General features: G+C 36.3%; 1 protein-coding gene across 1 annotated transcript; it reads left to right on the forward strand.

The window, feature by feature from the left end:
• Positions 1-47,973: 47,973 nt before the first annotated feature.
• On the forward strand, positions 47,974-118,785 carry VEGFC (vascular endothelial growth factor C). Its single transcript, XM_057385745.1, has 7 exons — positions 47,974-48,594; positions 100,589-100,802; positions 102,770-102,960; positions 108,222-108,373; positions 111,027-111,136; positions 111,386-111,716; positions 116,121-118,785. The coding sequence occupies exons 1-7, from the start codon at positions 48,451-48,453 to the stop codon at positions 116,233-116,235; spliced, it is 1,257 nt and encodes a 418-aa protein (XP_057241728.1). The 5' UTR covers positions 47,974-48,450; the 3' UTR covers positions 116,236-118,785.
• Positions 118,786-141,398: the final 22,613 nt, after the last annotated feature.

Here is a 141,398-nt window from a genome sequence, read left to right on the forward strand (position 1 = left end):
AAGTTAGAATGGCAACACCAGAGACCACTCCATTAACAGTTGAGGTCGTTTTGACCCTGAAAAGCGTTTTGTCCACATATGGACTCATACCTGAAGGATGATATTTATTTCAGTCCCATAATTTACCCAAAAACTCTGACTAAGTCAGGTGCTGAGCTATTGCCAGCCTCATACTGTTGCTTCTGACATGCAAATTAATAACGGTGCAAGGCTCTGCACATTTATACATGCAAAGCTTGGAAGGCATCTCTCTCTTATACTGATGATAATTTAGGTGCCAGTTTAGAAGACAGTCCAGAGTCCTGCAGTTATGGGTGCCTGACCTTTTCCCATTTAAAAGGAAATTTGTGCCTAATGCTCAAAAACTCAGTGAGATTACACATCAGAGATTTGACGCTGAAGTCTAACCATGCTCACAAACTGCTTTTTCAGCAGCTTGTTAGCCAAAAAATGTCTTACTTGGAGATTAAATATATGTTTACTGATATCTTTTTCCATCTCCTAAGCTATGGCTTGCTCAATTAAATGTGGCTATTTCTAAGTTTCCCAAAGACTTAATTTCTCACTGCATAGCTATCTTCACTCACAGAAACGTATATATTCGGTGATTTTAGGCATCCTCAGGGTAAGGCCATGAGACTGAAATTTTTGAGTAAAATTTAACCAGAGGAAGTTTATATATCCATCTAGGTCATCTGTGATCTTTCATTACCTTTTATATGAATCTAGCCCATAAATAACATTTTAACTTTCAGTAATCAATAAAACTCATAATGAGTTTGAAGCTACTGACCTCACCACTCTAGTTATTTTTTTACTGTTTTGCTTATTTATCTTTCACCAATTAGTCTTACGTGCAAGAAAGAGTCAGACGATTGAAAATCCATAAGCTTTCATTTGTTTAGGTAATTTCATTCCCAACTATAGATGTCAAAGTGATTTTCTGTGTTATAGGTAGGATTTTTTTTTCAGATTAGAGTTTGCTTTCTATTTGCTTAAAATTTTCCATATTCTAAAACAATTACCAGAAATTTTCATCTGAGGTATGAAATTTATTACAAATTCATGTGGTATTAAATGACCCTTACTCAAAGATAACATGTGACCAGGGTAACAGATCTTTAGAAGGTTACATTGGAGTTGCACATTTGTTTTCTGCTAACATAGGACTCTGGCCAGCAGAGGTCATACTGAGTCAGTGGGATTTTGTATTCCACTTTTCTAAATATCTTTTCAGGTAAAGTCTCCAGTTAAAAACGAAAATAATGTTTCCAACAAAAATACCTCATGGCTGCAACAATATTCCTAGCACGAACTAAGCACTTCCGCACCTGCATGTTACCAGTTACTAATTTGCATTCTGACAGTTTTGTCTTGTGATTAAGGTGAAGTCCATTTGTTAGGCTTTGATTGACTCCATTATTAATTTGAAGATTTTCTCTATAACTGTCCATCCACACAGCAAAAATGACCTCACTGGCAGGTGCCAATTCTAAAGTTTGCAGAAAACAAGTCCATGGCAATGATAATTTCTCAGGGAAACACAACAGCAAGAGACACAACTAGGAGTAGAACTTTGTTTCTTAAACTATAAATGAACATGTAAATCCAACTCACACAAATTTCCATCAGACTGCACTGCCTGAATAGTTTGCCTCAAGCCTCAGAAGAAAGAAATAATCTAGGATTGCATGAGCATTAAAGGATGTTACTCATTTCAGAGCAATAGCAGAGAATGCACTGGCGGAATGATGGATTGATCACATGCATGAACTGTACCAAATCGTACTGCCCCCCAACTGTACTGAAGCACTTATGCTAATTATTTCACAGTGGAGCAAAAACACAGACAGTGATATTGCAAGTTTCTCTTCACAACTCTAGATCAGCATCAGGAACCATGGCCAAAGAAAAGGAACTTGCTGGATCATTAATTCCAGAAGCCACCCAGCAGGAGTTGTCAGGAACTGAGAGAAGACAAAAATAAGAACATGAGCTGACAAAAGAAAAGGAAAGAGAAGCATCTATGACCACTCCTTATTTGTCCAATCWCATTTAAATCTTACTACCTTTTTTTAACAGGAAAACTACTTTTTTCCACCCAATTTCTGATTTTTTTTAACTTTAAAAAAATTATTTTTGGTGAGTCTTTGCTTTCATGCCTTCCCTGTTGCCTGACAGTTAATATAATTTTTGCTCTCTTTGCTTGTACACACACAATATATGAGCTACAGCATGTGTTAAATGCTTCTCCTGGATTTTGACTWATATGAAAGATGTGGATCTCACAAAATGTCAGTTATGGCTGGAATTTATTCTGGTATTAACTGGTTGGAACTTATACCAGTATCAAGGATTTCTTCTGAACATGAAGTTCTCCTTTGCTCACATTGGTTGATCCTCAAAGCACCGTTCTTGTCTTGTTTATCTAAGACCTTGAATCAAGTTTATTTATAGAAACTTCATTTAGGAACTATTACCTTCAACTGGTATGGACCAGCCTATATAATATTTATACTTACTCTGTAGTCTATATAATATACACTGTATACTATAAACTATATACTATATTCTGTATACTTTATGTCACATACACATTATGTAATTAATAATTTTTTATTAATGGTATACACAATATGTAAATGTTAATGTTATACACAATATGTCAATGAAGCAAGTGCTTGCTGGTATTAGAAATTTAGAAATGCATGTGAATCACCTTGCATACAAAAGACTTCCACTGAGTGCTATGGTCCACAGAATCCAGCTTTACACTGGAGTGTTAGGCTCCTTCAGCAAATAAATCACTTTCTCCAGTCTAGAATTTTTCCTGTAAGGAACTGTTAACAGTTCAGAACATAACACTAAGAGATGAAATTTTATATTCTGTTATTTTTGTACTATAGGACATATCATCTTATTGCATTAAAAGAAAATACACAAAGTTACACTCAAAGAAAATAAATCTGTACACAATCAATTCAACAAGTAACAGTCCAGTACAAATTATTTCATGTTTGGTGTACAGCCAAAATATGCTGAAATATGTAGATTATTTTTGGCAAAGCTTGAATTCAGCTTGGAACATGCTACTGGTTGCTTACTTTTCTCTTACCACAATTCACATAACTACTGCATGCACTGAGTATAGTAGATAATATAATGAACTGTAAACTGTATTTCTTGCTTGCACCTTGGCTAGAGGAAACAAAAACATCTGAGAGCACTTGGAATGTGTGGGGTTTAAACTTCTTAGTCGTTTTTTTCCAGTGTTGGCCTTTGGGGTATTCTAGGATAGGATTCAATTAGAAGGAGTCTCCTTTGTTTTCATTTTTAATATAATGCAGAAGCATGACATTATCTAAATAAAACTTTAGTATAAAAATAACGTCTTTCATAGTCAAATTATATGAGCATTGGAGAAGAGTAAACAAAAGGAAAGAAAGGAAAGGGTAATGAACATAGAGAACAACCTCAGGAAACTCATTCTATAGGATGAAAGCATTTTTGTTTCTATTGTAGGTATTAGATCACCATTGAAATGTTTGCYCTTTTCCTCCGAATAGTAAAATTATTTGAAGTACAGAAAGTACACTTTATTTCTACAGATGGCATTGTACATCAGAGCCCTGTTCAGACTGGGACTGAAAAATATTTCTGAAACAAAAAGATAGATTTTTGCTGGAACTGACTTCTAAGTCTGTAGAAACTACTTATCTTTAAGTACTCTTTAGGATTTCCTTTTTGAAAATCAGCAATTTATTTGTAGCCTGAAACATCATTTGAGTAGCAAGTTCTTGGATATATTTTTGCATTTCACTAAACTTATTTTCCATGTTTCATTTTCTTCTGAGATTCAATGTAGTCTTTAGTAAAGAAATTGTGAGGCATTTGAGGGTAATCTTTAAAGTGTTTTTAAAGATGTATCAGAATGCCTTTGTATCAGTTTCACCTACTACAGTTTTTTAGTAACATTAGTTGGCAATGATTCTAAAGCAATCAGGTATAAATAAAAGGGCAAAAGGGCAGGCTTCTCTGGCACTTCTTGTAGATTACAGAGCTGTAAAGACATTCCATTAAAGATTACTGATAATATGTAWGAGACATTTAAAAAGCCCTGCTTTGGTTAGCAAGAGAATTAAAGATGTCTGCTTCAATCAACTCACGATATATTTTCAGTATATAAACCCAGCTGTGTTTCTACTGTGCTGAAAGTACCTAATGGTCAGTTATCTTTACTTATAAAAACACCCTAGGTGTTTCCCAACAGTTACCACACTGTGGGATGTAAGATAATGCCTTTTACCCTTTCATTATTTCAGATACCACTGTGTACTGACATGGTAAATGCAGACTTTTAGTGTTCAGCTTGGCTGTCCAAATATTTAACTGATCAAAAAAACATTTCTGTTTTCTTAGTTTAGTGAAGACTCTTAGTGGTATTTATGTGATACTAATAAATGAGTACCTAGGAAATTTGTCCTAGAGCTTTGTGTTTGGAAAACCTTCCACCTTCAAAATGGGAAGAAAAATTACCAAGAAAAATTACCATAACAAACATAGAGCATGATTATCAGCATCTGYAAAGGAACAACAAATCCTGTATTAATGTTGGGTCACTGATAACTTGTTGTCTAACTTGTGAGATGCAGACTTCAGAAGCCATTTAATCTACCTAAACTTTATGGATGCTGTGAGTACTCAACATCTATTTATAAACATTTTAAAAATAGTATTCTTGCAAAAGTCTAATGACATGTATGTGCTTTATGCAATATTGGTGATATTTTTGAAATATAATAATGAAGTGTAAATGCTAATGTAAGAAGTGTAAGAAATCACTGTTTGTTTCTGGATGTATGATATGCAATATGATATAGAATAAGTTGTACATTGTACATAAGTACAATGTGGCAATTATTAAATCAGAAGGTAAAATGTTACTTTTCAGAACCATAACCACAGTGACTCATGTCTTTTTTAGCTCTGCATTAGGAATGTTGGTCTTGTGGTTATGGCAGAGACCTGTGACTCAGCAGATACACATTCAATCTCTGGTTCTACTAATTTTCCTGTGTGATATCTGGAATGGAATTTAAGGCCAGGTTAACAAAACCAGGCAAACACAAACATGCTTGATGCTACAGTGCTGAGCAAAGTTGTGCTTAACTCACATCACTGCCCCCAGTGTCTATACAGGGCACCAGAAATGTTCAGCCACTTTTTTGAGCTGAGAGGCATTTCTTGCTTGCCCAATATAATCCTGATAACAGAAATGTGGTTTAATTTAAACCCTTATCCTACATTTAGATGTTTTTCTCATTGATGCAGAGAGATGCCTCCTCCCATTCCAACTTTACAATCCAAATTCTACTCTTCAGATAGCTGCCTGTATCCTTGCTTTCAAAACCTGTGTAGAAGTGGTGACAGTGATGTCCTCTCTTTTTTGCTTTTATACAGTACCTTACTGGTAAAAGCAGTCTTTTAATATAACAAAGACGCAGATTCAATACACTGTTTGGACTGAGAAAATTAAAACAAAGTTCCTTTAGCCTTTCAATCTGTCTCCTAATGACCAATATAAAAGCTCATGACAATATAAGTAGTTTCTATCCCACATGTTGTAACTGTTAGGCTATGGTGGGGTGGGGAAAAAAAAGTTGTTAACTAGATCACAGAGAATGCCACTAAGGCAACCAGTTCTTTTAGCCTAGTGGTGAAGATCTTTAGCTAAAGGCAAGTTAATAAAAGCCCTTCTACTAAACTTGATCCATAGTTCTGTTGTCTGTGGAAGAGATTTCTTTCCCTATTTCCATTAAACTGAACAYTTTTGTGAAAATCTACTGCCTATAATGGGAGTGCAGAAGCTACAGGTATTGCACTGGGCAAGGTGCTGGGTTAATCACAGTTTTGCAGTTACATGTGCCCCTACACAATATGGGTAGAAGTCACAGATAGGCATTTACATTGCATTGTGAAAATAATTGAGAATACAAAATTGTTACTAGATTCAAACTGTCTCTAGGCTCTAGTGTCAATGCTTTATGAATTTGTTAATCTCTTAAGTTTATTCTACAAAACAYATGGTAGAAACATACATATTCTACAGGTCATCAATGAGGAGCTTAAGGGTGGAAAGAAAATTGTGCAGACAGCAGACTTAAAATAAAAAGATAAGAACATCAATTACTGTTTAATCTTCTAACTTGGAAACATTTGGTACTTTATTTTAGATGTTTCTTAAACGCTTGCAAAACATTTTTTTAATCACAGTATTTTGACTCATACTGTCTTTAGCATGGAACAGTATTTATATTGCTGTGTTTTTTGTCTTTTTTCTTTATTAATATTGTTCAATAAATGCTCATTTAGTTTGTGTTGATAATTAATAATCTGCAGTAGAGCATAGCTTTGTTGTTGGCAACAGTGGATTCATCTGACAGATAAAGAGTGCTATCAATAATACTTCATTCACAGCATGGGCATTGTCTTAAGTGTATGTACCAAAAAAAATTGATACGTCTTTATTCAATCTGAATTCTTCCATGAGCGCCTCAAAAGGTAGGTTTGACTAATGAACTGAACTGCACAGAACTAAACTGTATCTGGTTCATAAAACTGAAAATTTCTTATATCCAGTGACACATCTGGGCRTTCTTTCTTTTCTGACATTTTTAATTAAGCTGTCTGCCACACTTCTTTCATTATGGCTTAGTCAAATAACTGAATATCCTTAGACACCACAGGAGTGAGTGGGAATGGGGATTGTATTCTTTGAACTTCACAGAATTGAATCAGATTCTTTTAAAGCTGAGCTTATTGGTTTCATTGTTTATTACATCCAACTTAAGTGCAAATTGAAATGCAAAAGAGAAGAATGTGTATAATCAATTTATTTATCTTGAAACTTCAACAGTTAGAGGTGAAGAGGCTGTTGAAGAGGTGGCTGCAAAACAGAGTTTATTGAACCACTATATTTTACTTTGCTACTTTTTCCCCTTGATAACATCATATATAAACTCCATCTTTACTAAATTTGGTTATGCTTATAGTTATGTTTCCTTTTTTTTTTTTTTTTCAAACAGTTAATTGTAGATTTTTGTCTCTACTCAGCATTATCTCACACATGCATCTTTTTTAAAAAAACAAACCACCTTTGTCAAGAGAGCTATGCTATATGTAACAGCGATAAGCTTCTTGTTGTTAAACACATGATCTGTTAATGATGGTGTACAGGTTTATAAATGACAGACAGAAAGGGTCTGCAACTTTATTTACTATGAAGACACAGGAAAGCATAATAATCTTATCTAGTACTGTGCAGCTGTTATTGTATTAGAAATTTCCTTGCTACCCAGATCATCAATCTGCTCTTGTTTTGTTTGGAATGTTTCAGGTACACATCTTATAATTTGGAGGGGCAATTCCCACTTTATTCTATATGTCTATCAAAGTGAGAATGCCACAAAGACATAGACATGTTTTCTACTATTGCAAACAAGCACTGCAAGRTTTAAAGGTTCAAAGATTTTTTTCCAGCTGAATAGTGTTCCCATCATGTCTATGGTTTATAAGATTATAGTAAACCACAAAGAACATATTTCTCCTTAAAAATTGACTACTTGGTAAAGTAATACTTTTATAATTTTATATCAGCACTCAAAGTATTATGAAAGCCTAAAACCCAAATAATACCATGTACTTTGTTGACTCTTTATAATATTTATCATTTTCATATGCAGTTGCTTTGCATTGCATTTGAAAACTGAACACCAAAAAGTTCTTCTAAAGCTTGAAGGTTAATGGCATTAGTCTGTCCCTTGACTATAGGAAGTGTGTATCTAATTTAAACTGACAGATGTGCTTTTACAGCTGAAGCAATACAGAGATCTTAGAGTTTTGTCCTCCTGGGAAAAAATAGTGGGTAAAATAGCAAGAAATGCCACTGAGCAATTTTTCCAGGAAAGATTGATCACAATTTGGAATGTGTCCTGTCCGGAGAAGCTCCAAAAATTCCCAGGAGTCTCTCTAAAACAACTTTTTTTATTGACTGAAAATTCAATTATACCACAAAGAGTAGGGGAATCTTATGATTATTGCATATGAATTCATCCAAACAATATTTATTAGTTTGATGGCTTTAGTGTATTTGACAAACCCACTAAATAATTTCCTCCATATATAATCTTTTTTAGGTTATTTTTTTCCTTAGTTTAGAATGATTGCATATATGAACAAAACTTTATTTAATGAATTTTTTATGTGAATAGACTAATAAGGAATATGCAAGTTTTGATGGGCAGAATTTGAAGTCTGAAAAAAGTCAGAGCATTTTTCTGTCCAAGTTTATTTCCATGAAAGAGCTAAGTTATTTCTGCAAGGTTTTTTAATTTGTAGTTCATCTAAAAATCCTGAGATAAATTCTGATGATGGCTTAAATGAACTAATAAAGTGACTCTTTAAAACCTCTTTTAAGAAGTAACTTCCTACATTTGTGAAAGAAATTATACACGTGTTGCATTACAACAGAAATGGTCTTGGTGACACAGAAAATCTATTTCAGTTATATCATACCCTAAATATGCACAAAACTAGCTCTGGCTTCAGAATTATTCTTATCATAGTGACCGAAATATTGCACATTTTATCTTCTAAAAAATTATTTCTAATAGAGAACTTTTGCCTAACTAGAACTATTCTGAGAAAACTAATAATTCTGACACACTTGGAACTTAATGGATTTGAGGGTCATTTCCTCATTCTCTGTAGAAAGTGAAGAAAGTGGTACAAAAAGTGCTACTGTTGATCTCTAATAGCTAGCACTGAATTCCCCTGAGATAATACATAGATAGCATCTAAAAGTTTGTTTGGAGTAGAATTGCACTCAGGTCACTGCTCAAGACAACAAACTGTTTGCTGCATTCTCTGACCCTGAAAGGTTAGAGTTTAGGAATTTCCTGGAGAGATTCTGTTTGGTCTAACATTTTTATGAAAGTATCAAGGGGATAGTTAGGAGCAATAGTGAGGTTATTTTCCCCAGAGCTGTAAAACTCTTTTATCTAGCCAAAAACACTTTCAGGGAGATGCCTGTTAGGTCTGTGTGAATGCAGAGAAGAAATCAGAAAAAGGAAGCTTTTTTTTGAAGGAGTCTATGAACACACCATTTTTTTTAAAAATAGTTTTAAATTTACTTTAAGTAAATATATTAAGTACATTTACTGAAGTAGCATAACAGTCTTTTAGGTTTATGTTTCTTTACACATAGAAAAAACATTTTTAAACAATTATTCATTTTTTAACRTATTTTCATGTATAAAACTCTTTAAAACAGGATGCGTTTTTTTCATTGATATAATGGATTTGCTAATGATGTGTCCTGAAAAAAACAGCTGGACACAGCTGACTGGACCCTTGAAGATACAGTTATATTCATGATAGCTAAGGGAAATGAGAGGAAACTTAACTTTGTCATAATTGCATTTGTTCAGTTTTCTTCTGCTTGATTTGTGGAATATTTCAATTCTAAACATGCACTGCACATAATGCCATGGTAATATAAAAGCATCTTAGTGAAGAAAGAAAATTAGTGTAACTTTGTACAGGCCATAACACTGGTAGTTTTACAGCAGAAAAATTGATTGTGTCTTTCAAGAGCATCCAAAAAAGATAAATTTTCTGTGAACTCAACATGTGTTCTTCATCAGTATCCAATTTAGGGTGTCTGTAATAGCTCATTAGTACATCTCCAGGCAGAATGTCAGAGCAAATACTGACAAGTTGAAGCAGACAAGTCCTCTGAAACAGGACAACGCTGGAGTCAAATACCAGCATGGTGGATAACAGTTGATAATATGACTGCTGGTAGCACTCTATAGCCAACACCCTGGAGGTCAGCTCAGCCAGAGTTTCACATGGACATGCCACACATGAGCCAGTGATAAACAGGAATACAGCATAGATTTTCACAGAATAAGCAAGCTGTAGGTCCTGTAGCAGGGACAGCTGCTCAGGAGCTTCCTAATAACAAAGTTGGAAGAGGTGCTAAAACCATATTGTCTATTATACTGACTGTGACTGTCACTCAACTAACCTATCCCATCTGTACATTCTTCATCTCCACTAAGGCTTTAGTTATATTCTCATTTAGCACTCACTTCTTGATTAACTTGCAGCATTATCTTGCTTTCTTTGGTAACCTATTCCTTACTGCTAAGGGTCTGTTCAAGTTTCAACCATATGTAACCCTTTTCTTGTTCACGCGTGCTGGAGTTTGTTAGGAGGAGGAGAACTGCTTTATTTTTCAGTAACTTGGAGATATCTATAAGAAGATCTTCAAGACAGACACTATGTGTGCTTTCTGTGTTGTCAAGCAAATCATAATAACCTCCATTTTACAGCCATGCCAAGAGAAGTCCAGATTTCATACAACGTATCAGAAGGAACGTTTTGATAGCTGGATCCAATTTTGGTTATCAGAGCTAAAGCCAAAGCAAATGGTCCTTGCCCATCAGGATTCTTCTCATTCCCTACAAGTGAAGGATGATTAGATCAAACACATCTGAATGATACAAATCAAAGGAGTCGATTAAGTTTAAATCAATATTGAAGATACAAGGTGCATGTTACACAAAGATAATCACGAAGCTTGAGCAATAGATTCTTTTATGTGTCTATTTATTTCAAATAACAAACTCATATTTGCTATTTTGCTATAAATGTAACAGATACTGTTGCTATTTCTAGGCTTCTTATGTTAACAGTATAATACACCTTTCAACTGACCAGTTGTAAAATGCTCATGTAACTTCCAATAATGTGCTATTTACTGGCAAAGGCTAACAGTAAAATTTGACTCTTTGTGCGCAGTTCAGATCTTTATATAAAATAAGTGAAGGTTTGGATTCTGTATTTTTACTCAAGTGCTAGATTATTTAGTTTTGTAAACCTTTTGTAGAAGCTTTTTTGTATAAACCTGTTTGTAGAAACAGCATGTATTCTGACAAAGAGCTCAATGATTCAGAAAAGAATCAAGAATTTGTAAAAATAAGATCTGATACTGAATTTCCAAAGTCAAATAATATTCCATTTATTCAGAATGCTGCAATAGCAATTCATACAATCTAAAAAAAAAAACTACTTGTGCTTTGGAATTTTTTTCTCTAAACGTTTTGTATCTACTAGCCAGGAGAATATTTATGTTAGCCACTTGTATTGCTGAGTTTGTTAGAGTAGAGTTAGATAGAGACTTCTAGTTTGCAGAAAGGAGACAGTACAATAGCTCCCTAAGTGTTCACTTCTATGGTTTGAGAAGAGGAAAATGGCTACTAAGAGGAAGATGAAGGTAAGCCTTAAAATTAGTAACAGGTAGGCTGAGAATTAGGACAGCCTTATTACTAAGGAATCTTCATAAATATTTCTTCTAGCCCCAGTGCCTCTTGAGACCTAGATGACGTCTTATCTGCTAGCAACTGCTCAAAGAAATCAGACATTTTCTGTAACTGTGATTAAGAATGGAGGTAATGGCCACTTGTGTACCAAAATGTATTGGTAAGAAGGGAATTGTGACCTGTTACAGAGTTCTCAGAGGAACTGATGAATTTGAGTAATTTAATCATCAATTCTGAATTTATTGAACTATAAAAGTAAAATCATGTTCATTGTACCCTTACCATATTGCTTTTCTGTCTATAAATGAGATTCCATTGTGCCATTAAATCAGTAGTAACACACTCCGTTTTGGCCTTTGGCTGCTGCCTCTGTCATGGTTTKTAAAACACATTTTTAAAGATACCTTTCCTAACAGGAGGCATAACAACTAACTGGAAATTTTCAGTTTTTCCTGATGACCTTGCACTTGAATAGCAACCTTTATCCCTAGAAGGTTTAGTGGCTCTTAAACCTAAGAGCAGCAGAGTGCTTTAGAACAGGATGAAAAGAATCCTTCACCAGCTGAAACTGCATGGTAGAAAGAGCAGTTAAGTGCAATTATTTCATGGCTACACCAATTTCAATGATTCAGGGAGTCATTCTATAAAGTATATGGAAAAGAAGAGGAGATTTTTTTTCTTAAAATAGGCCAGAGGAAGTATGAATTCTGGTTGTAATTGTCAATATCTGTTTTGTAACTGAGGTTTTGTCATTAATCCTTGCTTAGGTGACCTTTTATTCCAAAATAAAAAGAATCTGGTAATTCAAAATCATCAGCCTCAAAGACCWAAGTGAAAATTTTAAAAGGCTGTCTTGCAAAAAAGGTACTATAAGGTATCTAAAATAGGTATGAACATATTTCCCATACTGCATATCCAATCAGAATAAGCTCTAGATTTCCAGTCAGGATTATATGTGCATTCTTTCTGAAATAAAAAGAAGTTCCTTTTAAAACTGAAATTTAACCTCAAGCAGTACACACATAGATGAAAAGTGTTCACTTTTCTTATGCTGCTTAACTGCCATTTAATGGGCAATAAAGCTTGGTCCCTAAATGGTTCCTAAAGTACCGCACTATGTAGTTTGTCCTTGAACTCTCAAGTAGCGTACTGGCCTCCAGCTGTTGGCAGTGCACCACACTAATATTAGTAAGAGGCATCACTAGTGCTACTAAATGGGAAAAAAAAAAAAAAAAAGAGTATTTAAGTTATCATGATCTGGAAATAAATAAACTGTTACTTCATATTCTCTACTCAGCCACTCTCCATGGCACTGTTTACATCTTCCTGCTGGGACATATTATGGTATGCTCTACAGTCCAAATTAGACATGTGTTCAGGGGGTGTCATGGTTCTCATCCAAATCAGAAGTCTGTGAAGAATAAAAACCAGGTCACAAGAAAAAAAAAATTAATCTTCCTGGATTTTTCTTCAAATGCTGTGGCTGCAATAACTCACAGGCATCCTAGTTCCTAAATTCTCTTATATTTTAATTTCTTTTTTACTTGGGTACTTTTAGAAATAGTAATTCTACAACATTTAAATTTTCTGTTGTGGAAAAAATAATTCAAATTGAAAAAAACACAGTATTATTTGCACCAAAATGTAACTTTTTACCTAGCACAAATTAAGAAATGCTTTTGTTCTCCTCATTATGTTATTAATAATTTTACTCATTATTTCTTTTTTTTTTTTTTTTTTAAATTTGACAATATAAGCTTAATGTAGCAAGAGGGAAGAAAGGCTTTATTTTTGAACACTCCCTGGTTCCAAAAAACAGTTCTGCACTCTGTATCTTTGTTTCCTTTGAGCTAGGGTCGTTAAGTGAAAGTTATACATTGCCTGATTTCACTATTGCCACCAATATGGCATGACTCTGAAAACCTTGGAATGAAAGAAGACATGAATAAAAAGTCTTGCATTCCAGAGCAAGGGTGTATACTCAAGAAGTGGGGGGAGCAGTAGGGAGAGGGAAACTAGGGCTTTGTGTTCCAAAGCATAACAGCATGTTTATAATAGAGGAAACACAAACCCTTTGAAAACTGACTTGATTGGAAGAAAATTACTTTTAGCCAGCTATTGAAATCCCCAAGCACATGCTGGTTTGTTTAATGGAAACCGATTTTGAAAGCATTTATGGAATGTATAGAGGGATCCTGTCTGAAAACATATACGAGGAAGGCATACCAGATGCAGTTATTCCCTTCATCCTCACTGACATTAGCAATTTAAGACTTAGCCAAGCACAAAACACCCATGACCTCCTGAGCCATGTAGTTGCAAAGAAAGCAGTCACCCTTCTCACTGAGGCAAGCCATCATAAAGAAACATCACTGTGCCACAGAATACCTAAAATAAGTCTGCAACAATATTGAGAACTCTGGAATGCTTAAATAAGAAAAAGTCATAAATCTGTGTTCTCTCTTGTCTGTTGCAATACTCTATTCTCAGGATCTTTATCCCTGTAAAGCTAGCCAGAGAACAAGACTGAAGAGGACTATAACTCATCAAATTTGGCTCCTATTGCTTTTCCTGACAGCAATTTTTCTACCTTTAAAAGACATCCAACAGCAAATGTTCAATCATGCTTCTACCTGGTTTGTGCCTTAAAAAATAATCCATGGTTTAAAGAGAAATCTCTGTGCTGTATGAATCTGAATACTTTGTGATGTAAATACTAGATTGTTCCTTATAAGGTTGATCACACATTTGGAGAAGTAGTGCCATTGCCATTCCATCTCCCTGGGATGCACATTTTTAAGATATACCTGATCATTTTAGAAAAATGTATTTGTCTGGTTAAAGTATTATTTTCTCCAAAGTTAGTGTTGAATAACTCAAAAGATACATATGGCAGGGAGTATTATCACTCAATTAAAGTTCCTTTTTTAATAGTTACCTTTGTTGTTGTTAGTCAGGACTTTTTCAGTGATCTAGTTTACAACATGACTCTCCAAACAGGGACATCAACATTAATGAGGATAGAAGTGAATAGAGCAAGGAAGAAAATGAGCTGGTGGAGACAAAATGGATATGGGAAATTCCTAAGTTAAATCAGTAATTTACAGTTCTAAAACCTACTCTAAACACATTAGTGTGGGACATTTTATTACAACTTGCTTAGTTACTTTCTCTGATAAGAAGAATGTCAACAGAAAAAAATTGAGAAAAACTCCCAAAGCAAGCAGATTTTTGCTTTTTACTTTTGAAAGGGAAAACACTGTCTAGGAAGCAAGTATTCCTACCAGCTCCTAGGTCCCTGATAAATTGCTTTCTCCCTCATATACTCCAAGGAATATCACAACATGCCAAAATGTTCACTTAAGGTGYAAGGTGCTCACCTATTCTAATTACAAGTTAAAAAATAACAATCTTTGGAATTAATGGAATTATTGTTCACAATGGAGAAAAGAAAAATATCCACCTGAACACCTGAATTAAAATGTCTAGGAAAAGACTGACTATTGAAATAAAAAAAAAATTGTATTCTTTGCAAATACAGACTCATGTTTGAAACTAATTTTATGATACTTAAAACTCTACAAAAGTTCTAGGCAACATCCATCTTCATAATAAAAAGAAATTTTTACTGGAAAAAAAAAAGAAAAGTATGGGAAGTTGCCCAAATGGTTGTTGTGAGCCCTCAGCATATTTTTTTTCTCCTTCCATAGGGGAAGTAGAAGGAATGATGATTAATGTTGCCAGCATTCCTGGCAGAATTGTAACATATATTTAGCCACTGAGTTCACCGTTCTAAAGAATTTTATAACAAATATGCTTCATTAGTGGTGTACATAGCATTGTAAGACCTTTACATGCATTTTGAAAGCTCAAAAAATGCCCAAGGCACACTGAAGGTGGGGAATTTGGGGGTGATTTTCCACTCTTATTTTAACAAGAAGCATTCTTAATTAATAAGTAATGAAAAATGCTTTCTCATCAGCATTATAAAATGCTACAGTTTAAAGTTAATTCTTTTAGTGTGATTACATTCAAATCCCTTGCACTATATTACATTTGTATTATCTTTCAGAGAAATGACTGAGAAATAGGGACTGCTAGCTTTTTGCTATGGGCTTGAATATTTGAGTGTTTTACAGCTTCATAGCCTGAAAAAATTGTATTTCAGATGGAGAATGGGAAAGAAAAAAACTGTCATTAATTCTTGCTCCCATCATCTCTCTGGTGGACAGTCATGTTCTATGTTGATAACTTCTAACACAAATGTTTCTTCATGCTCCTAGTCATTCTCCTGGGCTATGACTAACTATGTGCTCTGATTTTTTTTTTTTTAATTGAATGAGTGTGACTTTATCTTAGCTAGGCAGCAGATTGGTAAGGTCTTGTTTTGCATTCTTATTTCACAGTGAAAATGATACCTACTGTCTAACATGTTGCTAATAAGAAAAGCRATTTATTGTGTTTGGCATATTGGAACAACAGTTATATAATTTGGCAAATTTTTCTGACTGAATGAAAAGCAATCTTAGTATAGGTATTGCTTCAGAAATGCTTTCAGATAAACCCTCAGTCATGTGGTCAGGTCAATCTAAAGCTTTGTAAGTGCAGGCAAAGCCCACCTCCAAGGTGGATCAGCAGAGATTACAGCTGTCTAACTCAAAGAATACCAATTAATAAAACRCTCTGTTGAATAATTTTGTTCTGATAGCTCGCATTCATTGAGTAGAAGCTTTCACTGAATTCAAAATTATCTTTCTGATCATCTTTCTTCCCTGAATGATTAGCTACTTTAGATCACATATAATGTGAAAAACCTATGGTATAGGAAGAAAACAATCTAAATGGAAAATCTCTGAATGCAAAAATAAAAGAGCAAAAGAGCTGAAACTTTTAGGGAATATGGAGAATATTCCTGCCTTTAYTTTTCATAGTATCTGGCTAAGCTGAATAACTTAAGGTGTTTAACCAATTTAACTGGTAATTGGAGTAGGGCAGCAGGTATGGAATCAATGCACCTTGGAAACTCACCAGGCTCAATCACTGTCCATAAAAAGGGTCAGGTAATCCTAYGTAATTCCTGAGAGGTGCTTGTGTAACTTCAAACATCTCCAGACACATACATTGTATATCTTCACATTCCAACCTGTTTCGGTCCTTAATTACAACCTACCATTGGATTCTTCCAGTGACAAATCCCTAGTTTCTTCTGTTTTCTGCCTATATAGAGAATATATTACTCTCTTCCTCTTTTATCTATCTGAATAGTTTCCATGCCCTCCATTGTTTTTCTCCCCTTCACCCTCAACAATCACACATTGTTGCAGTTTTTTTCTTTCAAGTCATGTTTCCAAAGTAATTGAGAGACTCCCGCTGTAACAAGTGTTATATACAGAAAGCTGTAGTATATAACTACCCATATAAATAAAATAGGCAAGCCATCATATTTTCAAACAACTACCACAACAAGAAGAAAACAAGGAAGAATTTTTCTAGATGAAGTTACTACACTATCCTTATAAAATGCAATTCTATTATATCAGGAGGGCCAGGAAAATTGTCAAAAGTATTTTTTACATTTTTATGTAAAAAAATTTTACATTAAAACTTTGTCCATTTCATGAATTTATGCGGAATCACGTGTGCTGTTCAGATAGAAGACAGGACACATTTATAGTGAGGTTCTAAAGAAAGCTGAAGGAGTGTGAGTGCCCCCAGGAAAGCTGCTTTTGATCTATGACGGAGGCTGAACGATTTTATCACCCTCTGAATTATAGATTGGCTAGAAGAAAATAAAGATCAGATACACTTTCTGATGGCTTCAAAGAAACATGAAAAATAATTCTGTTATAGGGGCTTAGAAACATTTGTCAAGCAATTGACAACAGTTTTGACTGATTGAGAATTAAGAGAAATGTACTGGAGAGTAATGTTGTCAAATGTTTTTCACTACTTGACACGTCAGCAACAGGATTTGGGCAGGTGCTGTGAGAAAAATAAATTGTGTGTTTATGCACATTCAACACCCCTCTGTACGCACTCTTGCCTCACTGTCACACGGGGCTGCTTTCAGCACATAATGTGCTTCCCGGGCATAAAATAGCATCGATACACGATTTTAGAGAACACAGTAATGTGTAACAGGGAAAACTGAATAGTTTTGGAAACAGCTAGGATACCTGAGCTAATGTTGAGAAAAGGGGAGGAGATGAATGTCAATTCTCTCCAACGGAGAGCTCCTTTCCTAGGAGTGCCAAAACAGGAGGTAAATTATTATATGGTGTATGTTACTGCCGGTATGTCTGCTTCAACAAACAAGAAATAGATTAAAAAATTATTTAAACAGCCATAGAGAAATTGATTTTTAGGTCCCCAGCAGTAGTTGAAGCTGCAGTTCAGAGATTTTATAATAACATAGTCAAAAGTTTTTCTACTGATCTCAAGGAAAATTTGCTTTTTATTTAACCTAAATTTAGATAAAACTCATGTTTCTCAAAAGGAATTGGCAAATATTTATGTGAGATTAGGATTCTTCTGTTTGTTTGTTCTTTGATCATGTTTTGGTTTAGTTGTTTTGGGTTGTTTTTTGTTTGGGTTGGGGTTTTTTTGTTGGGCCTTTGGTTTGGGGGTTTTTGGGTTGGTTGGTTTTGCGTGGGGGTTGGATTGGTTTGGTTTTTGGGTTTATTTTTGGTGGTGGTGGCAGCTTTATTTTTTAATTCTACAAGAGGATCATTTTTAAACTGAAGGAAGTAGCTGGTGATTTTATGCTCCATGCAAATAAGGAAAATAAAGAGATAGCCAGACCTAGACACATACAAATACGCACTAAAGTAAGTAAATCTTTTCCAAATCAGAATTGATATTCAGCTCCATTGCAAAACATGAAACCACAGAGAAATTAAGAAAAGCAAAGTACAAGTAACTGTCAGCATACTCTCCCTTTCGGAATCTAATGTTATTTCTATAGTGCTAACAGATATATAATAATACAAAGCCACTACTTCAAGAAAGAAAGACCTAAAAAATAGGAGTATTACCAAGGTTCTTTTTCAAATGAAGGAGGGACAATTTTTATTATGTGATTTATCAAAAGATCTCAGGAACATGTTGACATACATGTTCAACATTATACAAGAAGTTTATTAGAGACTGAAAAAGTATGCACTTAGTRATCCTAAATAAAGAGTGACACTGAAGAGACTTCTCGTCCTTGCCATCCGTGCTGAAGATTGTAGTTCAATCAAGCAAAAGAGTCCTTTAATTAAAAAGCAATGATGGAAGGTTTTATTGACACCTAAATATGAATAGAATATTTTTGTAGACTGGCCTTAATTCCTTGGTATAACTAATTAGAAGTAGTAAAAAAAGCAAGGCCATGGAATTTTTAGTGGCAAGGACTATTTTTAATGTTTTTTACTTAAATAAAGTTTGGACCTATCTCCACAAAAATATTATTATATATGTCTTCTTTATCACCTCCTGACTCTTCATCAGATAAAGGCATACAGATGTTTCTYGTTAGAAACTAATCTGCAATTACTCTGCTCAGATAAAGAAACAGATAAAGTAAAGTATCAATGTTAATATCTTAGATATGTAAAAGATTTAGAGAAAAATACCAACATGTTATATTCATTACTAACAGACACATATACCCCAAAATATTTAGACCTTACTAATGGTTTTAGGTCAGCTCTTTTTTTGTCTTGACTCTTCAAAAAGCTCCCAGTTTCCTTGCTGATTGTACAAAATCTTGTGTGCAAGTTGCTAAGGGGCTTAAATWTTTTTGTGGATGTGAAATACCCCAAGACCATGAAACCAAGGCTGAAGGGGTTTCCATGGAAGAAGGAAGGTTTTGCACTCTGATATTTTTTTCCAGTTAATGAAATGTAGAAAATTACCATCAATGGACAATCATTTCAAGAAAAATAACCAAATCATTTCAAGAAAAATAACCAAAAAAACAGTTGGAAAAATCTAAGAAAACCATGAATATGCGTGCCTCCCATAAAAAATTCTACTGATGTGTCTCATAAAAATATAAAGCTGATTTGCAGAAGATCMCTGCATCAGGAATTGACCAAGCCATGAATCGTGCTGTGTCACAAGTCATACATAAACTTTGAAGGAGGGAGAGCTGTGCAGAAACTCTTGAGCTACCCAAAACTGAGAAGGTAATTAACATAACTGGGGCAAGGACAGTGGCTGCTCCTTTCCATGACTCAGATTCATAGCTCTAATTTGAACCACAGAGATTCATACCAAATTAGCCTGAGGGTTTAACTAAGATTTAATGGGCTTTATTGCAAAACTATTGAAGAAGAGTTCTGTATCCCTCTTGTAAGTCATCTAACTATAAGTGCACTTTTTGATTTATACTTTTGGAAAATTTGACTTTTTCTGTGTAGTAATCACTTACAAAAAGCTGTCTTAATTTATTTTTCTTCCCCCCCTCCCCCCCCCGCCACCCAAAGTGACAGGTCCCTATTTGAACAGGAAGAGTAATATAATAAAGAAGCGTTGCAAAGATATTATTATTTTTATTTAACCTGGAAAAGGTGGAAATCATGCTTGTAAAGGCTGCTAGTATTGAGCTAAAAATATTAAAGTGTCATTGTTGGACAACCATATTCAGCAATAAGCCAGACTCCAGTCCGGCCTAAATCCATGGTATGACTGCAATATAATAGATTATATCTAGTAAAGTAAATAATACTAAATAAGTTATGTATGTGCTTACATGTCTTTTGAAGCAAAATCCAGTGGAATACTGCTTTGGCTTGCTGGGGTATTCAGTTACCCCCATAATAAAAGGAAATGCATTATAGAGAAGTTCTAACACAGCATGGAAAGAACTCTCACCATGTCATGGAGATTGGACTTTTTTTAAACTAAGTGCAATTCTTTGAAACTGCTATTGAAAATGAAATTTTCAATTAAGAAATAGCTCACCTCAGCAAAGGGAAGAGTGTTCTTTGCTCAGTTTTGGGGGAGATGGAAGTTGTGAACATCATAAGTATTCATGGTCTGCCTTGCAAAGCCATTTCTACAGTTTGAGAAAAAAAAGGACACAGGGAAATCACATAAACATTCATAAGGGGTATTTAATCCCAATGGAGTCTGTGGGGCTTCCGTAAACAAAGAGGGCTCATGTCTCCCAGAACCATACCAGTCTGTGAGGTATGGCTACCTTCATACATATGTAAATATTCTGCCTAATTTTTTTTCACAGCTCTCTAGTGGGTTTGTATTAGAGCTGTAGCATCTTTCATATGCTTGAAATAAACTAATCAGCATTACTATCTTAACAAAAGTAATATAAAAGTTATAAAACAATCAAAGCAATTCACTTTCCCCTAACTATTTTTACATAAATATTTCTGTTAGGAAATTCCCCAGCRTCATCAAACGCCTCCAGGTTCATAAAAAGAAAATAATAGCTTCAATGATCTGCATTATTCAACCTTGTTTCAATGCAGAGTTACTACCTTGATTCCATTCCGTAAGGAATTAAGAGCCAGCTCTCTTTAATCTTCTCTCCTGTTCTAGTCAATCACGATTCCCTGAGCAGCAGGGAAAGGCAGATTCAGGTGTTGACTCTTGCTCCTGATTCCTGCATGCTGATGAAGTGCAGCTGCTCAGATGACATGCAAGTAGCAAGCTTGAGTTTTTCAGCTGGRCATCATATTCATACAACAAACTTTGTGTTCGTTTGTTTTTGTTTGTTTCTTTCTGACAGTTGATACCTATGTAAAGATAGATTAATATCCACCTAAAGTTAGATTAAAGGATTACTTTTTGGTATACAATCTTGTTGTTGACATTTGACCTCAAGTATTGTAGTCACACATGTGAATTTGTAATTTATCAGGGCTAATCAGACTAATTTATCAGGGCCTTTTTTCATGTGGTAGCTAAAATTCATTTCCTTTTATGTTACAGTGAAGCTATGGTTACATAGCATAGAAGCTGTAGGGAGTAAGTAGAAGTGAGGTAAAGCAGTAAAGAATTTTAATAGCTGCTTCACTTTAAATGTGCTCCAGTATTGACATTCTCCTTTCTCCATAGAAGAGGAATTGGAATTACAGAATCTCTCTTGTTGTGGTTTAATGTTTCAATACTCTAGCAAAACACTAAGATTAAAGATCACAACACTCTCTGTGGGAGAAATTATAGTGCCAGAAGTGGCTGATATTTGTACTAATTTGAAATTAAAATATAGCTAGAAAACATGGATTAAACTCTGGGGACAAAAACAAAAAGAAGTTTGGAGAGTATTTTCTTTTTTCCAAAAGGAGATTGATTTGGTCCCTGGAAGAATATCAAGTTGTAATTAATCTATTCTAAACCAGATTACTTTTATTCATTAATGAAATATTACTTAATTTATAAAGTAATGTGGATAATATATCTTTTGATGACAGAATTTCTGCTGTAATGAGCGGGAAAAGAGTTTAGAAAAGTTTACAAGGAATTAGTCCATGCGTTGTTAAAGAAGCACTTCCTCACATTGTGTGTGCATTTAGCTCCTGATATTTATTAACCTCTTTGGTAAAGCTCTGATTTGACTTGGAGTAAGTCTTATTATGTATAATACTTTATTGAATACTTGTTTTCTTATTTACGTACTTTATTGATTTCATAGAACCTTTAGGTGGAGAAATGAGGGAACAGCATGAAATAGAAAAATAGGATTAAGATCACAAACAAGAAATATGTTTATGTTAAAAAGAAAACTAATTCATTATTTCTGAAGAAATAATGTTTCACTAATATTAAAAAGATCAACAGGAGTAAATATGTTGTTATTTATGCACCACAAATTGCAAGCAAAATCCATACAGCTCTATTGTCATGGCAAGTGCACTGTTTTACAGTCTGGCCTATGTTTTCTGAACCACTGAAATCACTCAACCTTATTAGCTTTTTAGCTACACAGCTGTTACTGAAACCACTCCACCTCAGTGAAAGAGTCTTCCTATTTTCTTATATCTAACCCTGCATAATTTACTGATGGTGGTTGTTCGTACAGAAATAAGGTTTTATAAATGGAAAGCAGTTTTAAATATGTGCCATACACAGACAGTGGAAGTAATTCTTTTAGTTGCCTTTTTACTTTTTTTTTTTTTTTTTAATTTGTGAATATATTTCTGGAATTAGGAAGGAGATAGAATGAGATCCAGGGTAATTTGTGGAATTGTGAAAAGTTACATTAATCCTTTCGGATTTGGTGATTGACTCAAGTTGCAGGCAATCATACTACTTTGATACACTTTTTTTTTTTAAAGAATTTTGAATAGGTGTAGTAGATGTTTTCTAACGTAATTTGTGTGCCCCAATCAGTTTTAGCTAGTGGTTTGCTTTTTTTAAAGTGAGAGGAGTTGGATGGGCAAATGAAAGAAACTCAGCTGACAATCCGTAACTGAAGGAAAACTAATGGAATAAGTGAAGAGAAAAAAATTAAATGAAATTAGATATTCCTGTGAAAAGTGTTCTTTTTTTCTTCTCAGAGTGGAAATATGGTCATTAGAAAGGTATTTTCGTTCTTCGAGACTGTAGTGCTGATAATTGATTTTTGATTTTTATCATGTTTTCTACTCTTATTAAAATTTTTATTTTGAGTATCTAATTACTGTGTTGTTCCCTACTCAGTGGATTTGAACAATTAATACAAAGCAAACTGCCAACAGACAACTTTAAATGTGTGAAATGTACTAATTTGTAGCCTGTAATTTGACTTTTTTCTCTCTTTTCTTGTGAGTAAAATTTAAACATAAAGAAAGAACACACAGAAAGTAGTATTTTGAATTCCCTCCCCACCCATCAGCACATCTAGCTGGTTAGTATCTAATTAAAAACACTGCTGAGGTTGTTAAACTCTTTTTATTTAATTCCATTTTGATGTGCGGTTTTATATTGAATTTTCTTCTGAGCAATCAGATTTCTCATATTTAACTATTCCTGATTCCTGAAAAAAATTCAGTGGGAGGGATCACTATAAAGGAAAATGTTATATCTTAGTGTGTCAGGCTTTGTTCTGTTTTTGTGGCATCCTCTACAGCCCAGCAGTCTGGGATGCTTACATGCAAGCAAAATTTTGGCCAAAAACATTAACCAGAAAAGAGGTACCAAACAGTTGGTTCAGATGTATTTGCACTTGCAGTAAGGAGAGAGGAACTAAGTATTAAATACAATAAAATAAATACAAAAAGGGATCTTGTTTCTCCATCTTAAAAAGTTATTAGATCATTAAACTCTGATAGTCTAAAAAAAAAAAAAAAACCAAAAAAACAACCAATGAAAGCCAAGTGTTTTTTTAATTGTGTCTAATTTTATGTTACTCAAGGAGAAGACATGATTTCTGTCACCTAAACCTTGAAAATAAGGAAATTATGTCAGTTTCCCACCTCCTAAATGAGTTTTCCATTCAGTAGATTTTAAATCTATTTTTAAATTCTGCTCCCTATTTTTGATCCAATAAACCTTTAGTTGCTGTTTCAGGATCTCTTTCAGTTGTAGAAAACTAGTTWAAAATGTAGTCTGAATTTAGTTACCTATTACTGTCCTGAGGAGAAGGACAAATCTTGTGACTTTTGCATCTCAGGTAAATGATCACAACTCTACATCTATTGATGTGCATAATGTGGCTGAAGTCTACCTAAATGTTTGTTTATTGCTAGTGTTCTAACAGCCTAAATCACATACCAAGCATTAAAAAGCAGAAGAACAGGAAAATTTTCACCTCGTCTCACTTTTTTTAGGTTGAGCAGTGCTACCAAATCATGGACAGTTACCTGTGACTTCATTCTTTTTATCCCTCTGGACATAGAATGCTGGATGTTGACACATCTCTTAATTATTGGTGCTTTAGGGCGTTTCCTAAAGATACTGAATTGAAGGAGAAATAAATAAGAGATAATGTGACTTATAGGGTGAAAGCCATCATTCCAAGAGGAACCATCCCATTTCTCCTCTAACATCTACTGAAACATGACAGGGTTAAACGCGCATGTTATTAGTTGGAGAAAAGTGAAATAATTAGAGCTTCTGTTCCTTTCTTCTGGTGGAAGTGTGGGCTTCTAGTTGCCCCTTAAAACATAGGAGTTTTTTTTGTTTTAAACTTTGAATACATAAAACTAAGAAATGGTATGGAACTCACAGGCAACATGAATACCTAGACAAATTCCTATTCTAGTTTGCATTTTTCTCTTGTTTCCACATCATATTTTAAGTATATATTTATGAACATACAAGAAAAGGTAAAACACTGAATTCATCTAATGCAAAAATTAGAGATTGATAATGGATCTATTTTCCTTTTTATCTACTGTGTAATACTTCTAATTTAAAAAAAAAAATTCTGAACATTTATGTTGACTCATATCAGCTAAGCTCCCAAAATAGCAAAGCAGCATCCTTATCTACAATTCTAAAACTAAATTGCCATGCCATTGATCAGGCACTATTTAAAAGGCTTAAGCAGACTTCCCAGGGTGGCTTATTTCCATCCAAATCAAATCAATCAAATGTAACCCCCCTTATTTGTAATGCCTGGTAGGACACATAGGGCTTCTGTTGTTTATGAAGTATTGCAGTGTAAGTAATTTGCCTGCGTAAGAGATCTATAGCTTGAAGGTCAAAGGTCTTGATCACTTGTGACCCAGAAACAAGAAATATTTAGCCTTTCTGTGTACATAAAATTTGGCCACTTCAAAACCTTTTAAATGTGCCTGTGCTCTGCCCCTGCAGCTTTATGTGACTCTTCTGTCAACAGTAATTGTTAAAAAAATTCCTTTTAAAATAGTGCCTTGCAGGAACTGCTTGGCTGCACTGKGAATAAAAAATACTTTCACTGTCACAATTGAGCTCTTGGGAGTGAATTATATACTTACCTAAATATTGGTTGCTTTAGGTTACTGTGAAACCAGTAGCTTAAACTGTCATTTCAAAGACAGTATTTATCTCCATGGTTTAAATTATCTGTGCAACTTTGGGTATGTAATTAGCCTTGATGGTTTTCTCATGTTCCGTAAAATCTCAGTTTACAATAATACATTATATAGAAATAACACATTACCCAAGAAAGGAACTTAATTTGGTCAATTTCAGGTATCTCTCAAATGAAGAAAAGCATTTTACCAAATGATCTGGAATTTATCACTGTAGCTGCTGGATCAGGCAGCAAAGGAAATTACTCTAAAAATATGCTAAAAATTTTTAACAAAACCAGGGATTTTAATGCAGTCTCTTTTTCAATCTTGAATGTGATCTCAGCAACATTTGAACTCTTTTTATTTAAAGCTAYCTAACCATGGTGTTATGATCTCTCAAGGTTTTTGACAATAGGATTTTTATAGTGAGTTGAATGTTTCTCCAGCCTTGAGCCAAATGTTTTCAAAACATTCCTCTTTTTGGTAGAGTACTGCTATGCTACTAAGAGTCCTAAATATAAATAGCCTAAATCCATTTTTGGGTAAAATCGTTGTGAAGATGGTGAATCAAATATCCATAGGTCTCCAATTCATAGATCTTTTCAAACTGGAAAATGAAATGAATGGAGGCTGGTTACAAAATAGGGTTTTAAGAGCAAAAAACAGATTAATCTGTAGAGAAGCAAATTATGGGTTAACAGGAGCAGTGAGGCTCTTTATTCAACGATTGTTCAGGATACAGATTTACTTTCAGTGCTGAGTAGAAAAGTTCCCTCTGACATTGCCCTAGCAAAGAGCTTATTTTACACAGCTGTGCTGTTCTCTCTCACTGTGTGCAGGTGAAACATCAAGTCCTGCAGTAGAGGAGTCATGGTGGAGTGCAATTTGGATGAGAGTTACACCAGAGACCTTGCAACAMTTCCAGATTAAGTCACCCAGACTTGGTGTTTAATGGATGTTTTGCTGGGATGAAGTGTCCATGTTTCTCCAGTTACATGTTTATTTAGCTGATTTAAGGCATAAGACAATTAAATTACTCTATTTGACTGAAGTTTTTATGTAGGTTTAATCTCTGAGCTACTGCCTTCTCAAATTTTCAGGCTTCCCTTTTTTTTGCAACCTTTTTTATAGAAAGAGTGACTAGAGAAAAACATGTTTTGACTATTTAAACTTTTATAGTTTCTTCTCTAGGGCTGGGGGAGGAGTAGAAAGAAAAAATCACTATTGAATTTGATTGTTAACAATTAACAGTAGTCTRTGTGAAGAAAATATGTTGAATTCCTGACTACACCTTGTAAATTGGTTATTTGTGGTTCAGTTCTCCCTTTGCTCCAGTTATCTCAGTTACCTTCAGAAAAATATTTCACTTAATTTCATTATTCTTGTTATCTTTTCTTATTGTGTAAAGCCCTGAGATTGGACAGATGTTTATGAAGTTAAACAACTAATTCAAATGGTGGGATTGACTGTATGTTTTTATGGTGTTCTAAAAGGTCTCTGTCCCCCTGAAGGTTTTGTTATGTCTGAGCTGGTTAAAGGTAGGAGGACAACTAAGAAATTTAGATGAAATAAGAAACCACGATACAGTTCTGTATGCAGTTTGTAAGTTACGCGCATTGCTTTTTCATTTCTTTTAATGATATCAGTAAGAAAAACAATGTAAATGGGAACATAATATGCTTTTCTAACTACGTATTTTTTGCATAGCGTGTCACACTTTGGCAGTAGATACTAGTGTAGTCTTACATGGAAAATGTAAGTTACTTAGGATAAGCAGGTTTATTGTAATTCTGAGACAGACACGGCATGCCTGCTTTTACTGATTATCGCAGCTTAACTTTAATTTTTACAGCTGACAATGTTTTATCTCTTTTTTACATGGATCTCAGTCCATTATACATTAGATCCAACTATTAATTTGGATGGGGATTTACAGGTCAGTGCTGACTTTAAATTACAATTTGTTTTTAAAGAAACTCAAGTAGTCAGTAGACCACATGGGCTGCTTTTCACTTCAGAAGATACCCATAATWGTAATGCTATTTGTCATTTTAAAACTAGGAATATGACCTAAGTTCCCAGGCCCACATGGTAAATAAACACTCYGTGTCTCTTGGGAGTAGTACTACCACTCTATTACTAACTTTGGCTTATTATACAGAGTTTACTGAATATTTAGCCCTTTGAATGTACTGTATATGTGATATATAAGAATGAGTAAGTGGATGTTGCTTGAGAATGTCCGCTTTTCATACATAATATAAACAGTCCAGCTTACCGGTCCCTAGGTAACCAGTTTCTGGCTCAATGTTTAATCTGCAGTCTCCTGGAAAGATTGTGTGTTGGACTTGGTTCTTTTTGTTTTAGAAAATATTCTAAGGTTTGGAGAAGTTTTAATGATTCACTGTACAGGATTCTAGCATATATAACCTAATTTTAATGCACTGATAACTCCTTTACCCTATATATCATAGACAAATTATCATTCTTAGTGCAATGGAGTCTCCATCTTATATTTTCCTTTCCATTAGAATTTGCAAAGAATCGTCAGGCACCAGGAGAAACTGATTCTTATTTGATTGTGATTTTTTTGGTTTGGTTTAGGGATTTTTTGGCATTTGCAGAAAGAGGACTTCAAGGTGAATCTTAGGACTTCCCTCTTACACTAGGTTCTCAAGGTGTCTTCATCTGTGAAGTCCCTCCAGCTGACACATGTGGCATGTTCTGGGGTGTATTCCCACATGCAGAGTTGTGGCAGGCAACTTCAGAGTCTCAGAGTCTTGCCCACTCTTGTAGTCAGTCCTCTCTCTATACTATTTACTGCAGACCCTTCACAATCCAGCTCTTGCAGTGTCCATCAGACAAAAGCATTCTTTTCACTTACTGAATCAACCATGACAGTTGCGTTTCTCTTTACAATTGCTATAGTGTCTTTGGTATTAGCCCCATGCTTCATCCGTTACTAAACAGTGCCATAATTTCCTATCTTGCTCTAGCAGAGACAGATCTCTAGGTAGATGGTATTCTAAATATAATTTTGTAATTTTTCCTTATTTGTAGCAGGAGTGAATACCTCCTGTTTCTACCTCCTGAGCACCATGTTGCACCAGCAATTATGTCTCTGTAACACAGGCATTCCTCTGAAACMACATTTACAATGTGCAAGCAGAATGCAATACACAGTAATCTGGGAATTGGTTGTGAGATGAATTTTTGGAAGACTGCTCCAGCATTTTCATTCTATAGCACCTGTTAGGTACTCTTAAATTGTTATATTAGAATAAACGAGGGGAAAAAAAATTATTAATTTCAGCCATGACCACACATAAAACTGCTATCATAAAATATTTTACAGAGTGGTCAATATGGCATAAARTATAGTTCAACATACTTTTACATGTATTAGTATCTTATGCCAGAGCATTCCAAAAATCTAATAGAACCTCTTGACTGTTCTTTTAATTATACTTCACTTCTTTAAAAKTCACAGTTTTAATAATATTTCAGAGCTCTTGTTGTTAGGTAGTGCCTCAGAGGTACTTTAAATAATAACCAAGAAATAAAAGATTGCAAAAATGAGCCTTATACCTGCTTGTTGGTTACTACTCACTTGGACAAATGAGCTTGTGAGCTCACCAGTGTATGTGGATCCATTTATGTCATTTGAACTGTGCTTACATTGATATTCCATGCTGGGCAACTGAAAAGGGGAAGCAGAGAAGTGGAAGTACAGGAAGCCACAGCTGGCAGTTTAATAATTTATGATGCAAGAATTCTTACCTGAAATGTATGGGACTTGTAAAATGAACAGTTAAAAGCATACTGATACTTCAGAGACTACATTACTTACAAATTTCAGTGCTGTGAACTTGAACAGAAACAAATGTTTTCTTGTATAGCCTCTCTTGCAACATATTTTTGATGCCAAAAACTACTAGTAAATATGGCATATTCATACATACACCTTCTGAAAAAAAGGCAAATAGGTCTCTCAGATCCTTGCCACATATTTTGTATTTTGTGGGCTAGGAGAGCAAGGTCATCTGATTAAAAAATGCACTAAAAATGACATTAAAATAACACTGATGAGTAAATACTGTGTTTTACAAGGAAACATTTCTGACAGTTGGAAGAGGAAAAGTAATAAAATACATTTTTTTGTTTTTCCAGATTTAAAGCTGATCAGACCAGCATAACACTGTATGTAAGGATTTGTAACCTTCAGTTTTGTAACCTAGAACATGTGTTCAAAAATATCTAGTTCTAACTAGAGGTTTTATAATAATGGTTATTTTTGATGTGTGCTGTGCTCACTGATAAGAAATCGATCTCTTCATTAGTATATGCTTTAGTTTGTTGGTTGTCTTATATTTCTGCTACATTAAATGTTCTCATTTCTACCATTGTTTTTTGCACTTGTTTTAAGCTTTCTGGAGCCAAATGTCTGAAGTAAAGGCAATACTGAGCTTGTAACAAGACTCTATCATATTTGGTCAGTTAATATTTTCTGCTCTTTAACTAACCCTAAATTCAAAATGAAGATCCCTTAAAATTATCTTTTATGGTACAATAGAAAACTCAAACTGAAAACCATAAATCTTTTGACAGCTGGCAGCAGGAAACAACATCTTGACCACAACCCAACTGAATGTTTTATCTCATATATRCACATCTTTTCCTACGAATGTAATTTTCCAGAAACGACCATCTGTTGAATGACTGTGACAGATATCACCGTCAGTTGGTCATTGGGCAAAATGGCCTCTGATACATGGACTGCTACAACATCAGCAGCCCTTGCAGAAGATGGCTGTGCTGCTTGGCTCATACAGGGCATTAACATAAGTTACATAGCAAAATGCTATGGGGTCCATGTGGGGTGAAAGTAACAGGAGTGCCTGATCTTATTCTAGCAGCAATAGCATTGCTACTCCCTTTCAGGTGCTACAGTTCATTGTTGAGCCTTTTCTTATCCCCAGAATGAAGGCCTAAAGCATTAGTGAGTCTTCATTYCTTAAGAAGATTCTGGATGGTCTGTATGAGTCAGATAACAATTCAGGACAAACTGAATTAGTATGCTATCCTGGAAACACTAACACTACTTCTAGGAAGGGCAGGTTTTGTGATATTAGCAAACTGAGCACTTTTCTCCAAACATTGCTAGATTTCTACTTTAGATCTTTAGTAAAGCTTTGTAACTTTAAAATTGAGTCATAAGCTTGGCACAAAAAGCTGTATGACTTGCACTATGAAAGCAAGCTTTTATTTTGTTTAGATTTCTCTTCAGGAGCAAATTTTTGTAACTATATAGGGAATATTTCTTGAGTTTAAAGATTAATAATAAAGGAAGAACTCAATGTTAAAAGTCATTAGGAATATAATAAACAAATTAAATAGAAAACACCACCATGATTATTTTTATCTGTAACAAACATACAAGAACTGTATACAATTATTTTTTATTCATTTCAGTTATGAGCAAAGAAAAGGTTTAGAGAAGGATGACAAAGATAATCAAATATATAAAACCATTGTCTGCATGTGCAAAAAGCATACTGACTAGGACCCAGTGATTTCAGTGAAAAGAAAACTAAAGAATGTATGCGAAGTGGTTTATAAAATGAAGTGTGGAGGAGAAGGTGGATAGGGATTTATTTCAGTTCTGTCACAAAAATGAGAGGCATAAAATAAAACCAGTAGTTTTCAGAGCAAACCAAGGAATATGTTTCTTCACACAGCTTATTGAGCTGCCACATGGTATTATGGATAGTGAAAATCTACATCTAATCTCAAAGTACAACAGTTCAGATTCCCGGAAGGAAAAAAGGAACTGTTACATTAAAAAAAAATAGCTAATGTTTCTGTTCAAGAAGTTTTTAAGCTGCATCTTGCTGAGGTTTAGATAATATTCTGAGAAAGAATAGCTATGTGCTTGCTTTCATCTCCCTCAGGTACCTGCTCTTGGTCATTGTAAGGGTCAAAATAACAGGCTAGAGAGACCCTTTTTCCCCAGTATTTCCATTGAACATACAAGGTGCACCTATTCCAGAAATATTTAAGGGTACCTAACAAGATAACTGAAAGTAGGATAGCATTTTGTACAATATTTTGGAATTTACCCCTAGAAAAATGTCTTACTTCTCTAAAAAAGAAACATTACTTAGAGGATACAGCTCCCTGAAAAAGGCTTTATGATTTTCATCTTTATTGCTTCTCAGTAACTTTTGGTTCAACTAAGTTATTACTTCTTACTTAACCTATAAAAGCAATATCATCTATGAAGGCAATTATATATTGAGTTGACCAATTTTAAATGACTAATACATTGCATCAAAGAGAATTTTGCATTTTCTAAAAAAAAATATGTGCTCAGATTTTTTTAGGTCCTTACTAGTTTTTTTACTGACATTTTACATAATTTTCATAGTTATTCTAATTGAACAGCAATATATGCACATTGACTTTTTAAAAGTAGAAAATAAGAAATAAAATTCTAGTACTGTCTGTTACATATGAACCAAATAATTCATTCTTCTGCCTAATCTCGTAGTCTTATTCTTGTCTCTTCACTTGATTACTTATTTCTCTTTCTGTAGTTATTTAAGGTAAAATACTATGGTAATAAGAAATAAAGTAGCTTCTTTATTTATTTTTAATGGAGAAAGTAAAGATAGTTTCATCTGTTAACTGCTGAACTTATTTTTTTCTTCTTAACTGAGATCATAATTTAATTAAATCTTTATTTACTAGAATATTAAGTCTCTTACTTTATTCTGGAATATACTTTGTTTCTTTGTTTGTTTCTGGCATTTCCCCTGTTTTTCACAGCCAAAAAGTTGGGGATTTTTGTCCCAAATGCAAATTCTGTTCAAAGAATTCAATTTCAGAATCACACAAAAATCCTTGGCTAGGATTGCACTTTCTTTGCAACACTAAACTATCCATTTCACTTTTTTTTTTCTCTGCCTGGTCAAAGCAATGTCATTAAAATGACTTAATATGCACTCTTAAAACTAAATGTTCAATCTTATTCCTGTACCTTTGTAAGAGTCCTTATGGAAGACCCTGGGCTGTCTCACGATTGACTAACCCCAAGGCGGGAGAAAAGGGGGGCTTTTCGCTCAAAGGAGTCTGAGCCAGGTTAAAGTGGAAGGACTGCCAGGTTCCCAGCTCCTAGGCTGCTGAGAACAATGGATGTGAGCTACGGATGATCACACTGTTCCTGAAGAGAACGGTACAGGCCCTGCTCATGCTGTACAATAGACATTCTTTCTCYACCACCTGGCCACTTGTAACCCCCCCTCCTGACCTGCAGCCACTCGCTTTGAAACTGACTATAAAAGTCTCATCTGAGAGAGACCACCCTGAGAGACAAAATCTCCCTACCAACTGACTGACAACCATCGTGGGACCTTGGAAGACCTCGTCAGCTGGTAGCTATGTGACCCACCCTCTCTCTCTCTCTCTCTCTCTCTCTCTCTCTCTCTCTCTCTCCTTCTTCTAAGACCCCGTCTCCCTCGCTCTCCCTATCTCCCTCTCTCACCCTTTCCCATCGCAAAATACTCAAATAAATTGTCTCTGATTATTTGAAGCATATACCTTTGCCTTCTCATTTTCTTTTGCACCCTGAGATTCCAAAAAAGAACCTACCAAGATTCCCGTTTCAACTCGAACGGATCGTGACAACCTTAAGTTTATGGGCTGAAGAAGAACAGTGTCCATTAACCCTAAAAGTAATAGCCCCCCCCATCTTTCTCAATTTGTACTTATTACATTTTATGTGATACCAAGGTAAAGAAACTTGGTAATATGTGGTTTTGGTTTTTTGGCTTGTGTGCTCTGTAGTGGTTTGCTGTGGGTTCCTGGTAGTCATCTTAATCAGTATGTTTGGAGTTTTACAGAGGCTGGCAAGAATTCCTTGCTTCTGATGGAATTTTATAGCTTTGCAAACCCTAAATCAYCTTTAAAAATTGTATTCGTATCAAGTTCAAAAAGGAATTATTAAATTTTTTAAACAGAAAAAAACCCCAACATCCTATGCTAGGTATCTGAAGAGAAAAATCCTGGGGTTTTAACAATTTTCCCCAATTGTATAGCAGTTGTTTTTGCTATTATTTTTCTTTGATGTTGCAAAACATAAATTTGCATGTTTTATTTTAAGGGAGGAGGAATATTTTGCTGGTTTTCTTGTTTTGCTTTCCGAAATAGGTATAAATATTTCCAGAGGCATACAGTGGTATATGAGGGTTTTCCTCCTCCATCRGTTTCAATTAGAAGGGGGAAAATATAGAAAAAAGCCCTTTTTTAACAGAGGGAAAACAGCCAGTTAAGCCTTGCCCTCCACTTCTGAATGCACACACCTGTAAGTTTCCACTGTTTAAAAAGAAGTATTTTACTGGGGGCTGTTTTTWAAAATTGAACAAACTCTGTAGTTTCTTGCCTTATTTTCTTCCATTCAAAATAATTTTAAAATGGAACATAAAGCACTTTTGTAATGACAGAATCATCTTACTGTATGCGCCCTCTTATCCTTAAATTACATTTTCATTCCTATAGAATGAAGAAATAGAAAGATATGTTGCTGAGTATGCCAAGTTGGAAAAGGAACGCTTCCCTTGTTTTCAATACAGGACTGAWCTTGACGGAGAATCAGATTGGTTTTGCAACACAGAACACCAGTGCTGTGTTGCTATCAATTTTGCTAAGACCAATGCATTTGAAAGCCAAAATGTCTATTGATTTCTTCATCACATACTTTTCTGCCTAAAAAGCAAAACACTAAGCATGAAACTTTCTCACAGTGGAAAACTTTATGATTGATTTTTAGTAAATTTTGGATTTTATTTGTGTTGGAATATCACACTCCCCCTCATACCCATCCCCAAAGCAAATAATGAACATAAGGCTCTAAATTATATCCAAAGTGGAACTTATAAACACTGGACTTGAGTCAGATTCACAGGTAAATACTTGGTAAACTTTTCTGCTAATTTACTACAATATAGGTCTTCATTTTAACACTTCAGTCTTTAAAATGAAAATAAAATCTTATTTAAGGAAAATTGAAAAATCGTGGAAATGGAGGCAGCAAGTATTTAGAGTAGGACAAAGCAATTCTTTCATCTATTTAAAATAGCTKTTTAAATCCAATATTTGCAGGATCTTTACTGTTTTTCTGTAGGTAACCAATCTTAAGCAACATTTTGGCTACATATTTTATTCATCTCATTTTAACTATAGTAGCATCCATGTGACTGACAAGCAGGATATCTTTCATGTACAAAACACCAAGTATTAGTAAATTGCATTCCTGTCAATCTCTTATTTAAGCAAAAGCAAAAAGAACTTAAAGGCCCCAGAAAAAACTACAAAAGGTTTGTGTTCCTTTCTACCAATACAGGATGATTACAAGTGTAGGAAGATATCAAGCTGAAAATTTCTCATATGCAAGTATTAATAAATATTTTAATAAAATATAAATATACTGTAATAGTGTTAGCAACATGCTTTCTACTTTCTATAGTTGTCTTGTGGCCTTCTGCCTGATCTTTGGAAACAATAACTGTGACACTGATGTATTCAGTGCTATTGTGCCTGTTGTATTAGAAAAAAAAAGGACACCTCAGAATAAGATATTCTGCTTAAGGCACATTTGGATGAACCTGGGGTAAATCTGCCTGGGAAAATGGGATTTAAGGGTCTGGAAAACAAGATTAGCCTTTTTCATTTGATCTTTGGTGAAATCATGTTGAACTGAGAAGTTTCAGAGTTGAGCTCCTATGAATTCATTTTTTCTACACATTACGGGATTGGAGAGCAGAGGCCACAGGCACCACGCTGCCCTTTTATTGTCTTATAGGTCTGCTGTGTCAATTCTCATGCCAGAACTTGTGTTGCAAGTATTGAGTAGCTAAAGCTTCACTAATAGTATTTGACATTATAATAGATGTCCAGTCAAAATTATAGAAAAAGATTAGATGGATTCAAATCTCTGTGATTAATAGGRTATGTTACTTCACGCAATCTTTTTCTTCTTTCAAGTAAGAATACWTAATGAAAGTCATAATGTAGTGATAATTCTTGCAACTTCCTAGAATTGTTACCTCMTATGGAGTCAAAAAAGGTAAAGACAGCTACCTCTTCCTTGTTTTAATGAATGTCAAGGAGAAGCCTCTGTAGTTAATAAAAGAGAAAATTATGTGCTAGCTTATTCTTAATAATATAATACAAAAGGCTACATACATGGTACCATTAAAAAAAATAATATGTGGCAGACCAGTTAGATCAAGCAGAAAAAAATGCTGTGGAATTTATTCATGGTTTTGTAAAAGACAGTCAGCACTCTACATAAGAGATAAAAAGCACTGTGTTTCTGAACAACAGATGTTTCACGTGGAAATTGTATCTTCCTTGGCACTCTCTTTATAGATTGCTATAAATTCAGTTGAGCAGTTTGGATTTATTGCACAAGAAGCTTACAGTGAATAAGCATGGAATGTCCTCATTCCCTGATAGGCATTTACCACTTGCAATGAGAATGCCTATAGAGGTATTGGACACAATTTTCTGAGTCTCAAATATTGGAGAAACCAAGTGTTGCATTCAGGTAAACTAAATTTAGTAACCCATAAAATATGACRCTTCTAAAAATCAGACCACTTATATAGAATGATTGATGCTTAGCTATAAATAAAAGAATACCTGAATACCTGGCACACAGTTGTCTTGTTTCCATTTATTTAATTCTTGTGACATGCACAAAGGAAAAATAGTGCTATTTATATTATAGCCATAAACATAGTTCCAACAGAAGGAATGATCAACTYGTGAGGAGTTTTCACACCTGGTTTGCTAAAAAAACCGTCTCATAATACATTTAGAGTGTAAGGACTATCGTAGTGCTACATGAGTAAGGGAATTCTGMGTGCTTCTCCACCAGTTTGTGAAAACCCAAGACTCTTATTAAAAACACCATTCCACAATAGTCTTCAAAAACCTGATCTGGACATATAATCAGTCATGCATAGCTGGATGAGGATCTGTTATGATCACAGCTGTGGTTTTAAATCAGAGGAGTTCCTTTGCAATGAGGTAGACATCGGAGTACACTTTGTCTCGGGGTTCTATATTTCTAATTCAGAAGTTTTCATAATTATAGGTAAAATGCTTCATGTTTTTCCCCTCCTCAAGTAGAGTTGGGTTTGTTTTTTTTTTTCAGTTCCTTTCTCTTTTCTAATCTTTTTCATTTCTATTGGGAGCAGAATTCAGATCTAGTCTGGAAGAGGGGAAATTATGTTGGATTTTAATGCTTAATATTAGGTACRTTATTCATCCATGATAAAATCTAAGACACTTTGTGTGAGGTTTTCTTAAATGGCTTTAAAAAAAATTACAATAGAAATCAGACTTTTAAAATACCCACCTTCCCAMTTTTTTACAGGCAGGGTTAATATATATTTTGTATATGTTATGTGATACACATAACAATTCCAGGAATTAACATACCCTATAAAAATAGCATTTCTATAGAAATCTCTCCTAGTTCACAGAAAAAAAACCCCAACCCAACATCCTTGCTATCATACAGAATCCAGCAAGCCACTTCACTATGTTAAATCAAAATCCTCATAAAGTTATGATTATCAATAATACATGTTGTAAAGACTTGAAGGTGCAGTGCAATGAAAAAAGGGGGGAAAATTGCACGCTCTCTCAAGTGGCAAAAAAAAATAAACTTAGGAATATTGTTTCTCCATGATAAAACTGTAATCTCTGCTTGTTGAGCAGTATCTGTTCACTTTGCTAACCAGAATATTTTGAATGCATTACTGCTGAAATACCAAAGGAGCCAGGAAAGAGTCAGTTCCACTGATGTATAACAGATTAATCAGATAATCAAAACTTTTAGCAAGTTTGAATCTCAATGCAGACTTTAGTAAGAAAGTTCCTTTAACTAGAAAGAAACAAATTGGTTTTTAGTTTCCAGAGTTTACAAGATTGGCAGGAAAACAGTGAGTTGGGAGACGTCATGTTTTTTAAATGGGAACCTTTGGGCTCTGAGAAATTGTTACTCTAGTCAGGGTTACTTTAAAAAGACTTCAGACTCATCAGATGAAATGTAGGGTTTTTTTCTTTTTTAACCTGAAATCTTCCTAATCTGTTTTTTGCTCTACCTCAACTTTTTAAGTTTTTTCCACACCTCCTGTGTTCCAAATGCAATTTCCTCCATTTAATCTGTAGTCTTCTTTCACACTTTGTAGGGCATGTAGCTCTTTTTATGGCATATTTCCCAAAAGATGACTGCAGCCCAAAAATCAATCAGAGTGCCAGATCATCTAGCAATATCCTACTTTTATATGGCTTGATTTAGACAGTCTAAATATCTCAGATAAAAACCAAAGTACTGTAATAGAAATCACTCAATAAGCAAGACGAAAGCATTAAGGCTCTAACAACTTTTTAGACTGACTTAATCAATTGCAACGTGAATATTTTAAATTCACTCATTTGATAATTCTCCAGTAAAACCTACTGATATGTCTAAAGACTTTTTGTCACACCTTTAAATTTTTGTTCAACAGAGAGCTCAAAAGATTAGAAATACACTGATTTTAATATGAAATCATTATCAGTCAAGAATCAAATACTCATTTTATCAATTATGTCACTATAATGTTTACTCCATTTTGATAATCAAATGGCCATGTTGGAGACTAAGCTCCTGTCCCTATTTCCACCTGTATTTCTTGGGCATTGGATCTCCCCAGGAACAGATATTCCATTCTAGATTCTCAATATGAGAGTTCTTTTCTGCAACTTTAAGGATCTCAAAGTTAGCACACAGACTCCTTCTGTAACCAGCTGAGAGAAAACATATTTTAGCACATGTCATAAAGAAAGTGCTAAAAAAAATGAAAAACTACTKCCTCTTTGGAAAGACCCTGTTTTGTTTTTCATTGATTGTAATGGGTCATCAGACACTTGGCTTTAGACCTGACCCTTAATTCTGGGATGACAGAAGGGAAATCAGATCCTCTCCTATTTGTTTGATTCCTTCTGTGTGCAGTTAGTTTTGATGAATATCTGCCCACACAGGACTACTGTTGAAAACAATTGTAGTTCTCCATTTGGATTTCACATTCCTTGGTCAGTAAATGTTGGCATGATGCAAGAGAAATATCAAGGAAGCAATGCCCTTGAGGCATCCTGGCATTTGCATGGATTTGAAGATTTCTACATATTCTAGAGGCTAGAAAGAACAATACAGTTCAACTGATGACCTTAAGAAAATGTCAAGAAAGCAGAAACTTTTTTTTTAGTCTTTGTGTGGTAAAAATAGTAGCAATAGCCCATAAATGTCTATTTTTAAGATAAACCATCTTTTTAAAGAAAGCATTTAAATGTGCTTTGAAATGTCAAAAAGACAGCTCTGTTTTGTTAAAGCCAAATGGTTTGGCTTTGCATCTTAGGAAGCGGGGGGGAAAGGCGTTTGCTTATAAGGTCAAGTGTTCCAGCCAACCTGAAAAAAATTAGTTGTGTTATAATTACTCCACTGCTGTGGAAACATGAAGCTGACTGATGAAATGAGTCTTCTTAATTATGAACTTCGATATTGTATATTTAGGGTAAGCTTTTGAAAACTCACTGAGTTGGATCCCAGCTCTTTTTGACCTTGACTGAGAGAAGATTGAACTCAAAAAGCTGTTTTATTCCTGCTGGCACTCAGCATTATTATTTAACAAGGTATCCGTTACGCAGTTTAACTAAACAATAGGTTACACAACGTGCAGAAAATCCTTTGAAACTACTGTACACCTAGACTCTGAAGTTCTGTTTAAAAAAAAAAAAAAAACCAAAAAAAAGGGAATACACTTTTCCTCCATAGTTTAAAAAACCAAATTACTTTTCAAGATCTCCTATGAATATTACCAGCTTTGCTAAGAACATCACTACACAAATACATGTCTTTCTCATTCAAGTCATCCCTTTTGTCTTAGATGATTGACATGCGTGGATAAGTGCAAGAAAAGGAATAGGGACTTACAAAATCAGATTGGATTTAAAAGAAGGCTATTACAATGTAAAAGGATACAGTTACAATTAACTATTTCTCCTAATTCCCTCCAGTTGTCTTAAAGATTTCAGTCCAAATATGTGGGCTGTAAACATTAGTCTATCAGGTCAATAGCTACAGAGCCATGTGGAAACAAATATTCCTTTGGACTATTTTAATTCTTATGTATTTTACCAACTAGAATACCAGAACTCCATAGATCCACTAATAAACATCTATTTTCATTGTAACATATTAGAAAATCACTAGGAGTAACCCAAGAGCAAAATGTGTGTGGTGAAGCCATCTGCTATCTGCAATGCATTGGAAGCAGAAAAATGCCTTTAAAACTATAGTATAACTTTTCAGATCTCTCTGGTGGCTGTTGCGGTGGTCTCAGCAGCAGCACCATGTAGTTAAGAGTTCACTGAGCTTCAATAGGTAAATGGCCAGATTCCTGAAAAAAAAAAAAAAAAAAATCCTGTCTCTCTTGTTTCTTCTCTTTCCTTGTAGCTGAGCTCATGGGCTTGGAGTGGTTGTCCTTGACTGTATACTAGTCCATGAAACACATTGAGCTCACATCAGATCCTCTGACAGTCTGACCCCCTCTCTACCTTCTCAGCTGTGGGAACTCAGAACCCAGCACCACACCAACAGGTTCCCTCATCCCACAGTCCTTCCATAGTAGAGGGGTTGCTCCTGACTGGTCCCATCTCAAGGGAATAGAAAAATAAGATGGAAGGATGRCTCAGACTTTTGTCTATCCTGCTTAAGTGAGGTATCAATGAGTGGTCATAGAGTTACAGAAAAGGTAATTTTTAACCACTCAAAATTATAARGCAGAAAAAGTAAGCAAAGGCAACATCTGTGCCTCTCTGAAAATTATTTTAATGTAATAACCTACAGTTTGGAACATATATTTTTAAAATACATATAAATATTTGCAATTTTTAGCTTTGTTAATTTACATGTTTGTCTCTACCTCCTCCTTCTCTGTCCAGATAGCTGTTTACCCTGGGAAGATGCCATCACTGCAGGGAGTCTCACTAAGAAGCTGGGGTTAGTTTTAGTTTTGAATACACTCAGGCTTATATTCATTATCAATACAGAATATTAGGTTGAGTTCCACAGCTGGAGCCTGCTCCTGAAAATGGTCTGTTGATCTACCCTTTGCACTTAAGAATTTTATGCTGGGACAGATTAGTTGAAATGTCCCCGTGGACTACAGCTGTAGGTTAGTGATGGGATAGGAATTCAAAAAATAAATTAGGCCCAGCATGCTTCCTGMTTTTTAGGTCAGTAGTAGCTGCTAAAATTCAAGTTAGAAATAGGTAAGCAGCCAGAAGGGCAATGGATGTGCTCTACTGCAGCCTGCTTTGCCCAACAATGATCTTGTACCATGTTGCATGCATCAGTTGCCTAGTTTAGCCTGAAGTGTTGAACATACACTGATCAGAGGCAAATTAACAGGTTGTGCTGAAAGTAAGAAGCAGTCAAGAACTGATCTAAGCATGCTTCTTGTTACATAAATTCATTAGTGATAATGGGGAAAATTGCCATGGCTTTCACTGTATTACAGGTAACTAAGATCTCTGCCACCCAGTGTTGAGTGGGTAGGAAAATGAAATTTCCTAGCCAGTAATCAAGGAATTGTTTGTGGCCTCTGATGTAATCTCCGTACCAAAGCACCTTTGTTCTTTAATTTGTTGTAATTGCTTTTCTTGCTTGTTTGATTGATTGGGKTTTTTTTGTTTCTTAGCAGCTTTTGAAAAATGAAAAGGTTAGAGATTCAATTTTGAATTCTTACAGATGGTGGTTCCTCATCTTTCTAGGTCGGTGCCCAGGACATTTGCTTAGGTCTGATAGCAACACTCTTGATTCAGCACAAAACACAGATATTTTTGAAGGGAGCGTGTTAAGGTTTTTATTAAGCAATTGCTCCACAGAGAACAAATCCTCCATAGTAACCAAGTTAAGYATGCTGTAAATGCAAACTGTTAATAAAGGTAACTTCTTGACTGGAAGTTGATATGCAGGTTTCTTGTTTTGCTTTGTCTTGTTATTAAACAAAAAAGAAAAGGAAATAAAATATCTGAAATTGCTGCTTTACAGTTTTTCTGTGAGATATATCAAAAAAGATGATATGTGGGATTTGGTTTAGGTTTTTCTTTTTCTGACTGATTAAATCTAGTTTCAATGAAGAAGGCAATGGCATTCTTCATTAATTTCATTGAAATTTATAAAGCCTATGTTACAAATTAGATTTCCTGAGTACTTTCTTTTAACCTTATCTGTTGGACTGACTTTTGGTGTAATAATGATGTGTAAAAATAAGTATTTTTGTTATGGCTAAGGATAGTGGTCTGAACATGAGACTGTAAGACAAGAACAAATGTACTTCATGGTTTGGACCCTGGATCAATGAGAAGTTGATTCCGTTTCCCTCAAAATATAAGATATGTCCTATTGGCTTAGACAAACCATCTGTCTAGACTGTTTATCTGATTTTTTTTGTCTCCAACAGTTGCATTTGAATATGCTGTTTGGGGAGAGCCCTGACTGCCTACTTACTACTGCAGTCCATTTCCTTCACACTTTTCCACCATCTGTATTCATTGACTAAAGTATCCAGCATTGGACTACTCCTGCCTTTCCCCCCCCTCATCCCCCAACTCCCTTTTTTAAAAAAAAAATTATTTTATGGTCCTGATCTCCAGAGCTATGTCTGATCCATTTTTAAACTTCACAGTATAAACTTCTCARGTGACAGATTCCAGATTTGGTGTATCAAAGAAAACAAAAAAAATCCCCAACACACCAACAAATCCAAATCAGCACCCAACCCAAACCACAAATCTCTCTTTCATAATTTTAAAACTCATTTCCAACTATTTTCAACTATGTGACAAATAAAGTTGGACCTAGGCAAGAATGTCAAACCTGAATGCCCCCACATTTTGGCATTTTTGGATTCTGAATTAGTGTGATGGGCCGAAGCAAACCCTTCAGTCTTCATCAGCAAGTCAGGAGGGAATTTTTGACCTTTAACTAAACTTTGCAATAGGTCAGTAAGAAAACCTTTTSTGACCACAAGGAATCAAGGGCAGCACAGGTGCAATACACCTCTACTTTGTATGAATGAGACCTAGGGATCAGGGACAGCAAAGACAGATAGACTAAAAATTGGAAACAATTTTCTTATAATGAAAAAATCAGTAGAAAAAAAATAGGAGATAGAGGACACCTTTCTCTTGGGCAATGTGAGTGCTCCACTTTTATTGAAAGAGTCAGATCTACAACTACAGGATAGGGAACATGTGGCTGGGTAGAAAATCCTCAAAAACTACACCAGAATTACAGCCTATTGCAAGCTGAACATTAATCTGCCTAAAAAACAAAAGCCACATGGGAATGTACATGCAGAAGAATGGGTTGGGGTGATTTATTCTGCACAACACAGATCGGTTTTTGAAGTACTTTTTTTCAGTGTTAAGCATCATCTTTCAATGAACCCCATGATAACTGTTATTCCAATGACAGTTATAAGTGTAACTTTGGAAAACAAAAATTTTGTTTGAGAGCACTGATCTTATTTAGGTCAACCCAAGAAAAGTAAGGAAGAGTAAGTGTTCAAACATGTAAAAGGTCATTTTCAGTSGGAGAAAAGAAATTTCTTGCCTTTGGTAAAGAAAACCGATTAAGAAAAAAATGAAGATCATTACAATAATGCATTTATACTATTCTGAGTTTGGAAGTAAATTGGTCTCAATACTGTTTGACAATTTTTTAAATATTTTAACACTTCAGCATTTTACATTCAAAGGGTTTAGCATATTCTTAATTTCTGGAATGGGCAAAATATTGAATACAAAACTTGAAGCACTGAAGAAATAGAGAAGGAATGCAGCAATTGTATAAGTGGAGAGGAGGTATGCAGGAGCAAAGGTAGGGGAAACTGCATCTCTTTAAAGAATTAATTATTTCTGCCATTGTTTTAGCAATCATACAAAAATGTCTCTCAAATTGATTTGGGACTGSTTTTCCCTATTTTATTACTAACTTTTTTAAGTATAACTGGGGGAAAAAAAAGAGATTTTGAATATGCTGTCTCTTAGCTTATCACTTAGAAATCTAATGCAGGAAGGTATGTATCATAAGTGTTTGTATGGTTAGTGGTCATGTGTTGTTAGCTCCTAATATTTTTTGTTGAACCAAAGATTGTTTATTTAGTGGCATGGCTTCAGCTATACACAGTTTAGATTGTGCACAGCTTTCAGTTAAGAGGGAGCATAAATTTGCAATCAGTCATTTTATTGTTTATAGTCAGAGGTTATAACAATGGACACTATCAGTTTACAGGATGTTAAATCAATATCCTGTGCATACCTGGTTTTGTGTGGGACCTCACATCAGTAGAGGGAAGAAAAACAATGGTAAAGAGAAATATCCTAATATAAATCAGCTGAATAAAACATCTGCTAGGGCTTTCTCCATTCCAAGTTTAGGACAGCTTTAGAGATATTTAATATACTTTGGGTAATTCAGATACTTTTCTCAAGATGCCACCTGGTGCTGCCCATTTTTGCATCATACTAACCACTTATTATAGCAAAGATTGAAAGGATTTTACACTAGTGCAGTCATTTAGTCTGTAGCACAGGGWAATTCTAATGTTAGATGCCAATGGTTTTGATTTTAACAGTTTAAAAAGGGAATCTCTGAGAACAAAGAAATCCCAATAATCCTGTAATCCTTGAATATCAACCGGTGTCAAAAATATTAATTCTATAGATTCTTGTCCATTAATTAATTTTAAAAAGGGACCAACTTTTATACTAAACAAAAAAGAAATTTCTAGATAACAAAGCTCTAGATAACAAAGGCTACTAGGTCAAGCATTACAAAAGATGATTCTGTAGCAATGAGGTCTTTCACATTGAAGTTATTTGTCCTGGCAATAATGTAAAAGAATGGATAAAACTACATTTCAGGGGTCCTAGCGGGAAGTTTGCTGCAGAACTGTTTCCCATAAGTTAAGGTTTACAGTGATAATGCCTGATCAAAGTCAAGAAAATATTTCAGTTACTGTTGATAATCTCCAAGTCACCATGACTTGTCACCTAGACCCTTTTCTAGTACTGTGTAAGGATATACTAAATGAGGGTGCATACTAAGAAAAATAGAGGTTTTAAAATGTGTTTTTGATGAGTGAGGAAGGATGTTACTCTCACAATCAGTAAAACTGGTGGTACTCCTAAATATTTCCATTAAACTATATTTAATATATAAAGGAAATTTAGAGAAGTGAATCACAACCTTAAATCCACTCTAGCTCCCTTTTTCTGTAGGTAAGTCTTCTGTAAAGCTGGTTACTCTGAGTAGATAAGCAATATGATAAGAATTGTCTAATAATGCTTTGGATTGAATGATTCAATGGCAGAAAATGCATCAGTGAGCAGTTGTTCTGTTCAATTTGGCACTGAATCTGAATTATTTTTCTTTTATTTTRTTTTTTCCCTCCCCTTAATATTTACAACTAATTTTCACCAGATCATCTGGAGTATCRACACCAGATATTGATATTTTAGACACTGATCAATATCCAATTTATTTTTTTAAGCATGAGAGGAAGTATGGTGGAGAACTATCTGTAGAGGAACTAAGAAAGCTTACTTAGTGTTTTCATCCAGTGGGATGACTCTAGAATGGCACTTCCACAGTCTTTTGAGTTGCTGCACACAGGGAGTGATGTTTGCTACCTTTGAGATTTACTTTAAACATAAATTTCACTGAAACTTACCAGTAAGACTGGTATATGTGTATTAAAGGTAATATGTGTATTAAAAAAAAAACCACACCATGGTATCTGATTTTAACTCTTGGGTGTGCCTCTGTCTATTTAATAAGAGAATGAAAAGGAGATTGAATCAAACACAGTAATTTAAATATAAAAACAATCGAAATTACATTCTGTGACAACATTTGTTAGCATTTAATTCTACATTAGACTAATGTTATGAAGTCATGATACTGATTTTTCTAGCTGATCTTAACTCTCTTCTTTCCCAGTCTCAGCTCACATTTCTTGTAGTGAATTTTCACACTGCTAAYAAATGGATAGGAAGCAGTTGCTGARACGCCTCCATGTTTCAGAAGCAGATTGTATGTGAAAGGAACACTTCAGGTATGTCTAATACAGGATAGGAGTGTGCTTGGCAGATGCATGTTACACTAACTTGAACGAGGGATTGGGGCCTGGATTTTTTAAACACATTCTTAAAACAGTATCAAAAGAATTTATTTGAAGGACTCTTCTGAGACAGGAAAAATTTCTTGATTTTTTATTGTTGTCATTGAAGCATATAGGATGGTAAGACCCAGACCTGCTATTAGGATATCTCTTTAGTAATTTGTTTTTTTGTAAGGTCATCTTACTATTTGTGTACACTGTGTCACTGAGAATTTTAAATTAATTGTCCTCTAGGCTGATTTCTACTTAATTTGAAGGCAAGAGGAGAAATATTAACCATTAGGTGGTGGAGAAAGGATGAAATATATTTTAATTTCTAAACCTTTAAATTAGCCATCTTTCATGGGATGGAGAGAAATACAGTCTAGACTAAGGAAAACCTTAGTGTCCCAGAGCCAATGGAATATTTATGTTTGTACACAGAACATATAAAGTATCATGGATTTCAACCACTTTCTTTTTAAAACTTTCTGATTAGACTGAGACTTGACCACCATGACTATGATTACTAGTTTTCAATTATGACACATTAAAATTGCTATATCGGGCCATTGGTGGAAATGCTCTATTACATAAAAGCCTTTGATCCCATGATGGATGTTCTAYGAATTGTGGGGAGAAGAATGAAAGTGCTGGAGAACTGGGGAAATAAATAATGATACCAGCTGATATTATGATGGCACAGCAGGAGTGATATGTTTCATCCTGTTTTGTGATTTAGTTAGGTGGCACTGTTTTGTGATTTAGTTATGCAGCTTATCGTTGCATGGCACTCAGTTATTGAAATAATTTTATCTGTGCATGATTTGTCAGGCAGGTTTTAATAAAGTGCTACAAAAGAACTTCCTTTCTATACCAGTCTTTGGTACTTTTGAGAGATTTTAGTATGTTTAAACTCAAATCGGTAATGCTGTATTTCTATTTAGATGGATTTTGCATCCTGGACTATGCTCTCTTTAGGCTTTAATCCTACGCTTTGCTCTGAAGCGCTCCAAGGGTCCATTGAAGAACAATGGGCTTTTTTATTTATGTATGCTATTTTATATCTTCATAGCTGTTCTGCTTAACTTCTACCCCTGTTTTTATTTCATTGCCTTACTCTGTTGTGAAGGTGTTTAAAAATGTTAGTGCTTCAATAATTTTCTAATGACTATACAACCTCTTAAGGTACAGCTCTATTTGAACTTTAGACTTCATTCTGATTGCAAATGAAGGGATTATTTTCTAGCATCAAAAGATTTATTTGAGTAACAGCATGCTGAAATACCATCTTGGAAATGATAAAAATAATTAAAAAAAAATACCCAGGAGGTAGCAGAGGGAGATTAGAGACACCTTTATGTCACTCCCAGAATAGTAACATAATGGGATTCCCAAAGAATAAGAGTAGTGTAACATGAGCAGACTGCCAGCATCTAGTCAAGGCAGTCAGGGATCATCCCCCACAGTTGGCTCCCATACAGTCTAATTACCATAAGATGTACACAAGTGATGCAGAAAACAAATTAAAAGCTTTTAAAATATTTACACAAGGTTTGATAATCGAGCAAAAAATAAGAATATAGGGAATTTAATATTTTCTTTTTGCTTAGCTGAGATTTGAGCAGGCTGTAGTGTGTTATTTTGATAGCAATGTGCATTTTTTAAAAAAAACTTTAATCACAGTGTAACTGGAACACAGGATCTGTGCTCAGTTTTATTTAGGATTCTGAATGGAATGTTACTTCTCTTCGAAGACGGCTCCAAGATGACACTGATAGGAAGGCTACAAATAATTATGGTGCTMTTTGGATTACTGTTTCTAAGATGGCAAAATCTTTTTTTTTCTCCAGTCAAAAATAGCTGCATACTGTTTTAAGTGAAGCTGCCAACACTGCTCAGCAAGTAACTGATTAAGACTCACAAAAATTTTCTTACATGATTTCTCTGTGTTTTACCGAACTTCATCCCTTGGTTTCCGAGCCAAATGAAATGAACGGGGCACTTCGGTTTTTCCTCGGGGCCGGCATCTACCGCGGGCTTCATCTTCGTGGAACCGAAGCTCGGGGCTGTACGAGCCCAGCTCTGCGGGACCGGGGGCGCTCGCTTCCCCTTCCCGGCAGGGCCGCGGTGCGGGGCGAGGTCTCCACGGGGCGCCAGCGGCCGGCGGCGCCGCCGCGGCAGCAGCCGCGCCGGGCGGAGGAGGAGGCAGAGGCAGAGGCGGAGGAAGGAGGCCGCCGGCCCCCCTCGGCGCGCAGAGGCGCAGGCAGAGGGCGCTTTCGCCATGCGCGGCCGCCGCCGCGTAGCCCCAGGCGCCGCGCACCCTTCGGCCGCTCCGCTGCTGACAGGCGTCTGCACATAGCTCGGCGGGCGCAGCGCAGCGGGGCCCCTCGGCTCGAGCCCCCGGCCTGGCCCGGCCCGCGCCAAGGGAACTCCCCGTGTGCGACCGGCCGCTCGGTCCCGCTCTGCTGTTCCCTGGCTTTCTCTCTCCCTCCTTCCCTTCCCTCCTCCTCCTCCTCTCTGTGCTTTCCACCTCCCCTGCTCCTGAGTGAGCGCAGCCTCGGATGTCCGGTTTCCTGGTGGGTTTTTTACCTGGCAAACTCTGGATAACTTTGGTGAGAATTTGCAAAGCGGCTGGGAAAGTTGGAAACTACCCTGCAGGCGCATAGGAGCTGCTGCTACCGCATCTTCTCAATCCCACGGATTTTACTGCCTTGGATATTGCGAGGGGAGGGAGGGGGGAAAGGACAGCGAAAGAAGGGAGGAAGAGGAAAAGAAGGAGCCTCATAATTTCGGCTGCATTCCTCCGACTGCCCCGCGGCCCCACTCCGCTCGCTCTGCCATCTCTGCACCATGCACTTGCTGGAGGTGCTCTCCCTGGGCTGCTGCCTCGCTGCCGGCGCCGTGCTCCTGGGACCCCGGCAGCCAGCCGCTGCCGCCGCCTACGAGTCCGGCCAGGGCTACTACGAGGAGGAGCCCGACGGGGGGGAAGAAAAGGTAAGCCCGTGCTCCTGCTGTAGATGCCAGCTTGGTCCTTTGTCCATGTGGCTGCGCGTCCCTTTGAACGGACAGCTTGAGAATTCCACCAAGGAAAAGATGTACGAAACGCTTTTTGAAGCGGGGGCTTCTTTAAAAGTGGGGGAAGGATTTTTTAAACAGTGCCTCAGTCTTCAGGGTTGCTGGAGGGCAGGCTGCACGGGGACCAACTGCATTTGCAGGGAGATGCGAAACACCTGATGAGCGGAGGCAGCCCACGGGCTACGCTCCAGCCACGGAGCGGGGACTGCCCGGCGGGGAGCGATCCTGGCCCGGCTCCGCCGTTCGCAGCGGCGCTGGGACGGGGCAGCGGCCCTTGGGCTGCGGCTTATGCCGGCCCTGGCAGCTGGGGCGCGCCCCGCAGGCGCCTCAATGCGGGGTCCTGCGCTGCGGAGCGCGGAGGGAGGGCGGGCTGAGAAGCGCTCCGGGGAGTAACTGGGCACGGGAACGAAGCGGCGAGGGAGGCGTGGGAGGACGATGACAACAAAATCCTAGACCTTCCRCTTGTTGAAAAACCTCTTGGAGTCACTGACGTTTTGGGTGARCTGCTGCTGCGTGACAGAGTTGGCGGGAGGTGTAAGGTGACACTCCAGTCTGAAAATCTTACTTCTGCCCAGACGCATGGTGAAGACTGGGCTTAAATTCTCGGATTCCAGACATAAATACTTACAATTCTCGGTTAATATTTGTTTGCATATCAAGTTTTGCAACATAAACCCCAAGTACCTTTGGTACTTTGCTACTTTTGGTTATGCGGTTCCTGGTATGCTGATGCGTAAAAAAGATGCATAGTATGTGGTTGTATAAGCATGTGGCATTGTTAGGAAGACCTTTGATGACTGTCTTACTCTCATTCATTGTTTTAAAGATTTCTAACATACTTATTGAAAGCAATCATGACCCAGCTCATTCATTATTCATTTCAGTATGGGGCAGGGAGGAAATGGTGTGGATTATAATTTAAACTAATATTCTGATCTTCCCCCCCCCCCCATGCTGTTTGTATTACTGATTAAAAGTGTGGGAGATTTTACTCTAACTGCATGGGAAGTCAAAATTTGATAGCAAACATCACCTGCACCTCAGTTATTCAAACTATTGTAGACCATGCATTGTAGTACACAGAAGTCATACTTTTCAAATAATAATATACATGGAAAAGTTTACTGATGATATTGTTAATTGTGCTAATACTCTATCAGTGATTGTATTGCTTAAAAGTCTATAACGTGTTTTTCACATGTAAGTATTTAAAAGTAGGAACATAGGAACACAAAATCAATTCAGATAGCCACCCTTACCCCTTAGACTATTTATAATTTTTTCTTTAGAAAGTCAAAACTTAGTGGAGGGTAGAAATACCTCAGCTCTTTCCAACCCATGACTGTGAGTCAGTTATTTACTGGGTAAAACTGGYATTTCAGTTGTAAAGCCTCAGAATAGCTTATGCTGGAAAGGTAGAAAGAATCCAAACCGGAGCAGAGCACATATTGCATACACTTAAGCTGCTGAGGTAGAACAGCTGAGAGTGAAGATACTCTCCTCAGTGATGTTTTGTGTTCCCATGCATACGGCGTGGAAAGTCAGTCTGTTTCTTGAAGAAACCTCAAAGTCTTCGAGAATTGCCACTGTAGTGCATTGTGGACAAGTGCAAGTGCTCCCTGGAAAAAGAGGAACTGTCAGTAAACCAAAGGAAGGAAAGGTCAAGAGACCGGGAAGTGAGTGGGATTGCATGTGTTAATGGGGAAATGTTTTTGTGCCTGACTACTGCTGAGTAGTAAGCAGAGAAAGATTCTGATCCAAGCAGACTTAGTCACGTTGGAAGTCTTTAGCTGTGAGCTTGTTGCTTTTGCTGGAACTGTTTGCATGAGTGAGTACTGCATATATTTGTTTCTGTGAATGTTAAGATGAATATCTGAAGTAATTATGAAAGGATTAAATAAGGAAACTGCAAATAATTGTTTCAGGGAAAATATGATTGTATTGTCAGTATAAAGTAATCTGCTTRAACTTTGTTAGCTTCAAAGTTCATTGATGTTATACCTCCTGTTTTTACTTCCCATCAATAAGCCATGCTGCTGCATGTTAAACTGGTGCCTCAATGAAGGTCTTACAGCCATTTGGGTCGACTCTTTGCACACTGTATTTATTTCTCTCCACTCCTAGTTTAAGAGTTTTAGCTTTAGAAAACTCTTTAAAAAGTGTGGTTGATGTTGAGGGTCCTTCAACATAGGAGGAAAAGCTGGCCAGAAAATAAGAGTATTGTGGTTTTAAGCAGGTAATTTTCAGTTAGTAAACTTGTCTAGAGATTTGCATCAACTTGGAAGTGTTACAGATATAAATAGTAGTAGTTCTTCATACACAGCTCTTGCAAGGACATGTTCTGCACAAGTGGGCACTGATAAGCTTGTGCAACACTGCCTCACCCCCTCGCCTTCTATCCCCCACCCCTGTTTGTTTTTTTTTTTTTTTTCTTTTATTCTCTACATTCAGCCTAAGGGTAAAATTCTTTATTTAACAAGCTTTCAGAGCCCAGATTAATACTTTTCAACTGAACTGTCAGCTCAGTGGGATGGGAATGAACCCTGCCGGTAAACCATCTCTTGCGGATTTCCTGCAGCACGGGGGGCTGTTCCAAGGAGTTGACCCCCTCACAGCCACAACCCGCCCCTCCCGGCGGGGCAGGAGGGTGGGCGGCCCTGGCCCCTCTCTCCGCCTGGGGGTCTTGTTGCGGAAGGCAACCTGGTACTTCAGTTCTCTCTCTGCTCAAGGCGGGCCCGGGGGAATCAGCCCTCCTGCCCCAGATTTCACGCCGTTTCACCCACCGCCTCGCAGGGATGCTTGGAACAGCTGCAGCAAAGGGGAGGGTGAGCTCTTTTGCCACACCGGTGGCTTGAAATTTTAGCTTCTTGTACTGTCTGTGAGTGTTTTAATAACTCTTATAATTTGTTTAATCTCTGGGTTTTATTATTTKGAGAATTTTAATAGGGAACATGGGGTAAGTATACTGTGTCTACGTGGGAAAGTATTATTTAAAAGAAATAAATAATTCCTTAATTGTTGCTTTGCTGAAAGTTTAAAAATKAACTGGAGGCACTACGTGGGCATTCTTAGGTTATTGAAATGAAGGTGTGGCAGTAGCATGTACCTAAAATTCATTAATGGCCATGAGGTAACAAAGTAGGAATAAGTTATTACGGTAACAATACCTGGAACAAAACCACACAGCTGGGATGGTTTTCCACAGCTGCACCATCATTTTATTGCRTAGTCTAACCTTTAGAATCATGTAACTATGCAAAAAAATATATTGGTCAATTGTCCCATTTAGTTTGAAAAGGTTTGAAACTATATTTATGTAAGGATTCTTAGTTTTGTATTAGAATGGGAATAGCAAATGAAAATGTATTTACCTGTTCTAAAGCACATTACCAAAAATTTCATTGAGGCCTCTTTACACAGACAGCAATAAAGTACAGAACAGCTTGTGTTGTGATTCTGTGATTTGGGGTTCTTTTTCAATGAAAATACATGTGCTTATTTAAGCCACATTTTTCTCGGGTGCTACCTGAGATACACCTTTTAAATTTTATTGTTGTAAAATTATTTTAAATCAGAGCTAATCATACCATGCTGCTCATTGATGCTAGCAGAGTTTAAATTCTGTTAGTTAGTGGGAGTGTGAGGAAAAGCAGTGTGTCAATTTCCAGGGTTTCCTGCTGTCACAGTATCTTCATGGTATAATCTCAAACACATCAGTGTTATGGCTACCCTTAAGATTATGAAGTGTGCCTTACTCTGTGTTACATAGGTCAGAGATGTGACCTCTGTTGCACATGTCAGAGATGAGGCTGGATTGTCTGTTCTGAATCAATCACATCCCTCCCAGTATTTAAACAGTGCTAAATTGAGCATGTAGGGAGAATGTTACTTTTTCCTGCTGTTGCTGTTTAGTCTCCTGCAAATTTTCTTTTTTAAGTGTGTGTAGCCACTCTCTTTTCAGACACATGCCCACCAAAAGGTGCTGATATTTTTAGAAGCAAAATTTGTAGCAGATGCAATGGGATGAACATTGGTAGTAGGACCTATTTTAAAGACTAAGCAATGTTCCTTAACATAGATATTAAACCTTGGTCTAACCTTTTGTGTGAGTGAAGTACACCACTAGGCTCTAAGAGCTCATGGCACTTTCTAGTTTTGAGAGTAGGTATGTGCATTCCTGAGTGTCTAGTGTAAGCATGCTGGTTGCCTGGGAGGGACTTCAGCTGTTTGTCAGCAGAAATCCCATGCATTTATGAAGGTTATAAAAAAACTTTGGAGATAATTTTAGCTTCAGAGTTTAGAAGGGTACAGAAGCATCCCATGAGGAATATTATTTTTATGCTCATTTAGGTTTAGTATGTATTCAAACTCTTGCCTGTTTTTCAAGGCTGTGTCCCCACTTATTTTCACAAAAATAAACTGGGACTTATACTTCAGAGTGTTGTAGCTGAGGGTGATGGTAATAATACTCTACCATTGATATCCTGCTTCTAGGATGGAAAATGTGTTTAGAACCTTGTGTTCAGCTGCTGATTTTTTGAATGTGGTCAGTGATTTGTTTCAAAAAAAAATCCTTGGAACAAAGGGAATCCAACTAATGTCACAATGGTTTCCTATCAAATGTAATATCCTGTTTAATGTAGAAAAAATTTGTTACAGCTATTTGTAGAATGAGTTATATGAAATTCCAAGCACGATTGTTACCTGAAAGTTGCAAGCTCTTTCAAAGTCTAAGTTGCTTCTTGAAAGTTTTGTTTGTTAAAATATTGAGTTTTGCTTGGTAAGTAGGATACCTATGATTGTTTTCCTTATCTATTATAAATATTCATTACTTCTTAAATTTTACCTTGCTTCTATCCAGAGTGATAATGTAATACCAAATGCCCCTCCATGTAAATGTGTATCTACTTCAAAGACACTGATGACTGCATAAATCGCACCAGAATTTTAATTTAAAATATTGATCATGTAGGGGAGCATGGATGATTGTTTGTTGAATTCCTATTATGTATGAATTTGTCAACTTGTTTGTTTTGTTTTGTGTTTATCTGTCTCCAGAAGTTTTGGTGACAATATCTGTGTTGCTTCCCCACTTKGTTGCATTTCAGACTTTGGTTAGAAAATAGCTACACTGTAAGTCATTTATTCTTCCATTGTAATCATCATGAATCAATCCCTTTAGCTCTGTAGTCGTTTGCCTGTTTTTTGTTTTTTTTTTTTTTTCGACATTTCATGACTTGTCTAAGATAGTTGTAACTCCTTACAAGTATTTAGAGATTGCAGTTACCAGTGGAAGGAATGAATATTATGGTAAGAAGCTCTTTTGTATGAAATTAACCAGAAGAAATGGTGTTCTTTGGAAGAGGAAGAGAAAACACAGGGGAAAATGTCTAAAAAGGAGAAGGGAAAAAATGGTAGCAGTTGGTGTATTTTGACTCCATTGTAGTCATTACTGAGTATAGAAGAACATGTAATCATCCTACCTTTAGTTAGTTACTAAGGCCATGCATCATCTGCAGCAAACTCTTGGGTTCTTAATTATGTATAACTTCAATGAAAAATGATTAGAGAAGTTAGTGACATCGTTACCCAAGACTGCTGTCACCCTGGACTCTGTACTACTCCATACTGCTCACATAATGACTTCACCTACTCAGTGACAGTTTTTTGATAATGTSACCTTGAGAATGCAGCTTAAAAACTGTTGAAGGTGTTTTACGTCCTTTTCCTTACTGAATTGAGCAGGACATTTCATACTGGACTAGGGAAAATTCTTGCAAAGAATTGGACAWTTCTTGGAATGAGATGCCAGAAGGCTGCTTTTGAGCAAATGACAAGTTTATTAAGGTCTAGTGTCAAGTCATCTGTGTTACTCCTACCTTCTTGTGGCATTGAGAAATGAGTAATTTCAAGAATCATCTAGAACAAATCCTTTCCACTATTATATGATTTGATTCTTTGACTTTCCTAACTCAGTAATTGGGTTCTGTAATTGTGAGAAAGAGAGAAGAAAGGAATTCAGCAGAAGGGATGGCCTCTGAGAACAAATGCAATAATTGGTTATTTCCTAGTATTTTTCCCCAAACATGACCCATAGTAACTTTTCCAACACCACACATGCATGTGTGAAAATTTCTAGTATTTCTAAAGATTTTCAGAAACAGTAGATATCCTGCTCTCCTGCTATATTTAGTGTTGTTGTGAGTTCTGAGTTCTGTATGCAGTTCTGAGTCCCAGAATTCAAGGATGTGAAGGTGGAAATAGAGGAGGGTGACAAAGCTGGTGACAGGGCTGGAAGGAATGTCCTGTGAAGAGCAGCTGAGGACTCAGTCTAGCTTTGAGAGAAGGAGTATGAGGGGTGACCTCATTGCTCTCTCCAGCTTTCTGAGGAAAAGTAGAGAGAGAGRGGTACTGATCTCCCTGAGGCCTACTGGTTGGATGCATGGGCCTGGTTAAAACTGCACCAGTGAAAGTTTAGACTGGATGTTAGGAAGCATCTCTTTACTGAGAAAGTGAGCAAACACTGGAACAATCTTCTCAGAGAGGTGGCAGATGCCCCAAGTCTGTCAGTGTTTTGGAGGCATTTGGACAATGTCCATAAAAACATGCTCTAGTTTTTGGTCAGCCCAGAAGTGGTCAGGTAGCTGGACTAGATGGTTGGTGTGGGTCTCTCCCAACTGAAATATTATGTTCTATCTGAGATTGTTTAAAATAAGCAAAACTACTGTTGTTGTCCTTCAACTTGCTTCAGCTGGCCAAATGTATTTTTGGTGAACTGCTCCACATGTCTAGAATGTACTTGTAGCATTAGTTACAATATTTAGAGCCAAGAGAAAAACTGGCCAAGTGAAAGTTTACACTTTATCTGCTCTTGACTTACTCGTGTTTGTGTAGTCAATGAAACATTTGGGGGCTAGTTAGTTTGTTTCATTATTTCATGGGTGTATTTGTTTCAGAGCAAGAGAAACAAAGTTAGAGCTGGCGAGTAAAGTCTCCAGTCCGCTTAAGGAAAAGCCTCTGGTTTTGTTTGTTCCTTAAGAAAAAAAATGAAGGGAGAGCATTTCTTGCTCCAGTTCTGGAATTAATTCTGAAAGGGTTTTGATTTTTTTGGTTTGGGTTTTTTTTTGTTTGTTTTTTAATAATCTTGTTTCTTTGAAAGTGTTGCCTTTGGAGCCCTGTGAATTTACGTCTTGACCTGTCATTCTTCTTGACTCWCAGCTGCTAGGTGTTGCAGACTATGTGACAGCTTTGTGACTGCTGTGAGTTGGAGACTCTGGAGATACTGGAATAGTAGGTTTCACTGGAAGTCAAAGACAGTGTTTGCGTTTTGTACACCTAAAGGATCCTTCATCATTTGGTGTGCCGCTGAGGAATTTCTGCTTTTTTTTTCACACTCACTTTTACTTAGAATACACCACTCMTATTTCTTATTAGAAGGAACTTCAATCACTCTAGTTCTATGTGTTTGTAACTGCCCACAGATACACTTGGCAGAGACATAATTAAAAGACATATGTAAAAGTAATACTGTCAAGAGTCTTGGTGGAGAGAATTGTACCATTTTTATAGACTTGCAGCTTATGGTTAGATCAGCAGTGCAATTAACTGTTAAAGGAAAATTCAAAACAAACTTACGAGATGATGCCTTGTTGGCATCTGTCCCTTCCCTAGGGACAGATGTTTCCAAATTCAAACAGAGCCTAGGACTTCCTCTTCACCCCACCCTCTCTCCAGCACATCTTGCATAATGGGTACAGTGCTGCTGCAGTACAAATACGACCATTTACTTTGCTCCATTTGATTTATAAATGTCAAAATATTAATGTTAAGCTTTCAATATCTCTTTGCCACAAGGATATTTTTTAATTTTATCTCTTTTAAATGATTAGTACTGAAATATTCTGTGATTTGGAGGACATGAGACAATCTTGTTAATAAGCAGGCTTGCACAGTAGATTCAGTAAGTATAGAGAATTGTTTTTCCCAGGAAGGATAATTACTTTGACTTTCCAGTTGGATGTTTTTCTGGCTGGTTAGAGAAGGGCAAAATGTCGGTTGATTTAAAAATACCAAGAATCCTGCCCACAGGGCACAGCTTTCAGGAGAACATTAAGAGCTGCTAGAAGTCCCAGTGCTATGAGGCTGAATATGATGGGTATTGGCCTCTCTCCTTTGTAAAGTTGCGTGGCAGTTTCATTTAAACCACCAAACAACAGAAGCAAGAGGCCAGGCTCAAAATCAAAATCTCCGAGAGTTTCCTTGCTTGCTGAAGTGTCAGTGATGCTGAGTTTGTGCCTTCTGCCTTGTCTTCCCAGACGCACCCTGAGGTGTGAGAACATACTTTTTTGAACAGGGTTTGGAGTGGTCTGGGCTGTTTTTGTGGCTCAGGAGAGCCCAGCAGGTGGGTGGCTTCTTGCTACCTCAGTGCAATTTGTCCCAGCTGCCAGGAATGCCATGTTAATAGTACTGGACACGTGAGAATGTCCCCTCCTGAGAGGGATTCGATGTGTGTGTGCTGAGGGAGGTGGTTTTGGTGAACAGCTGGACTCAGACTGAAATCAGACCACCTTAGAGTGGAAAATTGGTTCATAAAGGGTTGCCTCTACAGTTACGGTTCCCTCTAAAATTGTGCTCAAGTCAGATGAAATTCAGCCCATACAACTAAAAGTTGTGATAAAATGCTTTTTCTTTCTTATCCAAGAGGAGCTGCTTATTTCTCTCTGATTATCCACTATGAAAATGATGAAAATCTTTAAGATTAATTATTTTCTTTTCTCCATGTGGCTGGGCTAGCGGGTGATCAAATCACTAGAAAGAAATAAAGAARTAAAAACCTATAGAGGAGCTCTGAAGTACTTTCCTTTTTGAAATGTCTGTGGATGGGCTGTAAAGCAGTAAAAGCACAATGAACTATGAATTTGGAACAGGAAGTAGGGGAAGGAGCAGTGAAGAATTTTCAGAGGGCAGGACCATGCTTCAAAGGAAGGAAGAATTAGTCTGTTCTTGTGCATGAGGTAGAACTAAAGAATTAGGCAAACAACTAATTGAACAGTCGCTACTAATCTGGATTAATAGCATAAAAAGGCTCTTTGTAGTAATGAAACTCTTTGAATATCTTAGCTAGCAGCTTCAGAAAATTAATGAAATTTTCAAATCCTCATCTCATATGACAGATGGATGATCTCTGTTTTTCCTTTGAGCCTGTAAGTTGCTGCTTTACTCTGTGATTAGCTGGCTTATGCTATATGTGGAGAATTGAAATCACATAAGAGTAGAAGAAAATCTGTAGCTGGTCAGACAAAATGGCTGATTAGCCCTATATGCCATTCTCAACAATCTTGATGGAGAGCCCATGCTGCATAGCCACTAAGCTTGCGCCCTGTGCCCCACTCATGTGGCAGAGCATGACTTGGAGAATGATGTTGGAAAGCTCATGCACACTATCTGATGAGAAATGATCTGTCACGTCTTCCCCCTGCCCTCTTTCTCCACAGTTCCTTCCAGGTGAAGGTTGCCCTTTGGCTATGGCCATGTCTGTTCCTGCAAGAAGACTGTACCCAATGAGTCCTGGCCCCCCAAAATTTATTTGTTTTATCTTCTATCGTGTGAGCTGCCCTGTTTGATTCCCCTGTAGGGAGTTTGTTGTGCAACATCCAGCTGATTTGTCCTCAAACCACCTTGTGGAAATGACTTGAGAGATTTCTATTCCACTTGATTTGTTCCTTCATCTTTGCATCCCATAGACCACATTCAGGAGAAATYCTGATAAGCTGGTGTGTCAGCAGGTACCTGCTGTTCACTCCTTGGCTAGCTGGAGACTTCAGTTAGAAAACCCAGTAGGCATTTACAGGATCCCCAGAATCATCATGTTTGTGAAAGGGCAACCGTGGCAACATGCGCCATAAGCACTCTTCTGGCTCTTCCACTACCTCTTAGTTAGTTCTTTTGGCTTGCCTTCTTTTCTTTTTATTTATACTCTTACCATCCAAGGCCCTGCCAAATTACAGGACCTACTTGACAACCTCCTTCTGAGCAAAGAAATGGAAAGTGTCACCACAAGCTGAGGAGCTGTTGGCAGCAGCTTGTGAACTTCCTTGCCTTGAATGATGGTGTGCATGTGAATGATTTAATTTGCTTTAATAGCTTTCAGCTGACTTTTCTCCAGGTGCTTATTGAGCCCACAGAAGCTTTTCACATCAACACTTCTGTATCGAGTATGGCTTTAAGTGGATGTTCTGTTTACTATACATAATAGTAAAAAAAAAAAAAAAAAAAAAAAAAAAAAAACCAAAAAACAAAAAAAACCAAAAAAACAAGACAGTCTCAAGACAGGCAAAAGTATTGATTCTGACACCTGCTGATTAAATATGCAACTTCCAGATCCCTGCTCTGGACAAGGCAGGGAACAATTCTGCCCATGCCTCTTGTGGTTTCATTGAGTTCCCCTCTCCACTGTTCATTTTCATCTTTCACTTATATAACCTGCTTTTTGAAATTAAACTGTTCTTTACCTTTGATCAACTGACTTCATACATTTTTTAATTCKCTTTAAGACTGCAGAACAAGGAGCAGAGAGAGCCAAGAGTGAGCACAAGATTCCTTATGTGCGACATGACAGATGTGTGTAGAGACAAAATGATGTTTTGTTCTCCTTCCTAATAATTCCACTTATGTATTTGTTTTAAAAGGKTGTCTTGATATGCCAGTATTTTGTAGCATGTCAGACATGAGTATGATTAAAATATCTCCTTTAAAGAACTACCCGTATTTATACTGAAGAACAGGATGGGGGAAGGCATTTCATGGTTATTACTACTTCCTCAAAATTCACATAAAAGTTGTTCYTAGGGGCCTGTTTCAAGATGATGTATGATTATTTAAAATTGCATGTTCATTATGCTTTTAATGTGTTTTTCTGCCTGCCACATGTGCACAGTGAAAGATTTAATGGGACTAGCTATCTTTTGAGTTATAAACCATAAGCTGTGTATTTAATGTCCTTAATGATTTTTCTTTAAAAATGAGATGTGGTCTCAGTGTGATCTGTGAAATATGTCAGCAGTYTTGCAAAGGCTGTTTATGCCTGCTAACAATAAGATGTTACTGTTAGGCAAGATTTGTGAGGACTTGGTTATGTGCACTAACTAGGTACATACGACCAAGCAAATTTAAAAACCTGCCCATGCTTGCAAATCTTCAGATATATGTCAAGCATAGCCTAAAGCATGAGACTATAGGAAACAACCCACTGGGGCAAACTAATGGTTTGCCTGGGCAAGTGGCCTCTGTCGTGTCAGCAGCATGTGCTGATCTGTGCAAGGAAAATATTTGGACTTAATCAGTTTCTGCAGTTCCTTCCCCTCATACTCACCCAACATGCACATTTGTTGGATTGAGGATATGAGAAGAGCTGCCTCTGCCTCATCAGTATCTCTGTAAGGACATGTTGTCCATGGTTTGGTCTATTTTCATGCTGAAGATGCTATTAGCACTTAGTACATTCTGAACTATTTTATACCAGAATAGTGCTGGTTTGCAGGCACTGGAGCTTCTTTGATTTTGTTGACTTGCAATATGTGTAAAGACTTATTCTACATTTAATATTAATTAATATTATTAACCTTTATAATTTGAACCTTATGTGTTACACAGGCACAAAAGTTATTTTTGACACTTGGGGGGGAAAAAAAGACATTTTAATTGAGGATCTGAGATATAGATCCTTAAACTTTTGAAGACCAAATTAAAGAAGAARCATAAATGTGTCATTTAATTATTTCATTCTATATTTCAATCAAATATAAATTTGATTGGTTTTTATATTTTGGCCAGGCAGAGTAACTGGTCCAATGTCAGATTTCCCCCACCCTCTTGGGTAAGAGACTGATTTTATTTCCCTCTTTAGACCTTTATTACATGCATGCTGTCTCTTTAGTTGCTGTCTGTCTGAAGCTTTGCCAACTTGGAGCAGTTTTTCCCTCTAGGTCAGAATTAAAATTTGTAGGTCTTTTGAGGTGTTTATGGTACTGGAAACCCTTATTATGGATTTAYTTGTAGGAAATTCCATTTTCCAAATGCCATTTGATGCACTGTAGTGCAGTGCTGAGTACAGGGGCAGTCGAGGAGATCCTTTCTTGCTCTTGATGCCTTACTGCATAGAAAAGTACAGGAACAGTTGCAAGAATATTTAAAGGAAGGTGGTGGAGTTGGGTCACAAATTTGCCTTAATTTCCTATTCTCCTCTTCTAGGAGGAGGGAGATGATAAGGGAATTAAGGGAAGCCCTTCAGATAAGGATTATATAATTTGAGCTTTAGTAGACATTGAATGTTACCCCCTTGCAAACAGCTGTAGTCTTCTGAAGAAGGCTAAGTCATCTGGGGTTTTTTTTTAAGCCTTCTGCTTTGTGATATTGGGAAATTTTTTCCTCTGCCTCACTAGAAAAGTACCCAATGCTCCTGTATTTGAGGAATTTGCACTCCTGTATTTGAGGAATTTGTACATCTTGCCAAGGGTCCCATTGAGGCATATTTGTTTAAATCCTTATTGTTATGCTAGAGACATTATCTAACAAGTGATATATTTAATAAAATTGAAKTTTTTCTGGGAAATCATAACATTTTTAATCATACTTGTGCCAACCTATTGATTTCTGTTATTGTTCTGCATATTTTTATTACAATTGTGAAAACAATTGCAATTACAATTGTATTCAGCTTTTTGTTCTTTCCTTCTGCAAAATCTTTGTTACATGCATTATCACAAAGCCCCTAACTTTGACAATTTAACATGTGTTCTTGTAAAGACTTAAATTTTTATCATCACTACACATATATTTTTTGACCTTCAAACTGCCTAATGAGGAAGCTATTAAAAAGAAAGCTTATTCTGAGCCAGAGAAGGTTGTGTTCATTAGTTAATTAGCTTAATCAGAACGGGAATTTCCTTTTCACTTTAAAGGAGTTAGTGCAGTATTAAGAAATTTAAAGTAAATGAAAAGTCTTACTAAGATGGGAAATTAATTGCTTATCTCATAAAACTAGCACTGATACCTCAGTAGTAACCTTAAAAGAAAACTGGAATTAGCAAACAAAAGAAAAATTGAATAAATTGCTTTGGTAATCATTAAAGTAGCTAATATTCATGCAGAACTATTCTAATCCACTGGTTACCAATTTTCTTACCTCCTTTATGAAATCAGAGTTAGTTTGCAACTAGCATCCTGGTACTCTGATATGCAAATGCTTTAGCTGGGCTGCAGTATTGGCTTCAAAGTCTTCTAGGACATATGAAGAAAACAAAGACGATAACTCCACAACCTCGCTGACTCAACTCAGTGATGATCACAACAGTTTCGGAAGTTTCCACCACCCTCTTCTAGGTCACTGTATTTCATGCCAAACTGGCAGAGCTGTAGCTGGGAAGGACAAATTATTTTATTTAAGTACTTTTTCGTACTGAGTTTGCAGTGCTTTACTTGAGTTGTCTGAAATACATTAATTTTCTAATATAATTATGCTGCTGTGAGCAAAACTGCTAGAAAGGTGTGATTGATCATACCTGAGTCTAGCCCTAGTAGTTGAAGAAGGTGGTATCTATGAGTAAGGAGTAACTCTATTGCATCTGGGTTATGGTGAATAAGACTGTACTTAATTTGACAGAAGGGGTGCTTCAGCCAGAAGCTTGTCCCTGTTACCCTAGTTCTTACTGCTATCTCTATGTGTGTTGGAAAAGCTGTTAGTGGGGTAAGTACTTCTTTTGGTAGCAGCATGGATTTATGCTGATTTACAGTAACTGTACAACAGTTTACTTATGAGTACTTTAGGTAAATAACTTCTAGTGGCTGATCTTGCTTTACTGTGTTGAGAAATTAAGTAAGAGTTGTTATGTACCTGGCTGCAGTGGTTCACAAACACATCCTCATGAGCCATGATTACTAATGTGCACAGATTATACAAATAAAATTGTCTTTTTCATTTAAACTTTGTAGGTAATTATGTTCTTATTAACCAAACTAATTTTGCTGGTTTAGCTTTTTTTTTTTCCTTCTTAATTACATATAAGATTCAGCAATATTAAAGTGAAGGACTGGTAATACTAATACTGGACTGCATTGCTAATTTAACTAGTTAGCTATGCTTTCTGAACATGGCTCAGGATCTACTATTAATCTCCAACTCAGATTTCTTTTTGATTAGACAGTACTGTGGTTTTTTGTGTAGCAAGAAAGTGATCTGGTTAATGATGTAATTGTAAACAGGTTAATTTTTGCAACAAATTCCACATAGTTCATGAGCAGCTAAACTTGTTCTAACAATTTGTAAGACTGTCCATTGGTGGGTTATTTATGTTGACTGAAAGTAGTTGTCCAAAAATATTTCTGTATAATAACTAAWCTACTAGAAGAATATACAAATATTGTTTATCTTCTACTTTGTACTTGGACTTTCAGTCAGACAAGTTTGGTGTCTGGAAATCTTTCCCTTGCTGTGATATGAAGATTTATTATCAATGTCTTGCTTTCATTCCACATACATAATATGTTAGCCTAGAGACAAGATAAATCTAGTAGTGCTGACAGGCATTGCAACCACAAATACATGTAGTATATGAATATATACATTAGAGCTTGCTACTTCAGTAAAAATCAAGCCTTCAGAAGTTGCACWATGCTAGCATTAAAAACTTAGGGTTTTTTTTTTTTAAGTTCTTCTGATACTCTTTGGAATTAGCTGATGTTTAGGGCCTTGGAAAGAGAAACAAAAATGCCTGCAATTGTATTGTCCAAGTCTGGAGGAGAGCCTATGGTGGGCATGGGCCTGTATGAGCATTTTCCCTAAATATTGGGAGTGCTGTCTTTTACCTTATTGGTTCCTCACTGTCATCCCACATCCCAGCCAGCTCCATCCTCCTCCTTTACCTCTTCCCTTGGGTCTGGGTATGGGGAACTGGGAAGTAGCATCAGCCTAAGTGCTTCTGCTTACCACCCTTACTGCGCTGAACCTAATTTGAGGTCTCTGCATTGACACACAAACTGATCCAGCTGAAGAGAGAGAAGCAATGTGTCTTAAGACCTTTGGGTGTTTTTTGCTCATTCAAGGCTGCTTTGTGTAAATAGTAAAATAGCCATGGGGACTGTCCTTCAGGGTTCCTTCTTTCACCTGTGTTCTAAGTAGTTCCTGTGTTTTAAATCAGTCTCTAGTTTCTCAATGTTTTCTCTATACCTTGCTTCTCTTCTTCATCAAACTGCAATAATCTTTCCCTTCCCTATTTGTATCTATTATCCAAATTTTAATTGCYCTTTCTCATGTGAATAAATGGCAATGAGTTTGCACCAGGCTGTCACAGCTCTTTAATTCCTTTCCCACTTTTTCTCTGCATAGCAAATTCAGTGCCAGCTYATGTACCTCTTCAGTGTGTGTCTCGGCCCATCTCACAAACTTCAGATCTCAGCTTTCTTTTCCTGTTTCTCCTACTCTCTTCTCTGAGATGCAGGTTTCAGCTACACACTCACACTCTCTTCTCTCTCTGTGTCCTTTCTTTCTCTCATTTTATTCTCAGGGCAGACTGAGCCTTTTTCTGCTTTATGTTTCTTTACAATGAAGTTTATTCTTCTCCTTGCTGTTGCTTCATGACCTTCTGCCGACCAAAGCTGTATCTGCACAGCAGGTCTTGTTCATGGAACATATAGTCATTTTTCCTAAATCCTTTTTGTGTTTTAGCAATCTGCCAAAGTCTACTGGAAATTCATAAGCTGTGGTGCTTATTTGTTGGGTAAATTTTGCTGGAGATATTAAAAGTATGTCCCTGAGGAACTCTCTGTTTTTTCTTTTTCTTCTCATGATTCCATATCATTCTTCCTTGTCAGTTTAAGGTGCTGCAGATCTTCAGTGAAGAGGCTGCACTGTATTAATGTGGACAAGAAACAAACATTAAGACAGTTCCTCAGTGGAAAATCAAGCTTCAGGTTAAAGTCTGTCAAAACCTTTGAATAAACAGCTAAAAACAAGGTCCTACAAGTGGAAAAACTGGAGGAGTTCCAGCTGAAGTTAACTGCCAGAATCTGCATAGTTTGATGCTGCTAGCCCAAATGGTATTCCTCTTGCGCTCCTGCTTGTTTGTCACTTGCACTCTCTCTTCCTGAGTGCCAGTAGGAGTATGTGGGGAACTGGATTGAGAACATGATTGGAGTGACAGCTTGCCTGGGGGAAAGGTGTGAGGGTTAAGGAGCACTCAGTTGAACTGAGTTTTTTTCTTGGCTTGATGTGTGCCTGTGTCTAACAGGAGACAATAATTTGTGAGAGGGAATGAATAAACAGTTGGGAATAGAAAGAGAGGTTGTGGGTGGTTGGGTTTTTTTGAGATAGTCTAGGACATTTGTTGATCAATAACTCAGATCACAGTGGTACTGTTAACCCRGCTGTGAGGGCCTGTTTTCTTTTCACTTTGCAATGTTCTATGGAAAAATAGCCCTAGAACAGAAAATGCCTTGAAAGAGGCAGTAAAGTTTTGAAAAACATCTGTGATTATTGCACCTTAACTGCTCAAAGTTTAAGCAGCTGAGACACGCTGTCTGGGCTCATGTTGTAGCTACAAGACAGAGACTGGCAGCTATGAGCAATACAAGGCATGGCTTCATTAACCACTGCTTCAAGATTTATTCACAAATTTCAATTTTCAAAAGTTACCACGTTTTAATGGGCAGGCTGATTGAGGGGGTGTTAAATGAAATAAGTGTGCACTTTGTACATTTATTCTGTGTAAGCAGACCAACTCTTTCCAATTGCATTTGGTATTTTCCATAGTCTCTTTGGTGAAATTGCTGAGGAATTTTTCTGAAGTATATAAAGCTTTTGTCCTCAGATCAAGCTCAGAAGGTTTCTGCAGTAGTGAACCTTTGCTTAGGGTTTAAATTCCATTGGTTGGTGCTGAGTTATACATAGCAAGTAGCTGAAGGAGAAGGTGAAAGGGATTAAAAAAAAAACAGCAATGAAGAGAYGGGAGCTGCTATCAAATTTATTCCTACTGCTCCAGCAACAGTGTGCAGAAACTAAGGTTAGCAGGAACACTCTATAACACTATAGACTCTGTGCTTAGCCTAAAGCATATTTGAATTTTTTAAGAAAATAAAACTGTGTATAGATCAATGCATCTGTTACCCAGCACCAGCTGCTGTCCTGCTTCCCATTCAGGGCTAATACAGTGGAATTAAAGGAGAGATAATTTCAGTATGGAATTTCCTGAGTTTTAAAAAGATAGTTTTATGTTAAGGTATTGTTGTGTATCCAGATGCTGTTGCTTAACTTAGATCTAACTGTAGAAAATAATCATGCTGTTTCCACCCTTTTATGTATAGACACCCAAACACACACATGCGCAATCACAGTATGTGTCTATCCCTATATATACACATAGATTTTTAAATAACTTGAAAATAAGAATACATATTTAAACGTGCTACAGCTGAAGTAAAATTACTCAAGTTTTTTCCATGAATTTGTCTCTTCTAGTTTTATGGGTTTGTTTCTGATAGGTCAGTTGCAATTTAGAAAATACAGAATCTAAGGGAAAACAAATTTAAAATTAAAATAGTCTGAAAAACAGGTATTTACTTCCAAATGTTAGTTTTTTTTAACTGCCTATTTTTACACAGTGCATAAAACTTTCATACTGACTGACATGGTTTAACCCCAGTTGCCAATTAAGTACCACACAGCTACTTGCTCCCCACTGCCCCCACCCTTAATAGGATGGGGAGGAGAATCTGAGAAAGGAACCAGAAATCTCATGGGTTGAGATAAGAACAGTTTAATAAATGAACTTTAATAAAAGATAATAATTATAACAACAACAATGATTATAATGGAAAGCAGAAAGAGAGAGGACTAAAACCCAAGAGAAACAAGTGATGCACAACACAGTTGCTCACCGCCTAATGCCCAACCGGTCCTCGAGCAGTGATTGGCTCCTTCCAGTTTCTATACTGTTTGTGACATTTTCTGGTGTGGAATATCCCTTTGGCCACTTCGGGTTAGCTGTTGTGACTGTGCTCCCTCCCAGCCTCTTGTGCACCTATTCGGTGGCAGAGCATGGGAAACTAGAAAGCCCTTGCCTTAGGGTGAGCACTGCCCAGCAACACGGTGTGTTTTCCTTGTCAGCCTCATACCAAATCCAAAACACAACCCTGTACCAGCTACTAGGAGGAAATTAACTCTGTCCCAACTGAAAGTAGCATGCTGATTGTTAAATGGTGAGGAGAGACTCAAATTGCAGATTGATAAGCTGTTTTTCAGGACCTGGTGCTTATACTTGTTGCAGTCTTGGTGAGAATATTTTATGTAGGTGTATCTTAAGACTCCAGAATATTCACTTCTTATGCTTGTTAATACTTTATGGACATAAGATTTGAAATCTGTAGGCTCGTTTATGGTTGGAATCTTAGTGTAGTAAAATGCAGCTAATCTGCATTTTCAAGAGAATTGTTTTTAATTGTTAGGTGCTTGACTCATCATACATAAATCATAGAGTGCACTCTATCTGATGTGGATGAATAGAAGGCTGACTGCTTTCACTTAAAGTATTGTGTTGTGTTCTGTATCACATCATAGTATAAAAAGTGATAAAGATACGCACGAAACAGAAGCAACTGACTTAGTACCCTTCCTTTTATTAATGAGATACTTTTAAGTAGTCTTCCAGGTCTTTATTTCCTGATTTGCATGGAGTSAAGTTCATGCATGGCAGTAACTTGTTTCTTATCTAAATGTGATTGTCCACAAATGTCCTTTAGATAAACTTAGAGGCCCTTGCGGCAGTGCCAGTGAAACAGTTGCCAAAGGTGGGGTTTCTTTCACTCCTACTTTCTTGCTTCATCTTCATCCTTTAATTTTATTCTGAGTGGGGAAGTGAGACCTGAGTCGCCTCTCTTACACTCATTTCATCTGAGTCAAAAATGTTTCGTAGTTACCCCATTATTTTCTCATATTTGCTCCAAGCTGTGAAGCATAATGTAATGCATCTCTCTGCTTTAAGCAGAAAAAAGTTGCTTTTAGTAGACTGTGATTACAATAAAACCCAGGTGATTTGTAGTTGAAGTGCAGTTATTTGCCTCAGCACTCCAGATGATAGCTTCATAGAAAGTGTGACAAATGAGGAATACTGAATGCAGTTCCCTGTATTTTCGGTTCATATTTTTATGGCAAGAGGCTGTTTAATTTCATTAGAAAGGAAAACAAAAATGAATCAATTAAAATTCTTACGTCAAATCCAGTGGAGTACCTTGATTTTTTTTTCAACTTGATTATCCTGATCCTCCAGTCTTATGATTGCTAATGTGCATTGGCAGAATCAAAGCATTAGAGAGACTGTCTTCTTGAACACCTGGAAACTAATTTGAAGAATTTCAACTGTCCTACCATGCTAGTTGAAATAGCCTTACTAATAAATGGCAAGTGTTTTATATGGTCTGTAAAATAAGAAATAAGAACCTATAGAGGTAGGAAGAGCAATACACATTACTTCTGCAGAAGTGCTTCCTATATCATTTTTGTCTGCTGTGTCACATACAGAACCTTTTTGTTACCTATTGTAGCAGCATTCCCAAATGTGAAAAATCATGATTACAGCAAAGCAAAATAATGAAACTTTAAACTCATGGTGGTTGAAGTAAAACTATGATTTGCCTTCTAGTATTTAAGACTGCATGTATTTATTGCATAGAAGACTAAATATGAAGTAGTACTAGAAGAGTGATTTAAAAGCCATAGTGAGTACATTTCTACATTTCAGTGTTTTCAATGAGGATCATAAGAATCTCATGGATGTAAAACAGAACAACAGTGAATTGTACCCTCATTCCSTCTTCTGTGTGTGGCACTAGTAAGTCAGATACTGAGCTGCGGTCTACAATTTCAATGTCCACAGATGAACCCATGGAACTGGGTTGGGGGAAAAAGATGTATAATAATAGAGAGGGAAATAACTTCTAGTAAGATCTTAAAGAATTTCAAATCAAGAGATGACTGGGAAAACCATGTGAAAATCTTTGGAAAAGACAAAATGTAACAAGGTAGAAGGCATAAAACTGAAGCCAAATATACTGGTGAGGATTTTTTTTATTCTGACCTGTGAGAATGACTTATCTTTGGATAAAAGAAAAGTCATCATTTCAAGGGAAATTATGACTTTAACACCTATTCTAGTATTTAAGTTTGGATGCTCTAAGATCGGAGCATTTATGTTCCAAGACACTTGATCTAAATGTCATAATTTCTGAAATACATAGATGAAAATGACCATTGGATACAGGAGGTTGGAGTAGACTTCCTTTGGTGTACCTGACTCTCCAAGCAGAAGACCTTTGTACCAACATGTATAATATGGCATGCCACAATCCTCCTCAGTATGATGGCAAGTCCAAAAAAGCCTTTGAAATACCATGATGAAGTCTGTCTGGGTTAGTATTTCGTCTGATTGTGATGGTAATACTGAAAGATGGTGTCGGRAGTGGAGATTAATTTTTTCCAGTTTTATCCTTTAGTTTCCATCAGGTAGCAGGTAAGTGCTGAGCCAGGGAACCTAGCCTAACAAGTTTATTATACAGTTATGTATGCACCCACCCAAGTTTGCTGAATTCCTTTGTTGTGGCTATTTGTAGCTGTTGCCTCCACAGCAATGAGTTAAAGTTGCATTGTGTAACTGAGTCTTGGAAGGGAGGTTGCAACTCTCCTCTCCACCCCCTTTTCTTCATTATTTGATTGCTTTTTTAGATTTCAAACAGTTCTGGTTTTGTAATAGTGTATAATTATTTGTGTATTGCTATTAGTGATGATCTTTCTATTTTACAGCTCTCACGAAACAGTTTGAGGTTGTGGCTTGTTCTTCTTGTCATTTACTGTCTACTTGTCAGATCCTCTTTGCATTCTGAAGTGGGGTGATCTGTGTGATTTGTGAAGGGAAAGTGGGCAATGAATGATATTTGATCATATAAGACCAAAATGCAGTTACTGCTTGTTGAAACAGCTGGTGGTAGCATTCAGTTWTATCCAAGTGATGCATCCAAATAGGATTTCAGCCCTATTATGTTCATCTGCAAGTAACATATGGTGTCCCCCTTCATTGTAATGATTATGTATCTCATCATGTGATTGGAGATCGTGTGCTGCCTCTTCCATGTCCTTCCTGTCTGTAATTGCCTTCTTACAAGTACACATGCTGCTTTTATGTGAGTGTACTCATCCATGGAGTGTATTCATCCATCATGAATCAGTAAGCCAGAGCAGGTACCATCATGGCTTGCCTGTTTCTAGTTAAGTGAAGAGAGAAGAGCTGTGATCTTTCCATAAATGTTATGACAGGGAGCAAGTTGTGTGAGTAATTCATGCAGCCCTRGCTTGCCCTTATTTACATCTTGAAGCATGTGAAAAAGAGCACTGGATGGAAGAAGCTGTAGCTACGTGCAGAAGGAATTATTCTAGTGAGACAAATCCAGTCATTAATTTTGTGCATCTCAGTCCAAATAACCTTTCTGGCTTTGGAAGAAATGCTTAATTTTTTAGAGTTTTTTTGTCTTTGCTAGGTTTTGTATAGAAACATATGTGTAAGTTTCAACTGCGCCTCCAGGAGTTTAAATAAAACAGTATAAGTTCTGTTTGAAGATGAAAATAAGATTTGGCAATATTGCTAATAGAAAAAAAACAGCTTCCAAGCTGTGTACTTAGGGAACAAAGATAATTTATTTTATAATAAAAACTATAAATGCATTTTTTTCCTCAACTGAGCATGCTAAACAACCTGGAATACACTTTACATATAAAAGATATGAAAATATGTGGCTGTTCTGATCTGTTAAGGAGCTTAAAAGTCATAAACTAAAAAAGTTCAATCTGTAAATCTAAGAGTCATTTGGGCTTACATTTTCTCATTTACTCAGTTTTGTRTCCCAAATAAATGTATTAAGTCAGTAGTTACTCTGGTCTTGCTCACATGTGGAAGCAGAATGCAATCCATGTTTTTGTCTCAATCTGTGGACTTATGTCAGATCCACATGTAGAAAGAAATAAAATATGCAGTTAACATCCCCAGTACAAATCTCAACTCTTTACTCTGGTTGAACTTTTGGGTAAAAGATCAAGGGTCTGATTTTTGGGCAACGAAGAGGGGGAAAAGGGCAGCAGGCTGCAAAGGGCCAGATCCTGTGATCCAATGTGACTGCACTCGGGGTCATGACCCCTTGGCATTGAGATGCTGGGCAGCAGCCCAGGGTGAAGCAAGACACCCTGATGAATTGGGTAGCTTTAAGACTCTCTGGGTGGTTTTGAACTTCTGATAGAAACTGCACTAGGATAATAGATCTCCATTTCCTAGGAAAGCATTCAGGATAATAACCATACAATGAAGAGTGATAACTGACCCTCTCTGCTAAGTGTGGTTTTTAGATGGAAGCACCTGTTGCACTTTGCACAAAACTCAAGCTTGTGTAATGCTTTCAGAGTGTGCCAAAACGACCAGCTTCCCTGGGAGATTCTCCTTGGTGACCCTCCTTGGTGAGTCCCAAATAACTGCATTTATGGAAATGGTGTTAGGACATGCTTTTGTTTCTGCTGTTGGTAAGCAGAGGTGGTAAGTGTGGTGAAACACCTTAGGGTACTGAGCATGGTTAGACAGAACTTGTGGCTCCAGTTTATTTTGTTGTCCYTATGAATGTAGCCTGATGGAATGCTGTTTTGTGTGGCATGCGATAGAAGTATGTTAGGTGCGTCTTTGGTGTACACAATTTTGCACTGTGGGCCAGAAGAAAACTGTCAGGAGGAATTTTCAGTTTTCACCTTCTGAGAAGCACAGAGATAGTGTAATGCAGKGTGATGATGAGCCCTAAGGTCCTCTACCATAAGTGCTGTGCAGCAGCCTGCTGAGTGAATTAAAGCTGCTTCAAGATTTCAAGCCACTGCAGCATGGAAGTTCTTCTGTGAGCATTTGTCCTTCTTTCATTCCCTCACTAAGAGGCTCTGCTTAGAAAACCTGTAGCACTTCATACAAATCACTTCTGCTCAAGAAAATGCTCCTTAGAGCCACTGAGTCCCCTTCTCAGCCTGTGAATGCAGCTGCAGTGTCATGTACAGAGGGCACGCCAGGTCAAACTAATTCCCTGTTTGGGAAGTATGGGGACCAGCCAGAGACTTGAAATATGCAAGAAACTAGTTTTGGAGAAGTCATGGACATGGTAGTGAGAGTTAGTGTTATTCTCTTCTTATTTATGGAAAACAAACAAAAAACCACAAACCCCAAACTGCAGCATTGCTCAATGTGTATATATAAAGCCATAATAATTGCTGCAGAAAGTGGAGACCCAAAGAGACTCCTTTTGTTTTGCTTCTKTAATTTCCAACAGTTGTCCAGTTAAGGATCACAGTGGGAAGGGAAAGTTAGAAAGCAGCATCTTGAGTTTATCAGAGGACCCCTGTTTAAGATAACTAATGGGGTATTTCTAGGCATGTAGCTGGGGCAGGATTGATTCTGTGGGAAAGCCTGCATGAAGTTTCTTGGAAGGATTTAATTCATGCTTAGTTCTGTGTTGTAGCAGCCACTTCACTCTTAGTGCTTCACCTGTTAGTTCCTTCACTAGGTAACTAATTTGTTGTTAACTCGTGCATCATCACAAACTACCTTCCTTTTCTGTTTGAACTTGAAATAAGCTCTGTGATTGTATGGTAGGCACGGTAAAGACAGTGCCAGGCTGTCTTAATTCAGGTTTTTCACCACTGGCTTGAAGATCTAGTTTGGWTATTCAGGCATTGAAGCACAGCCCTGTATACACTTGGAATTCTAGTTTAAAAAAAAMCCAAAAACATAAATGTGGAGGAATACTTCTTATCTCTGTGTACGTAGCGTTGGCTATGCAAATTGCGAACTGGCAATTTCAGGTTTTTTCTGCTAGAAGTTGTAATTTGAGATCTGTATCCCCACTTTAAGTTTACTAAATACATTTTTGTGTTTAATATTTTTGAGGTGATGTCCCTGTACATGAAGATTATGAGCTCTCTGATAGTTATATGGCTCATGATTTCACTCAGAGTTTCTGAAACTGGCAAAAGACAATGGATTTATTAGGCTGTGAGTTAGTCCTACTGTGCATAATTAGTTATTTTAGTGGGAATAAAGTGGGTACTTCAAGATCATATAAAAATTTAAAATTACTGCCAAGAGGTTATATTGCCATTACTTGTAAGATCCAATTAAAGATTGAAGTACATTAATATTATTAGACAACTGCATTAGGATATGTTAAAGTATATTAAGCTACTTGTTTTCTTTTTTGTATCTGTTTTTTAAAAGGCAGTATAAAATAATTTCAAGTGAGTGGTATTGACTTTTTTTCCACAGTCTAAAAAGAACTCAGTAACCTTTGGAAAACAAGGGATTTGCAAGTATGTGAGCAAAGGAATAGTTATTACCATTTGAGGACCTCTGTATGCTTGTTAACTGAATTGCATTTTGAACACACTCCAGCATCTATGGGCATTTAGCCATGTGCTGTATTAGAAACTTGGTCACCCAAAGCTGTTGTGAGATCAGGGAGAGGGAACAGCTTCAAAGGATAAACCCATGCAAATTCTAAATTAGCCCCTGGAAATTCTCTCTGCATGGACTAAGGCATTGGGAAACTTGAGATTAGTGTCTGAAGTGGAATGTGTATGTTGGATTTTTTTTTTTTAAACTTTTACAAAATGTTCCTTTTTTTGAAAATAAAGGTCAAGTTTATTTCCTATATTGTTTCTATATAGACAGATTTAAAAATATTGGCCTTTTCAGTTCATGGCTTGGATCCATTTTTTATTTGTTTAGGTTTGCAGAGGCTTGAAGGTTTTCGTTATTTTTTTGTTTGAAAATCTGCTACTCACAGGTTTGCTGTGCTTGGATCTCATTAGGATGAGTCTGCATAGGTTTCTGTAAATCAAGGTAGGCTGAAGAAACTCTGTATCTTGCCTAGGTATACCTCTCATCTCAGAGCAGGATTTTCAGGGACCTTGGGCATGCAGTAGCTTAAACGTCTGCCTTCACGAGGGTTTCTTCACATCAACTGACATTGGTGAGTCAATGAACACCACTATCAGAGAGCCCTCACCATGTTCTTTTCTGCTTCAGTTCTTCCCTACTACATGARCTTTAGAGAGCAGCCAAGGTCTGCTTCCAGGTGGCTGCTGAGATGGAAGATCCTTCTTCCRCAGGTGGAGCTGTAGTAGTTTAAAATAACATTCTGCTTTGAAACTATGTTCCTTCGCTCTTATCTGTTCCTTGATGACATTCTGAGAACTGGATAAACCAGGCTGCAATATGGCCTTACCACGCTATGTCTAATGCAACCATTCATTTCAGTATTTCATGAAACCAACTTTAGTTAATGTATTTTACTGGATTTTTGTCCATATATTTGTCTCTGTGATTTCAATCACTATTTTCTTGTTTGGTTTTTNTTTTTTTTTAATATAGCTAACTGATCCAACTGATCCAATTTTATGTTCTTTAAAATTCTCATATCTCTACCTCTTTTTTAAAAAAAAAGTCTTTATAAGTTTAAGTCTTCTGAAAACTCATTGCCCCTGCAATCTCAGTCATACAATGTCATGAATTATGTAACAAATTTCCAGCTTCTCCATAATCAAAACAATAATATCAGGAATTATTAGTTTGTATGCCAAATAAATGTCCACAAATAAGTGGTATAAATCAYGCATTTTAATTGACTTAATGTTCTTTTCTTACTAACAAAGCTTTCTATTCTTCGGAGCCTGGGTAGGTTTTTATGAGTGGATTTAATAGAAAGGAAAATGGTTGTTTCTCAGCTATTGGAGTATGCACCTTGAAACAATAAGAGTTTGATACTTTTTGCAGTGGAATTTTTCACATGCAGAAAACGAGGTTAGTCTTTGGAACTTCATCTGCTAATTGATTTAGAAATTAGCTAGAGTTAAAATCAATATGGAGCTGTTTCAGAGGTAATTTAAAATTGCATCTTTAAGAGTTTGGGTGGGGGGCAGTTTAAACTTTTTTAGCAACTGCTTTAAATTAAAATTGAATTGTAATGTGGGACCAATAGCAATTTTCTTTTTTATTCTCCCTAGAACTAAGTAGTTTAAAACAGAAAAACTTTTGATCCTACTTACATAAATGTAACCTCAATAATAGGTACAGTGCTGATGTCTTTATTATAGGGAGAAATTCTTTCTGAAAAGCCAAATATTGCATCTTTGTATGACTTCATGATTATAAAAGATTCTTACTATAAATGGTCACATCAATTCAAATAGACTGATGATTTGATTTCCATAGACCTCCTTTAGATTAAAGCCGTAATATGGTACTGAGTAGGTTTTGATAGGATTAATTCATACTCATATAACTTTTAGAACTTTAAAACAATTTTCTTTTTAGAAAATTATGATTTAAAGAAAGCATCTTATTTAAAGGCAGTGTTTAGTTTTCTGTCAGATTCACTTTTCAGCTCCTGAGATACCAGTGGAATATTTCTGATATTAGACTTTAAATCACTAACAGTTAAATGTTAGGTTGCTCAAAAAAATTATTTTGAATGAAAGATTTACAGTTCCCACTGGTGTCTTTCTGATAATTAGAAAACTAAAATTAGCACTCTGGCTGCTTTCAAATTACTAAAATAGTTAATTTTTAAGAATTTTTATCGATCTTACAATTGGTGTTTAACTTGGGTTTGCTTACTGTGATGATATGTAGGAGAGAAAAATTGTAGCTACAAACATATGCTAAGTGTAAATACCAGTTATCACTACATTATGGGCTTTTAAACAACTAAGGTCTATAGCAAGGTAAACAAGTTGGTATTGGGGTGCTTGTATTATGAATGCATTGTTTCCAGGCTACATTTTCTTCTTCTGAACAACCTTCAAAAAACCAAAAATCTGAAGATTTTCGCAGTGGGTCAATAAAGCCACCATGTCAAGTAAATCAAGTGTCTCTTACACAGAAGACTGGCTTCTGGTGAATGTTTTCATGATACAGCCTAGAAAAAAGGGTAATTTTGTAGCTAAACCACAGATCCATTTCTATAGACCAGTGCAGGGATGTGTGGCTTATATCTGAATTCATGAATGAAGAAGTCAGGCAGCAATGTAAGTGTGTTCTGCTCACTGAAAGATTACATTTCACGGCCGTGGCTCCCCTTATGTTTTGTCTTCTTGAAGCCTAATTAGATTTCTGCTTTTTTCATGTTTGCTTTTATATACATTTATATATGTGGCCTTACAAGGCTGAAGTGTGTTGTGTCTGAAAGTCATTGTAAATTTTGTACAATTACTAAGAAAAGAAAGCAAAAAGAAAGAGCTCCTGCATTTCAAAGCRTTTGGAGTTGATCCATTAGTCAGAAAAAGATTTGTTGCCCTTTTACTCCCTTCCTCTCCTCCATAGTCTTAAAGTGCTGGGTGGGAATATGGTAGAGAAAGTCCTGATTTTGGAACAGGTGTCCAAACAACATTTGTTAGTCAATTTTGTCACTGCAGCATAAAATAATTCCTTTGAAGTACTTAATGTATTTTCACAAAGTGATTTTGTTGGCTGGTTATATCCAACACATTTAAGGAAAAATCAGTCTATTTGATTATTTATTTGGCATTTTTAACCMAATGTGCTTTACTTCTAGTACATATATATATATATATGTATATGTGTGTGTGTATATATAATTATACAAAAGAAAATTTTTTTCTTGGAATCAGATTCACATGTAGAGCTGTCCACATGAATTTTGAAGTAGTTATTTGGTCCTCTAGGTCTAGCTGAAGCTTCACAGTAAAAKAAATATTGAATCAACATGTCCTTATTTTGTTGCATTCACTTGGAATATTTATAACAATTTATAATAAGATATGCTCATTGAGTTCCATTTGAGAAGTTTGTCTTGATTGCTTTTTCTGACTTCAGCAGTGGCAGTACTGTTTTACCACAAGACTGGCAGAAAGCAAAACACTGGCTGGATTCAAAGCAAACAAAAAAGCCTCTAAGTCTTCATGTAGCACAGCAAAGGGAGACTATTAACAGAYGAAATGGGAACTTGGTTAATATCAGTTCCCATATAAGTTGATTCAACAGAATTCTTTTCCCTAATATCCAGGAAAGCTAATTTCCTAATTAATACTGTATGCTGTAAATAAGTCTGTTACTCTTTGTCCAAGATAATGTGGATATGGAACATTACCTATTTCTTCCTTCCTTGTACTTAGCTCTTAACTTCCCTCAAGCTCCTCTTCTTTAGTCTAAATACTGGTCTCTTCAGTGTGTTCTTTTTAGTTTCTAACTCATGTTCAGCTTGTGACTCACAGATGCCTTTACTGAAGAGCTGCTACAAAGTTAGCACTTCTTCAATTGTGTTTGTCCAGTTGAGTATTCCTGCTTGAAGGACAGAACTTAAAAGAACTGAAGAGTAGAAGTGTCCTAACAAAATCTCACAATCTTTTCCTTCCTAGAGTATTTCTCATATTGACAAAGTTGTCTTGTGAATTCTGATCCTGTCATCCAAACTAAGTAGTCAAAAGCATATTTTGGTAAGCATCTCCCTCTTCAGCCACAATCCAGAATGGACATGTTCAACTGCATAGCGACAAGCGTGTTAACTTTGACAGTGAACACAGCTGTGTTCGCTTTGACATTGAAACACTGACAAACAACGTAGGGTACAGTTTTTCAGCAGTTTTACTTCCCTCTTTGTAGTAACTTCCTCTAGACCATATTTCCTGTTTCTTAGAATATCAAGGAAAAACCTTACTGAAGTCAAAATAAATTACAGAATGGACAAGATGAGGCTTGTAATTCACACTGAGGTCACAGGCTTTCCAAGAAAACTGAGCTGGCAGAAAAAATAACAGAGATTTTTTTCTCAAGAATAATTGTAAGAGGAAGTGCAGCTCCATGACAACTGTTTGTATTTCTTGTAGTCTTTAACCAGTGCAACACATTGGAGAAAGGATCAAGTTTGCTAATCAGTATCTTTTAGTTGGTCTCTTTGACCACAGAACCTCAAAAAATCATTCATGGGGCAGGATCATTGGGACAGGGGTTGGGGAAGCTGTTATACAAATATAATGTGCAGCTGTATCAGGTTTTGGCTTCCGACTTTATTGAGGCTGCAAAAATAGTGAGTTTAAAAGTATGTATAATCTGTCTCAAAGCAGAGGCTATCAGGGTCTGACTTGTGGCCGTGTGTGCACACAGAGATGGTGCAAGGTTGGGAGCAGTTATTGCTGCTTCCTTATCAGAAAACCATCCTCCTGCCATAACAGAAAAAGATAATGGTACTAATTTGATGTGATTGTTGTGTTGTAAACAGCTGTAACAGATGTTTGCAATCTCTTGGGGGGGTAGGGGATAAGGATGATGGTTCATTTTCCTCCCTAAGAACTTCCAAATAGCTTGTTTGTTTATCGTTTGCTCTAGTGTTTGTGCAATTGGAATTGAGCCTGGAGTAGGAATTTGGGCTTCCTTTTCCATTCTCCTGAAACCACCAATCCTCCATCCAGATTGATTGTCCTCAAAGGCAGCAAGTAATAGCTCTGTTGTTSCTTCTGTCAAAATTGAAACTATCTTAGAGAAAACTAGACAAACTAATTTGGCTTTTAAAGTGTCCTGATTAACACACACAAGGAGAATGCTTTCCTCTTTTTGGTTGAAGCCCTTTGTTACTCTGTTAGCCATGTCAGTTGCCTGGTTGCAACTGACCTTTTATAAACATGAATGTAAAGACTAAAAGACATAAATATGTCTTCTCATCACAATTGTCTATGAGTTGCTCCTCTCCTCATTAGGTAGATAAACTTTCTTTTAACAGTCAATGCTTTATTTAATAGAAAACTATTTCCTTCTTCACAGTCTGGATTAAGCCCTCCCATGCAGTTTGAGTAGGCTTTAGAAATGTTTGCTCTCTAGTGGTTCGCTCTATCCTCTGCACTGAAAATTGCGATAAGCACTTAACAGAACTTTACTGGACAATCCGTTCTGCTTCATTCTTTCTTCATGAGATGAGGAAGTTAAAGCACGTTTGTTTCTCAGTACTAATGTCCCATACATTGGGTGGTCAGATCATGAGAGGCCAAGTCCTATTCATCTTTCTGTGGTTAACATTTTTTCCACTGCCTTTATTCTTTTTATTCTTGTCACTATACAGTTGCAGTAGATTGTTTGAAAAGAGCACATGCTGTAATARAGATAATGATGCACAAATTGGCATCTATTGCAGATAGAGCTTTGAAAAAAAAAATCCAGCACTACTTGATGATACACTGATCTGTTGGTACTGTGTCTCATGTAAGAGTGTTCTGTGTGGAAATCAATCACTTGGTTAAAAAAAAAACCCAAGAAAACAACAAACAAACAAACACAATCCCCATCAACCAACAACAACAACAACAAGATCAAAATCCACCCCCATCTGTAAAAGCTAAACTAGATAAATTTGTGTCTGATACATAATTTGAACTGATTAGAAGATAGGGAGCTAGATTTAGAGCTGTGCCACTTTACATAAGCTAACAATCTGGTCTAGGAAAGGAAAAGCTTTATRTTTATAAGAACATAAGGTAGATTTTTTGGAGTTCGTGTTTTTGGTGATTGATGTAGCACATAAACATAATAAGTGCCAGATGTTACTCCTTCATTAATCAGAAACAATAATATTTCCTTTTATTTCAGTGTGAACTATCTGACTTGCTTGAATTCCTTTTTAATTCAAAGGACTTTGTATTTGCAGCTACAAATTAGAAATATATCTACACAACCAAATTAGAAACATTGCACTATATTACTGTAATGGAACCTGAGAGCAGCATCCCAAATGTGTATTGTCAGGGTTTATTATCCTTCATGATCTAGATCAAAAGCATTTTTCCATTTCTACTCATGCTTCAGAAATATATGTTTCTGTCTTTCTCCATTAAAGTTGATGTGGTTTTGGCTGCTCACATCACTTGATACTCTAGCGGTATATGGAGACATCAAGGTTTTGTTAATGGAACTCAAAYAGATTTGACTATTCTATGCCTTTTCATGTCCACTTTGAAAGTTCCTGCTTTGTTAGCAATGGTTAAATAACAGATTTACATATTTAGCATGAACAAATCCAGAGGTTTWATGTATTGTCAGAACAATCTAGTGAACTGCATTCTACAAGCAGTTGTTGTAAACCCATGATTTATCTGGTCTCTTTAGCCCTCAAGGAGAATGCATTTCCATACTCTTTCTTTTCAGTTTTCTGTAACTAATTGACATGTTGATAAATGTCATGTGTGACATAACAGGATCTAAGAGAGTTATCAACAGCTGGTATCTGCTTATGTTGTTATCCAAATGAACAAATGGTCCACATGACCTTTGATAGTTTATTTTAATTATATTTTAGTGGCTGTTTAGTTAACAAAAATAAATTTCTCCCTGCCAGTCTTACAGATAATTAAGTGTCTTACAGTGTTTCTCAACCTTCAAGTTGAGCTTGAAGCCTTTTTAATAAAACTTAACTTTTGCCTTTTTAATAAAACCATGCTACTGCTTGTGAAAGAAGACGCTGCTACTTGTTTCACGTGTAGGACAAGTGACATCGGTTTCTTTAAACAGCTTGCTCTGGGCCACTGACATTTGTTGTTTAGGCCCACTCCTGCTAACTTATGTGTGCTTCATATGGTGGAAGTTTTACTGAACCTTTAACTCCAGATGAGGATAGGTTGCAGGTAGTATGAAGTAGACAATACTAACTTTTTGTTTGCACCTGAATTGTTTTTCTATTTTAGAATACGTGAAAAAAAATCTTACTTTTGTGATTATGTCTTTATGACTTTGTGAAGTTTAAACAGAAATTAATTAAAGCATTTTTATTTGTGGAAACACACAAAAATACCATTTGCTTTTAAAATACGACATTCCATCCTTTCAGATGTATTTTATTCTGTCATTTCTGTCTGTTTACTCTTTAAAAAATGTTATTAGATATCAAAATACAGAGGTGCAACCACTTAGAGATGTAAGCTGAAGCTTTGTTATTTTAGGACCTGTGCTTTTCAGCAATAGGTTTCCCTAATTTGACCCTCAGTAACCCTTGAGAGACCTAAGCACAAGTTACAAACTAATTACATTAATTGCTTTGCTGGAACTTGTTAGGTATTTTCTGTTTATACATTAATGAAATATAAATATATCTCAGGAAACAAAAGCCCTTGGGGAAAATTTATGTCCTGAGTAACCCTGTTCTAATGACCTCAACAGAATTACTCAAAGTCAAGACAGAATTTAAATTGGAAGACCAGATCTTCAACTGCTGTTAATAGGCTCACCCCACTAAAGTCAGTGTAGCTCTGGTCACAACAGCCAGAAAGACAGAATGGTTCCTTCAAGTATGTTTTTTGATTTGCAGGCACTTCTAGCAAAGGGATTGGGCTGACTTTTCTTTCCAGGGTTTAAAAATAGAACTAATCTATAGAAACAAATTTGATTTTAGTCTAGCAATTTTATAAAGTACACAACCTTCTTTTGTCTGCATTTTGAAAAAAGGCTTCATGGAATGGTGAGGAACAGAACCTTTCRTCCTACATCTTTGTTTTTTTCTATGCTGTTTTCTGTGCTATGATCTAGCTTCTAAAAAAGTTTCTCTACCAAGCAATATATAGGAAGATATACTTAACAGTTATATGGTGTTACTTAAGACTCTGCATAAATATAGGAATAATTATTTCAGAAATAAATTGAAAATGAAGGTTAATCCAACCCTACAGGTTACTCCAATCCTACAAACATGTATATTACTTTATTTTCACCTTAGGAATTATCTCCTCGGTTTAATTAAAAAAAAGAAGTGCTCAGAGTTGTCTGGATGAAAGAAGCTTCCTAAGTGGAAATTTGGATTGTGAGTATTTTGTTTAGGAAGATCTGCAAGTGATCTGCATTTTTTTTGCAATATTGTAGCAAGAGCGCATCAGTGGGAAGTGTTTTATAGAGTTTTATTGAGTCGTCAACATTAACACTTTTCAGCATGTTGAAATGTGTCTATTCCTCCTCTCAAAGATTCTCTRAATTAATTGTAGGGGCCAATACCATCTTGTTTAAGCGACCTCCATTTGCTAAACAAACATTAAGTTACCATCAGTCAGTTGACTTGTTGGAAGGGAAACTGCATACCCTTCTAATAAATGGTAGCCTGTAATGAGCCTGTATTATTGCTCTCTAAAGCTTCACTGCAGGCTCAGCCAAGGAAGTAATTGTAGTTCAAATGTGAGGCTGGTGATCCTCACTGTTGATTTATGTTTCAGTGTCTGGCTAGTCAATATCCTCAGCAGAACTGAGGCTCTGCTGATTTTTTCTGGCTTAGGAAATGTTTTCTGTCAAGGACTCTTGTCCATCAAGAGAGTCAACAGCACCTCCCAGCAAGGGAGCCTGTTGTGATCCAGAGTGTATCCTGTGCCAAATGAAATCGAGTTAGGCAATCTCAGTGCTGCAGTCTGTAGATATTCCTAGGGAACTTTTGAAGGAGGTGTTTGGAGTACCAGTGAAGGATAGCTGTATCTATGTGGCTCAATTCAAGATAATATTTTCAGTACTCAAGTCTAGTTTTTAAACTCACTGTGTTAGATGAGATTTTATCCTTGTTTGGCTARGATTAAACTTTTTTCTTCCATTGCCTGCATATGTGATACTGATTGAACAGATTACTGCATAGTCTTCTACAGGTTTTTCATCATTTTAATTTACCACAGTACAGCTTCTCCCAAAGCAGTAGTGCTAATTTGAAAATGTGATAGCTGACAGACAGACTTTGTGAGATTGTCTGTACACAATTTTTTAATTAGCGTTTTGTTATTGAAGTCAAGAGGGATGGAACTACATTTTAAAGAGAAGGGAAAAAAAAATCGTTGGAAAAAAAAAAATCAAAATTCGGATGACAGACAGAAAAGTACTATCAGCAGATGGTCAAATCTGAGGAAGAACGACTCCAAAGTAAAACATAAATCTTCTGGTTTGTAGACTGTCAGGGAAGAATTGCCTGCAGAGAAATGCGCATGATCTAGGAATCAATCAGGAGAAGACAGACCTCTGCATGCAGACCCATCAATAAGGCATTGTTGGGACAGCTATGATGAATGGGTGCAGGAAGACTGGCAGGGAGGAAAGGGATGGGGGTTTTGCTTTACAATAAGTAGTTTGAGTGATGGGTTTCTTGTTGATTAGGATCAGAGGAGGGGTTGACATGGGTTGCATAATGCTGAGCATATTTTATGGATCACTTGGTTAATATGAGGACAATGTCATATTTAAGCAACTCTGAGACCCTTGTTCTTGGGGTGGACTTTAGCCCCTCTACTGCCTGCTGGAAGGGCAGTCCAGGGTGTTTCTGGAGACTGTCAAAAGGATGCTAATGAGGGTGCAATATATCTGAGTGAGTGAATTCTCACAAGAGCTAGCCAAGAAGGCAGTAATCAAAGACAGCCTTGGCTTGTAGCAACCATGAATTACTGAAGCTCATATGAGCAATTCAAGTAGCAGAGTGTCATCCTGCCCTTGAAAAGAGCCAACTTGGTCTTTAATTAAAGAACTGGTAAATGGGATATTTTTGGAGTCAGACTGTGAATGCCAAGGGTAAATCATGCTTGACTAATCTGATCACAATCTCTGATGAAATTACAAGGTTTGTGGATGAGAGCCCTCTCCTGGGATTTGTACTGTTTTACTATAGTCACAGACTCACATAATATTCTGAGTTGGAAGGGACCCGCAAGGAACATTGAGTGCAGCTCTTAAGTGAATGGCCCATACAGAGATCAAATCCACCACCTTGGTGTTGCTGTGCTCTAACCACCTTTYTTACATCTTTGTGAGGTACAAAAGGAGAAAAGGGTACATGGTGGTGAGACAGAGCACACCTTCAATATGGTTTTTGGATAGCAACAAACTGGACGTGTGGAGGCAGTGAAGCTGATAGAACTCCTTCCTTACAGGGTTAGCGTTCAGAGGGACATGGGTACATGGGAAAAATGGATTGACTGGAATCTGATGAGATTCAATAAAGAMAACTGCAGTCTTTAACCTGGGGTGGAAGAGCTCCTTGCAATGACAGAGGCTGAGGCTCAGTGATTGGGGAGCAGCTCTGAGAAAAGTGTCCTGATGGATAGTTAAGCTGAATATGAGCCAGCATTACACCTTGCCAGCAATGCAGACTGACAGCATCCTGGGCTTTGTCAAGAGGAGCGTGGCCAGTAAATGGAGCAAAATGATTGTTCTCTTCTACTTGACTGTTAAACCACATGTGGAATACTGTTCTTGGTTTTCAGGAAAAATTACAAGAAAGATGTTAATAAACTTGACTGAGTCTGGAAGTGGGCCACCAAGAGGGGCTGAAACATCTGCCCTATGAGATGGGTCTGAGAGAACTGGACCAAATAGTGGCCTTCCACTTAGAGGCTACTGCAAATATGGACCCAGGCTTTTCACTGAGATGCACAGGGTTAGAAGAGACAGTGACCATGTATTAAAACAGGAGATGCTTCCAGAGGATATCAGGGAGAAAATATTTTCTGTGGGGACAATTAAACCTTAGAACTAGTTTCCTAGAGAGACTGAATTTTTTTTTATCTTTGGAAGTTTGAGTGTTACGTTGGACTAGTTGGCTGTTAGGGAGGGGACCTTTCCAATCTGTTATTCTAGGAGGAATAGAAAGTAACCAGTACTAGTTGGCCATAAGGAAGCAAACAAACRAGAAAAAAAMCAACAAAACAAAATGAAAAATAACCCCAAAAAACTAAAAACAAACCCTAAAAAACACCACCACATCCCCCCACATCTCCCCCCACACCAGACTCATAAATCTGCATTTGTGCCATTTATACCATTGCTGTATTTGACTATACTGCATTGTCTATTTGATTTTTCTTTGAAAAAATCATAAGCAAGCTATTTGTTCAGAATAATGTGCCATATTTTCAGTCTGGGCATGCATTTTCTGACATCTGTTTCTATCTAGAATAACTCGTGCTTTCTGAAAACCAGATTAAGTATAAATCCTGCGTCAATCACTTTAAATATAATGGCAAATCAATATACTATACCTTTTGATTCAGGATATGATACCAAGTGTAACTTCTACATTTTATTACCAGATGTAAGGCCTTTTATCCGGAATATTGGCATAGTCAATTAAAGAGCACTTTCTATTTGTTTTCCCCAAAAATGTTGCTTTAAATTGGGAGGTATTACTAAACAGATATAATTCTGTCTGCTAGTGATGTTTGCCTGACATGGCCATCTTAATGAATTGATATGAGGCTTTAGTGTGTGTGGTCTTTTGTATTGACACTGGGCAAAGCTGCAGGAACTGAAAACTTAGAGTATAACTCCCTTTCCCATATATTTCCCGCAGTTAATATGTGATTTTGTACTAATGTGATTATTCTGATATTTGTACTGATTTTGTACAGGGAGAGTRTAATGAAATATCGCTCTTCTTATAAGGAATGTCCATGTGCTCTTCCATACTAAAGAAGGATGCTGAGTTTGGGAGCACTGGAATCTGTCTGTAGGCAGAATCAGTGAGCACAAATAGCTTTATTGTACTGACAGTCAGAGCTAGGAGATATAAATGCACATGTCATTTGGTCTTAAAGATGGTGGTGAGGAGTTTTAGGCAACTCATGTAAGGAATGCGCTGAGGGGATGCTGGTGTTGAGCTCAGGAATCCAACAGTTCTCTGTGGTTGCAGAGAGCAGGGATCCATCCTTATGGCAAGTATTTGCTGAAAATCTGAACAAGGCCAAGAATGGAAAGCATATATTTGGGCACTCAGAGAAGTATTTTCTGTTCTGAGTGCAGGCTGCAAAATGCCATGGCTTAGTGCAGGTTTTACTGAGAGAAGGTCGAAATAAAACACACAAGAATTTCAATTCACAGAAAATACATTGTTTTGAGTTCAGTTTAAAAATGTGCACTAACTGGCAGGGCTAGTTACCTTCCAAAATTTGGACTGTCTAGTTCTAATTCATGCTCTCCATGTGTGTGCTTCATATTGCTTACAGAGGGGACAGCAAGATAACATATATTTCATTTAAATTACAGCAGTGTGGCCTTTGAACTACAGCAATCTGCCTATTCTGTTATCCAGCCTCCCTTATTTGACAGGCTAAAGTACCATGATACCAACCAAGGAGTCCTAATTCAAAGCCCACAAGTATGAATTGATCTGTACCTCATCTGGAAGTTAGCTGTGCTCTTTAGTGCCACTGTACATGCCAGGGGTGAAAAGAGTGGGACGGTCAGGCTGGTGCTCAAGCCCCAAAAGTTTAYGGGCTCTGCATATGTGCCTAGCCTCTGCTGACTGTAGGCTTGTAGCAGTGTCCTAAACTTACCGAGTTTGCATCCCTTTGTTTATCAGTGGGAGTCAAGTGCTCCTTTGCATTTAAAGTAAATAGTTGATAAAATCTTCTGACTAGCATGTGCCTTTCAAGCATGAAAAATACCACTTTGTATGTCATTTGGCAGGACTCTTTTGAACTCTATTGGAACATAAGGTGACCTTGAAAGTAGACCCCATTAAATAGTATTCTTATCACTCACACAGTGAGGTAACTACATTTTCACAAAGACTTTGCATGGGAGGGAGTACGAAAAAAAGTCCATTCCCTAAAAATGTACCTGGTAAAAAAACACAACAGGGATTAAATATGTATCAATAAAGTTATTAGACTAAAATGAAGCACCTTGAAATTGCATGGCTTCCTTGTGAGATTTGCATGGGGAGTTACTGTGTTGTAAATTATGAGTTGTCCTGCAGTTTCACTGATACCTTTTCACTTTCCAGGGAGTCCATGTGCCAGGCTTTCCTTTGGGAGGTGTTAGGAGTTAGTCAAGAATTTGACAGTAGCTACACCAAATGTATCTCATGTTCATGGCATATGTTAAGGAAGGAAAGATTCAATCTAGGTAGATGTTTGTGGATTGTAGCGGAGAGCAAGCTCAAGCCTCTTAGGCCCCTTGGTTATACGTCTACCCAATGTCATTGCTGCCCAGAACAGGATGAGCACACACACTTGGCAGAGCATTCTGTCAGTATCCTCACCTCCCATTTAATATCTCTGAGGCACAATTACTCATTTTGTTGCTTTGGAGAGTCCATCAGTTTAGAGGAATGTAGGTTTGTTGGAGTTTATGAATATATTTTGGATTTTAAACTGTCAAAGGATGTGTTTCAGCCCCTGGGAAACGTGTTTGTGTGGCGTGATGCTACAGGTGCCTGGGAGGTGACAAAAGGGGTATTTTGGTGCTAGAGCAGCTGGGATGTGCTGGGCACAAGCTCTTGGTGTTTTGTTTTGTGCTGTTAGAATCAGGGGCCTAACTGAACTGTCTTGTCAACTGTGTCTGGGTTTCCTCACGTGTTCAGTTTGAATGAGGAAGAGACCAATAGGCCTGAACTGACAACATAGAAACACCCTTGTCTTTGAGTTGTACAGCTGCTCTGATAAAAAACGATGGCATGCACTTTGTCTGGATTGTAGTGTTTGCATAATGATGAAAAAATGTTTCGTGAACATATGTTGTGGGGTAAACTAAGAAAGACTGCAGGCAACCTGATAAAAATGTTAAAAAAATGGAACTGAGAATCGTACAAAGATTCTGTGGCAAGCACAAATATTTAGAGAAGTCAACAAAAGCTATTATGGGCATTGGTAAGATCATGTAAAATCACCAGATTGCTTTCAGAAGTACCTGAAATGTAAGAATTTAAGAGAAAGACTTTGGAGGAGGAAAAATGCTATCTTTGTCTTTTAGAAGAATGGCTGATATAATAGTTATGTCAATAGGTTTAGAAAGTAAATTAGCATGTTTAAAATAAAAAGCATAGCAGCAATAAGACAAACATGGGCTTCCAGGTAACTATTCTTTAAAGTCCAATAGTGTTGACCATGGCATAGCCAATGAAAGAAAAGGATAAAAAAAAAAGGAAACTGCATTTTAAGGCTTCGAGAGTGTAGTAGTCTTTAAAAGTTCAATATGAYATTTAGGGCTAGTAAAACTACAGCTACTGTAACCGTAGGGGCTGAAGCATATTGCACACAGTGATGTATAGATGCAGTAGTTAAGCTAGGAGGCTGAATCCTGTAATCCTCACTAAACAAAAATCCCATTGAATTTGGTAGAAGATTTGAGTGAACGAGGAATGTATAACTGGGTAATTAGAGACAAAGTTGCAGCCTAACCTTGACTGGGCTTTTGTGCCTGTGATTAGCTGTACCCAGAGCATCTGGGCACATTTGTTTAAAAGCACAGTCAATGTTAAAGACATCTCAAAAAAGAAATACAATTATGCAGTGGTTTAATTTCTAATGAATCCAAATGACAAATGCAAATAATTGTAAAGAGACATATTCAGGCAACACTTTTATAATCTGAGTCTTTTGAAACAGCAAATCCTGTGTTCTTTGTTCCTTTCCTTCTCAGGAAAAATGGGAATTTAATAGATACTGTTCAAGTTTTGCCCCTTGTAATTAAAAGCAGCAGCTATTTGACTTTTCTTAAGTGTATGAGAGCATGGGAGATTATTGTGTGAGCTATCAGAAATAGCCTGTAGTTAAATTAATATGTAATAGCATCTCCCATACATGTTTATAAAGCTACATTAGTAATTCCTCTCCAAATTGTTTTAGAACTATTTCAGCATGAAACAAAATGTCCTTAAAATCCATCCATTTACGATTTTCCTTCTTTTGCAATTCCAGTTCAAATAAATATGAAAGTAAAAAAAAAACACTTTCTTTTGAAGCAAAATTTAATTCAGCATACCAGAAATGTCATTCTCACTGACAGCTACTCTAATGAGATATGTACCTTGTGTCTGAATCTACTTTGTTTGAAAAGAGCTGCTGTTAAAGCATTGAGGAAATTKCAGTTCTCAGTAAAAGAAATGTTAGAAACATGCAACAATCAGAAGTTGTTTCATGGCCTGGTCCTATAAATGGTGACCTCAGTGACTACAATGGGCTCTTGGTATTACCTAGTGTGTCCAAAATTCCAGTGTCCAGGACTGCAGYCCCGTAAAGACATGCAAGAAGCCACCAGGGAAAAAAGTCAAAGGAATCCTTCTACTGCAATATTTTAGTGTGCACATAACTCCATCATGGTTTTATATGAAAACCATTATAAGTAATCTCTCCAGATTGTCTTTAGGAAGTGGTTTCATATGCTTGAAAAGGCACTTCCTGAAAGGTTCCCAATAGTGCTGGAGAATTTGAAATTTCTCTCTGCATAAGTTCTCCTGCTTTGACACTTTCTGCTGCTAAAATATAAAAAGTACTGCAAAACTGTTGATTTTGAAGAAAATTATGAAAATGATAGGATCTATTTTTGCAGCAAGTCAAGAGTGTTTTTTGATTTTTTCCCTACTTTTTGCTGGATTAGAATCCAGCATCTCAACATGTGTGCCTCTACTGCTGAAGAATAAAATCTCAGGGTACTCTGAGCTGGTGACTGACTAGGTGCTGCATTATCATAGTACCAACCCACTTTTATTCCCTTATCTTTTCTCCCACTCCTGTTTTCATGTCACAAACTTGGCTGGATTTGTTTACCTACAGTTATTCTCGGGAATTGGTGACCAGGTGACTACAAAATGCAGCAATACACCATTTTTTTAATTAAAAATTGTTTACTTGTAAGAGCAGATAAAAAGCTCAAAATAAGTAAATATTTCAATATAACAGTAAGGTTTATGCCTGTGCTTAGCTTACTTATAAACATCTTCCTTATATCTTTCCACAGACTTGGAATAACTAGAGCTGCTTTCTCCATTTCTCCCACTCTCTGTATGCTGACTTTTAATATACATAAGCCCTACAAATCTGCTTTATTGTTCACTAGTTTCTGGGCCTGGATAAGTATGCAGGCAGCTCAGCAAGATAGTATAGGACGAGTTTCAACTAATGGCAACTATCATGATTTCAAGATGTGCTATTGTGTTTTCCATCAGGGGTTCATGTGTTCTTGCCATTCAGTGGAAGCTGATATCTCAGGGCATACTTCTTGCAATAACTTCATTCTACAGTCAAGCCTCACTCAAAAAGTCTTCTGATAGCATACTGTGTTCAGCATTGGATTACTCTATGTGCTGTCAGTGTAAATTAGGATCTGTTTTAATATCGCTGATGCTCCCTGATCCTTTTAAAGTAACATTGCTGTACAATATGCTATTCAGAATCATTTAAGCCAAAAATAATGGGCAACATACATTTCTCCTGAATTACTTGCATGAAAGGGAATTGTGACCAAGTCTCAATTTAGTTCTTGGATTTGCCATTCTCAAGGTTTCATTTGCCTTTCCCTATCTCTGATGCCTTACTAGCAAATCTCTTAATACTTGTCAGGTTTTACATGGTACAATAAGCTTTCACCTTCAGTGATACACAATCATTATTTCTCTTTTTGTAATCAAAGACCCTTAGGGTTTTTTTATTTTTTCCTTCCCATAGTTCAGAAAGATGTGACAGCTACACAGAACTGCTGATCGTTTATATTGTAGTTTACAATGAAGTTAGCCAATCAGGGAAAGCAAAAAGGAAAAAAAAAACAAAAAAAAAATCAGGCTCAATATCTAAACAAATCGGTTTGTCTCTGTTTAACTTATCTGTAACAGGTGTCAAATTGAGATCCAAAGGATGTTCCACACAGAATTTAGAATGGAACAAATTTCTAACACAGATGATCAGGGTAGGCATAAGCAGGATGGGGTAGCAGGTCCTCTGAATTTTATACCTACACAGGCTAAAAATAATCAGATGATCTCTTTGTTTTGTCTGGATTAGCAAAGATCCTTTACATAAAATATTTAAGTAATAGTTTGACAACAAAAATAAAGCTTCTTCTGGTATTTTTTTTTATTAATGAAATCCCACAATTTAATACCTTAGTTACCAAAACCTGTGTGAAATGCTGGCTTGATGTGTTACTTTGGCTTATTAAATAGACTTGTGTCAAATGCACTGAAATAACATGATGCTAAATAGCATAAACAAATAGTGATGTAATTTTGATGGCATATACTTAGAACCCCTAAAATTTAATAAAATGCACAGGTTTCTTTATGTGCTTCCTCTCTCATATATACAAAACTTGTTTATAATAATTCAAACCTCACATTTTGCAACTGGAATTGCTTTGTTATAACTTGCTCATTATTCTTTAGTTTTCATTGAATTTCAAGTAGTGTGTTGTGTTTATGGCTGGAATCTTTTTTGAAATAGTGACAAAGTAGGTGGTCTTGTAATTAACATTTCTGTACAACTGTGCAAGATTTGTTTAACAAAACAGAAATAATGTCCTTTTAGATTAAGACATTTGTTTAGGAATAAAGGTCAAGTTTTTCTTTGAAATTCAATTGATCTAGTTTCATGGCCTGTGAAATTATTTGTTTCATGAAACATTTTATGATTATAATTCAAGAAATTTCTGTGACCTGTTGCTAAATATTTAGACCATGGATTAATTATATTTGCTCAGTGCTTTAAATAGTGATTTTAAAACCTCAGTGAAAAGGAAAGTTACTTAGTAGTGAGAGAAATTATGCAACAGTTATAAGACATGATGTGTTCGCATATTCTTTCCTCTCCTATAAATTGTCCAAAATTCAAGAATAAACAAAAGTGTTGAATTGAAAACTAAATACTCTCATCACTGTGTGAACCTATGCATTCAGCATAACTCAGAAATGCTCTTTTGAATGTGCAATTTATTATTCCTGCTCTTAGTGAAACTCTTTTTATGAACAATTGACCTGTGGAATAGAAAACGTGACGTAAAAACTGCCTTCTGCCTTTTTGAAGCCACTCACTTGATACATAGCCAGAACTTCTACTCACTGACTAATTAGAGACTGGGATGTATTCATGTAGCACAGGTACTGTGCTCAAGCACTGTCTCAGAATGTGCTGGCATTCAAATTAAACGGGCTGCCCCTTACCTCTCCACTTAGTAACTCTCAACTTGATACTGGGAAAGTTTTTATTTCTTGCTTCCTGTGTTACACTTGCTGAAATGATGACAGCTCATTGCAGTGCTACCATATCAATAATTTTGTTAAAAAAAATCTCTGTACTTATTTGCACTTTTTTGACAAAACAAATGGCAGTCGTTAATAAAAGTAATGCAAATGAAAGCTAAGCAAAGACTGAGAATAAGCAACCTTCTTTGAAAGGTCTCATAGTTTATTCTTTTGTACTGATTTTGATGGGATACATGTGGCTGCTGAAAGGAAAACAAGATGTTGCAGGATATTTTGAAAAAAAAMCAGCAATATTCAGACCATATTATTAAAAACAGCTTAACTGACATTTTATCTTTTCCTGAGAAAGTAAGATCTTATGATGAGGAGGATTTCTAGTAGGAGTGCAAGTTTTTCTTTTCAGGATTATGTGGTTTGAGTTCATCCATGTTAGTTAAAAGTTGCTTAAAAGTATTCAAAATGAATATGTTGTTTTTGTAATGTGTCAGACTCGACAGAACTGCCATGTGACATCAACACAGATATCTTGTAGTCAGAGCACCAGAGCCTTGCTGGCTGGATGGTTGCGTTGCAGAGGGCACTGGCATTCTTATTCTGTTAGCTGTCTCCTTTCTGGCAGAGTTCTGTGTCTGTTAATCACCTTGATAATCCAGTAATCATCACAATGTTGTCCTTTATTTTCACTTTACAAATCGCTTTTACTTACAACGGGTTTCCCCTTTTCTAGTCATGCATCTGGTCATKCATGGCATTCCACACATTCGTCACCATTGGTCACTGGAGCTGCTGAGGACCAAGAAAATAGTACACAAATCTCATCTGGTACAGATTGCGCTGCCTGATGCCTCTGAAATTTAATCAGATGTAAGCCTTTCAGCAGCAATAATCCAAATCCTTGTTGATTCCAAATCTGTTTGTAAAGCTAGCTGGAAGCTTCACTACAAGCCTTTGAATCAATGAAACAATCCAGATGCAGCTGCACTTAGACAGTAAATGGCTATCCCACAAATTTGCAGCCTTTGACCTTTTTGTGGGCTTATCCAGTGAAAGCTCCTGAATAGTGAATTAAGTCTATTGATAATGGCTTTGATTTTTGTATTTTATTTTTCAATTACAACTTGCTATACTCCTAGAAATAGTCCCCAGGGATTTAGGAACACAAGTTGAAGACTGCTGCTCTGGAATAAGACAGATTTTAAACATCGGGCTGAAGTGTGAGAACAAAACCTTTCCTATTACTATAATCTAGTTGTGAAATTGCTTCCAAATAAAGTCTAGTTAAGGTGCCACACATTTCTTTCTCAAAAGTGTTCTCTGTTATAGTCAGGAATGATATTAATTGCCCAAGTTTGTAGAAAATTTGGGCAGCTGTGGAAGCTAGTTGTCTAAAATGAGTTTCTGAAGCAACCAGGCAGCAGACTAGAGAGTTGCTCTAGAAAGCAACTAGAATTATTTTTTTTTTTATCTCGGCTTCTTAGGGAATTCAAACTCGGGTTTAAAAAAAAAAAAAAAGTATTTTCATAAGTGATTCCCATTGAAAGTATGAAGGTACTGGCATTTTTTTAGTGAAGGTTGAGAACCACTGAGGAATGCAGGTACTTGAAGAATAAGTACCAGCAAAGAAGCATGTTTCAGAACCAGAGCACCAGCTAAATGTTTGACTAAAAGACTTAATGTAAGTAACTTTGTGCAAATCTATAAATTTAGATATACTTTCCAGCATTATCTAAGAATATCTAAATAAAATATCCTAAAATGCTGACATGTATAAAATTTCCTTAACATGGAAATTTTGCATTACCTGCCTCAGCCTATATACTTGTACTTATAAAAAGGAGGAACAATATTAAATARTATAAGCCTAGGATGGTTTTTTAGCAGTTTATGCATCTTGCTCTCAAAAAATGGTCCAAACAAGAGAAAAAAAGGGTGATATATAATATAAAAGTGAGGCTTCTGTAAACTTAAGCTTATCCCTATAGCCAATGTCTTTTTCTTCCTTCTTAGCAAATTCTCCTTTGAATTTCTTCCCAAACTATTTTTCGTTGCCTATCTGCTTTGTACATTCTCTCCCCTCACTCCTCCCATTTACTTATTTTCAATCGCTGATGTCATTCTTAGTATTTAAAAGGCCACAGTGAATAGATGTCACTTGAAGCATAATATAGTCCAGACTGGTTTATTTATTTATTTATTTTGTATTTTGATTCTTACATTTTATKTTTGTCTGATGTGCTTTGTAAGCTCTTTGAAGCAGAGACGGATTCTAATCTCTCTGCTGTTCTCATGTTGTTTTGATTTAGTTCATATTAACTGCGGTGGTATCTGTTTTAGACAAAYGTTTTCAGAGAAAAAAGTTACAGAGTAAGTGTTTCGTCTGAAGTGAAAAAAATTGATAATTTTTTTCCCACCAATATGAAATAGATGTTCAGGCAAAAGTGAAGAGAAAAAGAAATAAGTAGTTGATTAACAAAACACAGTGCCCACAGGACACAGATAAAAAGTATTGTTAGATATTTAAAACTCAGGAACACACGCCGCCCCCACCCCCACAGCCGCGCGACCACGTGGTGCAGAGAAAAAGGTGGCGGCTCCCGTCCCCAGGAAAAAAGAAACAAAAGAAAAGAGTCCATGCGGCTGCTCCGGCAACAGTGGGGGRAAAAAAATATTATAGTGCTTTTCCTCACTGTGAATGAAACAGAGGGCTCGGGGGTGGCCGGCTTGGCTTCTTCCGGAGTCTGGGAAGAGATGGAGCCGCGCGGCTTTCTCCCCGCCAGCCACTGTATTGCTCCAGAAGAAAAAACTAAAGTGGGAGAAAAGGGTGGCGGTCCAGGGAAAACCTGTTTGCCCAAGCTAAGAAGCCCAAGCTAGCTAAGCGGCAACGATGTAACTCCGCTGCACACAGGGAGCAAGGACCTCCCGTGGCACCGAGCTAAGCTCAAAAGCCCTCGAGCTGAGCTACGAAAGCCCAACAGCTGCAGCTCAGCTTTTAAACTCCCCGGCTGCTCCTACCCCTTCYTACGGGTCTCATTTAAAGGCGCAGACACCTTTTGGGCATTACAAGCTGACGCAATACAGGAATACAGGATTGGCACAACATCAACCCAAGACAGGTGGTCTTTCTACTTATTTGAAGTGACATGAAATAAAATTTATGCTCACTGTTACTGTTTGGCTTCTGTGAGGCACTGTTGCTGTATTGAATGGTAACTTAAGAGTTTGTGAATTCAGTCATCTGGGTTTACTGGTGACAGCTGGGTGCATGGCAGATCGAAAGCAGGGCTTTTCTAGTAAGGCCATAACAGCAGGCATAAAAGCTGAAGTTGATTCTTAACTATGGCTACAATATTTAATTAGAATTTTTTTTTTTTTTAATATTTTCTTCCCTTTTTTTTTTACTTGCATTAACTTCCAAAAAAACTAGCACTGAAATACATGAAAATTGCAATAAATTGCTATGCAAGTGAGGTGTTTATAAATACTTTTCTCTTGCAATATTTCCATCTGCTTACAAATCATTTCAACATTGAGATTTAAATATGTGATTTTCATACATTTCAGTCAATCAACAAATGCAGAATATAAGCATATTAAAATGGAGGGKTTTGTAGACTGCATTTTCCTATTAAGGATTATCAACAAAATCCTTGAAAATGAAATGAGCTGACAACTGTTGTCAGAGCAGATACGTAAAGTACCATTATAACATATTGCACCATCAAATATGTGTCAAGCATGCTGCCAAATATTAAGTGTTCTGACCTTTGTTATTAATAATAGAAGCAAACACTGGGGACATATGAAAGATAAATAATGTAATGCATGGAAAATTTATTATATRTTTGACTTTGTTAATGGATATAGAGCCTATTTGGTATCCTGCCCTTTCCCTTGCAAGCCATAATTTTATGAAAAATTGGACATACTATGTAATGGAAAGCCACATTGTGAAAAGATAGAACAAAATGCTCTGAAGTTAAATAAGKAATAGTAAGAGAGTGCTTGTCATCAAGCTTTACTTCTTCATTTGTGGGTGTATTTCTCATTTCCCTTGTTGCTCATGAAAAATATTCAATAAATGAAATGGAGAAATCTATCTTTGTTGTATTCTTCATTCATTCTTGTATTTTTAAGTGGTTACTTTAGTTGATATCACCTATCATCTTGTAGAGTTTCGTTAGTCAAAGGTTTAGTCCGTGTCTTTCTTTAGAATAGACCTATCATTTTATGGTGTTCATGCAGGACAACACTGATAATTGGTAAAAATGGCAAGAACAGTAGAATGGTCAACTAAAGGAGAGGGAAACACTTATGAAGGGGGTGGTGGTGTTTAAAAAAAAATTTAAAACCCAATCCCTTAACTGACTTGAAAATGCAAAGAAAATAGCATGGGATAGAGAAAACTCCCTCCTGTGCAATTACTCTTGGCACTATTTCCTGCTTCCTTCTCAATGTGGAACATAGATCCCAAAATGCATTACTAGTAAAACATTAAGCAGTTTGTCCATTATTTCATCAGGAGCACACCRTATTTATATGAAAATCAACTGACTGTTTACATTTATCAAAAACCTTTCCTCAGTCCTAAAAGTCATAGAATTTCTCTTATCACAACCTATGTTAATGTTGCATTACTTTTTTCTTTTCCCTCCCTTTGAACTTAACATTTGGATATAACTAGCTTGGTGACAGTAATTGCAGCTACAAATCATATTTTTTTTCTTAACTTCACTAATCTGCACTTGCATAAGATGAATGAAAAATAAGAGCTCCTCTGATCTCTAGTACATTTTTGTTGATGTTACTTTCTTTGTATGTCATATACTCTAAATAGATGTTTTAGGCTCAACATTGTTTTCAGTGGAAATCCAGTGTCCTGCTCTACACACCAATGCATAACTAAGATATGGACCAACACATTGTATTTTTGTGAGATTACCAAAATTTGCACAAAGTCAAAGATGTTSGCAGACAACTATTATGTTTACAGAAGCAGAGTCATTCACCACTTAGAAATTTAGAAACTCTTTCTAATAACCCTTAATGATCTGGTGCTTATCCCCTATGCAGGACACAGTCTTGTAATCATCTGGAACTTAAGATTTTGCTTGATGTTCATTTCAACAAAATGTTTGGCTGTTCTACAAAATTAAATCACAAACTCCTTAAATAAACATTCCTCTAAACAGTTTTTCACAGATGAGAGCAATTTGCTGCAGTTAAAAAATACATAGATGTACAGGAAGAGATCGTTGCTCTATATGTAAAGATAACACTCTAAGCATATTGAAAAAACAATGTATTTTTTTCAATTCTTTTTTTTGTTCCCTTACTCTGAGCACTACTTGTCGTGTATTTAGTAAAGATATATGTATTTCCTTCTCATTTTCTTTCTAAATTGGAAGATGGGAAAGAAAAAAAGTTTTCCTCAGTGTAAATTTGAATTCAAGCCATCTTTACAGGCAAATGGCTTTATTAAACTAAGTGGAAAATAATTCAGATGCAATAACGATGGGGTTTTTTAAGTAATTTTATATATATGCTCCAGAAATTGTTTTCCTTTTGTTCCTATTGAGTACTCCACAAAATCATAGAATAAGCTGAGTTGGAAGTGACCCATCAGGATCATTGCAGTCCAGCTCCTGGGTCTACACAGGACAGCCCCAAGAATCACACCAGGTGCCCAAGAACCTTGTCCAAACACTTCTTGAACTCACAGAGGCTCAGTGATGTCCAACCACCCTCTGGGTGAAAAACTCATATCCAACCTTAACCTTCCCCAACTCAGCCTCATGTCCTCAAGTTGTCACTGGTCTCACATTGAGATCAGTGTCTGCCCCTCTGCTTCCCCTCGTGAGGGTGTTGAAGACCACAGTGACATCTCCCCTCAATCTCCTTTTAGGCTGAACAAACCAAGTGTCCTCAGCCACATCCTTCACCAACCTTGTGACCCTGCTTTGGACACTCAAATATCCTGATGTATTTTTTTATAGTGTGGCACCCAGAACTGCCCCTAGCACTCGAGGTGAGGCTGCCCCAGCTCAGAGCAGAGTGGCACAATTCCCTCCGTTGCCCAGCTGGTGATGCTGTGTCTGGTGCTCCCTAGTACAGGGTTKCCCCTCCTGGCTGCCAGGGCACAATGACTCAGGTTCAACTGGACACTCCCAGGTCCCCCAGATCCCATTCCACAGTGCTGCTTCCCAGCCTCTCCTAATCTATACACATAACCAGGGCTGCCTTGTCTCAGGTTGTAGGCACATGGCACTATGGCACATGGAATATTCAGGGTAAAACCATACTTCATTACATTTGATACAATGCTTAATTGAAGCCATTATTTTTTTAATATTTTAAGTTTTATTCATGAATATTTAATACATGTATAAAAATAGTGTTCAGCTGAAAAGACATGACTTGATTGCCTGACCAAAGAGGAATTCATCAGCCTGTGTTATTTCTAACAATTTCTCTTTTTCCTGCTCCGTGCCAAATTTCTTATCAACAAAGTAATATTGGCTTTCAGTACTTATTTTTCTTATGCTCTAGGCCTGTACTTTGCGTATCTGCAACAGCACTAGCCAGCATTTTGTCTGCTATGGGCTGCACAGTCTTTTAAGGAGTCAAGGGGAGGGAAGCTTTGGTTGAATTCTCTTTCCATGTTACCCCCATGATCTCCTAGGACTTCCAAGGATCAGCTACTGGATGTTTAACCACAGGTTTTATTCCTGTGCCTTTACATAATAGACTGACTTCCAGCCTTGTGACAGGATATACACGCTGTGCCACGCATATTCCCATCACGTGGAAGATGTGCATCTGAAACGCTGGCATTGTGCTGGTGCAGCAACTTGCTTCCCATTACTCGAGGGCCATGTGCTGCAGTACCCTCRGCAAACAGGGAGACTACTCAACAGTTTGAGACTACTCAAACCCCACACTTCTCACTTCTCAGGAGGTGTAAGCAGCCAGTAGCCAAATTAGTTGTTTGTTAAGCTTGGATTTTTGTCTGTGACCCGCTGATTGGCATCCTGAGTGCCATCCTGCAAAGAGAGCAGGGGTAATGGGGAGTGAAATTCTCTGTCTTATTATTAAATTTGAAGACAAACTCCTTGGCAACTGCTTGATGAATGGCTTGGATCAGGTTGGCCATTCCTATGGTGGCAAGGAAAGAGATTAAGACCTGTGTGGGCACATTTCTGAGACAAAAGCTTGGTTGTTGAAACCTCCCAGGACAAAGTCATCTGCAAGGACTATGTGGTTAGCAAGGCTTAAGTGAAAACACTTTTTTAACTTCAGAACACTTTGTTATATAAAATTAATTTCAAATGGGTATCAGAACCATAGAATCATGGAATGGCCTGAGTTGGGAAGGGACCTTAAAGAGCATCTAGCTCCAGCTCCCCTGCCATGGACAGGTACATCTTTCACTACATCAGGTTGCTCAGAGCTACTTCCAGCCTGCCCTTGAACAATTCTAGCAATGGGGCATCCACAACTTCTCTGGGCAACCTGTTGCAGTGCCTCAGCACCTTCACAGTTCCTTATACAACTGTATTTACAGAAATTAGTTCTGTGAATTTGCCTTATCCTGAAGTGTTTCTGCTGTATTTGATACCAGATAAGGAAGGGGGTGCCATTTTTTACCCTTGTAGTTGTTGGTGAGACAAGGAGCAGTTTTGGTTCAGGTGAGCTAGTTCTGAACTACCTGTTTTACTCACGTAATATTCAAAATCATTGAACTGAAGGAGTTTTTTATTCATAGGGGAGTCAGATAAGAGCTTTTAAATTTCAGTTTATCTAGTCTCATATTTCTGCATTTAGACATGTTTTACACTCTGACAGCCTGGTGTTTTTCTGACTAGAGCAACAGTCTTGTAGCAAACTGTAGAATCTATAGGCAGTCGATGCACTTTGTACAGTGTACCTAAATATTTTGTGTCTCATACTGCCATCTAAGGGCCATGTAGGCTGGCAAGGTGGCTAAAGGTTCTTGAACACCCTTCGTTCTCCATGCTGCCCTTCTTTTTGAGAAGTCAGCAGTTCRTGGATGATAAAGGTGGGCAGGGGATAACACCAGTCCTTTGATGCAATATGTTTCAGCTAGGAGAAACAGAGAAATCTTCCAGATAAGCGATAAATTAGAATGCAAATCTCAGTCATTTAGAAGACTGCAATTGCAATGGGTTTGTGTAAAGGCCAGTGAGTAAGAGAGAAAGATTACAGGATTTGAGGCTACTCCTGAAACAGCAAGGGACTGTGAGGCTTAGATTCTTCAAGGTACCAAAGTCCTCATCTCCTGCTGTTTTAAGGATTAGGGCAGTGTAATAGAATTTGCTTATTAAGATTTTCCCTATAAAGGTACTAAATAATATTAATTAGTTGTTTTTCCTTATTTTCTTTTTTTTGTTTGTTTGTTTAATTGGTTTTGCATTTCTGGATGTTTCGATTTTCCAGGACTAGTGGAAGATGACAAAAATTTGGTTATTTTAAGAGTATGTGATATTAAAGAACATGAACATCACTTAAATATTTTGAGGTTTAAGCATTCAAAATTTTATCACAAAATCTTATCTTTCCAGGATAAAAATGACTTTTATAAAATAATCCGCAAACAGTGTTTGTATAGGTTTAATTCTATAGCTCATTTCTCCCACAGATGTTTTGAACTACAAGGTTGATAGAGAAGTGGTGGAAGAAGCAAAACATTTCATTATTTGTCAATATAGTGCTGTTGACATTGAGTGACAGAAGTAGTTTTTATAATGAGGACCCCTTTGAGCACAACTTTTTTTTACAATGTATGAGATGCTTATCAGGCTAGTTTCCAGTAATCCTTGTGTAATAAAATAATTMATCTTGCGTGTTACTCTGACAGGCTCATGCAAACAAAGACCTGGAAGAGCAGTTGCGGTCAGTGTCCAGTGTGGATGAACTCATGACAGTGCTTTACCCAGAATACTGGAAAATGTTCAAATGTCAGTTGAGGAGAGGAGGTTGGCAACACAACAGGGAACACTCCAGCTTTGACACAAGATCAGATGATTCCCTGAAATTTGCTGCAGCTCACTATAATGCAGAGATCCTGAAAAGTAAGTAGACACAATCCACATTCCAACACACAATGATTTAAAATCTTAAGGCTTTTTAGTTTTGTCAAAAGTATTTTTAAAGCTAAGCATTGTCAGTAAACCAACCTAAGCAGTTTGATAGGATGTGTTGTAGATAAAATAAAATCTTTGATGGTCAGCCTTTCACAATGAAATAAATCTCTCTGTGGACATATTTTAGGTATGTCCATTGTAAGAAACTTACTTTCTCAGCTCAGTAGACAGAAAATGAAGTGCTTGTCTTCAGGTATGAGGAATCCCACTTTGTAGAGCCTGTAACAATTTTGCAGGAAGCAAAGAGGACGCTAATAGTCGGACTCATTGAACTGTTTCTTCTACTTTTCTGCAATTGCATCATGGCTGGCAATGCTTTCTTCTCTTATGCATTATGGCTTTGGAATGCCAAATGATGCACTTGTAACTTTTTCCTGTTACAAGAAGACTGTTGTCATGATCTTATGCTAAAACAAGAAAAACAGCTTTCAAACCAATGTGTTTGAATACCTTTCAGTGTTTCAGATAGGTTGGATAAAAATATATTGTCTCACAGTTTAAGCAAGTGCTTGCAGGCAGAGAAATGCAGGATTTGTAGCAGGAGGTGTATTTTTGACATGACATTGGAGATCGTGTACCTTAATGGAGACCTTAAAGTACACATAAGGCAAAAATTCCATTTTTGTTGATCAGTTTACCAAAATCTGGTGCCAAAAGGGAATAAAGTGAACCTGTACAGCTGCAAGTCTTGGAGCTTAGTGTAAGATTGTATTTGGTAAAAGGCTGTATAGCRTGATACAAAGTCTTTGCCCAAATTTGTGTGGATAATCTGGGCACAAATATCATCCATCAGATTAAATCACATGTTGTACATAATTGCTAAATAGTRAACTTTTGCTTTAAATTGTACCCTTCCAGTTAACAAACTAAACATGTGTTTAAATTTATTTCACATTGAGTGTATAAACTTTCAGTTGTCTAATATATCATATCCAACTGAGGTACTGTGTGGGGGCAGTTAAAATTTCTTTGTAGAAGTGTTTAATACTAAAGTGCAGACTTTACTCAAGATGAGACTTGCCCTAGGCAAAGGAGAAAACACATGTGCAGCTTTAACTGCTGGTCAACAGATGTAGGAAGGTGATTCTGCACCTCCCTTTGTTCTAGTGTAGACCCCATCAGTAGTGCTGTGTCCAGCTCAGGGTCCGCTAAGAAGGACATGGACCTGTTTGACCCGGTCCAGAGGAGGAGTGTGAATATGTTCAGAGGGCTGGAGCACCTCTTTTGTAAAGACAGACTGAGAGAGCTGGGACTGCTCAGCCTGGAGAAGACTCTCAGGAGTCCTTATAGGAGCCTTCCAGAACCTAAAGGGTGTCTATAAGAAAGATGAGAAGACATGTTTTAGCAGGTTGTGATAGGAAAATGGTAATMATTTTAAACTAAAGAAAGTTTATTCAGACTAGGTAAAATGAAAAAAAAAAAAAATGGTTGGGATGGTGAACTACTGGAACTGATTCTCCAGAGAGGTGCTGGATTCCCAGAAACAGTTGTGGCCATTCAAGTTTGGATGGGGCTCTGAGAAAACTGTCTGCTTGAAGATGCCCCTCCTCCAACAAGGGGGTTGGATTAGGTGACAGGTGATATTTAAAGGTCCTTTCCAACACAAACCAGGTTATGATGCTACGCTTTAAGGTCTCCCATCCCTGCCTGTTAGGTTCCTTTTTAACTCCACTGTGACTTTTCTTCTACTCCATGACAATATGTCACATGAAAATGAAAAAGAAAAATCAGCTGGAAGGTAACATAGAGAGGTTTATTTCACCGACTAAAGGGTGTGGCTCTAGCAATTCATATTCTGGTTTTGAAGTTTAAGAATGCAATCCTAATGGACTGCAGAACAGTTTTGGTTTTAAACGGTTACTTTATAACATATTAAATTCCCTGTAACTTGGCAGGTATTGATACTGAATGGAGAAAAACTCAGTGCATGCCACGTGAAGTGTGTGTGGATGTGGGAAAAGAGTTTGGAGCAACTACAAACACCTTCTTTAAACCCCCATGTGTATCCATCTACAGATGTGGAGGTTGCTGCAATAGTGAAGGACTTCAGTGTATGAATATCAGCACAAATTACATAAGCAAGACAGTAAGTTCTCACTTTTTTATTACAGTTCACGTGCTCCTTGTAAATACATTTATGTTCGTGCATATTTTAAGCCTTCTTATTACTGCTAGGACAAAGGAAATAGTTGATTCCAGAATACAAAGGAAAAACAGCTGAAGAGACCACTGCCTGGAAAAAATGTGTTTMATACTCTTTATCCCCCAAAAGAATTATTTTTTAGGGAAATAAAGATAAATAATGGTGTCCCATTCTCAATTTTGAGATTATCCATGAAACTTAATTCTTTCTCTCTTATTTTTTTTTAATTTTCATCTACCATATGCCTGCATGAGGCAAGCACTCTATGGAGAACTAGTCTGTAATTTTATTAGTGTAGAGTGCTGTAGGATATGTAGGACAGGATACACATAGCAAATAAAGCCTTTCAGGAACTGCATTTTACTGTATTAATAGATACTAGCATTATGTACTGATTTGTTTTCTTCCTGCAGGTTGATGTGCAGGTTTTGTTCTTCAAATTCAGGGTTAGCAATCAGGTAGGAGCGTGCAGAGATTATGCACTGAGCCTGTGAGCTGTCTTTGAAGAAACATATTCTACATTATTCTGCTTTAAGTAGATATAGGAATTATTTTGTGCATAAACTCCATAAGCAAACATACTGTTCACCCTGCAGGAAAAGTGTTTAATGAGAAATTGATTTTTCAGCTGGAGTTCTTACTGTGAAAGCAAGCTCTASCATTGGTTCCAGACATTAAAATATAAAGAAAGCTGATATCAGCTTTCATCATAAATAATTAAAAATAAAAGAACTAAACACAGAAACTATTTTTATAGGGGGCAAATCATTGATTTCCAAGACTGGACCAGGTCAGATGTTCCCAGATTGCCTTGTGGAACAGAGTGGTGGTCCAGAGCAAGGTCAATAGTTCTCTAGTTCAGGCTGTGCTTCTACTTTCTAGCTACTTAATTTTACTGAGAGAAAAGTAGAAAAGTATATAGCTTTGGTTTTAATATCCTTTTATTTCCAAGACCTTTTTTGTAGTTGCTAAGGGTCATTTGTACAATCAGGGTTGACATATGAGACARCTTCTTAATTAAGATACAGTGCAAGGTCTATGGCAATATATGAAGGCTCCCTAGGCTAATTCACAAAATGCAGTACATCTTCTCCTGACYCCAGTATTCCAGTTTGTAAGTGGTAGCTTGTCTAGTAAAGACCTATGGGAAATGGGACCAATTTCATTCTGTGGTTGTGTTGTTTTTTTTTCTCCAATTCATTATCAGACAGCTGTTCTCTATTTCCATGGCACAAATAATTGAACAGTGGTTGCAAAGATTGTGCAGCTACTGGGTGCAGCAATAGTCTGTCCCTCAGCAGCACTTTTTTATACCCCACCTATAGGCACTTGCTTATAGGTTGAAGGGAAGCAGAGAGCAGATGTCAAAGAGCTGTCTCATCCCATTCTCCCACTTGGCTGGCAGCATGGACAATTTTTTGGTTTCTTTCAGATCATTTGTTGTAAAGGTCCTAAATCTTCTTGTTTCACAGTTGCAGTTATAGTCCTTTAAGGAAAAATATCTATCCAAGCAGATCAAAATTAGATTTAGAGGAGATTTTMTCACGGGAAACAAATTAACAGCTCGTAATTATTTGCCCAGTTTGAGGTGCGTATGGTCTTTTCCACAATTCAGAGATGTGCCACAAGAATTTTCACTTTCTTTGAACGTTACCATTCTTCTACCTTTTCCCACACATTTTTCCATGAGTCTGATTATTGTATTGTATAGTAGGTACTAGMAATAGTGTGAGATAAATAAATTCCAAATGTTTTCTTGTTAATATTTGTGGGAAAAGAAAGGGATTAAAATAGAAAAATGGTAAGGAACCCAAGCATATTAAATAAATATCAATTTATTATAGCAAATACCTGTTTTTATATCCCATATAAGCCTTGAAATAGTTTTTCAAGGAAGTTAGTAAAATAATGATGATGTACCATTTTTCAAATAATTTATTTTTATTCATTTAAATATAGAGATGTTTAGTTTTGAAATCAGTCTAAAATCCTTTAGATACATTGTACTCTATTACACTGGTTATATTTGGCAGGCCTTACTGGCACTTTAGAAAGTGCAAAGATCACAAGTGATGGAAACTTAAACTCAATCAATCAATTTAAGGGAAACTCGCCAAAATAGACCACAGTCCATCAGAAGAACATAGTGTAGTTAATGTAAATCTTGGGAAAAAACATGCATAAATCCTATATTTGAAAAGTATCTGGAATGATGACCTTCCCACATAATAACAGTTTTCTTATATTTCAGAAGTCAGTGAGCATAAAAATTATTTATGTGCGCTGATACAATGGATATTGGCACATATGATGACAGTGATGAACAAATTAATTTAGCCAGTGAAGCAAAGAAATGCTTTGTATAAAAATACGCAGTTTTTCTGGAAAGTATGCATAAAGTCCTTCTAGTCTAAAGAAAAAGCTCTCAATGCCATGAATCAAACACACAAGCCTTTTGGGGCTTTGAGTGAAAGGTATCCCTGGTCTAGTGAAAAGTATCCCTGCCCATGGCAGAGGGCTTCTAATTAGATGATCTATAAGGTCCTTTCCAACCCAAATCATTCTGTGATTCTAAGGATCAGTGAGAAGGAATATATGGAAAATTGCTTTTTCAGGAGTCCTGATAGTGCTTTTGGTCACACATTCAGTGGTTCCCATCTTCTGTTAGATTTTTTTTCTTTTTTTTTAAGTTTAAAATCTTACTAAGTTCTAGGTTGTGGACAGATTGGAAGAGAATCCTAGAAACAATGAGAAAGACTGGAAGACCTGCCCTCTGGCTTTCTGCCACAAAACAGCCTTAAACTGGTTGAATGGCAGGTGTTGAATTTTTATGAAATGCATTAATTGCTTATGGCTTTCAACTGTTTTTCAATTGCACAGAGCTTCTGTTAGTATGAGTTACACACTGAGAATAACAGTATATAACTGATTTACATTTATAATTATTAGTTTCTTCAGAGGAGGACAGAACTTTGTGATTTTGTGTGGGKTTTTTTTTTGTTTTGTTTTGTTTTGTTATATGTAATAGTCTTTAGTATTATTTGGCATTATTTAGTACAGTCACTTATTGTTTCTGTTGCTGATTTCCTCTGGTTTCCTAACAATGCAGTGTTGGTGGCAAAAAAGGTACAGGACAGCATGGGCAAGTTGAGTCTATTTTTTTATTTACCTCTGACTGGAGCAATACTCATAAATTGCTGTTTTACTTATTATAATTACTAACATTTTTCAGAGCATTGAAAGCTCTCCACTTTGAAAAAAAAACAGTTATAATCTCTACTGCTATCAGATCTTATGTTCTTCAGGGAAGCTCATTCTTTGGAGTCTTTGGTCCTGAATGTCTGYTTTCAGTTATTGGCACCTGTAGGAAATATTTACCTAGGAAATGTCTGTTTTCAGTTATTGGCACCTGTAGGAAAAAATTACCTTCTGCCTATAGAGTGAATTAGTCAGTTTTTTGTTAGGATTTAAAGTGGGAAAGGACGAGAAGATTTGGGCTTCTAAGAAACCAGTCCTTTAGAGAATGAGGGATCAAACAGAAATATAAGCCATAAGAAGAGTTATCCATTTAGTACCAATGACAGTAGCCCTAGCCAACAATGTTGCCAGAAAAAGGAGAATTGAGAACCAGACTCATACCTATGTATGTTATGATGAATTTTTCATAGAAATATCCTTTGTAGGTATTAACATTTGGCTGTTAAATGTTGCCAGACAYGCCCTATACTGACAGCAGATGTAGAGCTTGTTGCTCTGTTGGATGAGGAAGGTATGCAAAAAATAAGTTGRAGATGTTATCAAAATCATAAAGCATTGTTCACGGTTAGGTTTTACCTACTTTGAAATGCTTTGTTTAGATGAATATTCAAACACAGCTTATACATGTGAAGAGTTTATTCACCTATTCTTATACAMCTTCATTGAATTTAGAGATGCTGCTACCTGACAGCAGAATAGAGATTTTCTTAGAAATGAGTCTGACAGAGATTGCTTAAACTGAACTATTCTCAGTATTAAATAAGAAGTGCTGCTTATTTTGCAGCTGGAACAAGAATCCAAATGTTAATATGCTTTGGTTAGAAGTCTCTTACCAAAAGAGGCTCTTTTCATGGTAGTTTCCTAGATGGATAGTTTTTTTCATCAGTATACACACCACTATTATATATGTACTGATACTATGTATATTCATCAGTATATGTGGAAAACTGTTTTTTCCTTTTGTATTTCTTCTACAGAAGTAAACATATAGCAGTTTTAGATTCTAGTGAGGAAAATAAAAAGAAAATACACCTAAATAAGGGATGTGACAATTTTTTTTTCATTTTTTAATACTTTGACCTAGTGTATTTGTCCCAGGTATTCAGGACACTATTGAGATTTGAATCTTGCAGAGAAAGTTACTTAATTTAATGAAGTAAATGTCCTGAACTGAAAACCAAAACGAGTCTTATTGTTTGTCTGTTATCATTTGTTCAGTTTTACCACAAGATATCACTGACATTGTCCTCTTTCACCAGCTGATCCATATTTCCCACTAAGATTAGGATTTCATTAATTCACGTACATGATTATTTTTTATGAGTAGTGGATATTTCTTAGTGYTTTGAAAACAAATTAATAGTTCAAGTTATATTCCATTAGGGTAGGCATATAACTTGCACTGATACAAATACTAAAAATTTAAAAAAGGTGTTATTCTGTAGTTCAAAAGTTATTCAACCAGAACTGGTTGTATCAGTGTCTGCTATATTGCTGTTTTAAGTAAGCTTTTGTAATTGTGTAATTGATGTATTAAGTTGTAACTTACTGTCTTCTTTATATTATTCTTGTTCTTCAACTTTTCAAAGAGCCTTCCAAATGTTTCATTTTGGATTTTTTTAAAAGATTGCCAATTTGAAGTCAACTCCTCTAGAAAAATGAGTTCTTTTTACATTTTCCTCTTGTATGTTGAATGTTCTAATAGACAAAGAGGCACGTAACAGAATTTAATACTAAAAATGTTAATTATCATACCACAGCTTTTCTATTTATTTTGCACATAATAATTATTTAYGAATATAATTGAATATGTGGCTGAATGCTGGAAGACAAGAAAAAAAACTGTGCTGAAATTCCCAATAGGTACTTTATGTCTCTATACTAGTTTTGGTTGTACTGTTACTGATCTATATAAGAAGTTTTTTGCTTTGCTTTGCCTTTTGAAGCTGTTTGAGATCACGGTGCCTCTGTCTCACGGTCCCAAGCCCATCACCATYAGTTTCGCTAATCACACTTTATGCCGCTGCATGTCCAAGCTGGATGTTTACAGACAAGTCCATTCCATCATAAGGCGTTCCTTGCCAACCACACAAACTCAGTAAGTACGAGATTTGTCTTTCCTTCCATGTTGTGAGCAAGCCTATATAATCAGATTTAAAATACTGCTGGGAAGTTTTCACAGTTAGGATAGGTGAACTACTGTAAATTAGTAGTAGCAGAATGCATTCTGCAAGGGAGCTGCCATTATTTTACACAAAGAGAATGTTTCTAAATTAATGTTACCTTTTCACCAGTAAATAAACTGGAGAGAGATGATTTAAAACTGGATGTGGGATTTGCTTGATGGAAGACCTACATCAGATTGAGACTTAAAGGAAACATCAGAAAAATTAATTTATTTTTAAAATAAAAGCTAAAAATACCTTTGCAAATAAGTAGGAGACAAGATTTCTCTCTCAATCTATATTTTCACATTTAAAATGCTAATTTTTTTTTAAGGCTCATTCTTTTGAGAGTCTTTAACTTACAAATCTTTTGGGACATCTTCATATGCAAGAGGCACACATAAAACACAATGGAAGGGGAAAATGAAGGATTAATAGGCATTCCACAGAAGTAGCATATTGATTTTTGTGTGTGTGTGATTTTGAATGAAGAATATCACAGAAGAAATCTGCCACCAAAACAAGTGTTGTTAAAACACTTGAAGATCTTCTTTAATTTAGAGGTCTAAGTAATGATTTTATGATAAATACTAAGTATTACAAATACTCGGGAGGTCAAAAATACATAATCAACTAACAGTTGCTTTAAGGAAGACTCAATAACTGGAAGCCAAACTGGAATTAATTACTGACATTTTTAATAAGGTGCATAAATAGAGCAAATTTCTCAGAGGTGTTCAGTCTTTTCCTCAGTGATTTCATTCAGTTTAAGTCTGGCTGTTTGCTGACACGTTCCTAAATATAGATTATATTCTATTTGAGTTCAATTTTTAATTTTTTTTCATCAAAACATGGATCATAAACATCGATCATGGATCAAGTAAGGCAGCTTGAAAATAAATCTGTTAATAATTAATTTAATTACATAATTAACAGATTTTTTTWWAAAAATCCAAACCCAAGAGTTAATAATAAAGTCTCTGTTGACTCTTTCCAGCTCTTCAGTCTTTCTAGAAYAGGAACAGTTGTAATTACCAGCGCAAGAGTTTATCCAGGAACCTGAAGTTGAGGGTGGTGAGAGCATAGATACCAGACTTGGACTGGCACTCTGGGAGCTGCTTGTCCTGGGAGTAAGGAATCATACTTCAACAAAGGCAAGACAACATAGTGCCAGATCAGAATGTAGAAAAGTCTTCTCTATGTGTATATACTGTCTTTAAGTTTAGATTCTGTGGCTTTGTACAATAGAAGAGGTGTGAAGTGTTGTTCTGTTGTTTTTGTTTGGGTTGGTTTGGGTTTTTTTAACAGCATACAATAATATGTCTGTAAATTATCCATGCTATTTCTTGAGAGGATTCAGGAGGCAGGCTAAAGGAGACTATGCCAAGTAAGGCAGCAAGAGTGAGATCATGAGTGAGTGAAATCAGGAAACAGCAGTTTGATAAAGCATGAGGTGAAGCAGGGTGAAGTTTAACTGCAGCAGTCTTTCCAAGCAGAGTGATTTAGTGTGTTGAAGGGAAGTGGTTTAATTGAATGATGATCATGAAGAATGTCCCAGCACCTGCATTTTTGAATGTAATGTGAGTAATGATGCTCAGGAGAATGAAAAGTGCATCACATGTGTAATACAGGTATTGTCTTAACAGATTAGTAGGATTTTAGAAGCACTGCAGAAACTGAATAAATGGCACAGCCCAAATACATGAAGTTAGGCTTGACTTGTTCAGAGACRCAATGTCAGCTGCGGTGATAAAGAAGTTACAAGCAAGGAAAATGAGATAATACCCATAAATATTTGCTGTGGTTCACCAGATAGCTCAGTTCACTCATTGTTTAAAACAGCAACAGCTGCTGTTTGGATCTTTTTTGCTTTCTTTGGTACTACTACCTTGGCTGGAAACTGTAGCAGAAAAAGAAGACTAAGGTGTTGTTTATTGTCTTTATTTTTAAAGTGAAGGGGCATCACTGCTGAAGTCCAAACTTTTAGGTTCAAGAAAGCTGGCCTGAATCCTAGTGATTAATGAGAAAGTGTCTGCTAATTACACATAAGGTTTGCATAAAGTGGAATGGAATCCAATAAACTGATTTAATTTTTTGAAGTTTTCTCTTCAAAAAAGAGATTCAGAAACTATTCATTCAGAAACTATTATCTGCTGTCTTTTGACATCTTAAGTTTGAAAAAATTTTTGTTCTTCAAAAAGCCACACAGAAAATGATGTCTGTTGCCATCTGTGCAATATTTGGCATACAAAATTTTTATACTCTTCTGTTTTTCTATATGAGGCTTATGTTCTAGGGTTAGGTCTGTTTCCAAACTACATTAGCAAAGTATAAATATCAGTTTATAGCAGTTAGAGCTTAAGTTTGAAATGTGAGAAGGTTTCTTCAACAAATGGTTGAAAATCTTTGTATTGGAGAGAACCTTTAGTAACAGATTTCACAGGAGTAAAAAATAAGATTATGAATGAACTGACGCTCAGAAAGGTATTTGTAATGGAAAAAAGTTAAAGCAATCAACARCTAAAATATTTTTTTTTCTCATTGAGTTCTTATGGTAGTAAATCAACAGCATTTTTAATTTCACAGGTGTCATGTGGCAAACAAGACGTGTCCAAAAAATCATAYTTGGAATAATCAAATTTGCAGATGTTTGTCACAGCATGATTTTGGTTTCTCTTCTCACCTTGGAGATTCTGGTAAGCACTTTTGCTTGAAGGTTTAAATGTAGTTCTGTGTTTTGATTCACTTAAAGATAAAGAAGTAGCAGTAATTATTTTATCTTTTACTGTATCAATGCTACTACTGGTTGTTGYCGGTCTTTTGGCATATGCTTATTTTTGCAACACCATAAAAGGTATGGATTTGCTCATTTCTTCACATAAAAATAGGTGAGTTAATGGACACAAAATTATGGTAATAGTGTAGCATCTCTGCTGCTTTTCTAGACACATTTGAAGGATTCCATATCTGTGGACCGAACAAAGAGCTGGATGAAGAAACCTGTCAGTGTGTCTGCAAAGGAGGCATGTGGCACTCGAGCTGTGGACCTCACAAAGAATTAGACAGATCATCGTGTCAGTGCATGTGCAAAAACAAACTTATCCCTGCTTCCTGTGGGCCCAACAAGGAGTTTGATGAAGAAAAGTGCCAGTGTGTATGTAAAAAGACCTGTCCTAGACATCAGCCACTAAACCCTACAAAATGCATCTGTGAATGTATAGAATCTCCCAATAAATGCTTCTTGAAAGGAAAAAGATTCCGTCACCAGACATGCAGGTAAAACCTTAGTTTTTATTTATTTTGTAATGTTTAAGGCATAAAATTTTGGGTTGTAACATCAGCTCTCTTGTTGAATTGCTTTGTAATCTGAAGTGAAAAGTAAGCCTGTCTTCAATTTTATCTTCCATGACTTCTATAATCTCTAAGAGGAAGCCACTAGGCATAATAAGTATTATAAAACATGTTTAGTTTCTAGTACTCTTACTGCTATTTCCTGGGACTCTTTTTTCCTTTTGGTGAAAAGGAACAGTAAATTCAAGCTCCCTATTTCTTGTACTAATTAAAATCCCACTCCATTTTCCCCCAAGAACTGAATATTGCAATTCAAGAAACTCACATATTCAAATGACTCAAATATTACTAATTAGATTTCAGGGCTTAGTTCTGGAGATACCATCATTCATTCCCACTTCCTAAATTTTGAAATCACCTAGCTCTGGGTGATTKTTGTGAAAAGCAGACATATGTAACTATAAAACAGTCTGGCAAGATTCACCATTTAAAATGAGATTTAATCAGRAAGAAAATACTGCAATTTCTTTATATACCCCACGACCTTTTTCTGCCTTGACTGCTACACCCATAGCATTAGCAGTCTATATACAAAAAAGAGGATGACTTTGGTTCTGAGAAACAAACAGTATTATTTCTGCTTTGTATATGATGTATRTTATGTGAGGGAAGTTTTGCTCTAAAGTTCTCTTGTAAATTTCTTAAACACATTTAATTTCTTAAACAATGCCATTTGGAGCAGAAAGATCTCTTATTTCTAATATAGGGTAATTATTTCTATTTTATGAATGACAAATAACATTTCAGGCACAGGAAATGAAAACAGCAAATTGTAGTAACCTGATGCTTATCAAAAATAAACCTTATATAATTTTAATATAATATGTAATTAGTTGAAATAAATATATTGCTATATATATATATTAGTTCATCTTGAATAATGAAAAAATGTCACGTATAGGTGGTGACACTTGTGYTGAAGTCTCTAAAATAAGGGAAAATACTATTAACTGGCATTACTTATTTTCCAATGTTTGGCCTTTTAAGTGAAATCAAAGAGTTGTTAGAAACATCAGAAATTACTTCTTCTCTATAAATCAATTCATATAATTTAAATTTTATGTTTTAAGAGGAAAAGAAACCAGCCTGATTACATAAGCTTTGCATATTGCAAAGCGTTTGCACTGCTCCAGGTTTCACTTCCAGCAGTGCTACAAATATAAATGCATGCACATTTTAAAAGAACATTTACAACTGGAAAAGTCAGSCACTTAGGAAGACAAGAAATGTCATAATAAATATCTGATGTTGATTTAAATATCTCAGTTGATTTAAAGACTTAGTATTTGAAGGAAGAAATTGAGTTTAGTATCATTCAACCACTGTTGTGTTGGTGCTGAATACTATAAAGAGTTKGAATCAGTTTCTCACTTCTGAGGACAGAATAGTATAAGATGATTATAGGATTATTTCTCTTTTCTAAGCTGTTTTTCTTCTGTTTTTGCATGGAGAAAGAAAGATTTGTATATGGTGTTACTTTATACCTCTAGAACCAATAATCCTGTAGAGGTCAAAGAAAATAGAGGGCACGATCTCTCCTCCTTAACAAAAGACAGCATAGATTTCTCACATTTTGGCTCTGTTCAGCACAAACTCTCTAAAAGAAATAGAAATCCTGCAACATTATTTTTATCTCTAAAAGAAAAATCCCTTTGTGGTTTATAATAACATGAATTATACTATTTTATTTATATAATAAATAAATATAAATTATATACATTTATGAAACATAAATAGAGGTACCATTTTATATAGCTTTGTACTAGATGTGTGAGCCCCAGACACAGGCATAATCCTGTAGTCATGTCCTAGACAGCTCCCTRTGGAGATAAGTAATCATTGTAGCTTTTGGTTTCGAGGCACTAATATTTTTATGCACTGTACCTAAAATGCCTCTGCCTCTAACATTACACCCTGCTTCAGAGAAAAGGAATACAAAGTCATCTACAAAACACAGGAGGGAAAGAAAAAAAAACCCTCAGCATACTCACTTTTAAGGTGATTATGCTGTTGATCAGCCCAAGAAGTACTACTTCCACTTGTTTCATCTGTGGAGTTGTAAGACAATCTGGGCATTCTGCAGAAAAAAAAAATCACAATTATTGACCATAAAGAGAAAGTTGTTGCTGATTTTCCCAGCACTATGTGACACTAGACATCTATCTTAGCTCCAGCGTGCTCAGATTATCCTCATTGAAACCAACCTGTCACATGAAAACACTCTGTAAACAGCATTCAGACCAAACCTTTTGAAAGACATGGTCTATTGTTCAGCAGTTTCCTAAGGAAACCACATTTATGTAGTTACAATGACTCTGCTGCTTTTCACCCTGTGCTATCACCTCTAAAATTTATTTTGGTCAGTTTTGGCTGGGTCAGATAACTAGAAACTTCATCTGCAAAGCCTTTTAGAGCAGGAGAGGGACTTTCTTGCTCTGTTGAAATATCCCAAATAAGGATAAGATTGAAGTAACCTGACCTTGGCTGCTACTAGAAACAAACTCACATGGGAGAGCTTCAAGTTAAAGTTCACAAGAAGGCATGAACCCTAAACAAAGTGCATGAATGCAAATCATTGTGTACAGTCAGAAGTGTGTGGAAGTGTTGGGCTTTGCCTCTTTCTTCTCATCTTATTTCATTTTACTGTCATTCAGTACATGAAATGGTTTGAACTTTGATGGCAGAGAGAGCACAAAGGTGAGTTTAGTGTTCCATCCACTCATGTCTGTGGAGCACCTTTTTCCAAGAATAGATCTACTGCTGGCTCTTTATTCACTTATAATATTAGATCCTTTACCAAACCTTTTTGTTACCTTTTACCACTGTTTCCAAACTTTTGGGGGGTAAGATCAGTAGGGCTTTTAGAGATTCCCATGAGCTGCTAAACTTATTTCAAATCTCTATTAAGTTGCACAAAATAATGTTACTCTCTTAATTACAGAGACCACAGTGGTGATCTAATCTATGTTAGATGACATTGAAAACACTGAGCAAGATGTGACTAGTTAATAAATGTCACATTTGCAGTCTTCCTCATTCCTTATTGCTTTCCTCACAGCCAGATTCATTGGTTGAACTATATGGTGTGAATTAATGCAGCTGTAGTGAAGACCTCATATCATGAACAAATTATTGCAAAGTGGTAACTTAGTAKCCAAAACAAGCACACAACATTATCTACAAAAACAATATAAATAGCCACAAGCCTGAAACAAGCATTACCTAGGGAAGAGCACAGCCACGTTGTCCAATATAGTGTTCTGTATGTATGTAGGAGTTATCATAATAGATCATAAAATCAGTGTTTCACAAACAGGCACACATTATTTAAGTACAAATTTTAAGTGTAAATATGCTGAAATTCAAGACATATACTTCTGTCTTTTGACTCATTGCCAGTGTCTGAAAACAAAGTCCCAGACTTGTACTTTGTCTCCATTATACAAGAGAAAGTCTTTAGCATTGTTATTGTAAGGTTATTTTAGGTCAAGTTCTTGTTTTAATAGAAAAATAAAATAGGAAAAGGAAGAGTTCAGGGACAACCAGAGATATTATCTTTGTATAAGTTCTGTTTTTCAGTCAAGGAATTGCTGCAGAAAAATTCTGTTGCTGCATAGTTGAGATTTGTGGTTCAATGCTATATTTCTGTTAAACTTATTTTAATCAGGTAGACACTAATTCTGTTCTTTTTCCATTAAGATTTATCAGAAACATGATAAACAGGCTCTGATTTTTCTCCATAATGCACACATATGCAATATGAATGTAGATATATTCCCATTGGCCTCAGCAATCGGCTGTTGGAATTTTCAGCTTGAAGTATGGTCTCATTTTGTGGTCAGAGTCACAGTGTAACATATGTGGACAAGCCTTTCTCAGGCTTATTGTAGTGAATAAGATGAGAAACAGTCCTGAGTGGGAAGCTGATAAATTTGATTATCACCTCTTTTTCGATTACCTCCTCAAATTTGATGCTTGTAGTAGGTCATAACAAGCCAATTTGAGTAGAGAAAAATATCCTATTTACAAAATAAAATCTAAAAAAATATTACTCCAGATTAGAATGCTACTACAACCAGCAATGTGGTAAAAAATACCCATGTGTTGCAGTAGAATAATTTTTCTTTGGTATCATTCATTATTATTTCATTGTCTTTTGTGAAGAATAGTCCAACTAAAATCAGTTGCAAGAACATAAAAAGTTAAAATATGAGTATTTGCAGGAATTAAATTGAGAAATGGCAATGTGAAGGCACACAGATTTCTGTACCAGTTAAATATAAGTGATTGTGGTGTATTAATACCCACTTTTTCTTTCCCTTCCTTTAGTTGTTACAGACCTCCATGTACAGTGCGAACGAAACGCTGCGATGCTGGATTTTATTTCAGTGAAGAAGTGTGCCGCTGTGTACCTACATATTGGAAAAGACCACTCATGAATTAGTGAAGAGAGCACTACTTGCTATGTTGGTGTACATTTTTCCAATAGACCAAAAGAACAAGAGACACTTTGCTAATATTTGGAATTAAATGTTCACCAGAGACCCTGTGGGGCTTTCAGRGACAGACTTGTGCTTTTCTCAAGATGTGGAAAGCAGATGTAGAAAACAACTGGGGGTCATATTTTGTAAAGAACTCAATAAGGACTTATTTTCTGTCAATGACCAAACAGCCTAGGTTCTCCTTCCTGTGATTTTTTTTAAGAGATAATGACTATATAATTTATTTCCACTAAAACCATTGACGAGCATTTCTGTTTATAGCAGTAACAATTGTTAAAGCTCACTGTGATCAATATTTTTATATCATGCAACGTATGTTTAAAATAAAATGGAAATCGTATTATATAATGGTGAGAATGTTTAATCATCTGCCTTAAAAGGAGCTCAGATTCTGCTCTAGTTTCAAGGGTCTTAACAGGGGTAAAGGCATTTAAGAGAAAGCACTTTTATGAAGGAAGACTGCAGACATTTTCTCGTACCTGTTTAGTGTGCCGTTTGGAATAGACTTGTTCTGAGGGTTTCATGAGCCAGTGGTATTTCTGGAGTGTCTCTAGACTGAAAGTAGCCAAAAAAGGTCCAATCAATAACAATGAGAACATTGGAGATCCTGAAATTGCCCAAGGACTGTGTTTAAAGCACAGCAGCAACCACTCACATTCCAATATATTGACCTCCTATTTTATGTCTTGGTGGCATTCCTAAGGAAAAATATTAAATAAAGTCTATTCAAGGTTATCAGAATCAAAGTGGAAATACTAACACCGCTTTTTATTTAGTGCTATAGCCTGGTATTTAGTGTTAGAACAGGCTACATTTTAAATTTTACATCTTAATCATTCAAAATGCTTTGATTAGTTTTACTCTTATGTTGTCAGTCAGATCTCTTAATCAATGTATATGGCTACAAACATATGTTGAAGGGGAAAAATGTATATTCCAATAGGAACATGAAAGGTCTTATACCAGTCTGCTGTGGATTGACACAGTCTCTTYATTAAAAAAGTATCTCTTAGAAAATGTGAAATCAAACATCTGCAATTTTAAAACAAGGTAAGATTTTTAATTCCTGAAACTGAGTGTAAGTTTCTTTTAATTACTCAGTCCCCATGGTGGATTGAGGCAGTTTAATAGGATAAGAGATAGTTTAGGAGTTCCCACTTCCCACTGTATACCTGGTCTGCTCAGTGTTCTTCCTAAGAGGACAGCTATTTAATATCCAAATAGGATAATAGACTGAATTTAAAAATACTGAACAATGTCTGTATTACTATATTGGTTCAGCAATCATATGGATGTAGAAATTTGGATGACAATTTAACACTGATGTACGACTTTAGCTGTTATAAGCAACTCACACTTGCCATCAGTAGGATTAGTGGTCATGCAAATCATAAGTGTCTAAATTGGCAATGTCAATTAATAACAGCCAGGGATTAATGATAAAACTTAATTCAGTATTAACAAAAATCCTGGCATCCACTTCTCTAGTTTAACTGCTTGAAAGAAGCGTAAAACCACTTAAGAAATCAATTAAAAACAAACTTTTATGAAGACTTGAGAAAAAAAAAACAGCTGTAGGCAAAGCTTTTAAATTTCTATCTCAGCCCAGTACAGAAGAGAGGCAGTGAAGAAAAGGACAACCCAAATCTGGTACCACTAACAGAGCCTACAGAAGTACGTATCTAACAGACAAAAATTGTAGTTGTGGTTACAAAGAAGGAGGGCACACATGACAGCAGAACAAAATCTACATTCCATCAAGTAATTCCATACAGATTATAAAAAGTGCATGTTACAATACTATGCAAATAAAAAATCCCAAACCCTACTAAACTGAGCAATGATTGCTTCGCATGTCTAAAGTGTTTTAAAGGGTTCATGAAAACAGCTCATAAACCCACTGTGGCTAAGCAGATAGTTTCATTTCTACTGAGGGAGCGTGCCACACTCTAAAATGAAAAAGTCAATCTGAGTAGGGAAGGGAAGATGGGAAGTGGAGAAATGARACAAATGATCAAGAAGCTTCAACTTTATCACAAACGTCAGCATTCACTAACAATTACTTTCTTGAATGCATTTTTTTYCCCGTTTCTTAACTTCCCGAGTACTGAGACTTTTGGACATATATTATGCTAGTCTCAAAGTAAAACTAAAATTCAGAGAAAGCAAATTCTTGACTCGTAAAAGTTACCACAAATCAGGTTCATGTCTGAACAAAGTGACTATTTAACCTTTCTCGAAATTATGTAGATGCACAGAATAATACATGAGAGCAGTTGGTAACATTTTCTGATAATCAGGCTCTCCAGTTCTACTTTCCATGAAAATAATGACATGAAAATGTATTATAAACAAGAACACAGATATCGGAATTATTATCATTAGTATTAGATACAGACTCTACAGATTCTATGTGATTTATCTCCATGCTGTCATGAAACAATCTGTACAACAGGTCTTCTTTGCATATATTACATGAAGTGGCTTCTAGATCTACACCATTTTCAGTTTTGAAGTGATATTTGATTATGATCTTGAAATTTTYATCTTAAAATCTTAATATTCTTAAAAAATGTAAAAATATATGCTGAAAAGGAACTTTTAAAAGCTGATAATTCTATATTCAAGTTATTCTGCACTACCTCCAAATAAAAAGCTTTTATTGTTATTTGCCTAGAACTTCTGTACCTTGTACAAAAGTTACAAGGTGCTTGGGAGAGGGAGAGTGCATGCATGTGCAGTAAATCACATTCAATAGTAAACAGACTTATGCTTGCATTTCATCAGGAATTTACAATGATTTCTGTACTCTTTCAATATTTTACTCTAAGGAGACCATAAATTACACAGACTAAGCTCTCCTTACCTGTAATACAGAGGGACATGCTGTTTACAGTACGAGTGTTGGCAGTCAGCTGACATGTTTGTTTAATTCACCGTGAAGAAGTTGATAGTAAATCAGTTCCCTTAGCTCTATTTGAAAGACCAGCATGAAATCTTGCATATGTGCTGTATCATCTTGAAAGGCTCAGTGTTAGCACTGTTCTCAGTATTCTCRTTTTCGGTTTTTAGATCTCAGTTACAACTCCAGATGTTCTTGAATTTTAACATGTCTCTCATGTTTTTTGAAGCATAAGCAGCTATCACATCTATGCCAAAAGACAGGCATGGAATCATTTATGCAGCTCATGAACAGATTAGCCTGAGGAATAGATTATGTTCTTTTAAATATTATTTATTTTATATTTAAGAGTATATTCTTAAAAGATTGTGATTATAAAATATATTTAATTTTGCATTATTTTGAGGTAAAAAAGATTGCTTTCAGGTAGAAAAGTTTAAAGGTGGCCAATTCAGAACTTTCAGAAATTTTTAATTTTAGAAATATGACATATAGTAATAATTCTTCATATTATAGCATTTTTGCTTCCTTGAAAAAAATGAAAATAATCATTGATAATTTATTTAATAACTTCTTTTTGTTCTCTTTTTTTTTTTCACTGCAGATAAAACTAATGGGAAAGAACACAGGACAACCTTCTAATTGAGTGATGAAATAATTAAATCAAATGGACCAGGTATTTAATTTCAGGTATTTAATTTTTTTTAATTAAGCAATATTAATGGCTAATAAGAATTAATAAAAATAGGCCACTTTTAAACAGGTTTAAGAGTCCACAATACACCAGAGTTCTTAAAAGCTCTGGAGAGATCAAAACATTTCATTGAACATATATCTGGTCTCATCTATACTTTCATGTCCCGATGTTGTAATGCTTTTTTCTGCCCACATTCCATTACATGATCACCAATTTTACAGCTGCAATTTCCAAAGTTTCAGTAATTTATTATAAAAAAAAATAAAATTTTATCTGTTGTCTAAAGCTGTGATTCAAAGGACCTTATTTCAGCTTGAGAATGTATTAAATTGCAAAGAATGGTGCATTTCTGAAAAAATAATAAAAATCTTAGAACAATTCTTTGCTCTTTTGTATAAGCATTTCTACTTCTGGCAAACAATTATAGAAACCTCTAATAATTGTGTATTATCATGTGTTCCGTTTTCTTCTCAGCAAAAGCCTGTCATGACAATAACGTCTTGTAGATTCAGATATTTTTCCTATTCCTGGGTAAGGGTATTATATGGATTCCTGACAGACACTGACCTTTCAGCTGAGTTTCAGCAAACTCTGTATCCCTTTTCTACATTTATAATCAGCCATATGTGGTTGCTGAACTCTTCCCCTTTACCCCCTTTCTCAACTCTAATTACTTCTCTTAGATTTCTGGACCATATCTCAGTCTCCCCATAAGAATATCTGTATTTCCCTGTCAGCCTTTCTCACATATCACTGTTAACTCTAACCTTTCTATTTCCCTTTTATATCCGATCTCTCACTAAAAATAGCATTGCTTTCCTCTCTATTATCATTAAGACCTCTTTCTTCTCTACCTTAAATAATCATGCCAACATGGGGATTAATTTGATTTTAGATACCTAGTCTTCACTAAATGTATATGAAAGCAAGTGTTAAAAGTAAGTCTGAAAATTCACATTCCCAATTTGCATATGTAATCTGTTGAAGCAAATAATAATAATAATAGAAATAATTGCAGTTGAGAGCTCTCCAAAGCAAACTTGCAAAAAAAGTGGCATATGCATTGATCACCCTAGCAGATAACAGTTGACACATAAAGGATCATTTATAAACAAAAAATCTAATTTATAATATCTCTCTCCTTATTAAAAAAACCAAGATTTAATTCTGCTGGATTCTGGATACTACCCCTGCAGTCTAAGAGTGCACTCACCCAGCCCAACATTTTAACCTGGGCAAAGAAATGATCCCTCTGCTAGGTCTTAGAGAAGTATCTGGTAATGTCAGATACTGCAGCCCAACCTTTCCAAATGTGTCCCATAACACATGATCTCCTCAGTACATATTAGGAATGACTTAGAGAAAATGGGATTTTTTACCTACTRTTATACAATGGGTAAGAGAACATATGTTCAGCTTTTTGTAAGAAAGTGTGTTTTAAGTAGTATTACCTGAAGTTAATTTAATGTAAAATGGTGCATCAAGTCTCTCTTAATTTCTGTCATCTTTTAGCTTTACCACTTAATTTCTTGTGCAATCACTATGTAGGGGTTTCTCTCCCACCATTGTTTCTGTAGTTGTTAGTTGATTCCCTGTTCATCCCCCCACTTCCAAAACTGAGACCAGCTGCTGTTTGCTCCTGGATCATACCACAGCCAGTGTTCTAGCATCCAACCTCTCTTATATTTTTTCTGCCTGCTGTCATAGTAAGCTACCATAAAGAAGGCCTGAATGTAGCATCACATAGTTTCTCTCCTTATAAAGCAGGTCAGACCCAAAATTGAGCACAATGGTTTAAAACTTCAGATATTTACACTGCAGGACTGATATTTAGCATCTTGTCTAATGAGACTCACCTTCTCTTTGATAAGATGGGATAATGAAAATCAATCTTCCCACTATTCTATATACAGGTTCTTCCACTTTGAATTAGATATTGAACAATGGAGATCAAACTCTCAGCTCTGGCCTGTATAGTGATTTTCTAAATTTGTGCAGATGGATAAGGAAAAGTGCTTCGCTGAATGCAGTTTTGCCTTTCCAATTTCACTTTAGGTACTAGCTGCACATTAGTTACAACTGAAGACTGAAAGTTATGTCACTGGGCAGAAAATTCTGATTAAATTGGCATAATTGTCATGATTATATAGGGCATAGATACATTGATAAGTTAAAAAGTACTTTTGGTTCTTTTAAGCAAAAGTACAAATACTTCTGATTTCATTTACTTCCTAAATACAAACTTGTATAGTAGTTACTTACACAGGGTATATAATTCCAGCTGTCTTTCCACACAGCACGGTGAAACTGTACAACTTGTGGATGAAAACATGAAAAATGATTACTTTGGATCAAAGCCCTTCACATTTTTTTCTGTGGTAGGAACACAGGAAAATTATGTGATACTATACTCCATTCATTAGTATCACGTTTGCTCAGTAGTCAAGTAACCACTTGTTCCTAAGTGGATGTCAGTGCCAGCAGCATTTCTTTTACATAAATTAAATGCATATTTGACACTTACTTCTGCATTACTTAGAATACTTTCCAGAAATATTTTAAATAGTAAGTCTAGGAATAATAATTATACATAATTCACCATTACAAAACATATTTTTCAGCAATTACTGTCTTTAAATATTTAATCCAGTTTTTCTCAATATTTGAAATAGAAATAACTGAGCAATCTCATTTTCAGCTTCAAAGTTTTGGCAAAAATCAACTTCTTTAAAAAGCTGCCTATTAGATCTCCTAAGGTAATAGCAATGCAACCCACATATGTGCCAAGTTGGCTCCAGAGAAAACTCCTAATTGATTAAAGCATCTCAAAAGYCAATAGGAAATCCAAATCAGAGATCCAAAAACATAAAAGATGATGGGATCCATAGCCTAAATGAAGTACATCTGCACCAATGCATGCCACATGAGCAACGACCAAGATGAGCTGGAAGTCATTGCGCATCTGGRAAACTGTGACAGTTACCTTCACAGAAACAATTCTGGGCCCCTCAGTTGGAGTAGAACACTCGTTCTTTTCAGCGAGTCCAGAGAAGGGCAATGAAGTTGCTGAAGGTCTGGAGAACCAGTTTTATGGGGAATGGCTGAAGGAGCTGGGGGTGTTTAACCTGGAGAAAAGGAGGCCTGGGGAGATGATCCGGCTCTCTACTACAGCCTGAGAGGGGGTTTTAGTGATATGGGGCTACATCTCCCAAGCAACAAGCAATAGGCTGAGTAGAAATGGCCTCAGATTGCACCAGGGGAGATTTAGATTGGATATTATGAAACATTTCTTCACCCAAAAGGGTTTTCAAGCACTGGAACAGACTGACACAGGATTGAGTGACCAACACTGGAGGTATTTAAAAGACAGGTAGATGTGACACTTGAGGATGTGGTTTAGTGATGGACTTGGCAGTGCTAGCTTTAGCTKAGACTTGATGATTTTAGAGGKTTTTTCCTCTAAATGATTCTAAATGATTCTATGATTCTTTGATTCCTTTGATGCAGATACCTTCCATATCATTTCACACAGTTTGGCACAGAAGAGAAATTATGCCCAGCTGAGGACAAGAGTGCTCAAGAAAACAGAGTAGTGTTAAATCTCAGATGTTTAGCAATTCTGTTGAACTATCCAGAAGAAGTGATCTTATTCATCCTGTTTGATTAACCAAGACACAATATTTTTATTATTGACCAGAATACACTAATTCTATTGAATAGCTAGTAGAATATTAAAAGGTGATTTCTAAGACTAAACATAGCAAGTCTYGTTTCAGACACCAAGCATAGCTGACACTTCAGGTCTATCAGGTCTGAATGCAAGGTCTGAAGTGGGCCAGGATTCATTCAGCTATTTAAGATGCCACTGGACAGCTCTCTAAGAATTTGGAATGAACACTTTCTCAGTTAATCATTTTTATTACAGTAATTTATTTTCTTGTTTTTATCTGAGAGACTTAATTGTTCAATTACACTACTTAGCTAATTTAGATATTATTACAATTGTAATACATTCTTGTCCTAAGTGGATTCAGTACATAGTTTTGATATTGTTTCATCTCCATAGTACTTGATAAGATTCCCAAATGCCAAGTAATCTATTTAACCATGTCAGTATTTGTTTTGATGCCTGTACAAAGACACCTCTTGTGAGAAACACTTATTCTAAGAATATTATCTTATACAACTTTCATGTTAACAACCTTCTCTGCTACTGACTCTAATCCTACAAATAACATTTTGAATGGATTCCATCATTGTCTGTGTCTCCTGTTACACCTGAGAAGACATTTGATCTCATACAATATGTAACACTTGCTATTGTTTTAAAAATTGCCCCTATGGGCTTTTTTGTGTGAACAGTTTCTGAAAATTCTGATGGTTGAATTTGTGGTCAAGTCAGTCATTCTGAGAAAGCTCATAAAATCCCGAGAGACTTGCAAAGAACAATCAATCCCTATATCAGGAAGCAAAAAGGAAGTGCCAACCCAGTGGAAATTTATTTATGACATGCTTGAAGTCTGTTGGAATAACAAAACACTGGACTTAACAGTCAAATAGGGCATATACAAAGCAATGAAATTAAAACTTATTTTCAACGAGGGAATGGTATTCAAGTAAGTACTAAAAATTGATTTTTTTTTTAAAAGTCACTCCTATAAAAGTTAAAAAGGTAAATGTGACCATATAAATTACATTAGGCATCAGTGAGAAACTTTCCTTGAACTACATCCTTGCAGGAAATTGACTAAATGTAGCCCCTTGGCGCCAAGGAGGTCACGAGTTCTGCGTCAATGCTAATTCATTTTTTCTGACTGCATTGTGTTGGGAAATCCTGATTCCCAGTGCTGAAGTGTAAAACAAGACTTTGAACTCTATGGGATTATGCATGTTATATGCCAAGCATTAATGAAATTTCATTTCCTTAAACTTGCAAGGAGTGTATTTACACAGAAAATGTTCCACTTACCAGTAATTATTTCCTTTTGCAAAGTTTCAGACAATAATCTCTTCTGAAATGAAAATTGTATTTGGATTAAAATACTTTATACAATCTCATTTTCTCTTCTTTTTTCTTGTTTGTCTATGAAGATATAACTCAAATTAAAGCAATCTTAAAGCAAAAATAACCTGTAAACACCTTTCAAGAACCTGTCAATGACAAACAGATATTGACCAGGAAAAAAAAAAAAAAAAAAAGAAACAGCTAATTCTTATTTACAAGAAGACCACAAAAATAATTAATGCAAGTTTAAGCACAGTAGAGACCAAAACCACCCAACCAACAGGCTTTGCCTCCAAGTCAAGCTTGCATTTAAGCCTTAACTTCTGCTGAATAGAAGACAATCTGGGATGAACATACTCAGAAGCTGAAAAATATAGACATACCTCATCAATTAAACTCCACTGTTAACAATCTGCAAATTGTGTTATCCAGATAAATCAGTAGATGAAAAGCAACAAAGGCTATGGTAAGATATTCTCAAAGATGAAGTTCATCATGCTTGCAGCACACATCCCTCAACAGACCACCTGTAGCACTCTGTTCGAATTGGCTCTGAGTATGCCAAGCCTTAGGTTATGCACTGAATGCTGGGCTGCATTTGATGAAGTTAGGGACAATTCTGGACTGTTTCACTTGGGAGAGAAAAGATGATGTTGTTTTCACCCAATATGCAACTACTATGCATGTGTAGAAAGTGCTCAGAATTCAGGACACTGTAAACCTGCTTTACAAATTTTCAGGTCTAYGCAGAAACTCCTTGGAGACCCCCAACAGCTCTTTCACTGCTTCACCTGCTCCACACATCAGTGTTCATTGTTTGTCTGGGCAGAGCTCTGCTGAACTACATCTCATCTATGCTCAGCTTCCTCTGGAAAAGGGAATAGGGAGGACATGCCACAAGTAGCCCTGAACGAGTCATGAGAGTCAGTTTTTCTCTGCACTGCAGGCAGCAAGCTTTGAAGAGTCACACCAGTGAAGGCAACCCAGACATACCACTCCACACTATTCCCTGCCACCCACAAAGCAGCCTCCTGAAATGACTCTTGCAGAATCTGGAAGAAAGAGGATGTCATAAGCAGCAGAGCATGGAGAGATTCAGATAAGGCAGAAGATCTTTTCCTAGCATTAAAATGCTGTGGTAGGTACAGTAGGACACACACGAATTCCATGGGTTAGGGCATAAATTAGTCATTAGAAAGGAGGAGGTTCAGCCCACCAAAATATATGAAAAGTGAAAAGTTATACTAGGAGGACAAAGCATATTTCTCCAGCACAGCAAGAATTGTAATTTTGGGTGATGTTAGGCAACAAGTTGGCTGCTAATCACATGCAGGCAGTAATCTTTTCCTCTCCCTTGTGTGGCACTTCCACACTGACAAGCAGCTAATAGTTGTCAAAAAATAAAAATAAAAAAAAAATTGCATGCCTTGCACCCCAGCCCCTAGTGAAAATGTTATGAAAACTTTTCTTGTCAGATTGTCTATCCTCTCCTTTTCTGAATACAATCATACAATCAGCCAACAGTAGCTGGTACCTCTTGGAAAAAAATGGTCTGATAAAATTTGTTTCCAGTTACTTGTGAAAAAGCAGTAATAGTTCAGAGCCACTGGCTCTTTCCCACTGGCTCTTTCCCACAGTGTCTTAAATTCTGCATTTGGAAAGCAGATTTTCTTCAAACTCTTAGGAGAACAATAGTTTCTCACTAAAGTCAGTGCAGTAACTTCTATTAATAACCAGTGTATATAATGGACTCATAACACAGCCTTGAAACCCCCCCCCCAGGCATCACTGCTTAGTTCTTGCAAGCCAGAAGCCATTTACTATTATTTTGTATCCATTCGTTTTCCAACAATGACCTTCAGGAAGCATTGGGCCCTGGCAGCAAAGGCAAGGCAGGCTGTTGATGTATTTGTACATACTATCATTTAGGTAGGAACACCCCTCTAAAATCATCGACTCCAGCCATTAACCCAACACTGCCAYGTCCTACTGAACTACTTCTGCAGCCCCATGTGTACACGTTTGTGAGCATTTCCAAGGACAGGGATTCTCCCACTTCCCTGAGAATCCTGTTACAATATTTGACYTCCTTTTCAGCAAAGAAATTTTTCCTAATATCCAATATCTAAATCTCCCTTGGCACAATATAAGGCCATTTCCTCTTGTCTTATTGTTTGTCAGCTGGGCCAGAAAGATGGACGCCCAGAGAGAAGACCTTGAGCACATATAGAGCACATCTTCTGCTAGGAGAAATACAAAGGAGTTTATGTAACACCCTATGAAAAGGAAGGGAAGTTCCCTGGATGGGAAATCCCTCAAAGCATCAGATTTCATTCCCAGAATCAAACTGACCCAGCAAAAAGMAGTTTGTGGGTCCATGGAACAAAAGTTTCAGCTCCCTCAGCACAAAACAAGCCATGAAACACTCCACTACTCTGCAGCAAGTTCAGAGTGCATAATACAAAACACAAACCACAATGGCCACAGTTGGCACAGATGGTGTATGCCTTATGCTTGAACTTAGCTAGGRATATTAAAAAAATAACTTCTAATTCTGGTAATGTGATCAGGTATCTTTTCTAAGCTTGCATTACTTTAGGAAGATACATCACTGAAAAACATAAATTGTACTTTATTCTACTTTATTTTCCCTTTATTTCTCATCCCATTTTCTTAACAGCTCTTACCAGACTGAAATGGCAAAACTCTTGAGAGCTCCTATTCAATTCCCACCTGTAATCCATTTATCATATGTTACATACTGAGCTTATTTTATGATCCTTAGGGAGGTGGTTTACAATGCCTCATGTCCATAATCACTAGCTATCTGGCTATTGCAGATTTTTAGCATCACTATTTAAAAGTGATTCAAAATACTACTCTTATTTGGGGCCAGTGCAAGTTACCTCATACAAACAGATCTTGTTCTCTTCTTTATCTAAAGAATCTTTTTGTTCATTTGTTTTAATTTCCTTGCAAAGGTTGCTTCAGCTTGACTTCTGGCAATGCTAACCTGTTCCTACTTTCTCTGACCTACAAGTTAAAGCTCTCTTTCATGCTGTCTTTAGGGCAGGAGGGAAGAGGTTCTTTCTCAGGTCACTATTCATCCATATAGGCCTGGAAACCTTTCTTTGAAGGGTGATGGGTTTGGGGTGTTTTACATTTTGACTTGCAATCCTTTTCTGCATTTGAGTCCTTGACCGATTTAGTTCAAGGTAATTAAATCAGTATATTGGAAACAAATTTGTCTTAAAAAAGAATTTTGCTTTTTTCATACTTACATTTTCTTCCGATATTCTTCTCTGTTTCAGTGCCTGGAAATATCTTTTAAAAAAAACATATTTAGTAATTCTTACAGTTTTTTACTATATATTGAATACAAATGTATATAAGCCAAGTAAATATTTTGGAGATATGAGCATTAATAGACATATCCACATCCACACCCTGAAGAAAAAACACACACACATGTTGTAAGGGGCATTTAAGCACACATAAGTATGGCAGTGCAGCTCTCCACAAATTCAGAKTTTGCTTTGGTCCTCTACACTTACAATAAATGCTTATTCTCCTTTAAGTACCATATACAATTTGAGACCTAAGCACAACATCCCTCTCCACGTTAATGACCACACAYCAGGGCTGCCACTCATGCATGCAGTAGGTCAGAAAAAGCGCACTTTAGGTGTTGTCCCATATCCCAAGGATGTTATTTGATGTGTCAACATTACAGTCTTTCTTTTTATTAGTCCCAGAAGTTGCACTAATTCTGACAGCTGCTAAAYTCGTTTTCCTGCATTTTAAGTGCTCTAAGACAATCATCATAAAGGGACAAATCCTGCTCAGTTTTCTGAAGGAGAAAGGCTTTGCTCAAGCCTTTTAAAATGTCATGAAAGCAAAATGATTGTTAAGACTTTACGGTTTGTTTGGGTTTTTCTTTCCATTCAAAGCAAGGCAAAGTACCTAAGCAGWGATCTTTGTTCCTCTTTTTCTCTCCACACAACATTAAGGAGGAAACTGCCTTTAAAAGTACACATTCTGACAGTTTCTAAACTAAGGATAAGCTAATAAGCATTTAATTAAATGTCTTCTGAAGACAATTACAGAACCAAATCACTAATGTAAGAATTTAAATAAATCTCTTCAGAGATAATCTCTTATCCTTAAAATTTAATTTATAATTAAAGTGAATATGAAAGCAAATATCCATTYGAGTCCTTGACCCATTTAGTTCAAGGTATATTGGAAACAAATTTCTCTTAAAACATCATTTTACTTTTTTCATGCTTACATTTTCTACTGATATCCTTGTCTGTTTTAACATCTAGAAATATTTTTTTAAAACATATGTTTAGTAATTCTGATCATTACATCAATACACCAAGTTCCTTTCTTTGGCTTTTAGCAAATCTATTCTATGAGAAGCAAAGAATTTCCCTTTTTAAATGGAAATAGGACCCAGGTTTTATGCTGCAGCTTCTCCAGAATGTGCATCACCTTGCCTTTTGCCTATATTTCAAACATACTAAAGTGAGAGATTTTGGAAAAGCCCCCAAAAGAGTATAAAAATACAGCAGTAGACCTTTTTTTGAAAGTAAATAAAATGGGAAGAGCAGGAAGAATTACCTCAAAGGATGCTAGCACCGAAAAAGGAGCAACACATTTAAAACAGATTTGTGATATGCATTTCAAAGGAGAAATTGAAGATGTTCATCCTTCCAGAGGATCCACTATTCTTTCAGATAAAGCAGCAAATGGAGGATGTGGTTTAAAATGTGTGTAATGAAATTAAGCATCTGAATCACTATCATAAGTTAAGCTCTACAATGCATTCATTTCTTGCTGGTGAATGATTCTTTTGAATTATTATCCAAAAGCAAGTCTAGAAGTGAGTTTTAAAGGCCAGAATGTAAAGACATTGCATATGCTGTCAGAAATTTTACTTCCCCTCTCATTTGCACCCCATGCAGCTATTCAAAATACTGATTTTCACAAGTGAACTCGACCAACAGGCTGGTTTCAYAGAAATGATTAATCCTATTTATGACAAATCCTACATGATTTATTTCTCATTATACTATTCTGATTTGATTGGTAATAAATTAATTTTCCCAAGTAAAGTCTGTTTTACTCATGAGGGTACCTGCTGAATGATCTCTGCCTACCCTTATCTCAACCCAGGAGCTTTTTGTTATATTTTCTCTCTCCTGTCCAGTTGAGAAAGGGAGTGATAAAGTGGCATCCAGCCAGGGTCAACCAACCACACATATTTATTTGCAGTAAGTGAAACTTCATAGGCCTTCTAAACTGTAAGAAATTAATCAAGTTCCCTTCTTTGGCTTTTAGCAATCTGTTCTATGAGAAGCAGAGATAAATCTCAAAAAACTGCTCTGAGGGCAGAAATTAACTGCAATAAATCTCCAAATTTTTGCTTGTGCATATTCTACTGAATAAAGACAGTAAGTGCAATTAGTATTTAAAGCTTCCCAGTAGAGAGCAGGAAGGAGTTACAAAAATTATGGTTAAAAAGTTATGCATGACAATACTGATGGCACACAGTCTGATGAGAAATGCTGTTGAGTTCTGATATAAAAGTTGATATATATTTTTTTGATTTAAGATACTTTTCAAAACTTACATAAATTAACAGTTCGCAAATGAAATAAATTATGTTTTCAGTTATATACTGATACACTGTGATGACATCAATACCATGTCACTGAACAGCAGTGAGAAAAAGTAATTTGCAGGTGACACAAATTCATGCCAACAGCAGAATGGGATTAACAGGAGTAGATGCCTACTACATGGGTTGCTCTATTTCTTACCCCACAGTTTCACTGCCGTGAAAGTCATATCCTGAGATATTGTCATCTTGGGGCAGAACTGAAGGCAGGGTCAAAAAAGACTTAATGGCTATTTTAAAAAGCTCTTCAACAGTGCCCATAAAGGCATTTCCTTCCATTGTCTTTTGAAAGCTATGTCAGCTATGTCAGCTATCTATTGTTCTTCTTGGACTGGGCTGACAGCATAATTCTTATATGTGCCTAAAAAGTTCAGTGCTATTTTCCATTTTCAATGACTTTTAAATTCCAAACTGTTCAAATACATAACTTTCAGAACTGGGATTTCAACACTTGTATGACTTTGAAACTGATTTTATGGAGTGCTACATGACCACAAATCATCAGCCAGTGCTGGAGAACACCTGTTTTCCAAGGGTCAGCAACCCAATGCAGCATTTTTGTGGGTTCAGGTCATTTTTCCCAGCTCCACAGCACAGCTCCATGCACATGTATTATGAACAAATAATTCAATCTCTTCCTTCAATGTTTATATTGAGCTAGACTAGCATCTTTGCAAATCTGGATTATTTCCCCATAGTTTCTAATTAAGTATTATGTATTTCAGCTTCAATACTTGAGGATCATGTTTGCATGACAAATTTTATAAAGAACATCAAGTTATTAAAAAGAAATGGAGTCACTTAAACAAATCACTGTTTGYCAGTTGTTTGGGGCTCCTGAGGACTGCAGCTTGCTTATAATGAAACAAGGATGTTTCCTCACTAATCAATAACTGAAATTCGTGAAGAATTAAATCAATCACAAAATACATTTATGTAAAAATTATTCATATAATCAAAAATAATATGATCAAAATCTCTCAAGAAACCTGCCCTCATTTTTTCTGTGACTTGAACTGGAACTATCTTAATTGTTATGGAAGAAATGTGTGAAGCACGCACCGCACACACCAGTAAGGAGAATTTGAAGTCAACTAAAGCTCCTATATTATTCCATTTATGAGTTCTTACAGAGTTTTTCTCCTTTTTCCCTCTCCCCTCCTCCATCTCCTCAGAGGAACATGGACTTGGCAGTTTGTAAGGAGTATTTTGTAGCACTGGGAATTCACCYGTATCTGTTTTCATCTGTGAACCTAAGAGCAGATGCATGCTGCTTCTCCTGCTGCTTAGTCCTAGAAAATACAAGTTTAATGTCCAATGATAGGACTGCTCTGCATACATCACCCAGAACACCATTCTGCATGGGACTGCTTGTACCCCTGAAGAGGTATAATATCTTTACATTTTAGACTAGGAGGTTGATCCACCATATAAGGGTACGTCTGTGTGCTTTATCACAATTTGCCTTCTTTTTTTTTATATAGCAATATTCCTCCTATATGGTGCATTGTCCATCTAAGGGGATTTTTTTAAACATAGAGGTGATTGGTTTCTCAKTCTAATTCGCATGCCATCTAATATCAACCTCAATTCCTGGAACTTGCTATATTTTATTATCTGCAACATGATCTTGACAGGGATGCCTTGCAAAGAATCTATAMATAACTTTACATTTTCTTATTATTGCCAGGCACTGCTTTTATGATTAGCTTTCTCCCTTTTGTCTCTTTGCACTTCAATACAACTTTTTAATTTCTTATTAATTTTATACTCCAGTGTTCATAAAGGCTGACAATATAATATTGAGCAATATGCTTCTCTGTCTCCATGTGATAAATTAGCATCTTCTACCTTTTTATAATATCTTAAGGCTTTTTTCTAAATACAGTAGCAAAATAAGTCCAATATCCTCCTGTTTAAACTGTCAATCTGCATTTACAAAAAAACACCACATTTAATAAAAAACATATATAAAGTCAACTGAAAACACAATCAGGAAAAAGAAAAAATAAGAGTTCTATAGGTTATAAGTGCCTATTAGATTTCTGTATGTAAATGTCATATAATTCATGAACAAAAAAAATTAAAAATATAAAGAAACTACCGAGATTCTGTAACACCCTAAGCCTCTATTCAGCTGCCCAATGATAATTTTTTATCTTGCCTTATTTTTCCTTCCTACGATTTGAAGCCAACTGATTTCTGTGTTACCAACTCTGAAAACTAGAAAAAATATTCTTTCAAAGCATTTTCCCCCATATATATTGGAACACCATTCAACCCAGTCTTCCTGGGTTGTTTTTTTTATAAGAAAATTCTTTTCCCATGCAATTGTGTCTTCTGAAAGCATGTTTACATCTTTCTTACTTTAAAGCAAAAGGCTCTCTGATATATTTTTAATCTAACCTCTCTCTTCATATTTTTCAATAGGCCAATGTGAAGTTTTGTATTTTACCCACTTTTTTCCACCAGACTCATGATTTTTCACATTTGGTGTAAACCTTTTGCTTCTATGACATTTTTTTCTGAAATACTTTCTTATGTTTTAAAAAAACTTTCTAATCTCTCACCCTTTATGCTTTCTGGCTTCCTTCTAGGTCACTGTTATCTAAAAATATGCTATATATTCTATTTATTCTATTATTCAAGACATTAATATAAAGTAGTACCAGATTTAAGATAGATGATTGAGGAATGTAATTTAATATGTCCACATTGCAGCAGTAATCTATTTCACCTCATGCTAGGAAATACAAATGCTCATTTTATTAACATTTATTATTTTTTTTCCTCCCCACCTCATATTTTTGATGTAATACTCATGATTCCAAGTGATTACAAGGGGTAAATCTGAGACAATCTACCATAATTCTGAAAACAAATGTGAAAACTGCATATTTCTGTCATTTCTTCATTTTTTTCACCTTTATATTTTGAGATTTAAATTTCTGTTATGTGTCCTGTAAGAAGAGACTATGGAAATCTGAAGAATCACTACAGATACACTGGCTAAAACAGCAAACACTCCAAAAGAATGACTGATCATTGTAGGTCACTTTTAACTCAAGACACTGTATGATAATGATATTGTATCTCATAGAAGTAATTTGCTTTCATTGGTCAGATCCAAGGAATAAAGGATAATAAAGACCAAAATTTTAAAATGAGATTATGGATTTGTCTGTCACATTTTGTCAGTTAAATATATCTCAAAATAGCTATCCAAGAACAGAGATGTTCCAAACCTCTTCATACAGAAATTTTAAAATTTTTAAACAGAACACTGAAGTACTGAAATAATCTAAAACAATTTTCTCACAACGTATAAAATTGCCTAGCTTTATTTTACAGTCCTGACCTAATAAGACTGATAGGTTCTTTTAAATAAAATTCTGATGGCCTCTAGCCTGTTCTCTCCACCTCAAAGAGCTGAGTTTCGTCAGCAGGAAATCAGAGATGGGATAACAAACAATGCAGGTGTGCTTTGATTTTCACTTTATAATTTCCTTAATTTATATAAAGACTTTCAATTCAGTGAAACAAAAAATTCATATTATCTAAGATATAAGAGTTAGGTATTTCCTACAATGCAATGAAGTCATTCAACATTTTTGTTTTTCAAAATGAGGTTTTTTCCTTGTGATCTGGGCCACTTCTACTTGATCCTGCAGGAGAAGGTACAGGAGATGACATATTAGGAGAGGCCAGCTCTGGTATCATGCCACAGAGTTGTGAACTGATGAATAAACTTAAGGGGAAAAAAATATAGTCTAATGAAGAAGTATTTTTAAGGAATAAAATCTATCACTAGACATGTATGATTACATTTCAGAACAATCTAAGAAAAAGACATAAACTATTACAATTGGTTCTTATGGATGATATGGTGAAAGTGGTCAGAAAATGTGTGCTGCTCTCACCTTCTTGTATACTGAAGACCTTCTAATAATACTGGATCCCACCAAACACAAGTAATAAAATATAAAAATAAGACATGGAACAGCCCCATTCTGGTCATCTGTGGGATCCAAAGCTGAGGAAGGTGACAACAAATCTAAAACCTTTGTAAATGCCCAGAAGATAATTTCTCTAGAAAGGAATTATTCTTTCTTCCAAGACACAGGCCTAATTAAAGTTAAACTGGTCCCCCTTTTCATAGAAGTCAAAAAAAAAAAAAAAATCAAATGCGGTCAGAAATCGTGTACGCCACTTTGTAGAAAGCAGACCACTGCTAAGTAAACCTTCAGAACCACTTTGTAAACAGCCAGAAACATCCAGTCAGTTTTCTGTAAACAGCAAAGTCACGCATCAGCAGAACACAGCAGCCTTCTGTGGAAGGCTTTGGTTGATATTTAACAGGGTTACATTTCAAACCAGCGAACAGTCACTGCTATTATCACTGCAGTTCAATTGCAAAAACCAGAAAATCCTTGAAAAGATGAGCCACAGCCCTGCTTTGGTGATACTATTAGGGAACCTGGCAGAGCAGAATAAATCAAAGAGAAACTTAATAGATCGCCTCAAACATGACAGGCCAATTTATGCAAGGTCTATTATAAATAAGCAGAAAAATTTTAGCTCACCTTGACTTTACAAGTTTCTACTCAGGGAGGCAGACACATATACAAGTATTTATTCCATCCTTGTTGTCTTCTTTCTACTTTATGCTTGGTCCCCATTAATATATTTTGAGAAGAAATTAAATTGATCATATGAGTTATTTCCTAACCCTCAGAGCCTGAAACATTTAAGACTTGTATTTATTCAAAACAGTACTACATGCTTCATTCAAATAAATTCTCCCTTTAGTTTCAGTGATTTTTCTTAGTTTTCTTTACAAAGTGAATGCATAACCATCACGCACTCCAACAGAAATAAAATTTAGTTTAACAACTTAAGTCTTTTCATCTGTCTGTTTTACAGCACCTTAAAATAAACTAAATTATTGTAAAACACTCAAAGTGTCACAACAATGAAGATCTGGCAAATTGACTGCAACTCAGAACTAAGCTGCTCTTACAAGTTGTTTTGTGAAAGTTTTAAAACTTCTAACCTCTTTTAGGTTGAAAGGCAATGTACAAATTTTTAACAGAATGAGGATATTTGCATATTTCCTGTACATTGCATGTTTTCTGCAGAAATAAATTCTCCAGGGCCTGTTCTCCATTGATATAAATGAAAARTAACATTGTACGACCTCTACACTAAGGGCTTTTGAATGTTCATTTTTCATCTCTACAGATGTAAGAGCAATAAATATTACACAGCTTTATTATCCATTTTGATTTTGCAGTAATGATGATTATTTCTGATAGTGTGCATAGACTTGCCCACCTGAGAACTGCTAAAGAAATTGGGAAACTTTTAAATATATATTAAAAAATTACCACAATCCTGCATTACTAATGCAAGCTTCTAAGAAACTTTATTAAAGTACAGACCTAAAAGGAGGAAACTAAAACTTTCAAATACCTGTAAGCTAGAGGATAAGCCTGACTAATGTATTTAGGGCAATTTGATATCTGTGATTAGCATGCAAAATATGTCAGGAATTTTGTTATGGAATGGATTCTGAAACAGTTTTTCAACACTAATTTTTGACAGATTTCCATAAAGCTGCAGATTTGTTCTCAGAGTTGCCTGCTTTTTTTTTTTTTTTTTTTTTTTTTTTTTTTTTTTTTTTTAATCTTACCACTATCTTATAATAATTCTAAATTGAAAAGATGTAAGGTTACCAGGCACCTTGACAAAAATCTCTGAACAAACTGGTTAATTAAAAACTATTCTCAGAGAGAAATAATATTGTTTGCATGTCTGGATTGCCACTAGTCAAGCTAAAAACTGATTTGTTACAGAATCAGAGAATCACAGAATATTCTGGGTTAGAAAGGACCCACAAAGATCATTGAAGTCTGACTCCTGTCCCTGCACAGAACCATCCCCAAGAGTCACACCCTGTGCCCAAGAATGTTGTCCAAACTCTTCCTGAACTCTGCCAGGCTTGTGCTGTGACCACTTCCCTGGGGAGCCTGTTCCAGTGCTCAGACACCCTCTGGGTGAAGAACCTTTTCCTGATATCCAACTTAAACCTTCTTAAACCTGAACCTGGCACAGCTTCAGGCCATTCCCTTGGGTCCTGTCACTGATCACCAGGAAGATGAGATATATCTTACATAATCCCAAGGAAAGGAGTAGAGGCAGACAGAGGAGGTAAAAAATTAACTGCACCTAATTTCTCTTTTCTTTTCTCAAGTATTTCTTCCTTGCACCCCTAGCACGTTTGCCTTCATGTATGCTAAAGAAATAAAYAAAAGCACACTTGGCAGTTTTTACTGAATTTGGGCAATGAATGAATATAATTATCTTTCTCATGAAGAATTCCACAAATTTGGTCAAACTCCTCTAAACATTAGATATTCCCAAACCTTAGTATTAGCATAAATTCTTTTCCAGCAGAACATTAGTATCAGAAGAGATATTAAAGGGACATGCACAGAAGAGAATGTAGTCTAGGACCCTACATATTTAACCTTCAAACTGAAGTGATATCTCCTTACAACACCCTGCGTCCCACCTTTGCTTCAAAGACTAAAAGAGAAAATTTTTCTCCCTGAAAATGGCCTGACTCTTGTCCTGTCTGGATTTCAAAGGAACATAAGTATGGATGTGCCTTACTTCTTAAGCCAAGAGAAAGAACTTTCACCTTTTGGCAACTGAACGAAAACAACATAGAGGACATGAAACTAAAGCTAAAAAGTCTTTGGCAAAGATTTGCAGGAACATCTATGGAACAAGGAAGGATGCAATATGAACTTTTCCAAAGTGCTTACCAAGGTTTTTTAAATGTTGCTTCATGAAGCTGTGTTATCTTTGATGATATTCATTGTGAAACCATAAAATTATGAGATGTTATGAGCTATTAAACTGATAGCATCTTTCTCTTCTCAAAATAGGTGTTTATTGTTTTGACTTCCCATGGATGGCATTTCCTTACCTTGACATGCTGTATTTCATGATGTAACAATCCATCTCGTTCCATTTATTACTAGTTATCTAACTTCCCTCATCTACTGAAATTAGCCTGAAGATGTGATAAAAAAATGAAATTTTTATGGTTACTGGATACTCTTAGTGAGCCAAAGAGCTCACACAGCCTAGAGGAGGAACCTGACACACAGACACTGTGAAAGCCTGAGATGCATGATCTCAACACTTGTGGAGAACCAGAATACTTTAAGGAACCAGATTTCAGGCTAAAGCAAAAAGAATGACATTAGTTTTTTGTGGTGCATTGAAAATAAACATTTTGCTTCAAAGATACTGATGTGAAGATTTTTGTTTTGAGCAGGAACAGCTTTGCATGCTAAGAAAAATGTTTCTTTTCTACTGATTTATTAATAGAGAATTTTATATATATCTTCCCCCTTCCTCCTCACTATAGAAGGAAAAGATAAAAGGCTGTTACCCATTGCTGAAACGCTTAAAAAATAGTGGAATACTTAATTCTTATGGCTAGGGTCTCATGGATGTTCAGGTTTTTAGGTGAGCTGAGGCTCTTGCCACAGAAGAATCTGCCCACGGCTCTCACTAACCTTGTACCACAGCATCTTACTCAGGAAGCATCACTCATACACAAGATTTCAGTTAATTTTCATGAACTTGTATGAATTTAATTGCTTGAGACTTCTATTAGTCTTTCAAAATCACTTGAAGTAAGCCAATTCAAAATTTTTCAGAAAAAGAGAGCACGCTTGACTGGAAATTTGGGTGTTTTTATGTGAAGGTTTGAAATAACAAGACAGGACCCTGCATGATTACTTTCTCATTATAATGGAAAAAAATAATAAAATAGAATATATTTCTCCATTTTTGGTTCAATTTTGAAACAAAACACCTATTTTGAGTTAACTGTGTAGAATTTTGCRTTTCAAACATTAAAAACTCTTTTTTTTCACCCAGAAATTAAAGAATTTACAAACCAAAAGTGCAGTTACAGAGGTGACTAGAAATGCCAAGTTAATCTCTGCAACATTTAATTAAACTGAGTTAATTTCTGCAACATTTAACTCCCCAAAGCGAAGTCCTTCTGATGCAATAGCAAACATCTGATGAAATCTTTCCTCTTTAATGGATGTCAGCATGTAACTGTTGTTTAATACAGGACACTTGACAAGAGAAGGATTCTATTTAAATAACCTGAACAAACTCTGACACAGTAAAGTAATATATGAATTGTGTAGAACAAAAAATTATATATGTCTTTGATTTGTTCCTAGGGTATGGGTTCAAGCTGTCTGAAATTGTTAATCTAAATGCTGAACTGGAATGCTCTCGCATCTTCCCCCATGATTTCTAATTCACATCAAGGCTGGAGAGTATTTCCAGCTGTTACTGATATGTTAATAGGACTACTGTGAATACATATCATTTTTTAAAGACATACAAATAAATATAAATATATTACTATTTCCAAGATAATTTCATCCAGCTCTGCAGAGACTTTTTTTTTTTGCTTTGAAAKTTGTACTCAGTTTTCATTCTTCTTACTAACAATGAAATTAGTCACATTAGTTATGTCAATGGTACCCTACTAATATTTGCTTAAATACACACTCTTGGGGTACAGAAGGGTGAGAAAGTGCTATGGAAGAGTTACTAATCATCTGTAAACATACTCAGCAGCCATGAATTCTCAATCTCTCATCCTGCCACTTACAAATATTTTCTTTATCTTCTTTCCCTGGTTCATGCAACAATCTCCAAGAGGGAGAAATAAAATACTGTGCTGCCCGAGTCCTGTTGCCTCCAGATCACAATCTAAGCTACCCCTCAGTCTGTTGAGCTACAACGTGTGCAATTTACATGGGTTAAACAAACACCTCACAGGTTAAAAAACCCTCATTTTTGTAGATCTCAAATAACAGTCTAATAACAAAATTATTATTAGCTCAGGTCTGCTTATTACAGGGAGAAAAATAAAAGAGAATAATAAAATAATATTATAGAAAAATCTTCAGAAATATAGTTAAAATTGAGTCCATGTATTTACCAGTAACTACACCTTATTTTTGGTGTTATCACACCTTCCTTTAGGAGAAGACAAAGGTTTACAGTGTAAGCTGATGACTGCTTTCCTCTCTTCTCAAGGAGAAGCATGATGTTGGTTTTCTCCCTCCCCTCTAAGGTCCATKTAATACTATTCTGATGCACTTTCTAACATACCCTAAATATTGCTCATGTCCCTGGTTTATAATTCTGCAGTTCAACCAAATTCCCTATACATAGCACATTTTAACACAATGGATATTTCTCCCTTGTTCTCCTTGCAATCCCCAACTCTGGTTTTGACCAGTCCCAAGGCTGCATTTCTGTGGTGACCAGTGACTGACCACATGGAGTGGTTTATAGGAATGAGGCCTCTAGTATAATTTAAAAGGCTTTACTGTCTTCCCTGTCCCTCTATCCTACATTTTATTCCAGGGTCAAATGTAGTTCAATCTATATAGACTATTATATTTTTGCCTATTATTAGGCAATTTATGTAACAGTAAGCACCACATCACAACATTTCACAGAGCTAAGCAAAAGATAGAACAAGACATTCATGGTCATCTTCTCATTAGGTAATGGCTGTAGCAGCTAAACAAGTTAAACAAACTTCCAGGAAGACCAAGAAAAGGCCCAGACAGAGCCCTACAAAGATGAAGCTCTGCTTAACACAAAGACAAGGGACGTTTTTCTGTTAAAGGCAACTCCTACACATGGGGCCACAAGGCTGCATAACTGTAATGGGGATAGCAGTGGGGAGTTAAATTCAACACCATCTCCTGCACTTCTGAAAGACCTATTCCAGACTAGGAATCATGTGTGTGTTACATAATATTACACTTATTCCCAGCCCAGATGCCAAGAAATTACTCATTTAATTTCCTAATGAAACCATCTATCAGACCTTCTTTTCYTCTAACACTCTTTTTAAGGAAGTGAACATGTTTCTTCAAGCATGGGAGGAGAAACTCAGGTAGCCCAGCAGCAGGAGTGAGTGCCCTCACAAACACCCAAACTTTGGCTCTCCAGGTCTGCAGACTTCTCAAGAAGGACACCCTCATCTTTCTAGTTACTATGAGAGATTATGGAATAAACCCTGTACCAAGCAAGAAGTTTCTGGGGTTTTTTTTCTCCCCTGTAGGGCAAAATATTCCTAGTAAACCCTGGGCACCATTTGATAATCATACTTGATAATGAYTAATTAATCACCTTTCATAATCTTTTTCTCTGATCGCTGTGCATGTACAGGGGAGAACACTGAAAGGTCTGGATAGGGAAGGTAGGTTATTTATTCACATGCTTATCCAGATGGAAAAACAGTGCTAGATTTAAAAAGGAAGAACAGACAGTGATTGAGCAAGCCTCCGAATTTTCGCTTATTTGTGAGGTCACAGCTCRCTTTTACCATCTGATTGCATTCAAATTTCAAATTAAATTGGTGGGTGGCTCTTCCCTGCTTTTTGTTGGCGCGGCCATTTTGCAAGGAGACGGAGAGAGACACATAAACGACCTCGTAGACTTGGTTGTACGTGCTATCTCATCCGCTTTATTAACRGAAGCCGTGGCTTTTTATACCCTTGGCTCGTAATGGYGGCGGCAGTTAGACGTAACGCTTTTTGTAACAGGAATAACGGTAACTTAACGTACAGAAGCTCTTACTAACGCTCTAAATTTCCTTATAAGGTAGCTCTGCCGTTGCAGGGGGCTCGCGCTGACTACCCTCGCCATAGAGTTATATTGTGGCTTCTCACGGCCTCGCGGGCGCTC

Source organism: Malurus melanocephalus, unplaced genomic scaffold (assembly GCF_030028575.1).
Source record: "Malurus melanocephalus ecotype Western Australia unplaced genomic scaffold, MMel_1.1 scaffold_863, whole genome shotgun sequence".
In the NCBI taxonomy this organism is placed as follows: domain Eukaryota; kingdom Metazoa; phylum Chordata; class Aves; order Passeriformes; family Maluridae; genus Malurus; species Malurus melanocephalus.